Here is a 127,854-nt window from a genome sequence, read left to right on the forward strand (position 1 = left end):
ATTGTATGCAGCGGTACGACTTGAAAACGTAACAATCGTTTGCCCGGGAAGAGCCTTTCTAAAAATGTTCAGAAATGAGCTTTTCTATCTCTTTATGAAAAGATGTTTGTCGCATCAGTGATGCTCGGGGTGCCACCGTTGCACGACGCGTGGGTCGTTCCGCTGGGTTCCCGGAAGGATCTCATCCTGGGCGGCAGCAGGCTGTCCGGCAAGTAACCAGTCCGGCAGGGCTAGCGGGGCTTCGAGAAATAATCCTGCCTGCACACCTCCCGAGAAGGTACTTGTCGGGAGGAGGAGTTCCCAGGCACAGGTTTTCGCCGTGAGGACGGGCCGAGCGAACAGAGCAGCGGCGCCACGTGGGCGCGCGGCAGGCGTCCAATGTGCAGTTTCGCCAAGACAAAGAGTGAATCGCACGGCGCATTTAATGAGCCAACAGGAGGGACGTTATCCATCTAATCAGACGAACAGTGGCTGTTTAGGCCTATTTTTTAGGCCTTAGACCCCTAGCCGCGGGGTTGGCGATCGTGCATTCATGCCAGCGCACCGAGGAGGAGCTGCCCAAGCCTCTTACTCGCCACTTGTAAACCGTGCACCGTGGCACCTGTGGTATCCCCTTGGCTATAAAAGGAGGATCCCCGCCAACGGTCAAAGGGTTCGGTCCTGGTTCGTTTCTTTCCCGGTTGGTTCGTAAGTTCGCGCATTCAACCAACAAGCAGTTCACCACTAGTAGTGGCTCAAAGTAGCAAGGAGCACTTAACCAAAAACAGAGCACCCGGGCACCCTTCCCCGACAACTTGTAAACACTCGATCTTACAATAATACAAGCTCAGTCAAACATGACGTAGGGTTTTACACCTCCGGGTGGCCCGAACCTGGGTAAAAAGGGTGTGCACGCGTTCTTAGTGTCTTCACAGGCTTCGCATTGGCCCAGCCGGCGACTGCTGGAACGATTCCCGTAGCCCACTGCCAAACCTAAAAGGGGGTGCCCGTGCATCCCCGGTGTCGGAGCCCCGCGCGACGACATCTGGCGCGCCAGGTAGGGGGCGCGTGAGGAGAGCTCGCCGATAACCGCCGGCGGCGACGTCTAACCCAACATCGGTCTCGTCTTTTCTCGACGACGGAGCCAGCCGCCATGCCCCCCAAGCGGGCTGGTGACTCGAGGATCGACCCGCGTGCGGCCCCAGCGGCGCACCTGCGGTCGCACGACGTGCCACGCGCGTCGCAGGAACAGGGTGATCCTGAGCCTGCCCGAGCGTAGCCATCACAGCTACCACCGCCGCCTCCTCGCCCGTCGGCCGATAACCGGTCAAGGGTGCCGGCGGCTCCCAGTGCCGGAGCCAGCCGCGCGAGAGCCTACAACGCTGCCCGCGCCATGCAGCGGGGTGACCCGTGGGCTGACGAACCGCACCAGCGGCAGCAGCCGCGCGAGGAGCACGGAGCGTCGCAGGCGACGCCGAGCGGCTCGCGTCCGGCTCCACTTAGGGCATCCGGGGATAGAGCGGAGGGCAGCCGCTCGGGAAACCGGCAGCCACCCGCGCAAACCCCTGTGGAGGCCATCATTGCCGCGCGAGTCATGGTGCACTACGAGCCGCCCCAGGGCACGCCGGCGCACGAGGCATAGAGCGCTGAGTTGGACGCGCTCGCCGCCCAACAGCCACAGGGCGAATGCGGCCCGGCAGGCTCTGGCCGCGGGCGGAACCCGGAGCGAGGAGACGCGCCCCGTGCCCCCCGCCTCGCGACAAGGGGAAAACCCTCCCCCGTGGGGAGACCCCAGAGGCGGGGACCCGGAGGGGTCCTCCGACTCGTCACCCACCATCACTCGAGGTGACGCGCGCGGCATCTTGAGTGCCCGCCAGCAGGAGGATCTGCGCCAGAGCCTGGTGCGCCGACGCCGGCGCGAGGTAGACCGCCCACGCCCACAGGAGCAGGAGGATGCTCCTATGGGCCCCGAGGACGGCTGCACAGCGTTTACACGCGACTTGCGGTGGTAACATGGCCCCGCAAGTTCTGAGTGCCTATGCTCGGTACGTACGATGGGACCGTGAATCCCAAGGATTTCCTCCTGACCTACACGTTGAGGATGCATGCCATCGGCGCCGACGACAAGGTCATAGCCAACTGGTTCCCGATGGTTCTGAAAGGATCAGTGGGAACCTGGCTGCTCAACCTGCCTGCTGGGTCCATCGCCACATGGGCGGACCTACGCGAGCAGTTATTGAGCCCGTTCAGGGCAGCTACAAGCGCCCGGGAACCATGGCGGAGCTGCACACCGTGGTGCAGAAGCTGGGAGAAACTCCGCGGAGCTTCGTCAACCGCTTCTCCAGTCTCTCGTACTCCATCCCGAAGGCGGAGGCCGCCGCCATCGTCAACACCTTCGCCATCAACGTCCGTGGTCCCAAGATGCGCGAGAAGCTGAGTACGCATCGGATCCGGACAACGCAGGATCTGTACGCCCTGGCGCACAAGTGTGCCATGGCCGAGGAAGGGCGCCTAGCGCCGGAACTTGCAGCTAAGGCTGCCACGAGCCCGGGAGAGGGGTCGGAGAAGAAGTGTTCCTGCAAGCGCAGCGGAAAGCAGGTCCTCGCCGCGGAGTCGGGGGTTGCTATGAGGCCTACAAAGAAGGCCTCGCCCGATGGCAGATCTGGCGGCAAGCAGGGCGACGCGTCCCGCTGCCCCATCCACGCCAACTCTACCCACGACGTGCAAGACTGCCGCATCCTACAGGGTATCAAGCAGCAGCGCGAGCAGCGCCCCGAGGAGCGCCGAGCAGCTGGCGCCTGCTTCAACTGCGGCGACATCGGGCATCTCTCCCGAGATTGCCCGAACAACCCCAGAACGGGGCCAAAGCCTGTCGGCGGCAACGCCGACAGGGAGGAAGCTCAGGGGGGACGCGGCCAGGCCCATGCCAGCAGGGAGCACCCTCCCCGTGGACAAGACAGGGCTCGCGCGGAGGAGCAGCGCGATTCCGACTGCACCGGGGGCGCCGAGCCGGGCTTCCAAGACCCTCGCGGCGTCGCCTGCATCCATGGGGGAGCTTATGCTCTCTCATCCCACGCTGCAGTGAAGCACCTCACTCGGGAGGTGTGCGCGTTGTTGCCGGACGCGGAGCCGCAGCAACCGCTGAGGTGGTCGCACGTGACGATCACCTTCAGCGCCGACGATCACCCAACGCGGCAGCTGGGTTCAGGGGTCATACCCTTCGTGGTCTCACCGATCATCAGCAACATGACAGTGACCAAGGTGCTGGTGGACAACGGAGCGGGGCTGAACCTCCTGTCCCCCAGGTTGGTGGAGAAACTCCAGTTGCCGGTGGAGCACCTGAAGCCAACTGACCCGTTCCGGCGAGTGAACCCCGGCAGTATCGGCACCGCGTAGGCGGCTCGTGCAGCATCCAGTGTACTTCATTAGCACGGTGCTGCGCGACGGCCGTACGAGGTACCCACAGGTGCAGAAGCTCCTCTTGGGGATTCTGCTCGCGTCCCGCAAGTTGCGCCACTACTTTCAGGTGCACCGCGTCACGGTGGTGTCGGGGTTTTGCCTCGAGCGAGCCCTCACAAATCATGAAGCCACCGGGAGGGTGGCCGAATGGAGGATGGAGATGGAGCTGTCGAAGTTCGATTTGCACTTCACCAACTCCAAGAGCATCAAGAGTGCGGCCCTAGCGGACTTCGTCGCGGAGTGGACGTCGACGTGTGTAGAACAGGAGGAGCTAGAGACCAGCCTGCCAGGCAGGCTGGACGAAGGCCACTGGACCCTGTACTTCGACGGTGCATTCAGCCTCCATGGAGCTGGCGCTGGGGTCGTCATCGAGTCACCGACAGGGGATCAGTTGAGGTTTGTTGTCCAACTTGATTTCTCGAACTCCACTAACAACACGGCAGAGTACGAGGGTCTGCTCGCCGGGTTGCGGGCAGCAATCTCCTTGGATATCAGGCGCCTGGTCGTTCGCGGGGACTCCTAGCTCGTGATCAACCAGGTTAACGAGGACTACGACTGCCCGCAGATGGCGTCGTACGTAGAGGAAGTCCGCTAGCGAGAACGCAAGTTCAAGGGTTTGCGATTTGAGCACGTCAAGCGGAAGGACAACTTCGCGGCTAACGAGCTGTCCAAGATGGCAGCAGAACGCCGGAAGCCTTCGGCAGGGGTGTTCAGGCACAGGCAAGCTACGCCCTCAGTCGCCCCCCAGCCGGTTGCCGGGGAAACCCCACCGGCAACCGAAGGAAACCCCGAAACGGCAGGGGTCCATGCCGCTGATGTGGCGGCATGCATTAGCAGGGAGACCCCTCCCTGGGTGGTAGAAATGGCCCGTTACCTGAAGGGGGAGGCTCTCCCGGAAGACGACGTCGCCGCAGAGCGAGTGGCTTGGCAAGCCAAGATGTACACCGTGGTGGACGGGAACCTCTACCGTAGGCGTGCAAATGGAGTCAAGCTCCTCTGCGGGCCCCAAGATGAAGGGCGTGCACTGTTGGAGGACATACATTGAGGCACATGATCCCACCATGTGGCCTCCCGGGCGCTGCCGGCAAGGCATTTCGGCACGGTTTTTAATGGTCCACGGCTTTGGCCGACGCGGAACAGCTGGTGAAGACGTGTGAGGCGTGCCAGTTCCGCGCGAAGAAGAGCAACCAGCCGGCGCACGCCCTGTAGGACATCCCGTCCTCGTGGCGATTCGCGGTCCGGGGGCTGGACATCGTCGGCAAGCTGCCGAGAGCGGTTGGCGGCTACGAGTACTTGCTCGTGGCCATCGACCAATTCTCCAAGTGGGTGGAAGTGGAACCAGTGCAGAAGGTGACTGACCAGGCGGCCATCAAGTTCTTCAGGAGCATTGCGTGCCGGTTTAGTGTGCCTAACGGCATCATCACCGACAACGGCATGCAATTCAGGAGCGCGGTGTTCTAGGCCTACTACGAGGGCATGGGTACCAAGATACACTTCGCGTCCGTTGCTCGCCCAAGGAGTAATGGGCAGGCGGAGCGAGCCAACGCGGAAGTGCTGCGGAGGCTCAAGACGAGAACCTTTGAAAAGCTCAAAGGCCACGGGAAACACTGGGTTGAAGAACTCAAGCCCGTGCTGTGGTTAATCAGGACCACACCTAGTCGGGCAACGGGCGAAACTCCTTTCACCCTTGTCTACGGGAAAGAAGTGGTGCTGCCCCTCGAGCTCAAGCACAGATCTCCCTGAGTACGTGCGTAACGGCAACACCAGCCAACACAAGCAAAGGGTTGACGATCTGAACTTCATCAAAGAGCTTCGATGCCGGGCTGCTGCGCGAGCCGCACGCTACCAGCAGGGACTCCGTCGTTATCACGACAGGCAAGTCCGTCCCCGGGGCTTGAGAACGGAGACCTTGTCCTGCGCCAGATACAAGGAACGAAGGCCGGGAACAAGTTGACTCTGAAATGGGAGGGCCCCTTCCCGGTAGTGCAGGTGACCAGGCCGGGGGCTGTCCGGCTGGAAACCGAAGAAGGCTTGCCGGTACAAAATAGCTGGAATATTGAGCACGTGCACAAGTTCTGCCCGTGAAGCGGCGGAGCTCGACCCTCGGGTGATGCCGCCGATGCATACCTCTCGAACTAGTGTAGCTGGGCAACCCCCGTGTGCAAACCACTAGTTACTGTGAATAAAGATAAGTGTTGTTTCCTGAATTTTTAGTTGCCTCATTTATTTGCATATTCCTTTCACTTCTGTCTCCTGCTCTGGGTGCACAGAAGCCTCTTTCCATACTTGGTTGTGAGCAGGGGGCAGTCGGAGCCTCGAGAATGTAAACCCATTGCCGCCAGATCACTCCGGCACGGGGCATGCAGCTGCCTTGCTTCCCGCAACGTGCATCGCGGCATGCAGTTGCCGGGCTTCCCGGAACGTGCATGACGCAGTCACTGCGTCTGGGAAAAAAAAGAGCTCACATCCATGTTTGGCATCGACCCTTCTGTGCCCGGGGGGCTGGGAGGCAGGAGAGTTATCCGTACTGCTCTATGTTTTTCATGAATTTCAAAAATAAGAATCTAATGTGCAGGGTAAAGGTGGAATCTTGCGCACTGTAATGCTCGTGAACCGCCCACGGGTAGCAGCGTGTAGCGACGCCTTGTGGTGCGAAGCGACCGCACCACGAGGGACTCGCTGCACTTCGAGGCCCCTGATTCAGGAGGAAGCCACCACGTGTGCCACAACAACTTGGCATGCGGAGTGGCGAAGGCTGTACCGCACTCCAAGGGGCGGGGCGCCACGTATGCTACATTGACCCGGCACTCATGGTGGCAAACCCCTCCTCCGCGCCTATAAAAGGAGCGCCCTGGCTATGGAACAGCTCAGAGCACAGCCAAGAGGTTGCGAAGGCGGGCGGTGCCGCAGAGGCGTGATGGTGGTGCATGCCATCAGTGCCCAGCGTTGATGGGTGCACTGCCGTCGCACCCTTACCGCATCCCTCCACCGAGCCTGCTCCGAGGGGTGCCACAGAGACACGGTGGTGGTGCATCCCACCAGCACTCGGCGTCGGCGGGTGCACTACCGCCGTGTCCTTGCCACACCCCCTCTAGCGAGCGGCTCCGGGGCGAGGGTTGCCGCGGAGACATTGTGCTGGTGCATTCCATCAGCGGCCAGCGCTGACGGGTGCACTACTGCAGTGCCCCTGCCGCATCCCTCCAAAGGGTATCTCCGCAAGGAGCGAGGGTTGTCGCGGAGACACTATGGTAGTGCACGCCATCCGCGCTCAGCGCCGACGGGTGCACTGTCGTAGTGTCCCTGCCGCACCCCTTCAGAGGGCGCCTCCAGAGGCGAGGGTCGTCGCGAGGACGTTGTGATGGTGCCGGTGTTGGCGTTCGCCATTCGCTCCGACCCACCACACCGTCCCTGCTACGTCCCTCAGGTGCACTTTCCCCAAGCAGCGAGGGCTGCTGCAGGGACGCCGTGATGTCTTCGCCACCCGCGTCTGCCGATGGTGGCGAGGATGTCACGGCGTCCCTACTGCACCCCTCGGAACGGGATCCTCTAAAAGTAAGGGCTCTTCCAAAGGCGAGGGTTGTTGCAGAAACGCGGCGGTAGCATCGTCGTCGGCGCTTGTCGCCGGCGGCGATTCTGCCGGGGCATTCCTGCCGCATCCCTCAAGCAGGCTCTCTCAAGGGCGACGTATTAGGCTCGCCGCTGGCACCGCGGGTCCGTCCCGGGTCCCTGGTCTAGTCAAGAGTGAGGCGCACGAGTCCCCGATAACACAAAGCACAACACACAAGGGCGAAGGGATCCACCCCGCGAGGTAGCCTCGGGAACAAGGAACAAGGATTAAGCAGAACTAAAAAGCTGGATTAACAAAGTAGCCAACAATTACATGAACTAATAAAACTATAATTGTTCAAACAGTGCCAAGCGCCATGCTTGCAGGAACGAAAACAAAACAAGGAAACAACAAGGAAACAGCAAGGAAACGGCAGGAGGCTGCGGCAACTAGTTGCCGGCGTCTTCCGCGGGGGCTCTGGGGATGGCTCGGGGTCCGGCTTCCGCTGCATCCGCTCGACCACCTCGTCGACAAACCCACTCACCGCCTGAGTGTGGGTGGGTTCGTCCTCGCTGTCCAACCAGGCGTCCAGCAGCGTCTCGAAGGGAAACTCCGGGTCCCGGAGGTGTACCCTCGGAAGGATCGTCCCGGCATCCTCCCTGTCACAGTTGGCAACCTCGTTGGCGCCAAACTTGGCGATCCAGACTTCGAGCGCCCCGAACTTCCTCACCAAGTCGGATAAGAACGGGATCAGCAGGGAGACGTCCGTGCGGTCCACTTCCGCGGCCTGCAGCTCGAACCGAGGCAGCAGGTCGCGCAGCTCTTTGCTAACCACACCGAATCTCGAGGACGAGATTCATCTTAAGGGGGTTAGGTCTGTAACATCCCAAAATTTCAAACTTTTACATGTGCATTGCATCCATGAGCATCATGCCACAATTGCATATTTGAATTCAAATTTTGAATCTCAAAAGGGCTCTAAAAGACTTTGTTTACACCCATTTAAGCCTTGGATTTTCAAACCAATAGGGTTTATGTATAAAAGGGGTTTAATGCATATATAAGCTCTCCCATAATTTCTGGTTAATTATTTGGAGTTGAAAAGTATTTTATTCAAATAGATATATAGCCCTAAAGGCATTTATAGGGCAAATTTATTTTTATATATTTTATTTTGAGGGAAACTACTCCCAAAAGTTGTATCTTGGTAGAACATGATTTTACAAATTTGCTGGGATTTATTTGGACCAATTTGGAGTTCAAACTCAAAAGATATCAAAGAAATGAGAAAAATAGAAAAAGAAAAGGCAAAAAAGAAAAAAAAGGGGGTAAACCGGACCGGCCCGGCCACTTTGGGCCGAACCGGCCCAGTCCGACCGCGCCCGACCGCGACGTGCGCCGGCCCAGCCAGCCCGGCAGCCCCGCGCGCGCGCCCCGCACCTGCTGACAGGTGGGGCCCACCTGTCAAGGGCTTCTTCCCCGTTTGGAAGGCGCCCGCGACGCGCGCCGCCTTCCTTCTTTGCCGCCGCGCGCCGTCATCGCCGTGATCTCCGCATCCCGTGCCTCCCGCGCCTCCGTGCCCGCGTCCCTATAAAACCAGCGCGCCCCTCTCTCTCTTCCCCCTCTTTCACCTCTCTATTGCGCCCCCAGGCTCGAGAAATTTCTCGCCGGAGCTTTGCCCGCGCCGCCGGCGTTCTCCTCCGTCTCCGGTGAACCCTAAGGGTAAGCGCCGCCATCTTCTTTTCCCTCTTCCTCTACTCCTCTGTGCGCTTCGGTTGACGCGCTCCGTCTTCGCCCCCGTGCACTGCAACGTCCGGACGCCGCCCGCTCATCCTCGCCGGAGTCCGGTGACCGTGCCGCCGTCTTCGCGTGTCCTAGGCGAGCCCTCCGCCCTCCCGAAGTCGGAGAGCGAACCTTGCGATTGTGACGAGTGTTTGAACCCCAACTATTATCAAGGCAAGTTCACTTTGACCATCATCCCATTATTTTATTATGCACTAGTTTTTATTAGTTGCATTGTTAGGATTATTATTGTATCTACGCTATTCTATGATTCTCCTAGTAGTATAGGATACCTTTGCCATGTCCTTACCACCAATTGCCATCGTGCTAGTAAAATGCTATGCTATGATAATATACGAGGGTGGTATTATTACAATGTGATACTATTGAATTACAATATGATTTTCCTAGTGTATGGCAAAACAAGTAATTCAATGAACCGTCCTGGGTGGGCTGCTTTGAGTATTCGGATGTCGTGACGTTAGGTCCATCTCTATGGGTCCCTCTGAGTCGAGTTCCTGTGGATTCAGGAATGGATCGTCCATGGACGTCTCTTCTGTGGATTCGGAGAGCGCCTTCGTCACAATGCGGGATGCCACCCGGGATAACCAGAGACTGGACTAGTTTCCTGTTTAGTAGCTTTCAGTACAACCACATGGTAATATGGGCTCTGCCTGGAGGGAGTAAGAAATGTTTACGCAGATCCGAGGGATTGTACTGAGGTAGTTGTGTAGGTGGGAGCGCGGGTCCCTCAGGTGGTTTGGGTGAACATGTTCTCAAATTCTTGAAGTCGACGCCGTTGCTACTCCCCCGGGAGGACAGCAAGGGATTAACACGTCGAATTCTTGTGGGGAATTTGTACAACCTCTCGAGAGTGTCAAACTAAGTACTTAGCCGTGTCCTCGGTTACGGACAATTATGAGCAACTAGATATTGGAGCTGTAAGGAAAGTCTCACTCATTCCAATTTCCTAATAAAACGAATGGATTGAACTGGGTAGGAGCATTGATGTTTCTACTCAATGTGCCTAGGTTAATAGGAGCATGGGTGTTTCTACCCCGTGTCCAATAGAATTCAAAACTATTTGTCTAAAAATGATAGGATTTGAATAATGATGCTTTTATGCAAAATAGCCAAACCCCACTTAGCCAAACTATGCATGTACTTTGGTAGGTCCTTTATAACTTTAGTGAGCTTGCCAATACATTCAAATGTATTGACCACGTAGTGGCTGCAATTAATAATGCAGGTGAAACTGACGAAGAGTGAGGTTCGTCGACATTTCTTTGGGTCATGTGCTTACATTCCAACATGCTCTCTCCTCTGGGAGTAGATGAGGCCCTTTTACTCTACCTTTCCGCTGCAGCTTCATGATACATTGTTATCATGGTTTTGAACATTATTTGTTTATGCTGGCCTAGGAGGTCATGCAAGTTTGTAAGTACAATTTAAGTTCTGGATGATACGATGTAATAAAATACTTTTGACCTTTGTATCTTGGTATTACATCTTGAACTGTGTGTGCTAGTGAGTCGATCCAGGGACTAGCACAAGTAAGCACAGAGACCGAACCCTGGTAAGGGGGAGGATCGTTTCAGCTGGTGAGGTTGCCGCGCCCCCTGCTGGGCGGCAGAAGAATCCGCGTCGGCGGCGTCGGCGGCCGCTGATGCGTCGCCGGACGCCGTCCCAGGGGCGGGGGTGGTCGCCGCTGCCGCTGCGGCCTGCACAGCAGGGCTTGACGTGGGGGCTGCCTCCGGCCCCTCCGCCGTTCCTGTAACCTCGACGTCGGAGTCGAGGTCAACCACCGTAGCACCCGCTTCTGGTGCGGGCGTGCTCGGGCCTGCAACAGCGAGGAGTGGGAAGCTAAACGAATTGCCTAGAGGCAGACGCGGGGGCTCAGGATGGTTACCTTGCAGGTCCGTTGGGCTTGCGGGGGGAGTTCCCCCCTCGTCCCCCGTCCCGGCAGGAGCATCCGGGAGGTTGGCTGCGGGCGGAGCGTCACGTGCGGAAAGAGAAGGTATAGTTGCAGGATCTACCGCAAGTGGGAGTGTAGATGAGGAAGCAGGAAGGAGCTATACTTGTTGCCGGCGCCACCTCCGTTGGAGCGGGGTCGCCGGCAGGTGCGGCGGCGACGCCGCTGGCCCCTGTGCCGACCGGGCCGGCGACGCGGCCGGCGTTTGCGCGCGCCTTCTTGCTCGGCGCGGCAGGCGGGAAATCGTCCCTCCCCCTCTTGCCGGCGCTTGCCGACGAATCAACCTACGGGGGGTTGCGCCGGAGCGCAAAGCCCCTGAAGACCCCCCGAGCGGGCGGAGCCGTGGGTGCCCGTGGGGGTGCCACGGCCCGGGGCACCGCGGGAACCGTTGAAGGGGCCGCCGCGGTGTCGGGGGCCATCGCTGGTGTCGGGGGGTCGCAGCCAGGGTGGTCACCGCCGTGGCTCCGGCAACCGCCGTGGGGGAGGTTGCCGCTGAGGTGCCGGCGGACACCCCCAAGGCGGCCGCCGTCGCGGAGCTGGTACCCGCCGCAGCGGCGGATGCCGCCACAGCCCCCGTGGAGGTAGCCGCGGCTGCTGCGTGCACCCTTGATCTTCGCACGATCAGGGGCGCGTCGTCGCTGTCCTCCTCATCGTCGTCCATGGGGACGACTACCTGGGACGCGGCAGGCTAGCCCGCCTCGTCGTTTTAGGACCGAAGGGAGGGCCAGCTAACTGTCGACTCGCCCCTGCTCTCCTCAAGCACCTGCTTCCCGCGAGGTGCTGGCGGAGGAGCACGTGGGGTCCGATTGGGGGAGTCGTCCATCAGCCCCCACTCGTTGCAGGCGGGAAGGAGGCGACGATGTCGTTCAGTCCTGGAAAGCCGGCGTCGAGGGAGGTAACCCCCGGCGGGAACCCCGTGGCGGGGACGTCCTCGCTGGAGATCCCCTTCACCCACACCTGGAGGGATTCCCGGTCCACGCCCTCGCGGTGGAGGCGTGTCTTGTCTCCGGACCATGTGTACATCCACGCGGGGCGGGAACGCAATTGGAGCGGCGCGACTCGCCGGCTGATGAAGGTTCGCGCCACATCGACGTCGGTGAGTCCCGCTAGCCGCAAGGCCTTGATTTTCTCCACGATGGGGAGGAGGTTGGCGTCGCGGTCGTATCGGTCCCGCCAGCCGCTGTTGGGTTGCGGCAGCTCGGTGGGCGAGAGGATGAACTCCTCGGGGTCTTCTACCCGAACCCAGCACCAGTCGCCCCGCCATTCCTTCTCGATCTTCTTCTCCGACCAGACGATGAACTCGGACTTCATCCGGTCACGGGCGCGGAACACCACCCCCGATGACATCGCGTTCGCGTTATCGATCCGGGGGTAGAAGTAATGCCCGAACAGTGCCACCGACGGCATTACCCCGATGAATGCTTCGCAGAGGAACTGGAAGGTGGCGAGGAAATAGAGAGACATGGGGTGGAGCTGCGCCACCCGCAGCTGGTACGACTCCATGAGCGCGTGGTGGAACAGCGAGAACGGCGGCACCAGTGCTGTAAGGATGAAACGCCCGAACACCCGGAAATCGTTTTCCTGGTGGTCGGCGCCCGCGGGGAAGATCAGGGTCTCCCCGTGCTCATTGAACCCGGAGGCAACGGCATGCCGGATCTTTGCCAGCGCCTCGCCGTTGTACACGGAACGGTAGAAGGCGAGCGTGGCCCTCATCGCCCGCTTCTTCTGATCTTTGTCGGCGGCGGCCTTGGCGACCGCCTCGCTCTTGCTGGCCGCTGCTTTCTTTAGGGCCTTCCCTTCCTTTCCTTTCCTGGTGGTGGGCGGCGCCATGGGGAGCAAGGGCGGAGTCTAGCAAGGTTCTTGGTCGCAAGATGCGAAAGGTAGGAGGAAGAAGGCTGGGGGGCTAAGTGATTCCCCCGCAACGCAGCAGTAAAAGCTTTATAGCACTTCGCCGTTTGGTAACGGCTGGTTCCGCACCCTACGGGCGAGCTGGGATAATTGCTAATCGAAAGGATAATGCGAAGAGTAGCCTTAACTTTGCGGAAATCTCGCACCAACTACTCCGTCCGTAACAGCGGGGTACGTGGGGCGGCAAAGAGACACGGGCCCAAGACGAGTCGGGACCCATGCGTCGGTTGGGGCGTAGCCCGGCAACCGACCAGGGGAGGTTCACTCGGGAACAGGTGTTGCCGGCCCACGCCCGGGGGCTACTGTCGCACCAGTGGCATCCAGGGTGCCACCGCTGCACGACACAGGGGTCGCTCCGCTGGTTCCCGGAAGGATCTCACCCTGGGCGGCAGCCCGCAGGCTACCCGGCAAGCTACCAGCCCGGCAGGGCTAGCAGGGCTTCGGGGAATAATCCTGCCTGGGCACCTCCCGAGAAGGTACTTGCCGGGAGGAGGCGTTCCCGGGCACAGGTTTCCGCCGTGAGGACGGGGCCGAGCGAACAAAGCAGCGGTGCCGCGGGGGCGCGCGGCAGGCGCCCAGTGTGCAGTTTCGCCAGGACAAGGAGTGAAGCGCACGGCGCATTTAATGAGCCGACGGGAGGGACGATATCCGTCTAGTCAGGCAAACAGTGGCTATCCAGGCCTATTTGTAGGCCTTAGACCCATAGCCGCGGGGTTGGCGCTCGTGCATGCATGCCATCTCACCGAGGAGGAGCTGCCCAAGCCACTTGCTCGCCACTTGTAAACCATGACCGTGGCACATGTGGTATCCCCTTGGCTATAAAAGGAGGACCCCCGCCAACGGTCAAAGGGTTCGATCCTGGTTCGTTCCTTTACCGGTTGGTTTTCCAGTTGGTTCGTAGGTTCGCTCATTCAACCAACAAGCAGTTCACCACTAGTACTGGCTCAAAGTAGCAAGGAGCACTTAGCCAAAAACAGAGCACCCGGAGACCCTTTCCCGACAACTTGTAAACACTCGATCTTACAATAATACAAACTCAGTTAAGCAGGACGTAGGGTTTTACAACTCCGGGTGGCCCGAACCTGGGTAAAAAGGGTGTGCACGCGTTCTTAGTGCCTTCACAGGCTTCGCATTGGCCCAGCCGGCGACCGCCGGAGCGATCCCCGTAGCCCACTGTCGAACCTAAAAGGGGGTGCCCGCGCACCCCGGTGTCGGAGCCCCGCACGACGACAATGTCCAAAGTCGAGATTGAAAGAGAGAGTTTTCTGCTCCATTTGTCACAAGTTACCGGTAAAAACAAGTAAGATTTACTCATTTCATTTTCAGTGTGACCATATAATCTTCTCAAAAGTACTGCTCCTAAATTGCATACCTGCATATATGCACAGCTGTACTGCAAGTACTAAAACTTCCACAGTTACATCATAATGTACTTGTCCTGTCACCAATCCTACAGTTGTACAACTTCCATTCCTTGATTGACTATCGGAGTCCTTGATGACATCCTTCCGGTAAGACAATTGGCCAGGTCATGGGACTAAATTATATACGTGCACATGCTCCGTTTGGCGTCAAGACTTGAGATGGCTATACCAGAGCAGGTGAGCACGCATGGTACGTACGGCAGGGGTACGCAGCTTGGTGCTACTGGCTATTGCAATACGCGTTAAAACTGAGGCCACGGACCTTAGTACGCCAGTTAAGGTGCGATCGATCGAGTAGCTGTTCTAAAACTGAGGTCAGGGACCTTTGCACGCTGTGCCCCGTATATATTGGACAAAAATGCTTCCTCAAAATTTTGAAAAACGGCCAAAAGAGTACTCCCGCCGCACTGTTCCTTAAAAAAGTCTTGAGACACTGCACCGCGCGTCACTGTCAATCACTTGACTGCCTTCGCCCCTATCGTGGATTTCGACAAAACAGAGCTTTCTTCGGATCTATTTCACCTGATGAACTCTGTCCGAATCTATTTCACCGGGATAACCCTTTCTCTTAGCGCCCAACAGGGAGGCATTAATGTACCTGCCTTAGCGCTGAAGGTTGGGGCGCTACGTTCCTGCCACCGTGGCAAGTGCGAGCCACCGTGGACTTGCCGGCCCCACAAGGATGGGTATGTAGCGCCTAAACATAGGGCGCTCGATAATAACATGTAGCGCCATGACATAAGGCGCTACATAATAACCGAAGCTTATATCCTTACCCCACCCCGAACCCTAACTCCATTCCATTCTTCCCCACGGACGCGCACGAACAGAGCTTATGATATTTCTCACCCTCCTGGAGAGCCCACCTATAGAGATCTTTGAGTCCCGCGGGTGGGTCGATTTCGCCCCCCCCCCCCCCCCCGCCCCAGCGAGCAAAGTGCAGCAAGATACCTCCCCTTTCTTAACCTAGATTTGTGTTGGATTTTTGGGTGGCCAAGTCTAGGGTTGTGAAATCGTAGGTGATGTGTAACATTGGCAAGTGTTTTAGATAAAACATTGATGTGGATACTTTGGATAATATGGATATTTATGTGATGACATGTATCTTGTTTTTACTTAGTGCTTTCCTAGTGGTGTGCTGATCCATTAGTTTCTTATGTGAAAACTTGGCGTGAGTTGTGTGAAACTTACCCTGAGTCAAGTCGTGGACTTGTGCTCGTACTGGTTATTTGTGTGTTCGCTTTCAGGTGTTGCCGGAGCTAGAGGAACGTGGTCGATGACGGGATCGAGGGACGAAACTTGGGAGAAGATGAGGTTGAGGATCAAGGTCATGCGGGACGTTCGTGCGAAGGAACAATGTAAGTGAAGGTTATGATGATCCGGGAGGGCACCGGTTTGTCGTACGTTGTTTATACCAGATATGTACGGTATTGGAGATATTCGATACGTGATGGTCAAGTTTTGAAGACATCACAAGAAGAGTTGATGGCATGGAGTGGCATCGACACGAAGATATGTAGGTTCAGCCGTGGCTGGATGAGAGCTGTTTAAAGATTAAACAGTAGCGTCCTGAAAATGGCATCCGATGGAAAAATGGTCCACATGAAAGTTGTGCGAGTCGTCGAGACGAACAACTTTTATTTTGGAGTCATCTCAATCCCAGGTTGTATGCGGGCCCTACAGGCAAAATACCGACCTGGACAGAGGAGTTCGTGTTGGATTCGGACTTGATTTAGGGTCGCGAATTTTCCCTTATAAATAGACGGCGTCCTAGCTAGGGTTTTAGCAAGGACGTGAGGGAACTCAAAGCTTTGGATCTAGATCAATTCTTGGAGAGTTTTGGATGCATGGTTGCATCTTTTGTAATCGATCGACATCGTTGCAATAAAGAGATTCGTTGGCGGTGTCATCTCTGTTCTTCTCGGATCTTCGTGGATTCTTCGTGCTAGATCTTTCTAACACTTTGCTGCAGGTTTATCACGAGTTCATAATAATTTTCTGCAGGTTTACCACGAGATCAAGGAAGATCGTGATTACTTCATCTTTCTTGTTATTCCTCGAAATCGATTATAGATTAATTCTCATAACTTTCTGTCAGCTGTTACTGATTTGATCATATATTTTGATTGGTAAGTCCAATTGAGCTGATTCTTGTTGCGTTGGTTAGAAAATTTCACTACCTTTCTTTTGCACACTCATACGTATTTTTTGGTTTATCCAATCAAAAGTTACAGCTGTTTTACTATCACGGACAAAAAGGTGATTTAGGGTTTGAACTTTCGGAAAAAGTTTTAATTTGCTTCCGCGCAATCATTCACCCCCCCCCCCCCCTCTGATTGCCTATCTCGATCTCACAAGGGTTAATGTTGCTTTCCCCCAACTATGTTCAAATATATTGGAGGAGGATTGTAGTTGGTTTATTGAGACGTTATGGTGGCGGAATTTAGGGTTGAGATTGGTAGGGTTGAGATTGGTAGGGTTGAGATTGGTTTTTGTTTAGATGTTGGATGAATTAATGTGTTTGATGAATTGATTTGTTGTTCACAAATTATGAGTGCATAAATGTGTTGACATCTTATGGCAGCAGATAGGAAGTTAGATAAATTTAGTTTCTTGTATTTCGAAAGTCAAGATTTGAGGGTCACTCTTAATTTAGGTAAAGGTTGTAGGTGATTAGCTAGCGTTGTACTTGTTTGGAACCATTAAGATGATAGTTTGTAGTCTTAATGGCGTTGATGATAGTTACCCGTTATAATGTTTTTATAGATGTCAAGAATAGTTCATGTTCATTACGTGGACAAAGAGGCTTTTTTGGGAGACAATGAAAAGTCGGATGTGGAGGAGAGAGACTTGGTTTTCGATTTAAGTTCAACCTATGCAGAGCTATTGGAAGCAGTGCGGGTTGAGTTGGAATGGATGGACCAAAATGTTGTGGTGGAGTTGGAGGGAAGACTCAATGTTGGGTTCGGGAGTCACCTCCATTGGAAGACAATGCGCATATCCTCCGAGCAACGATGGGCCGCATACAAAGAGACGGTGGCGGCATCACAAGACAAGGCTCTTGAGTTATTCGCTACAAGGAAGGATGACGGAAGATTGGACATGTCAAATCCAGTTGGAAGGCAGGCTCAATATCCAACAAGTAATCCGGCAGACATGAACCAAGTGCAGGGTAGCACGCATTTTGAGTTATTAGCTAGAAGGAAGGTTGATGGCAGTTTGCAGAATCTTAGTCCTGTTCGAATGGAATCTCATGTTGTAACAACTAGTCCTCCTCACATGAACCAAGTTGACGACAGTGGGCCTCCGATGCGTCAACCAGCTAGCCAGATTACATCATCAAAAGAGAATGATGAGAACATGGGCGATGGTAGGGATGATGATTTGCATGACAACAATGTTGGTGATTTGGAGGCATACTGTTTGCAGGAGGACATGGATCCGGACATACCTTTTGGTCGTTCTTATGTTGCGGATTCGGATGACGATGGTCCTGAGGAAGAAGTAGATGAGGATGGGTTCATAGCAAAAGAAGCCAAAATTCATGAGAAGGTGTTAGGCCGTGATCATCGGATATCATTGTTCCGTGATGTTAGCTTCGCGGATGAAGCCATTGTAGACGGTGACGAGGGTAATGCGCTTGGACCAAGGCCCATTTCGTACCGGGATATGAATGAGGATGAGTATGTCATTCAGTTGGGTATGAGGTTTCGAACTTTGTTGAAATACAAGGTATGGATAAAGGAGTACTCTGTTACGTATCATCATCCGTACAAGGTGATTCATGCGGACACCAAGCTTCGGTACACGGTTAAATGTGTGGAGGAAGGGTGTCCATGGATTGTGCGTGCAAGACCACTGAAAGGAGGGCCCGAATGGCACATATCTAGTTGTTGTGCAACTCACCTTTGTACAGGAAAAAATAGAGATGACAAGGATGTGAAAATAGATCACCGCCAACTCACCTCTGAATTCATCGGCTACAAGCTTTCCAATTCCATCAAGTCACTACATACAATGTCGATCAAGGAAGTCATCGAACTTGTGGATGCTCTTTTCCATTACAAAGTGAAGTACGGGAAGGCATGGAAGGCAAAGCAAGCTGCATTCAAGATGTTGTATGGCGATTGGGAGGAAGCTTACAACCGGCTCCCCAGGTTGTTGGGAGCGATGGCGCATACCAACCCAGAGATGGTTCATGTGGTCGAGCCTTTTGGGCAAAGAACTAGAATTTACAACGGTGCAAATGTCCGAGTCTTTGGCCGTGCATTCTGGGCTTTCGAGCAATGCATAAGGGGTTTTCAGCACTGCAGGCCGGTCATCTCCGTGGATGGCACTTTCCTGACCGAACAATTCAAGAGCAATCATTTGGTTGCAATAGCTAATGATGCCAACAGCCGGCTGTTTCCATTGGCTTTTGCTTTGGTTTCTGCAGAGAACAACAATAATTGGGAACGAAGGTTATACCTCCACAAAAGGAAGTTTGTGTCATCTCAGATCGCCACCAAGGCATTCTGAATGCAATGGAGGTTAACTTGCCTGGATTTGCTCCATTGCATCATTGATGGTTCATCAGGCATTTTGTTGCCAACTTTTACGGGGCTTGTAGGAACTAGGAGTTGTCGGATTATCTGAAGCATTGTTGTCAGGCCTATTCGGAGCGTCGTTTCTCAAATTTGATCACTGCATTGCTGACTTCGAGAGACCTTTCTCCGGGGGGTTTGGAATTTTTGAATAGGCACTTGGCCTCAAGGTCAAAATGGGCACGAGCATTTGACGAAGGGGGCCGCAGGTACGGTCAAATGACAAGTAACATGGCAGAATGTTTCAATATGGTCCTCCGAGGGGTTCGTGCATTGCCCGTCACGTCTATTGTTCAATACACATTTGACAAGAGGAACGAGTATTTTCTCAAATATTTTGAGGAATCAGATAGGCAGATTGCAGGGAAGAACAGGGCAAAGAAGAAGTGTACCCACCGAAGGTGGATGCATGGATTACATTTCAGACCCGAAAAGCGGACTCCCAAACCGCTGTATGTTTTGATAACGATGAATGGATTTACCAAGTGAATGAGCTCGGAGGGACCACAAGTGATGGTGTACAGCATGGCGGCAGGGCTTTCGAGGTCTCGCTAAGAACATGCGAGTGCTCTTGCAAGAGGCCCTCGTTGATTCATCTCGCCTGCTCGCACTTACGCACGGCAGCGCGCTTAAGACATGTGCATTATAACCATCCGCTCACCGTGAGGGAGTCAGAGGTGACTATTGAGAAGGTTAAGCTGACATGGGAGGGCAGATTTCACCCATATCTTGACCAATCACGGTGGCCCAAGTATCACGAACTTCAACTTTGGCAGGATCTAGAGCTTAAAGTTGTTTCACGTGGAAGACGCAAGACAAAGCGTTTTAGGGGTGACATGGATGGTTGGTCTTCTGGAGGTCAGCGAGAATGGGGCAACGATATTTTCCATGAGCCTAGTATTTCAGCCCGTTGTGGAAATTGCAACGGCGTGGGACACAATACTAGAGGTTGTAGTACGCAACGAGGTAGAAAAAGATCGAAAGGAAACACGGCAAGCACAAGCCAAGAAGTATCTATCCATGGATGTGGTGGCCAACAAGGTCATGTCCATGGATGTGGTGGGCAACAAGCTCCTAGCCAGGGAAGTGGTAGCCAACAAGGTCCTAGCCAAGTAGGTGGTAGCCAACAAGGCAGTGCAGTACACGTTGGTAGCCAACACGTTCCTAGCCCCCAAGGTGCTCCCCGACAAGCTCCTCGTAGGCAACAAAGGGTGACCGTAGGAAGAGGAAACCAACGTGGGAGCTGAGGGAGAGGGAGCCGACGTGGAGGTGGCTTCCATGCTCCAAGGCAACAAAGAACTGGTGGAATGTTTTCTTACCTAGCTGGCCCTTTTCTGAATGTATAAAAGTTCCATATGTTTTCTTGTTTTACTTCTCCAATTAATTATCATCCCAAATAACCGAGATGTTTTGCAGGTATAGCGGCATCTCAACCTCCGAAGGCAACAGCCAAGTGGGACGAGGAGGAGGAGGGGGACAAGGGTGAGAGGTCGTTATGGTGGTTGAGGGCTGCGCAGGCTGTGAAAGAGAGGGAGGCAAGGGAAGCAAAGGAGAAGAAAGGCAGGAGGACATGGAAAGAATAAGGAAGATTACTAAGAAGTATGAAGCTTGGGAAAGAAATTTAGGTGATGAAGAGACCATGAGAAAGAAATCTGCTGAAAGTTACCGGGAGCATTTGCTTTACGAGGGGCTCAAGGAGTCTCACGAGCGAAGGATCCGTCACGCACAATTTGTTAAGGCAAGTGAAGCCGCAGAAAAATTGTTGCCCAACAAGAAGAAGGAATTCAACGAAAAGGTGCTTCGCGAGGTTCGTCGTCAAATGGACGAGCAAGAAGAGGAGGATGAGAAGAAGCGGAAGGGCAAGGGTCCTTGTCCAACTCAATAGCCATTGAAATCAATTTCTATTATGTGCTCAGTTCAGGCCACAAACTATGTCTGTCATGTTTAAGTATGTTCTATGTTGAACTATGTTGCATGTGGTTCTGGATGAATTAGTGGCCAGGACTTCTAATTTGTATGGTGTGATGACAAATCTCGAGCTATGTGCACCTTCGAACTTTAGTTTCATTCCAGTTTGTGTCGTTCACTTTGTTTTTGTAACTTGATTATGTATGTCTGAACTGATTTTGTATGTGTGACTTGTACCGTGGTCTGCAAATTACCTATTGGCGCCTGCAAGCTGGGTGTTAAGCCTCATATTATACGTCTTAGCGAAGTAACGCCGGCAAAGACAGCGCCGCATGAGAAGGCATAACGCAATGGGTTAAGGTGTTAAAATCTGTAACTACCAGTCCAATACCCTTCTGGACTCGCACCATGTTTGTTAACAAGTACTCTAGCGCCTACAAGGTAGGCGCGAAGCATACGTGGACAGCGTTTCACATCTGGGCGTTACATCAGTTTTCATTCTTTGCTGCCAAGTTCCAGTACCGATTTCGGCTGCCGATGTATGTATAACGCCTAAGGGGAAGGCGCTAGGTCGGGAAAGATAGCGCGATGCATGTGGGCGTTAAGGTACTGATATATTCGTCGCATCATGTCCAGTACCCTTCTGGAATCGTCGGATGTTTGAAATAAATACTATAGCGCCTGAACGTAAGGCGCGAATATGAGGTGCACAATGTTTGACAGTTCGGCGTAAACCTTTTTCATAGTCAATGCTGGCAAGGTCCAGTACCGAATTCTACTGCGGAAGGAGGTTTAACGCCTGATATTAAGGCGCTAGTAGCGTGTGTATAGTGCGTTGTCGGTCAGCGTTAAGGTGCAGTGGCACTAGCACGGCTATATTCTATGGACAAAGGCTTGTTCTCCCGGCGGTCAATGCTGGTCAGTCCCCATACCGATTTCATTTAATGCGAAAAGTGTGTAACGCCGCACGGTTAGGCGCTAGACTCAAACGTATAGCGCTTTGTCGGTCGGCGCTAAGGTATAGTTGTACTCGTACGGCTACCCTCCAAACCCTAAAATAACCCGTTTATAAGCAACTGCTTGGTCCCCAACTCCCCACTTGTCTCACTTGTGTCCCCACGAGCCGCCACTCCACGCACTGCCCCCTCCAGGCACCACATTGCCGCTTGTCTCCCAGGTGCCAGCGAGCTAGTAGTCCACCGCATGGACTACACGGGTGAACCGGCATCGGGCGCGCCTGCACCGCCTGTGGAGGTCGCTGTTGTGGTGAACCCGGATTCACCGCCTCAACTCGCCCTCGTCAACCCACATGCGCCGATGGAGAACGGCGTGCCGGTGGTGCAGGCAATGCCCTTCCTCGCTCCGGCCATGCCTGCGGCTCATCACAGGCCGCTCCCTATGCCGGATGAGGACACCCTGTACGTGATACTCAACATCAACGGCATGCCCTTGCAGTTCAACGCCTCCGTTGGTCGCCCCACTGTGGTATCCCTTGCTACGATGGCTGCTTCCGCGGGCCTCAACTACAGCGAAGTGGTAAGGGCTTACAATGCTCGTACTGGTCCCCGCTTCCGTTTTGGTTCACGTGTTGCCATCGGCGGCTCGAACCAAGTGTTGCAGGATGGGAACGAGGCCTCTAGGGCCGTCGTTATGCAGGAGGATGAGCGTGTTGTCGTCCTCGGCAACCACAATGGGAACGTCGTCCGTGTTGCTCTCTTTGGTGGGCCTATCGATCCTGTCAGTGACACTCTTCATGCCGTGCACGATCTCTCCAATGGTAGCGTCGTCATCTTACTGCTTGGAGTTGCCGCTTTCATTATGTACCGCCGTGCATAAGCTTATCATTTGGATGCTATGTACTAGTAATGTTAACCTCCATATGTATTTGCCTACTGGCACCACCTAACAATTTAGATGCAATGTTTTAGGCAACGTATTGCGTATTGTATGTGAACCATTGTTGTTGGATTAATGTATTAGGTATTGTATGTGGACCTAACCGCTATGTATGATGCAACCTATTATGCTTTATATCGATGGATTGGATGGCGCTGGTTGTATTTGGTATTGTATGTCGACTTTGTTTTTTTGTTTGCTATTGGAACTAGAACAAGCGTCTAACCAGCAAATAGTCTAATTTGATTGTACACAAATAGGGCTTAACGCCAACCACTCAGGCGTTAAGCCTCACGGGATAGATAACGCCGTAGGTTTGGGCGCTGAAGTGGCACATACACAGCAAAAAAAATAGCACAGAGAGCTCAGGCGCTTTGTATATCTCGGTTTAGCGCCCTAGCTATATGCGCGATGGTTAATTCGTTTGCAAATTGTAACACCATTAGGCCTTAATGCCTATCACCCAGGCGTTAAGCCTGCGTTAAGCCTCACGGGATAGATAGCGCCCTAGGTTTGGCATACAAGCTGCATTCTTATTAACCATACAGAAGTTACATTGTTAAACTACAAGATTCATACATTGTTAATTAAGCATACAGAAGGTACATTGTTTTCATCATTACCATAATTCAAACAACACATGCATATAAGTACGTAGCATACATGATACATGAAAACAAACTACGACCTTTTCGCACAAAGAGAGAATAGAACAGCAGCCAACGTCAGTGCCACGCTGCAAGAAACCATTGCGAAATCTCTAACTTCGACATACTTCTTACTCCTTTCGTGCAGTTCCTTTTTCAGCTCTTCCATGTGCATCTTACCATTACCAACCTGTGCTTCCAGAGCTTCCCTCATCCTAGTCATGTCTTGTACTAATTGTTGGTTCTTCCGTTTCTGGTCATGCAATTGTGCTTCCATAACTGCCATAAGCTTCTTAACGACAACACCCCCACAACGAAGTCCACTAGCAACTACATTTGCATCATCTACCACATGCTCGAACAATGCATCTCGGTCCCGGATACCCAGGTTGAACTACAGGAGAAGATGTAACCGACAAAAGTGAGTATTCCCGGATGAACAAACAGATAGCCGAATCCAATTATTTACCTCATTTACGGAGTTGCTCCTGCCATCAACCGAATCTCTAAGCCAGTGCATCATTGATGGTGCCCCTTCCTCTGAGAAGTCAGTGCGTTGCATCTTGTGTGGCGGCGGCGGCGAGAGGAGAGATGGGCGTCGCCAAGAGGAGAGATGGGTGGCGGCGGCGAGAGAAGAGATGGGTGGTGGTGGCGGCGAGCGGTATTATGTCAAAGTAGGTCACGGGGGGGGAACGATTAAACCGTTTGAGCTTTATGTGAAAGTAGGTCAGGGTATAGCGCGTTGTCAGTCGGCTCTAAACCCCAAGGTGTAGCGCCCTGTCGGTGGGCACTAGACCCCAACACGTAGCGCACCGTCGATCGGCGCTAAACTAAGCAATACATAAATCTGAGCCAGAAATGATACCCGTAACATAGTCTCCTCACTTCGCCTTGCTGCACACACAAAGCCGAGAGAAACAGACATCCGTCCGGTTGAATGGCGTGGCCGCAAGAAGTGATGCACCGGGGGGAGCCCGAGCTGCGGCCCGAGGAGGCACGCATCATTGTCTCTAGGACTCCAGAAATGGAAGAAATGGAGAAGATGCTCGTCGATCGCACGCTTCTTGTCACTATCCTTCCAGGAGTTGAGAACCCGCCTCGTAGGGTCACGATCCGCAATGTCATTGACGCAATCATGTCGAAGTGTGGAATCGAGGATGGAATGAGCTGCAAAGTAAGTAGCCCCCCGGCTCACTATCTGTTTCGATTCAATCGTGCTGAAGATTGCACTGCTACATTGAATCATTCTATGCAAATGGAGGTTAATGGGTGCACTATTAAGTTCGCTCGCTGGAAACATTCTTACCGCGGCGAAGAGGCGTTGCTCCCATTCAGCACTGTCTTGTCCCTTGATGGGCTTCCTGAAGATGGGTACGAGATAGGATTTGTCCAGAAGATTGTTAACGAGCTCGGCGGCGAGTTCATCGAGTACCAAACCCCTGGGGACCTTCGTTGCGTCAAGCTGAAAGCATGGATTCGTGATCCTTGGAAGCTTCCTAAGAAGCTAAGACTCGAGGTGCCAGAACCATTTCGGTACACAATTCCCGGTGATGATGAAGAGCAGGCCCATCGACCAGTTCTTCGAAGTTCCTGCAACTCCACTGTCAAGGCGTACTGTAATTTACAGGTTGCTGGGTGAGTTCCCGGTCTCTCTCTCCCTCTGGCTAGATGCTCCTTATTATCCTCTGCTAATGCTAGAGGCTAACTGTGGGCTGATCGAACCGAACCCTACTATCTACTGGAGCCAACTGAGAGTCCAACTGAACCGAACGAACCAAAACCGAACCCACTGAACCAACCAAAACCCAACCCTTTGACCGCTGGCGAGGGTTCTCCTTTTATACTCAAGGGGATGCCACAGGTGTCACGGTGCATGAGCTACAAGTGTCGAGCGGGGAGGCATACAACTCCCCCCGGTGAGCTGGTGGCGCGCATGGATGCCACCTCCGCCGCTAGGGGTCTAAAACCCTAGAGTAGGATTGGACAGCCACCGTTCCGTTGATCGGACGGATAACACCCCGTCGGTCGGCTCATTTAATGAGCCGTGCGCCTTACTCCTTGCCCTGGTGGGGCCGCGCATCCCACGCCCGCCACGCGCCCACGTGGCACTGTTGATCTGGCTACTGGGCCCCACGCTTGAGGCGGGGGCATGTGCCCGGGAACCCCCTGTCTCGGCAAGTCGATCCCCGGGAAGCGCCCGGACCCAATGCACGCAAGAATCTCCCCCGGGAAGCAGCTTCCCGGGAGGTGCCCAGGCGGAAATATTCCCCGAAGCCCCGCTAGCCCCTTCCGGGCCGGTAGCTTGCCGGGCTGCTCATAGACGCTGCCCAGGATGAAACCTTCCCGGGAACTCGGGAACGGGGCCCACGCGTCGCGCAGCGGTGGTACCCCGGGTGCCACTGGTGCAACAGTAGCCCCCGGGCGTGGGCCGGCATCACCTGTTCCCGGAAGAGTCTTCCCCCTGGTCGGTTGCTGGGCTACGCCCTTAACCGACGTGTGGGCCCCGATCTGCCGCGGGCCCGCGTCCCTTCGCTGCCTCGTGTACGGCGACGTTACAAATGGAGTAGTGGGCGCGTGATTTCCGCCCTAACTCCCCTCCTAAATAGGGAACTTAAGGCCACTCCGCGCATTACTCCTAATGATTAGGAGTTATCCCCGCGCACCCATAGGGTACGGAACCGGCCGTTACCAAACGGCCGGGCGTTATAAAGCTATCACTATTGCCAAAAGGGGAACAACACTCTGCCCCCACAGCCTTCGTCTCCATCTGCTTCCGCATCTCGCATCCCTGCGCTCCTGCTAGCTTTCGCCCTCGCTCTCCATGGCGCCCCCCATCACCAGAAAGGGGAAGGAGGTCCAGGTCTCGAAGAAGGCTGCGACAAGCAAGAGCGAGGCGGCAACCAAGGCGGCCGCCGCCAAGGACCAGAAGAGGCAGGAGATGCGGGCCACAGTCGCCTTCTTCCGCCCCGGCTATAACAGCGAGGCGTTGGGGAAGCTCCGGCACGCCGTCGCCTCTAACTTCAACGAGCATGGGGAGACGCGGATCTTCCCGGCGGGCATCGAGCACCAGGACAACGACTTCCGGGTGTTCGCGCGCTTCCTCTTCTGCGGCCTGGTGCCGCCTTTCTCCCTATTCCTCCACGCACTGATGGAGTCCTACCAGTTGCGGGTGGCGCAGCTCCACCCCACGTCGCTATTCCTACTCGCCACCTTCCAGTTCCTCTGCGAGGCATTCGTGGGGTGATGCCGTCGGTGGGGCTCTTCCGCCACTACTTCTACCCCTGCATTGACAACACGAAGGCGATGTCATCGGGGGTGGTATTCCGCGCCCACGACCAGATGAAGTCCAAGTTCATCGTCCGGTCGGGGAAGAAGATCGAAAAGGAGTGGCGGAGCAATTGGTGCTGGGTCCGAGTGGAGGACCCCCAAGAGTTCATCCAGTCGCTGACGGAGCTGCCGCAACTCCAGAACGGCTGGCAGGATAGGTACCACCGCGACGCCGACCTCCTCCCCATCGTGGAGAAGATCAAGGCGCTGCGGCTAGCAGGGCTCACCAACGTGGACGTGTTACGCACCTTCGTCCATTAGCGCATAGCCCCGCTACAGCTACGCTCCCGGCCCGCGTGGATGTACATGGGTCCCAGGGACAGGACACGCCTCCAGCAGGACGGCGTGGACTTGGAGACCCTCAGGACATGGGTGAGGGGGATCTCCGGCGAGATCTTCCAATCAACGGAGTTCCCGTCGGGGGTTTCCTCTCTTCACGCCGGCGTCAAGGTGCTCAGTGACATTGTCGGCGCCTTCCCGCCCTGCAACGTGTGGGGGTTGATGGACGACACCCCCACCCGGGTCCCGCACGCTCCCCCGCAAGCACCCCGCGAGAAGCAGGTGCTCGAGGACAACGGGGGGCGGATCCGAGCCCAGCTGGCCCTCCCTCTCATCACTAGACAACGAGGCGGGCCAGGCGGCTGCGTCCCCGGAGGTCGTCGCCGTGGACGACGACGACGAAAGCAGCGACAGCGCGCCCCTGATCGTGAGGAGATCGAGGGCGTTTGCAGCAGCCGCAGCCCTCTCCTCGACGGCACCGTCCGCCCCGGCAGCGACCCCCAACCTTGTGGCGGCCGCCGCTTCAGGGGCGCCTGTCGGCACCTCGACGGCATCCGCGGAAACAGGGGCCGCGGGTGTCTCGGCGGCGTCCTCCGCCTCAGTGGCAGCCGCCAGCACCGTGGCGGCAGCCGGTCCCGGGGCGCCCGCCGGTACTCTGGCAACGCCTGCGCCTGCAGGGGTCGCCGGAGCCCCGGCAACGACCTTCGCCCCGGTAGCGGGGGCCTCCGCAAGTTCGGCTCCCGGCACCGCGGCGGCATCATCGTCGACACCCGGGGCTCTCCGGGTTACGAAGACCTTCGCGGGCGCCTACGGCGCCACCTGCTCGGGGGGTCTTCCGGGGCTTCGCGCTCCGGCGTAACCCCCTGAAGTCCAACTCGCCGGCGGGTGCCAGCAAGAGGGCGAGGAGCGATTCCCCGCCCGGCACGCCAAGAAGGAGGGCGCGCGCCGATGCCAGCGGCGCCGCCAACCCCACCGCCGTAGGGGTCGGCAACGACGCGGTCGCGCCCCCCGATGACCCAGCCCCCACGGAGGCAGGGCCGGCAGCCGGTACGTCTTCGTTCTTCTTTGCAACTGCAATTTTTGTTCGCCAAACTCATGAACGTACCTCTTTTCGCAGTGAGCGGCAGCTCGCCCGCGGCAAGCCTCTTGGATGCTCCCGCCGACGCAGGCGAGGCAGGGGAGGCTCCTCCCGCAAGCCCGACAGCCGCGCAAGGTAACCATCCTCCTCACCCTTGTCCGTTTTTGCTAGGCCTATCACTCGCTGATCCTCATGCTTCTCATTGTTGCAGGCACAAGTGCGCCCACACCGGGAACGGGCGCGACCGTGGTCGATCTTGACCCGGTCGTCGAGGTCGTGGGGGCGGAGGTGGAGCCGGAACCGGCTCTCATGTCTAGCCTCGCTGCGGCGGAGACAGTGGCAGCGGTGGACACCGCCGCCGCCGTGACAGCGCCCGGCGACGCGCCCGCAGGTGTGGACGCGACTGGCACGGGCTCATCTGCTGCCCCGCAGGGGGCAGCCCCCGCCGGGAGCAGGGAAGCTTCTCCAGCTCTGGGGTCCCTGGGCGCAAGCGCAGGGGAAGTTGCCAGGGAAGGACAGCAAGACCCCCGGGAGCAAGCTGGCGACCCCGCGCACAGCCCCACATCGGCAGCAGGCGCTTCATCTCCTCGGCGGCTCTCCCCGGTACCGACCTCGGCACCCTCGCCGGGGTCGCTTGGAACCTTCTCACCTGGGATCCGAGCATCTTTGAGCGGGGGCACCGGTTCCTGGACGTCGTTAGGGACCAGCAACAGGCCTTCGTCACCTCCTTCAACGAGGTGAGGGAGCACCACACCGCCGCCAAGAATCACCTTGGTGAGGTGCGAGAGGCCGTGGAGAGAGAGCGGAGAGAACTGTCCCGGCTGCGCGACGAGACGCGCCTCGCCGAAGAGGAGGCACGGCTGGCCCAGCAAGCCCTGGAGGACGCCCGGGAGCCGGTGGTCCCGGAGGCAGAGCTCCACTGGCAATTGGAGGCCCAGCGCATGGAGCTTCAAGGGAAGCTCGACTCGATGGTGGCCACCCTTGAGGCGACCAGGAAGGAACATGCCGAGGTGATCGCGGCGGCCCAGGCCTGGCTGGACGAGAAAAGCGTCCTGATCGCCAACTACCGAGGCGAAATCCAAGACCTTCGCGTCATGCTGGAGGTGCAAGTCAAGGCCACCGAAGATGCGGTGGGAGCGGCGGCCCGGCACGAGACCGAGCTCGGCTCCGCCAAGGACAGAGCGGCCAGGCTTGAGACCGAGCTGGCCGCCGTCCGGGAGGAGCTTGCCAAGGCCGGCAACGAGATCGTGGCGAAGACCGCGGAGCTCGCGGCGATGGAAGGCAACGTCGGCAAGGCTAAAAAGGCCGCGCATGACGCTTGACTCCATCACGATACACTGATCGGGCAGCGGCAGATCGAGATGGAGAAGCTGCTGAAGATCGCCCAGTCGTTGCGCGACCTGCTGCCCAAGTTTGAGCTGCAGGCGGCGGAAGTGGACGGGACAGATGTCACGACGCTGATCCCCTTCTTCTCCGATTTGGTGGGAAAGCTTTGGGCGCTCGACGTCTGGATCGCCCGGTACGGCGCCAACGAAGTCGCCAACTGCGCCCGGAAGGTTGCCGGGACAATCCTTCCCGCGGATTCATCTCCGGGACCCGGAGTTTCCCTTCGAGTCCCTGGTGGACGCTTGGTCCGACAGCGAGGACGAGCCCATGCACACCCAAGCAATGCGCGAGTTCGTCGACGAGGTCGTCGAGCGGATGCAGATGAAGCCGGAGCCCGATCTCCCCGCCGACCCCCCGGCCGAAGACGGCGGTAACTAGTTGCCGCAGCCCCCAGCCATGCTTGTTGCTCCCCAATGTATCTTCTTTTGTTTGCTTTCCCTGCAAGTATGAAGCTTAGTGCCGTTTGAACAATCATATTTCAGATTAGCCCATGTAATCGTTTGACTCTTAGTCAATTAAGTTTTTTGACATGTTCATTGTTCCCGGTGCTGTCTAGCAGAGTGGCCCTTTTATTCCTTGCGTGTTTTGCCTTGTGTTGCGGGGGACTCACGCGCCTCACCCTTGACCAGACCAGGGACTCGGGACGGACCTGCGGTGCCGACCTGGGGCCAAGCGGTAGCAGGGAGCCACTCCACTTGTGGGGTCACTACTCCAAGCCGTCCCCTTCCGGGACGGACCCGCGAAGCCACACGGGAGCAAAACTACTCGAGGGCCGTGGCAGGGACGCGGTGATGGGCCGGAACGGGCGGCGGGCGCCGACACCGGCGCCATCACAGCGTTCTCGCAATGACCCGCGCCCGAAAAAGGGCTCTCTCAAGGGGAATGCGGCCGGGTTTCTATGATAGTGCACCCGTCGGCACAAGGCACAGATGGCATGCACTACCATAGAGTCTCCGCGGCTGCCCCTGCTCCTTGCGGAGGTGTCTTATGGAGGGGCGCGGCAAGGGCACTGCGGCAATGCACCCCGTCAGCGCCGGACGCTGATGGGATGCACCACCATAGTGCCTCCGCGGTGACCCTCGCCCAGGAGCCCCACGCTTGAGCAGGCGCAGCAGGAGCACAGCGGCAGTGCACCCGTCGGCGCAGAACGCTGACGGCATGCATTACCACCGTACCACTGCGACGCCCCTCGGGGCAGGCTCAATGGGGTGATACGGCAGGGGCGCGATGGCAGCGCACCCGTCTTCGCTCTGAGCCGTTCTGTGGCTGGAGCGTGCCTTTTATAGGTGCGGGAGGGGGGTTTGCCACCGCGCGCGACGGACCCGCACAGCACCCGTGGCACCCCTCCCTCGAAACGCGATACAGTCTCCGCCATCATGCATACCAGGCAGCTGTGGTACACGTGGTGGCGCCCTCCCGAGTCAGAAGCCTCAGAGTGCGGTGAGCCTCTTGTGTTGCGGTCATCCCGCACCACAAGGCACCAGTGCATGGTGCGACCCGTGGGCAGCCCACGGGCATCACAGTGCACAAGATTCCACCCTTTCCTGCAGGTTAGATTCTTACTAGGCCCGAGGTGCTGCAAAAAAATTTCGAAATTCACGAAAATACACAAAGCAACACAGACAAACTCGTCCTGCCTCCCAGCCCCCGGGCACAAAGGGGTCGATGCCAAACTTGGATGTGAGCATTTTATTTCCCAGGCGCAGCGACTGCGCGGTGCACATTGCGGGGAGCCCCACAACTGCACGTCCAGTGATGCGTGTTGCGGGGAGCCTGGCAACCGTATGTCCAGTGATGCACATTGCGGGAGGCCCGGCAACTGCATGCCCCGTGCCGGAACGATCCTCTGCTCACAACCAAGTATGGAAAGACACCTTTGTGCACTTAAAGCAGGAGATAGAAGAGGGAGGAACATGCGAATAAACAAGGCAAATTCAAAGCTCAGGGGCGAAACACTTATCTTTATTCACAATAACTAGTGGTTTACACACGGGGGCTGCCCGGCTACACTAGTTCGAGAGGTATGCATCGGCGGCATCACCTGAGGGTCGGGCTCCGTCGCTTCACGGGTAGAACTTGCGCAAGTGCTCAATATTTCAACTATTGGGCACTGGCAAGCCGTCTTCGGTTTCCGGCCGGACAGCCCCCGGCCTGGTCACCTGCACTACCCGGAAGTGGCCCTTCCATTTCGGAGTCAACTTGTTCCCGGCCTTCGTTCCTTGTATCCGGCGAAGGACAAGGTCTCCATTCTCGAGCCCCTGGGGACGGACTCACCTGTCGTGATAACGACGGACTCCCTGCTGGTAGCGCGCGGCTCGCACAGCAGCCTGGCATCGAAGCTCTTCGATGAAGTTTAGATCGTCGACCCTTCGCTCGCGTTGGCTGGTGTCGCCGTACGCGCGTACCCGGGGAGATCCGTGCTTGAGCTCGAGGGGCAGCACCGCTTCTGCCCCGTAGACAAGGGCGAAAGCAGTTTCGCCCGTTGCCCGACTAGGTGTGGTCCGGATGGACCACAGCACGGGTTGGAGTTCTTCGACCCAGTGTTTCTCGTGGCCTTTGAGCTTGTCAAAGGTTCTCGTCTTGAGCCCCCGCAGCACCTCTGCGTTGGCTCGCTCCACCTGTCCGTTACTACTCAGGTGAGCAACGGACGCGAACTGCAGCTTAGTGCCCATGTCTTCGCAATAAGCTTGAAACGCCGCGCTCGTGAACTGCGTGCCGTTGTCGGTGATGATGCTGTTAGGCACACCAAACCGGCACACAATGCCTCTGAAGAACTTGATGGCCGCCTGGGGAGTCACCTTCTGCACTGGTTCCACCTCCACCCACTTGGAGAACTAGTCGATGGCCACGAACAAATATTCGTAACCGCCAACCGCCCTCGATAGCTTGCCGACGATGTCGAGCCCCCAGACCGCGAACGGCCATGTGGACGGGATGACATGTAGGGCTTGCGCCGGCTGGTTGCTCTTTTTCGAATGGAACTGGCATGCTTCGCACGTCCTCACCAGCCGCTCTGCGTCAGCCAGGGCCGTGGGCCAGTAGAAGCCATGCCGAAATGCCTTGCCGGCTAAAGCTCGGGTGGCCACATGGTGTGAACATGTGCCTCGGTGTATGTCCTCCAACAGTGCGCGCCCTTCATCCTGCGGCACGCAGATAAGCTTGACACCATTCGCACGCCTGCGGTAGAGGTTCCCATCCACCACAGTGTACATCTTGGCTTGCTACGCTACTCGCTCCGCGGCGACGTCATCTTCCGGGGCGAAGCCGGGTTTGGGGCCGTTAAGGCGGGTGGTGCCACGGAGGCGCGGAGGTGGTGCTTCCCGCCAGCGCCTAACGCTGGCGGGTGCGCTGCCATCGCGCCCCTGCTACATCACCCCATCGAGCCCGCCTCGAGGGACGCCACAGAGGCACGATGGTAGTGCATGCCATCGGCGTCCTGTGCCGATGGGTGCACTGCCGTTGTGCCCCTGCCGCGCTTCCTCAAGGGGGCGGCTCCTGGGCGAGGGTCGCCGCAGAGGCACTGTGGTGGTGCATCCCATCAGTGTCCGGCGTTGACGGGGTGCATTGCCACAGTGCCCTTGTCACCCCCCTCCATAGGACACCTCCGCAAGGAGCAGGGGCTGCCGCGGAGACTCTATGGTGGTGCATGCCCTCCGTGCCTTGTGCTGACGGGTGCACTATCATAGAGACCCGGCCGCATTCCCTTTGAGAGAGCCTTTTTCGGGCGCAGGTCGTTGCGAGGACGCTGTGATGACGCCGGTGGCGGCACTCGTCACCCATTCTGGGCCCTCACCGCTTCCCTGCCGTGGCCCTCGAGCAGTTTTGCCCCCGGGCAACAAGGGCTGTCACATCCCTTGGGACGAGTTCCCCAGAAAAAACCAAGTCTCCCCAGTTGCGGGGGCTATCACCGGGAGGCTATAACTTCCTTGCCACCCGTGCCCGCAGTTCTGGGTGGGGCGCAGCTGGCGGCGAGGACGTTATAGCCGTCTTGCGGCTGCTCCTGGACGGAGTCCTCCTAAGCCAGGGTCCGTCCCTGAAGGCGAGGGTTGCCGGGTGAGCGTGGTGGTAGCATCGGCGGCGGCGGTTGCCGCTGGCGGCGATCCTGCCCCCGCGCTCCTGCCGCATCCCTCAGAGATCGTTTCCCTTGAACAGGTACCCAAGGTGGTTTCCTACCAAGGCAGTGCCCTGTCCGCACTCTACCGCCGAGCGTCACGAAGCATTGAGCCGAACGAAAAGCTAAGTGTCTGAACATGAACACTGAACTCGCTAAGAGCAGAACGAAACTAAGCACTGTCTCGCTGGGTGCGGCCCCAGATCCCGCGCGTAGCCGGAGTGTTAAAAGGGACGCTTGTGGGGGGGTGCGCTCCCCGTGTGGCTTCGCAAGCTTGATTGACTAAGTGCCGAATGATTACATCGACTAATCAAAAGATGATTATTCAAACGGTGCTAAATGCCATACTTGCAGGGAAAGCAAACAGAAGAAGGTACAGTGGAAGCAACGAGCACGGCTGGGGGCTGCGGCAACTAATTGACGCCGTCTTCGGCCGGGGGGTCGGCAGGGAAATCAGGCTCCAGCTTCATCTGCATCCGCTCGATGACCTCGTCAACGAACTCGCGCACTGCTTGGGTGTGCGTGGGCTCGTCCTCGCTGTCAGACCAAGCGTCCAGCAGGGACTCGAATGGGAATTCCGAGTCCCGGAGATGAATCCACAGGAGGATTGTCCCGGCAACCTCTCGAGCGCAGTTGGCGACTTCGTTGGCGCCATACTTGGCGATCCAGACATCGAGCGCCCCGAGCTTCCCCACCAAGTCGGAGAAGAAGGGGATCAGCGTCGTGACGTCCGTGCCGTCCACCTCCGCCACCTGCAGCTCTAACTTGGGCAACAGGTCGCGCAGCGACTGAGCGATCTTCGTCAGCTTCTCCGTCTCGAGCTGCCGCTGCCCGATCAACACGCCGTGATGGAGTCGGGCATCTTGCGCAGCCTTCTGGGCCTTGCTGACGCGGCCCTCCAGCCTCGCAAGCTCTGCGGCCTTGTTCGCGTTGTCCTCGCCGGCCTTGGCGAGCTCTTCCCGGACGGCGGCCAACTCGTCCTCAAGCCTGGCCGCTCTCTCTTTGGCGGAGTTGAGCTCGGCCTCGTGCCGAGCCGTCGCTCTCGCCGCATCCTCGGCAGCCTTGACCTGCACCTCCAGCAGGACGCAGAGGCCTTGGATTTCGCCACGGTAATTGGCGACCAGCTCGCTCTTCTCGTCCAGCTGCGTCTGGGCCGTCGCGAGCACCTCAACATGCTCCTTCCGGGCCGTTCCGAGAGTTGCCGCCATCGTGTCGAGCCTTCCTTGGAACTCCACGCACTGGACCTCCAGTTGCCGACGGAGCTCGGTCTCCGGGACTACCGGCTCCCGAGCGGCCTCCAGGGCTTGCCGGGCCAGCCGCGCCTCCTCTTTGGCAAGGCACGCCTCCTCGCGCAGCCGGGAGAGTTCGCGCCGCTCTCTCTCCACGGCCTCCCGCACCTCGCCGAGTTGATTCTTGGCGGCGGTGTGGCGCTCCCTCACCTCGTTGTAGGAGGTGACGAAGGCAAATTGCTGGTCTCGGACGGTGTCCAGGAACCGGTTCCCCCGCTCAAAGACGCTCGGATCCCAGGTAAGGGGGTTCCAAGCGACCCCGGCGAGGGTGCCGAGGTCGGTGCCGGGGAGAGCCCCCGAGGATGATGAAGCCCCTGCTGCCGAAGTGGGGCTAGGCGCGGGGTCGCCAACTTGCTCCCGGGGTCTTGCCGTCCTTCCCCGGCAACTTCCCCCGCGCCTGCGCTCAGGGACCCCGGGGTTGTAGAAGGCTCCCTGCCTCCGACGGGGGTTGCCCCCTATTGGACGACAGGTGAGCCCGTGCCGGCCACGTCCGTGGCTTCGGGCGCGTCGCCAGGTGCCGCCACGGCGGTGGCGGTGTCCTCTGCTGCCGCTGTGTCCGTCGCAGCGGGGCCGGACGTGAGAGCCGTTTCCGACTCCACCTCCGCCCCTGCAGCCTCGACGACCGAGTCAGGGTCGACCACGGGTGCGCCCGTTCCTGGCAGGGGCGCACCTGTGCCTGCAGCAGTGAGAAGCATGAGGATCGGCAATGGTTGGAGCTATCGAAGGCGAACAAGGGCGACAGGGGCTGTTACCTTGTGCGACCGTCGAGCTTGTCGGGGCAGCCTCCCCTACCTCGCCTGCGCCTGCAGGGGGTTGCGTCGGAGCGGAAGCCCCGGAAGACCCTCCGAGCGGGCGGCGCCGTGGGCGCCCGCGGTGTCATCGTGACCCGGAGAGCTCCAGGTGTCGACGGCAATGCCGCCGCGGCGCCGGAAGCCAAGCTCGCGGAGGCCCCCGCTACCGGGGCGAAGGCCGTCGCCGGGGCGCCGGTGACCCCCGCAGGAGCTGGCGCCGCCGGGGTACCGACGGGCACCCTGGGACCGGTTCCCGCCGCGGTACTGGCGGCCGCCGCCAAGGCAGGGGCCGCTGCCGAGGCACCCGCGGCCCCTGTTGCCGTGGGTGCCGTCGAGGTACCGATGGGCGCCCCGGAAGCTGCCGCCACCGCCAGGTTGGTGGCTGCTGCCGGGGCAGACGTCTCCGTTGAGGAGATGGCTGCGGCCGTTGCGAACGCCCTCGATCTTCTCACGATCAAGGGCGCGTTGTCGCTGCTTTCCTTGTCGACGTCCACCACGGCGACGACTTCTGGGGACGCGGCTACCTGGCCCGCCTCGTCGTCCAGCGACCGGAGGGAGGGCCAGCTGGGCTCGGACCTGCCCTCGCTCTCCTCGAGCACCTGCTTCCCGCGGGATGCTTGCGGGGGAGCGTGCGGGACCCGGGTGGGGGTGTCGTCCATCAGCCCCCACTCGTTGCAGGGCGGGAAGGCGCCGACGATGTCTCTGAGCGCCTTGACGCCAGCGTGGACAGCGGAGACTCCCGGCGGGAACTCCGTTGATTGGAAGATCTCGCCGGAGATCCCCCTCACCCATGTCCTGAGGGACTCCAAATCCATGCCGTCTGCCTGGAGGCGTGTCCTGTCCCCGGAACCTGTGTACATCCACGCGGGCCGGGAGCGTAGCTGCAGCGGGGCTATGCGCCGATGGATGAAGGTGCGCGCCACGTCGACATCGATGAGCCCTGCTAGCCGCAGCGCCTTGATCTTCTCCACGATGGGGAGGAGGTCGGCGTCACGGTGGTACCTGTCTTGCCAGCCGTTCTGGACCAGCAAGTCCGTCGGTGGCTGGATGAACTCCTGGGGGTTCTCCACCCGGACCCAGCACCAGTCACCCCGCCACTCTTTTTCGATCTTCTTCCCCGACCGCACGATGAACTCGGACTTCATCTGGTCGCGGGCGCGGAAGACCACCCCTGATGACATCGCCTTCGCGTTGTCGATGCGCGGGTAGAAGTAGTGGCGGAAGAGCCCCACCGACGGCATCACCCCCACGAACGCCCCAGACGCCCCTACCGAACCTAAAAGGGGGACGTGGCCGCACGCCCCCAGTGTCAGAGCACCGAGCGACGACACTCCACGTCAGGCGACCCACTTATATGGCATCTATTTAAGGTACTGACATCTGAATGAGTTTGCCTCTTCGTTGAATGTTTATATGAACGTGGTTTAGTATTCGTTGAATGTTTGTATATATGACTGTGGTTTCGTATAATTTGCAGTTAATTGTTTTGTCCCGTTCAATTTTTGTGGCAACGTTTAGCGCCTGAATCTAGGGCGTGAGAATAACGCCTCCCCGTCAGGTGCCACAAATATATAACATCTATTTAAGGTACTGAAATCTGAATGTGTTTGCCTCTTCGTTGAATGTTTTATATGAACGTGGTTTAGTATTCGTTGAATGTTTATATATATGACTGTGGTTTCGTATACTTTGCAGTTAATTGTTTTGTCCCGTTCAGTTTTCATTGCAACGTTTAGTGCCTGAATCTAGGGCGTGAGAATATAACGCCTCCCCGTCAGGCGCCACAAATATATAACATCTATTTAAGGTACTGAAATCTGAATGTTTTTGCCTCTTCATTGAATGTTTATATGAACGTCGTTTAGTATTCGTTGAATGTTTATATATATGACGGTGGTTTCGTATAATTTGCAGTTAATTGTTTTATACCATTCAATTTTCATGGCAACGTATAGCGCCTGAATCTAGGGCCTGAGAATATAACGCCTCCCTGTCAGGCGCCACAAATATATAACATCTATTTAAGGTACTGAAGTCTGAATGTGTTTGCCTCTTCGTTGAATGTTTATATGAACGTGGTTTAGTATTCGTTGAATGTTCAAATATATGGCTGTGGTTTCGTATAGTTTGCAGTTAATTGTTTTGTCCCGTTTAATTTTCGTGGCAGTAAAGGTCCCTTAGGTCTAGAGCCAGCAGCTAGGGCGTGATGTAATTAAAGGATGGTTGTGGTGTAATTAAAGGGTGGTTGTGGTCAGCAATTAAATACGTCACTTGCCATCTATTGTTTATTAGTTTACCGTCATCCGTGTTTTGCTATTAGTCCTCTTAATTGTCTCTCTTCTCCTTCTCTTTGGATTGGAGCTTTCTTGCCTTTACATAAAGCATCTTCCCCAGGTTCAAATTCATCATTTGCTTTCTTCTCTAGAATCCGAACTAAAATCACAAGCAACTTTCGATTTCTGAACATTATCATCATCGGTTTTTATGCTCATCATTAATGTACGACAAGTTGCCAATCTTAATTTTGTGATAGGTTGAACCAGGTGGTTTTGCTGTGGGATATACATATGGTGGAAATAAGGGCAGAAGGAAATGGAAGCAAAAAAACAGGAAGGCAACTTGTGCTTGAAGGAGCAACATAAATTGTTGTGGGCCGGCTGTAGGTACAAGGCCTTTTGGCTGGCAAAAATAGTCAGATTAGGGAAGCAAAAAACAAGGGTTTAAACTGCTGATAGTATTCAACCATGTGGTCTGTACTGCTTATTATGGAATGCAACATTGTGCCTGGTTTTCTCAGCAAACTACTACCTAACTCATCCAAGCTATGTATATGCATGTGTCAAACTGCTTGCAGATGGAGCAGAGGAGCCATCATTCACAGCCATTCACAAGGCTTTTACTCCTCCTCTTTTGACAGCTGACATGAACGCTAACCAACTCTGTGCAATTGCATGCGCCATAAATTAGTACGGTGCCCATAGCCACTAGAGCAAGCAGAGAGGAGTCTGTGCGAGGCAATGCTTTTGTCTATTAGCTTTCTGCTAGCGTAAAATTGCAATGTGAGAGTATAACGCCTCAGGTTCAGGCGCCGCAACATGGTATCCAGACGTTTGTAGCGCCGACAGTGAGGGCGTTACAAGCAATTTAGGCGCAGGGGTGAGGGAACCACGAGAGGTATCCCTAATATTTGTGGATTGGAAAGATGTATATTGGGAAGCGTAAATCCACTTAAAGTTCATCACAAATAAATTCATCAAACACATTAATTCATCCAACATCAAAACGAAAACCAATCTCAACCCCAGCTTAGTGCCGCCGTGTAAGGCGTTAGCTAATAATGCCTCAGCTTAAGGCGCCATACGTCCCAAGCACACATTTTCTCACATTGCATCCTCTCTACGAAATGGAATTCCTACTGCATTACATTTCCATTAACAAGCACACATTTCCATTAAGGAGCATTACATTTCCATTAAGAAGGAATTCATAAGACATTACATGTACATTAAGAAGCAGAAATGCATTACAATCCAATACACATTACACATCCCTTAAGGAGCACACATGCAATACCTAATATATTACACATTGCACACAATTAGTCATCACCTTTATTCCTAGCATCACAACTGGAACTAGTTGCGTCGGTGAAGCCAGAAGCAGGCCGCAGCTCCAAGGAGGAATAGCATGGCCCCTCCATAACGTGAAGACGCGACTCCGTTGACGCCATTGGGGGGACTCCTCGACAGCATGGATGGGGTCGGCGAGGATGGCCAGGCAGAAGATGTTTCCCTCGTGGTTTCCGATGAAGACAACACGCTCGTCAGGGGCCATCACCCCAAGCCGCGCAGCGTCTTGCCCGACCCTTAAACGGACGCCATGGAGTGTAGGAATGACCCCCGCAGCGGCGATCTGGGTGGGCCGTCCACAAGCACTAGGTCAGGAAGAGTGGCTGGCTCCATATCTCGCAATGGCGGCGTTGGGGGAACAGGGGTGGGGAATGGGGAACAACAAGAGGTCGCGGTCCTTATAAATAGTGTTTTCTAGGGTTTTACCTTTAGCGCCGACCGACAAGGCGTTAGAATCAATTTTGATCCGGTACCGGGTTCACGCATGCCCTGTAGGCGTTAAGCGTATCGCGCCTAACTCGCCGGCGTTAAATCCCCATATGCAAATCTTTTAAGGTCAAAACATCTTTGAGGATGAACCATTTGACTACATGTCATAATTCATGCATACATCGTTGAAATAAGGTAAGGTTAGAACTAAAGGATGCATCATTCATTTGTACATGATTCAAACACACGACATTACTTAGCATACACCAGCATCACAAAACAATACATACCCCCTCTTTAAGTGTCGCACCAGTGGCACCCGGGTACCACCGCTGCGCGACGCGTGGGCCCCTTCCCGAGTTCCCGGGAAGGTTTCATCCCAGGCAGCGTCTATGAGCAGCCCGGCAAGCTACTAGCCCGGAAGGGGCTAGCGGGGCTTCGGGGAATATTCCCACCTGGGCACCTCCCGAGAAGCTGCTTTCCGAGGGAGATTCCCGGGTGCGTTGGGTCTAGGCGCTTCCCGGGAATCGACTTGCCGGGACAGGGGGTTCCCGGGTGCATGCCCCCGCCTCAAGCGTGGGGCCCAGTAGCCAGATCAACAGCGCCACACGGGCGCGTGGCGGGCGTGGGATGCGCGGCCCCACCGGGGCAAGGAGTAAGGCGCACGGCTCATTAAATGAGCCGACCGACGGGGCGTTACCCGTCCGATCAAGGGAACGGTGGCTGTCCAATCCTACTCTAGGGTTTTAGACCCCTAGCGGCGGAGGTGGCATCCATGCGCGACACCAGCTCACCGGGGGGAGTTGTATGCCTCCCCGCTCGACACTTGTAGCTCATGCACCGTGGCACCTGTGGCATCCCCTTGAGTATAAAAGGAGAACCCTCGCCAGCGGTCAAAGGGTTGGGTTTTGGTTGGTTCAGTGGGTTCGGTTTTGGTTCGTTCGGTTCAGTTGGACTCTCAGTTGGCTCCAGTAGACAGTAGGGTTCGGTTCGATCAGCCCACAGTTAGCCTCTAGCATTAGCAGAGGATAATAAGGAGCATCTAGCCAGAGGGAGAGAGAGACCGGGAACTCACCCGGCAACCTGTAAACGCTTGATTTTAATCCAATACCAGTTCAGACAAGCAGGACAGGGTTTTACACCTCCGGGTGGCCTGAACCTGGGTAAAACGTGCGTGTATCTGTTCTTTGATTAGCGCGCACTTTCAGTACTTCATTTCGCCGGCCCCGCAGGGCCTCATCAGCCGTGCCGGCGATCGCCGGGGCGAACCCTGACGCCCCTACCAAACCTAAAAGGGGGCCGTGACCGCACGCCCCCGGTGTCGGAGCACCGTGCGATGACATCTGGCGCGCCAGGTAGGGGGCGCGGGAGAAGAGCCTGCCAGTGGTCGCCGACAGCATCGTTCGCATCGACGTCGGCCTCGCTTTCTTCGCCGACGGGACTAGTCGCCATGCCCCCCAAGCGGGCTGGTGATCCTCGTATAGACCCGCGTGAAGCCCCAGCTGGCGCTCCACCTCGCGCCTGCGCCAGCGCTCCAAGCGCTGGCGCAGATCCTCCTGCTGGCGGGCATTCAAGATGCCACGCGCATCGCCCCCGGAACGGTGGGCGATGAGTTCGAGGACCCCTCCAAGCCCCCGTCTCCTTGGCCTCGCTAAGGAGGGGGAGGGTTCTCCCCCTGTCGTGAGGCGGGTGGCACGTCTCCGCGCTCCGGGTTCCGCCCGTGGCGGGAGCCTACCGGGGCGCCCTCGCCTTGCGGCTGCTGGGCGGCCAGGGCGAGGAGCGCTTCCAACTCCTCGCCCCATGTCTCGTGTGCCGACGTGCCCTGCTGCGGCTCGTACCGCACCATGACGCACGCGGCGACGATGGCTTCAGCCGGGGTTCGCATGGGGGGCAGTCGGTTTCCTGAACGGCTGCTTCCCGCCCTGGCCCCGGACGCCTCCGGGTGTGCAGGGTGCGAACCCCCAAGGGTTGCCTGTGACGCGGCGTGCTCCTGGTGCCGCTGCCGCGGGGCTTCCTCGGGCTGCGACTCAACCCGTTGGCTGGCCCGGGCGACGCCGTGCGTGCTCGCCCGACTGCCCCCGGCATTGGGGGCAGCCGGTCCCCTTAGCCAATTGTCGGTCGACGGTCGAGGAGGCGGTGGAGGCAGCTGCGTTTGCTGCACCCTCGAGGGCTCGGGGTTCTCTTGAGCCCCCGACTCGGGCCGCACGTCGTGCGACCGCCTGTGCGCCGCTGGGGCCTCACGCGGGTCTATGCGTGAGTCACCAGCCCGCTTGGGGGGCATGGTGACTAGGCTCGTCGGCGAAGAAGAGCGAAGCCGACGCCGATGGAAACTTCTGCTGCCGGCGATCTCCGGCGTTGTCCACTCCCGCGCCCCCTACCTGGCGTGCCAGATGTCGTCGCTCGGTGCTCCGACAACGGGGGCGTGCGGCCACATCCCCCTTTTAGGTTCGGTAGGGGCGTCTGGGGCGGAGACTCGGTGATCACCGGCACAGCCGATGAGGCCCTACGGGGCCGGTGAGACGAAGTGCTAAGGGTACGCGCTAGTCTAAGAACAGACGCACGCACGTTTTTTTACCCAGATTCGGGCCACCCGGAGGTGTAAAACCCTACGTCCTTCCTGTCTGAGCTGATATTGATTACGGATCAAATGTTTACAGGTTGCCGGGCAAGCTTCCGAGCTTCCTCTCAGTGTCTAAGTACTCCTTACTGCTCTCTGATGGCTGTCTACTGGAACCAACTGATCCTCGATCTAACGGGCCAGCGAAGGGAACTTGCTGAACTGAACAACTGTCCAGCTGACTAACTGACCAACTGGCTAAAAAAAACCCCTTGACTGTTGGCATGGGTCCTCCTTTTACACACAAGGGGATGCCACGGTGCATGAGCTACAAGTGTCCAACGGGGAGGCATGCAACTCCCCCCAGTGAGCTGGTGGCGTGCATGGGTGCCACCTCCGCTGTTAGGAGCCTAAGACCCTAGGGTAGGATTAGACAACCACTGTTCCTTGGATCGGACGGGTAACTACCCGTTGGTCGGCTCGTTTACTGAGCCGTGCGCCTTACTCCTTGCCTTGGTGGGACCACGCGTCCCACACCCGCGTGGCGCTGCCCACTGGGCCCCATGCCCGAGGCGGGGGCACGCGCCCGGGAACCCGCAGTCCCCGCAAGTCGACCCCGGGAAGCACCCGGGCCCAACGCACCCAGGAACCCCCTCCCGGGAAGCCGCTTCTCGGGAGGTGCCCAGGCGGAAATATTCCGCGAAGCCCCGCTAGCCCCTTTCGGGCTGGTAGCTTGCCGGGGAGCTCATGGACGCTCCCCGGGATGAGACCTTCCCGGGAACCCGGGAAAAGGGCCCGCGCGTCGCGCAGCGGTGGTACCCCGGGTGCCACTGGTGCGACATGGAGGCGTTATGATCTCACGCCCTAGATTCAGGCGCTAAACATTGCAATGAAAATTGAACGGGACAAAACCATTAACTGCTAATTATACGAAACCACAGTCATATATATAAACATTCAACGAAACCACATTCATATAAACACATTCAATGAACAGGAAACCTTTCTCGTTTCAGTAGAGTAAATAGATGCCATAAATTGTGCCATAACTGAATTGCATATGATGCTTAGTTACAGAGTCCAGTAGCCTAAATAGAACACCTCCATAATTTCTTCATATGGGTAGGAACGACATAACAACAACTCCAGAACGGTAATCTACTTCTTCGCCCTAGTCTTTGTTGCCCCTCTGGCCCTCTTTGCAACAGCCTTCCGCCTTGACGGCTGTGCTACCTCAACGTCATCTTCCTCTTGTGTGTCATCTTGGTCATCGGCGGTCGAATCCGATATAGCCTTCCTCCTCTTCTCATAATCGGAAGGGGTGTAACGCCCGAAGGACCTCCTAGGCTTCAGTTTAATCGCCGACCGTTGCCATTCCCCTAAGAAAAGCAAATATGAATTAACTGTACTAATTTTTAAGAACCTGAACGTACACAAGGTGTCATACCTCCATCGACAGGTCATCTTGTAGCGCACGAGTCGACAATTCTGTGTGTTGGCTATCATCATTGGGAGAACCTGACCTTGACGGTGAGGCAAATTCTGGGTCATGACAGCCCATAAGGTTGGCTAACCGCCGTAGCCGTTGCCCTTGTCGCTGTACATCATATCAATTTCTCAATTCAAAGGACAGTACCTTTACTTGTATGTAAAGTGCAAGTATTGGACTATTGTGTAATTACCTTCACAAACTCCCTCAGTGTAGTATTCTCGCCCTCCTGTCCTTTAGTTGTGCCTTCTAAAATGGACTCACAGTCATCTGCTTCCTTCTTGACCTTGTCACGCTGTCAACGGTACAAGGAGAGAAAAGTACAAGTGGCAGCAAAGATAATAGGAACATACAAGCTTAGAAAATTACCACAAAGTTGAGAACTGGAGCAAAATCTGTTTGCCTCCCCTGCCTCAAAAGCCTTGTGTATTCAAGGTTCGCAACCTCATCGAATACCAACGGCTGATCCAATATATCTCGGCTGTAAGCTGCCGGTGTGATGGCCGCACGAGTGTTTTCCAGAAACCACTTGAGATAATTGCTAAATGCTAGTGGGCAATGCAACATTACTTGCGAGCCTTGAGCTGTCTTAGCCTTCTCAACGCAGCGGTGAAACTTATCTACGTGCTCTTTATGTGTCACATCCCACTTCTGGTCCCTCTTAACCTTCTTCCTGTCAAGCCTAAACAAATATATGGAGCAAAGTTATGAATTATGTTAGGCAGCTATGAACATTCATGGTACAAGTGAGTTTCTTACTCGTGTAGCGTGTAGCCCGTGTGCTTCCACTTGGGCGGGTGGGTCTGAAACAATCCAATGTTGCATGCAACGATGTGGCAAATGAAATTCAACGGCCCACAAACAAATTAAAGGGCACCGCATGGTCCACAGATGGTCTTCTTCCAAGCACTTTGGATTAAGCTCGAAATCGAAATTCTCTGCAAAATTGTCACGAGAACCGTATGGTTCCCATGAAACCTTCACAACAAACGAAAACCACTTCAATGTAGATTGTCATAATGGGAATCATGAAAATCTGAGGGAGTACAAACCTAATTACCTGCTCGAGGGTGAGGGCATCGAACTCGTTAGTTTATTACTTGTACAGTATTGTAGTGTCGCTACTGCTCTCCGAAACCACATCCCATTTGTATGCCCAGGTAGGTCAGCGCAGGGGGTCATCATTATCATCCCATAGATTATAATTCACCGACTTGGGTCGGCCAACTGGGAACCACTCCCAGCTCCACACGGAGAGAAGTAGCAAAGGACCGCCGATGCCGTTGTCACGACCAGTCCTGCGGCATGCATCGTCCAACTGCAAATAAATACATAAGGTTCAGTAATTCATTCAATCGAGCGTTAAAATATATGGTCTTCGCACACAAAAATTACCTGTCGGTACAGGTACGCAAGCGCCACAGTACCCCAACTCCAATTCGTGTCCCAAACGGTCAATGCCTTCAGCCACATCCATTGGGCTGTCCTGCCTCCGCCGTCCACAAAAAGGGTCCTAGTGATCACATACCACACATAGACTCGGGCGTACTGCTCAACCACTTCATCTACAGCATCAGGGGGGCACTGCGAGAAGTTCTCATGGATCCAAGTATAAGTAGCGCCGGCCGGGACTCTATCATTAATTGGGTCCTCAGACACCAGAGCCCTCCCAATAAGAGCCGCCATCTGCTCGCGCCAGTTTGATGAATCCGTGTTCATGCACACCGGAATCCCCTCGATGGGTAGTGCACAGATCATTGAAACATCCTGCAGCGTCACGGTCATCTCACCGGTCCGAAGGTGGAAGGGGTGCGTCGCCGGCCTCCACCGGGTCCACAAGCGCTGTGATTGCAGCAGCGTTCATACTAGGCGTCGATCGGGTCACAAGATTGATGAAGGGAAGGAGCCCCGTCCTCTGGATGTAAGCAGTGTACCTCTCATCATAACGGATGACGTTCCTTGACATTTTGTGGCACCTAAGTTTGAGGTGTCTTAAATCCTACAACAAATAACAAGCATGTTACTAAACTTTCAAATAAAAAATCTATGACAGCGAGTAGCATGTGGAAACTAATCTCACCTCTCTTTGCTCTCGTATGACACGAGCACGGTGATGCTGATCATAATGCTCATCTATAAGCTCCATCGCATCTACACATTGTGAAAAGACAATTTAGAAGATAAAGCAGTACTTGCTCATGGGCCTTTCTTCACTGATAATATATTTGAATACATGTCATTAAGCTTTGCAGTGCGAAATAATATAAGTTTAAATTAATCATATTTGCTTCATGAACTAACTCACAAGTCAATTCTGTGTAATAATGTTACTTTCTTTTATTAAGTCAGTCCATAGTAATTTCTGTCTAATCATGTTTGTTTCGTTAACTAAGTTCTGAACAATTCATTAACATTACTAGCTAAGTGCACGTGCGTTGCAACGTAGACAAATTGGGAGGTATTGGAATAAACTCTTCAATAATATAAGCTTAGTTAAACCTACAGATCAGGAGAGTATATAAATATTTTCACAAATAAATTTAGGCAATTGCAATGGAGTACAAAATACGACTCTCAAATTATATAGATATGTAGGATGACAAAGGAGACACCAAATGTTATAAATCAGGTCATTTGTCTGGACAATTCTGTTATCGCCAATGTACAAACAATGTTTTTCCTTTTCTTTAAACAACTAATTTTTGCAAATACCATAACAAATTTCCTGTAAGAACAAGCATCAATAATGAATTCACCGGTTCCAATAGCACCAAAACAGTCACAAAACTTGCCAGGAATTTTATTCGGCCTGCCAATCAACAACAAGATATTGGTTCAAAGAAATTCTTGGGAGCCATTTACTGAATGTTCTTCAATCACACGTCTGCTAGCAAGGGGATGACGGTGTTTATTCTCACCCTGTATTTACAGGGCAGGAATCTAGATGTGCTAGGACACCTCACAAAAACATGATTAAAACGGTACCATAATCTCCATATGCCCACAAATGAAGTTACCCCATCTCCAAATGCAAACATAATCTCTTAAATCAAGCATTCTCTCAATCGTACACAATGTTTTCTATCAATCCTACGGTTACAGAACAGCAAAATCCATGCCTACTTATGGGTAATCGAATGGTTCTTCCAATCAAATTCAATACCGCTCTATAACAGCTAAGTGATTTGACTTGGCATTAACACTATATATGGTCCACTTTTGAGATGCCTAATTGGGGCTGTATGAACAATCGTACTTCCTAAAACAACGGCACGACGAACTACAAACCATATAGGATTCCCAAATTGGATCCGGCAGCCCCAGCGCCAGATCCGGCCGCCGTCCCCCCCAACCCTCTGCAGGTAAGCCCAATCCTCTCCCTTCCTCTGCTGCCGGTAACTCCCTTCATTTCTTTCCATCTCTCCTTCTCTCTCTCTCACCGTCTCTCTCTCTCTCTCTCTCTCTCTCTCTCTCTCTCTCGCAGAGCACAACCGTCGGAGCAGATGCGGCTGGAGTAATGTTTTAGGTTCATTTTTCAATTGTCTGGATCTGTGCTTTTAGTGTATTAGCTTGTGCGAATGCTTTGGATGTGCAATGCTTTTGTGGTTCATTTTGCAATCTTTGGATCTGCAATGTTTTGTGAAGGAGAATCGATTCTCGTCAGTGCGCGAACGTGTGGGGTGCCTGCCAATGTGTGGGCAATTTTTTTTTGTTTCCTCTAAAACTTATCACCGTCGGTCGTGACCTGTGCCCGCCACTGGTAGTATAGACATCAATAGTGATGTCCTATACATCACTAGCATGAAGTGAGCCACGGACAAGCCGACCGTCACTGATAGCAAAAAAACACCCGTTAGTGAGGTAGCTTTCTGCAGTAGTGTTTTGTCTTGCTCATTAATGAAGATTTGCACTAAAAACAAAGGAATTAAATCCAACGATCTGGTTTTCTAACTTCGCCACTGGTTTGGGGATACATGAACAAGAGGTGTAATGCATACACTCGAAATTTTTAGAAGTATTCCGTATAAACTAAGAAAAGGTGAAACACGTGCGTGACACATGATGTACAGTAGACGCGCAAACACGAGGCCAATATATACACGGCGTGCGTAATGGGCTCGGACAGGCTTCCGGACTACGTTTCAGTCAGTAGCAGTACTCCCTGGCTAGCAGAAGGTTCTTGGACCCTCTTGTTCGATTCCAAGTTCCAAATGATTGAAGAATTGGAGATCCACGTCAGGTAGCGTTTGCTAATTCAGTTCGTTCTCGCAACCATTCAGTGCATCTCCAGCGGAAAAAAAAACCATTCAGTGCATCTAGCTCGATACTCGGATCACTCATAGAGTCATAGGCTACTTTCTACTGGAAGTCTAGCTAACAGCTGCATCTTAATTTTATGGCTTCTCCGTCCTATACGTAGTAGTGTTAACTACTCCAATTAATTAGTTCTTCCGTAGACCAAATTAAAGCACTGACACAACTCCAATGATCGATCTATCGGATATGACTCGGTCGGGTCCTCACAAGAACTACCTAGAAGGAAGCAAAGCGAATTTTTGCGCACTTGGGCCAAAAAAAAGTCTACGGAAAGAGCGAGAGTCACCGGGGCAGGTTAACTAATTAAGGTCTGGTCACTGGGTTAATTAGGGACATGTTAAGTCTCCCTTAGAAAGGAGATGCCACAGCGGTGGTTTACGTAATCGTCAGCTGGTCTCCAGTTGGAAAGGAGGCCAAGCTAGGTCGATGGATGCGCACGCGCGCGTGGGTCGGAAACTTTTCTTCTTCTTTCGTTTTGGAATGGTCCGTGGGTTGGAAAATTAACTGGAAGTTGAAGTTGAAATGGATTGACCTTGGAACGGGCTAGACGAGGGGACGAGCTACAGACAAGCTTGTAGAATCGCACATGCAGAAGACTAGAGCAGGTCATCAATTAGCAGCTGCGTTCTGCGTATGCATATGCATGGTCTTTTTTGGGACACGACTAGTACTGGTGTGACTTTGTATTCCTGGACTCGTGCAGTCCGTACGAGGTTGTTCGACCAAGCTGGTTTCCTGTGAATCCTACTCCCTTCAATTCATAAAAAAATATCACTTACTTAGTAAAAAAATTGTACTAACTTAGTGTACAAATGAGCAATATTTTTTATGAATCGGAGGGAGTAGTTTCAAAATATCAGTATATTTGGGTTTATTTAAGTCAAAACCTATCAACTTTGATTAAATTTGTACGAAAAACAAAATTATGTACAAGGCAAACTAGTGGTGTTAGGACTAAATATATTTCCATAATTTGTTTGTTTGGTGTTGCATATGTTGGTTTTTTTTTCTACAAACTTAGTCAAACTTAAGAAAATTTGACTTAATTGGAACAACCCAAAATGAATAAATATGAAGAAACATATGAGACTTAGGTTTTGGACGAAAATGGGGAACAATCTTCCAGGCTCCGCGTCCAAGAAGATATCCGAGTATACTTTTTTTTCTCTTCACTTTAACAGAGCGAGCGAGAGAACGTCCTCTGTTTTTTATAACATGTCTGTATATTTATTGTTGTCCTAAATCAAGCTTTATCAATTTTGATTGAGTTTGTAAAAAAAACATCCATCTTATGAACAAATGCAATATGAAAATCTATTGAGTTTGACTTATCTACAACATCTTATTAAAAAGATCATATACAATAACTTGTAGGATTCTCCCGAGTTGTGGCGCATTTTCTCTCCAAAAAGGTTCTTACTACTATTTATTAGAGTAAGTTTCAGATAACCACAGTTTTTGGGCAGTTGTATCGCGGAACCACACGTATTGCAAAATCGACCGCAAAACCACACATTTTGAGGCAATTTGTCTAAAGTAGTCCAAAACCAGGTTGTTTGGCAGTTTCATGCGATTCCTTATAGGTGGGGCCCACCTGCCAGATGCCACATAATTCCTTGCAAGTGGGGGAAAACTGCGACTGCGGGAAGGAAAAGGGGGCCGGGGGGTTAACCGCGGGTTAACGGGTCCAATTCGGTCAGATCGATGCCGACCATGCATCTGACATGTGGGGCCCGCCTGTAAGGAAACACTTGGAACTCCAAAACCACCCAGTTTCGGGCTATTTGAGACGAACTGCCTGAAAATGTGTGATTCTGCGGATGGATTTGCGATAAGTGTGGTTCGGTGATAAGACTGCCCAAAAAACCGTGGTTCTCTTAAATTCACTCTAATAAATAAGAACCTTTTCGGAAAAAAATGCTCCACAATTTATTAAGTAGAGCTTATGTAAGTAAAACCAGGATATACTCACTTCATTCCATAAAAACAGATAAATTTACACTGCGATACTATTTAAAAACTTGAAACACAAATATGTGTGGAAGCATATGGAATTGAAGAGTATGAGAGAATGAGTTAGTCGTTGCACGTTCGCTAATCTCCACTCTAGCCAAGATTAAACAAGTGCATAGGTCTAGCTGTCGAAATAAATTCAGTCACAATGCCGGTAGACCTTTAGAGAGACCCAAATGGGTAAAATTTGTTGGCAAGATCAAGTACTCCATTCTTTAACAAGTACTAGCTGAAATGCCCGTGCGTTGCAACGGAACAACAAAATAAAATGATACATTCAAAAACATGCATCAAAACATCTCTTTGCTCTTCTTTAACGATTACCAAATATCCATTTAATTTATTTTTCTTCCGAAGACTGTGTCTCTCAAAATAGAACAATACACTTTCTTCTGAAAATTATATAACATCACCCGGTCAAAGAAGTTTTGAGACGGAATCACTTAATTGTTTTAGTTCTCTCCACTATATCACTTCACCCATTAAAACAAAGAGTTAGAAGAGGCAACAAATTTATGTTTTGCCAGTTGGATGTTCTCTCTACTATGTTCTAGGCGTCGCCACCATTCTCTCTCGCAGTCTGTCTCATTAGCTTCTTCTAACAATTCGCCATATCCTCGTGTAATTTAACCATAGGAGGAGGTGGCCGTGGCTGGGAAACGAAAGAGGGGACCAGCCGTGGCCGCGCCTGGGAGACAGAGGGGACGGTCGTGGCTTCAGTTCCTTGCCCGATGGGTGCCCGATCGGGTCTCGTCTTCCGGCTCCCGTAGTGTTTCATTGGAGCGGTCTTTTTCTCGTTAGATTCGGAGTTGTTGTCCGACTCTCGTAACGATCCCGCTGGCGATGGATTTCCTCGTGGAGGTCCAGTCGAATTCGGTGCAGGTAACGGGTTAGCCAGCTTAGTAGTTCCAGTCCAATTTGGTGCAGGTAACGGGCCAGCCGGCTTAGTAGGCCTAATATCGGAGGTCCAGTCCAATTCGGTGCAGGTAACGGGCTAGCCGGCTTAGTAATTCCAATCCAATTTGGTACAGATAACGGGCCAGCCGGTTTAATAGGCCTAATATACATGTAATCTTGGGGGCTCACAAATTTTTGAAAAGTTTGACAGACGACGGTGAAGCGAACGGTCCGTATTTTTTAGATAGGTATAGATAGATATAACGCCTTGGACATCGTTAATATCTCACGTATAAATTTAACCGTTTCTTTTCTTGGCAAGGATGGCACCATTTTTTCTTCGAAGTAAATTAAAGTAATGCTTTTACATACGACTAGTCGAGGTCAGAAAATTTTGATTGCACATAGAAGGCGTCATCTGCTTCTGAATAGAGATACTACAGTTACGAACTTATGGATCTGTATTTCTGTTCGTGGCAAAATCTCCTGTCTCTGTTTTTGTTTTCTTTTTCCTCCGTGAGACGCTTCTCTCAGCCGATATAAGACTCTGCATCCCTCCCCATGTGACCCCACCCTCCATCCATGCTCCACCATTGTTGCAGAGTTGCCGTCCTGCAGGGACAGCGAGAGCCAGCTGATGTACGTTGATTGGCGGAACGTACGGAAGCGACCCCGGAAAGGTCCCACGCGTCAGCTGTGGCCGATCGGTACACGGTTTTGAAGACCCTGCTCTCTCCCACGCGCGGCCCCTGTGCCACGACTCTGACTTCCGGCGACCCGACGAGTGCTTTGCCGGTGGGAATTAAAGTGAGGAGCTGGCCGGAGCGCGCGCGCAGGTCAACACGGTCGGTGGCTGCTGCTAGGCAGAAGAGAGTCAAGAGACCGATGTCAAGCCGGCTAGGACGCTAGCCGTGCAACCGTGCAAGGTTTCTTCACGGTCATGTAGAAAGGCGGTGAGCTTGTTTACGAGGCTTTTGCGCGTACCGCCGCCGGCGCATCGAACCGATCCAGCCGCGTACGTCCATCAGACCGGCCTCCGTCGGTCGTTTGACGTTGCCTCATGCAATGGACGTCGCGGCGCGCCGAAGTTTACGCCCCGAGACGCAACGACGCTAGCTGTCCGTCCGTCTCCACTACTCGCCCTCCATCGGTCTACAGATCGACGCAATCATTGCAGAGATCGATACGGAACCGTACGTCTCTCCATGACGCAGAGATACGTAGCCTAGCTATCGCCCGCATAAACACACACGCGTCGCGCCGTGCCGTGCCGTGCCGCACGCATTGGTTGGTCTAGCAAAAAAGTGGTTGCTGATTCAGCGTATGTGTACCGGCCGGCCTGCCTTTCTTTCTTATCTTTCTCTTCTTCTTTCGTTTTGGCCAAGACTTTCCAGCGTGCCAACCAAGAATTTGCGTATCTGGGGGCTTGCCAATCAGACGGTACAAGCTTCGTGTCAACTTTCCGGTCGGCGGTGGACGAGACGTCGCAGGTGGCCATGCGTGCGCCGTAGATACTAATTGCGCATTTTGCTTGGACGGGATATATATCCACTTATCATGATAATGCAAACCGATTAATTGTCGCAGGAGTGCTGGTTTAACCAAAGGCTGCCGCTCTTGTCTATCACTAATTTCACGCGCCGAAGTAGTTTCTTGGCCCGTAAAAGCACGCATCTCATATATTTGTACTCCCTTCATATCTTGTACCCCCTCCGGTTCAATCTAAATATAAAAATATCACCTGTGTACTAAGTCAAACTTCTTCAAATTTAACCGAGTTTATAAAAAATCACTATATAATGTCTATAATATCAAAAAATGAGTATAGTATGAATGACAACTTTAATTAATGAAACTAATATGAAGTTCCTAATGTTGGTAGATTTTTTAATAAACTTGGTCAAACATGATAAAGTTTGGGACAAAGTTACGACTTCTTATATTTAAGAACAGAGCGAGTTCTTTATCAAATAAATTAAACAAAAGATAATACAAGCAATGGATAGCAAGCGCAAAACAACCAATAAAAATCACAATACATAGAAAATCGTAATTGTTGTCTTCTTCCTTCGCTTGCTCTTCGTCATCTAGAGATTGAAAAATGCATTGAACAGACTGTAAGGGATAGCGACACCTGCAAATGCCTAGCCATAGAGCGCTTTGAAGACCACAATAACCACTTACCACAAACAAGGAGATCTAGTAGTCGTCCAATGAATTAACATCAGTTGGGGCATCACTCCACGCAACACAGGCGTCTACTCCATCACCACCTATCCAGTGGGTACAAGAAACCAGATCTTGTCGTACAACACGATGAAAGAAGAGGTCGAAGTTGCCACTCCAAAAATCATCCAATTATTTTCCTTGATAGACACACCAACTTCCAAGATCCGAAGAGAACCAACCGATCGGCGACACTAACCCTCACATGTCGTTCGTTGACGCCGAGATATCCGCCCTCGGGGAAGGGAGAGGCCGTAGAGACCTTATTCCAACGTGCGATCGTCAATGCCTCTAGGAAGACCAAAACCAAAGGAAGACAAGACCTACAAAAAAGAAAACAAAAAAGAGGAGGTGCCCCTTCTCCTCTGGCTGCTTTAAGGAAGGGAGAGGAGTGGGACCGGAGTGGCTGCATGCTTGTTGAGCCCTCGGTGGCGGCTAGGGTTGGGAGATGCAATCTAGCAGAGTTGGATATTTGTCATTGTATAATAGTCTTCACTCCACCGTTCAACAACGCTTCCAATGACATCCTCCTTTCGACCTCCACTTGTTGCCCCATGGTTGTAGACCCTAGACTGGATTGTCAAATTGGAGACTAGACTGTCATCTAATTTTATCTCAGTAATCAATATAGAGTTATACATACTGGAAAGGAAGTGACTTGTACTACCCTTCATCTGCTTGCTCTTTTTTACAATTGATAGAGCCTCAATGCAAATGGCCACGGGTATGCAACTAGGGTAGCTAGCTGCAATGGTTTTGATGATTTTGAGGGGCCTTTTGGCTCTATGCCATTTCTGTATGACCTTCTCCCTCCAACTCCTTTCTATCTGTTTTGTTTTTTGAAATACCAAATTAAATATTACCATCTTAAGTTAGCTTGCCAGATCAGACTTCTTTCTCAAGGGAAGTTCTTGTTCATTATGGATGGAAGCTACTGATCTATGATCCTATTCGGGGAGGAAGGAAGTTGTGTTAAGTTATAGCATGCACCGCATGCTTGAATTTTCCACATAAGTAATACTCTCTCCGATTCATAATGTGCCGCTGATTTAACTAAATCAGGAAGGGAGTACATTTTATGCCCTGGGCTCTTGGATGTGTGCAGCAGTCCAGCAGATGTGATCTCGCGGAAACGAACAAAGGAAACTACCTTCTAATTGCAGCATAACTTCTCAGCTTATAGCTTATAATATATAACACCGAGAACTACCGAAAAATCACAAGTACCATATACACATGTAAACATTTTGTACTAAAAAAACCCAGTTAGATGCATTTGTGAAAAGAGTAAAAACAGTTTAAGTGCTTATAAAGTTTGCCTTTTTGTCCATGGCCCAAAAATGTTCTGATCTTGCACAATGTGAAGTGTGTTGTACTTCTAGTCATAGGCGGAGAGTAGGACAAAAAAACTCAAATAAAAGTATCCTAAATCTCCTAGGAGAATGTACATATTGGTATTGGGTACTTATCAACAGGCTAACTGAAGGATTAAGGCTATTGAGGAGTTATTGTCGGCAGCATGTAATTCTTGACAAATCACACAACAGGTGCAAAAACCATTCTATGGCTTCGTTTTGAGGTGTTTCGTAGAACTCAGCATGTTGTACAAACTACAAAGAACAGGAACTAGACCTGAGTGAGTATAGATCGAGGTATGGTTTTCACAGTACAAAATGAAGATAGTACTGGACAAATTCCATTGAGTATACTCAATTCCATTCTCGCATGAGCACACGGCGGTACTTTCGTCTCCCACCCGTAATTGGGAGGTAGGCCCACGGGTCTAACCACCCAACGACCCCGCGCGGCTCCAATGCGTCCCCTGGTTTTTATTGAGTTGTACCGGGGGCATTGCTGTCCGGATCATCGGCCACACACAATCACTCACCTGCGTCGAAGCCTCGGCCCCGCAGCGCGCAAAGCACTCGCTCCTCCGCTACCCCCCTCGCCCTTTTCTATTCGCGTAGGATGTATGGAACACGTGTGGCCGGCGCGGGGATTCCACATCGCGCTCGTTGTTCCCTCCCTCCCTCCCTCGCCTGACCGCGCGCTCCAGGCCTGAGCCTGACTGCTTGAACAGAGCAGCTAACCTTCACTCCGGACTACCGCGCGCGCGCGCCTATATATATCGTGCTCGCCCACTACGACAAAGGTAGCTAGCAGGGAAGAAACAGAGACCGGTGAACCGGTCCAAGATCCACAGTGAAAAAAATAAAATCCCGGTCCCGTCCCCGTTCCCGGCCGCGAGCGCCAGCTGCTTTGACCGATTTTGTTTTGAGGGAGCAGTATTCATGGCGTCGATGGAGCTGTTGGGAAGGTCCTTCTTGAAGGGCTCCGCCGGCCCCGCCACCGCCGCGGCGCCCCGCGGCGGGCTCTGTTTCGCGAGCGTGGGGGGAAGAAGGCAGGGGAGGTCGACGAGGAAGACGCTGAGGTCGAAGCCGCCCGTGGGAGCGCTGGCGGAGCGGGTCGTCCTGACGCCGGCGCCGACGGAGAGAGTCGGGCGGCCGGAGGCGCACTCGCAGAGCGTGGCGGCGAGGGCCGTGGTCACCGTGCGGCGGAAGCGGAAGGAGGACGTCAAGGAGCGGGTCGCGGAGCAGATGGACGCCTACGCCGACAGGGTCGGCCGGAGCGTCCTGCTGGAGCTCGTCAGCACGGAGACCGACCCAAGTAAGCTCCGTCGATCGATTTCCATCTCCGCGAAGCTTCGTGGCGCATCCCCGCGGACCCCTGTCTCGCTTTGAATTCCGGGGGCTGAATCTTTGAATTGAATTGTACTCGCGCAATTTGCTTCAACTGTCTTTCCTTTTTTTTCTATTTTCCCTCCTTTTCGCTTTCCGTTCGATGCTTCACCTTCATGGAAGCTGGAACGAGAATATTCCAGCTGGTGCCGCTTGACCTGGGCGTTTGTCTTTGAGTCTGTCCACATGGAAGTGGAGGTCATGGTGGGGGGGGCAGCACACCAACTCTGTTTCTTGATTTGATTTCTTTTTCTCCCCCTCTCACACGTGATGCGCATGGTGATGTGTGAAGCATCAATAATCAAAACAAAACGAAGCATATGCATTGAGCCGAGTCGTGAATCTTTGCTTTGTTGTTGGCTGCCAGGGAAGGGAGGGCCCAAGAAGAGCAAGAAGTCGAGGCTGGTGGGGTGGTTCGAGAAGAGGGACGTGAAGGCGGAGCTGGTGGTGTACACGGCGGAGTTCACCGTGGACGCGGCCTTCGGCGAGCCGGGCGCCGTCACGGTGCTCAACCGGCACCAGCGCGAGTTCTTCATCGAGAGCATCGTGGTGGAGGGCTTCCCGTCCGGCCCGGCCCACTTCACCTGCAACTCCTGGGTCCAGCCCACCCGCGTCAGCGGCGGCGTCACCCCTCGCGTCTTCTTCACCAACAAGCCGTACCTGCCGTCCAAGACGCCCGCGGGGCTGAGGGAGCTCCGGCGCCGGGAGCTCAAGGAGCTGCGCGGCAGCGGCACCGGCGAGCGGAGGATCACCGACCGAGCCTACGACTACGACGTGTACAACGACCTCGGCAACCCGGACAAGGGCGCCGGCTTCGAGCGCCCCGTCCTGGGCGGCGAGGCCATGCCGTACCCGCGCCGGATGCGGACAGCCCGGCCCAGCACTATCACAGGCAAGTCGCTCTTATTTTTACCACCATCGGAGTCGGAGGCGTGCGTCGATGGATGGATCTATGCAATAAATTCTCCGATAGCAACAGTGTCCGCCCCGACATGGCGATGGCGGGAGAGGAACAGCCGTGGGCTGGAGGACGCGTTGCTTTCATATCCGAACCACCCGATCGTCACTGACGCTGACCCCCCCTCACGCGGCACGAACGGCCGTTGCGTTTAAACTGTGCAGACGAGGGCGCGGAGAGCAGGGTGGAGTACCCGGAGCCCATCTACGTGTCGCGGGACGAGGAGTTCGAGGAAGGCAAGAACGAGATGCTGTCCGAGGGCGCCATCAAGGCGCTGCTCCACAACTTCATGCCGCTGCTGGTGAGCTCCGTGTCCCCCGGCAGCCGCGACTTCGCGGGCTTCCACGACGTCGACAACCTCTTCAAGGAAGGACTGCGCCTCAAGCAGGCACTGCACGACCAGCTCTTCCAGAAGATCCCCTTTGTCCGCAAGATCCAGGAGAACAGCGAGGGCCTCCTCCGCTACGACACCCCCGACATCATCAAGAGTAAGCCCAGCCGCCCCTTTCTTTCATGCATCCAACGATCGGAGATACGATGAGATACCGATGTGCTGACCGTTTCGGTTTGTTTTCCATTTGTGTGGCAGAGGACAAGTTCGCGTGGCTGCGCGATGACGAGTTTGCCAGGCAGGCGCTGGCAGGCATCAACCCTGTCAACATCGAGCGTCTTCAGGTAAACAAGCCGCCGTCCCTCTCGCGCCAAACACCTAAACTGTGCAGCTGCCTTTCCAAAACAGAGCCCTTAGCTGTTGCTGTACAGTATATGCTTATACTGTACATTGGAGCTGAAAGATCGCCACGTACTGCTTGTGTGTTTCCAGGAGTTCCCACCGGTCAGCAAGCTCGACCCGGCCGTGTACGGCCCGCCGGAGTCGGCGATCACGGAGGAGCACATCATCGGGAACCTGGACGGAATGACAGTGCAGCAGGCGCTGGAAGAGAACAAGCTGTACATGTTGGACTACCACGATATCTTCATGCCTTTCCTGGACCGGATCAATTCGCTGGACGGCCGGAAGGCGTACGGGACGCGCACGCTCTTCTTCCTCACGGCCGGGGGCACGCTGAAGCCGATCGCCATCGAGCTGTGCCTGCCGCCGATGAAAGAAGACTGCAAGCGCGCGAAGCGGGTGTTCACGCCCCCTGCCGACGCCACCAGCATCTGGCTGTGGCAGCTCGCCAAGGCGCATGTCTGCTCCAACGACGCCGGTGTCCACCAGCTCATCAACCACTGGTACGAACGCCTCTTGACCACTCGACATTCCTCCCAATTTGGGCTGAGTGATGCAAGCAACTGAGCGTGATTGATACAGGCTGAGGACGCACGCGTGCATGGAGCCGTTCATCATCTCGGCGCACCGGCAGATGAGCGCGATGCACCCCGTGTTCAAGCTGCTCAAGCCGCACATGCGGTACACGCTCAAGATCAACGCGCTGGCGCGGCAGATCCTCATCAACGGCGACGGCGTCATCGAGTCCGGCTTCACTCCCGGCCGCTACTGCATGGAGATGAGCTCCTTCGCCTACGACAACCTCTGGCGGCTCGACCAGGAAGGCCTCCCCGCCGACCTCATCAGAAGGTACGTACAATGCCCAGATGTCTCTGCTGATCTCACTCGTTTGCAGACTTCATCAGCAACGCCTAACCTGTTTGGTGTTTGATTTGTGGCAGAGGTATGGCCGTGGAGGACGCGAGCCAACCGCACGGGCTCCGGCTGCTCATCGAGGACTACCCGTACGCCACGGACGGGCTGCTCCTCTGGTCGGCCATCTCGCGGTGGTGCGAGGCCTACGTGGCGGCGTACTACGCGTCCGACGAGGCCGTGCAGTCCGACTACGAGCTCCAATCCTGGTACGCGGAGGCCGTCCGGTCGGGCCACCCGGACAAGCGCGACGCGCCGTGGTGGCCGCGCCTCTCGACCCCGGGCGACCTCGCTTCCTTGCTCACGACGCTGGTGTGGCTCTGCTCGGCGCAGCACGCGGCGCTCAACTTCGGCCAGTACCCGCTCGGCGGCTACATCCCGAACCGGCCCCCTTTGATGCGCCGCCTGGTGCCCGCCGAGGGCGACCCGGAGCACGCCCACCTGGTCGCCGACCCGCACCGCTTCTACCTGTCGGCGCTGCCCAGCCTCACGCAGACCACCACGTTCATGACCGTCATCGACACGCTCTCCACGCACTCCGCCGACGAGCAGTACCTCGGGGAGCGGCCCGACGAGGACGACTGGACGGCGGACCCCGCGGCGCTGGCCGCCGCGCGCGAGTTCGCGGCCGAGGTCCGCCGCGCCGAGGAGGAGATCGAGCGGCGCAACGCCGACCCCGCCCGGCGCAACCGCTGCGGCGCCGGCGTGCTGCCGTACGAGCTCATGGCGCCGTCGTCCGGCCCGGGCATCACCTGCCGAGGCGTCCCCAACAGCGTCACCATCTAGCCCCCATCCCCAGACAGTAAATTCATCGATCTGTGCGGATTTTTTTGAGGCTGATTTGCAAGGAATTTTCAGCTTCAGTAAGTACTTTGGGCAGGGGAATGTCTCAGGAAAAAAGGTAGATAAAATTTGCTGTGACTTCCACCCCCATATAGGCCGAATCGCCATTGATTTGGGCCCAAATAGGAGAAGATTCTATTTTGTAACTCCGTAGTAGTATAGTACAGTGTGTAAATAACTCTGTATGCTTTATAGGCAAGGGATTCCAATAAGATCAAACGATGGAAATGTGGGATCTTCAGAATACTACCTATGCTTGCAAACTTGGGGTGCGAAATTTGTTTTGGTGTTATTACTTAAGCGACATACGGGAAAGAACATCCAAATGAAACATAAATTCAAGAACGTCGTCCAGTGCAAATTTGCCAACCAAATTTTGCACTGGATCCAAATGAAAGTGCATAATGTCCATCACCGTCAGCCGAATTAGGGCCACCACTCCCTTGCATTCTTCGTTCCATGATCTCTTCAGTCTCCTCTTGACAACAGGTCCATTGTGATCGGATCCACCATCATCACCTTGTTCTCCCCAGCCTGCATCTCCGCCATCAATGTTCACCACATTGTCGAACAACGAATCGGACCAAATGCAAATCCAAACTTCACGATTGAAAAACCAAACAACTGTTAGCGAATTCATCCTATTCGGATCACATTCAGGAATGGGGTGGCGTTTCTTGAACACATCGGTGGCAGCGGTGGCGTGGTTGTTGCTCACGTTGTGCTCTCTGGCGGGCGGAGGTGATGAAGGAAGTGCTTGTCCTCGAGAAGCCCCTTCTTCCGCTTTGAGCCATTGCTCGCCGACTTTGGCCGTCCCCAACTCGGCACCGACACGACAACAACGGACCCTGGCACTTACGCAGCAGGACGGAATTCAAAGGAAGTGACGCCGGTCTGAACGGCTACCCAAATGAGGTGTTTCCCTTGCCGCTTGCATTTGGGCAACGCACCCGGCCGGATTGAGGCCACGACCTGACACGCCAGCCGCACGAGGGCCGGCAGGGACGTGCGGTTGTGGTTGGGGACGCACGACACGAGATTCTAAGATTGAGATCTCAAGGAACACCATGGCAGTGTGAGATTCCAAGATTGAGATCTCAAGGAACTCCATGGCAGTGTTTGAGCAGCACGGCGAGGCTGGATGCTGCGGTGATGAGGCGAGGAGATTTTCCAAAAAATTAATGGGCCACGATATTTCGGTTAAGTTTTCCACCATTAAACATCAATTGTTTTAAGGACCATGCATTTTTGCGGGATCTGCTGCGGATGCTATTAGTCTCAAGAATCTTGCCGAGTGCCGCCGAGGTATTTGACAAGCGAGCTCGAAGTTTATTCGAGAGTTTTCAGATTTACTTATATCTAACACCATATCTGCAGTTGTCCCGAATTCAGGCAAGTAACATTTTTGTCACACAGAAGAAAACCCTATCTTGCCCAGTTCGGTTACTCGATTGGGAGGTACGGAGTATAAGATTTCAGTTCACATTCCCCCCGATCCTCTACAATCCGGGATTTCTCTAACCGAGGCCTCAATGGATTCTGTCTATAGGTCATGAGAACAACAAATTGAGGTGCCTCCATTTTCTTCTCGTGCAACCGTTTTCGCAAGTCAATTGGCTTGCCAAAACACCATGCAGATGGGAATACAGGTGACTATTTGAAAGACTCCGTCATTATCTGTTTATATTAGGGCAAGCCGCCGCGAAGGCTAACACAGGTGGCAGCGATGGTTATAAAATTATTTTCCATGCCAGAATTGCTGTTCATTAGTTAATAGAACAATTAAAATATTACCGATGATTTTAGGACGTATTAATTAGATTCGCATATGCACTTATTTTGAAGAATCGATTACAGATCTGCCATGTTAAGGTTATCAGACTGCAGAAAACGCAAAAAAAAATCTTAACAAAATAAGATGAAGATTAAAGATCTGTATGGACAAGTTGAATGCACAAGCCGTATCAAAGAATGGCTGGTGCCAGAATCTTAGCCCACGATTCCTCTCGGCAACGTACAGCGCTGAATTACGCTATATAGAAGCGCACCAGAGACTCTAATTTATTGCCTTCTGAAATTCCAAATCAATAAAAGATAAAGAAGCAGAAAAAAATGAGTAGAAAGAAGATGGCATTAGACTCACGAAAACTTTGTGCAATCGACACGGAGTATGATTGATTCAGAGTTTGATGGTAAGTTTAAAAGATCATCATCGTCTAATGCAGGATCTGAACATCACAAACTTCCGAAGGACGATAAAAATCAACCAATCAACCAAGAAGCTAAAAACACAGGAACACGGAGAAACTAGGATGAGAAACGGAGAGAACGCAATCGGCGGCGGCGGAGTGACACGGCGAAAGAGGATTCAACGGGTCGACTTTATATAGGGGGACGATGGCGAGGGCTGAAAACCCTAGTTAGTGTAAATTGACAAGGTTGCCCCTGTGGTTTGCTCTCCGGGGAACCGGATTCGCGCGGCCTTTCAGCGTCTGGGTCAGGCCCAGGTTGTGAACTTGATCCATCGCTAATTTGCCCGGGCCCATGAATCCACGGTGCACCGTACGTGGTCAAGCCCAGACCAGCCCATGAATCCCCGTACGCGGTCCTCTTTTTAGACGAAACGGCGCGGTCCTGATGTCATCTAAACGGAAGAACATTACTTGCACCAGAGCGGTTCAAAATTGAAACAAACTGCGAAGCTTGAACCAGCGTACCGTGCATTCGAATCTACTGACCGTCCAACCAGAACAATAGGTACACCCTACACAAAATTTCCCTGTGTGTTCCGGTTTTTTTTTTAAAGGTATGTGTTCCGTTTTGAACAGGCACAAAATTAAGCTAGCAGCAAAACGAATCTCAAAATGAAAGGAAAAAAGAGAAGAAGAAGAAGAAGAAGAAGAAGAAGAAACGAACAAGCTGACGCCGAAGAAAGATCTCGGTAGGGCCAAGAATTATTATTCCTGCGCGCACGTACGCTCCAGCTAGCGCCCTCGCACCGCTATATCAGCAAACAAGGCTGCTCTTCTTCCTGTCGACAAGCCTCCGCCAGTATGTGGCCACCTCCTTCTCGATCTCGTGCACCGTCTTCTTGGCCACCGGCGGCTCGGCGGCGACGTGCTTCTTTGCGTGGGTGTCCATCTCCCCCATCACCTTGTTGAGATCGGTGATGAGCCGCTCGGCGAGGCCGCGGCTGAAGTCCTCGCGGATCACCACGCGCATCACGGCGATATGCTCGGCGTCGGCGGGCATGGTGTAGGCCGGGACGATCCAGCCGAAGCGGCGCAGGCTCTCGACCACCTCGAACACGGTGTACCGGGACGAGTCCTTGAGGGAGAAGGCCACCAGCGGCACGCCCGAGTCCTTGGACGCTATGTCGAAGTAGCCCATCTTGTCGATGCCCTCCCGGAGCACCGTCGCGTTGTCACGGCAGTTCTGCATGATGTCCTTGTAACCCTGCATTTGCATATGCCAAATTGCAGATTTTCTCAGTAATTTATTTTGTAACAGTAGTGCAACACCCGGGACGACATATACAAACCCAACAAAAATGGTAAGATTAGGATCAGCATCAGACATTTACACTTGTACCTCGAATCCGAGACGGATGAGCTGATAATACTGCGCAATGATCTGGCTCGAACCTGCCCAACAGAGCAGACGGATGAAAAGTTAGTGTTACAAAAGTGACCAATTGGATCAATAACAAGCATCCCCCTTAGCACGTACTCCCTCCGTTCCTAAATACTTGTCGCTGTTTTAGTGCTAAAAAAAAATTTTAGCACTAAAACAGCGACAAGTATTTAGGAACGGAGAGAGTATATAATACCATCGGCGTGTACCTTTGGAGAAGTTGAGCGTGAAGGTTGGTTGGTCTGCACCGAGGTAGTTGATGTGAAAGATGAGCTCGTCAGGCAGATCGTCCTTGGTTCTCCAGACCACCCAGCCGACGCCGGCGTAGACGAGGCCGTACTTGTGCCCGCTGACGTTGATGCTCTTCACCAGCGGCAGCCGGAAGTCCCACTCCAGCTCCGGGTAGATGAACGGCGCGATAAATCCGCCGCTCGCCGCATCCACGTGGATCGGCGTGTCCCACCTGATTGATCCACGAAACCAACGAAATGTCAAGCAAATGTGCACGTGCCGATTCGATCAATTGGACAGAGTTGGTGTGGCGTACCCTGTCTCGGCGTTCTTGGCGACGAGCAGATCGTTGAGCATCTTGACGTCCTCGAACTCGCCGTTGAGGGTGGAGCCGAGGATGGCGGCGACGCAGATGGTGTTCTCGTCGACCAGCTCCACGGCCTTCTCGGGGTCCATGACGTAGTACCCTTCCCTGAGCTTCACCTCCTTGAGCTCCACCTCGAAGTACCGTGCGAACTTCTCCCAACAAACCTACGCAAGACATCGATCAGGTTGGCCGTGGCCTCGTCGTGATTGGAAGATTCGCGCGGCGATCTTGTCTCAGTACTGCAAATGTACCTGGACGTTTGCGCCGGTGACGATGTTGGGCTTGTCGAAGGGCTTGCCCGCGGCCTTCATCTTGTTCTGCCACTTCCTCTTGAAAGCCAGCCCGGCCAGCATGATGGCCTCCGAGGAGCCCACGGTGCCCACCCCGACCGCCGTCTCGTCGTCGCCGATGGGCGCGTTGAAGAGATGCGCGATCATGTTCACGCACCGGTTCTGTTGGAAATCAATGCAGCCAGGCAGTGAGATCCAAAGGACGTCGAGATCGATCCGTTGATCCGGCCAGCCGCTGCATGGCGTACCTGGAGCTCGGTGGTGACGGGGTACTCGTCCATGTCGACGTAGTTCTTGTTGATGGAGTTCTGGATGAGCTTGTCGCACTCGGGCTCCATCCACGTGGTGACGAAGGAGGCCAGGTTCAGGCGCGGGTTCCCGTCCAGCATCAGCTCGTCGTTGATGATCTGGTACGCCGCCTCCTTGGGGATGGACTGCTCCGGGATCTTGAACCTCGGCAGCGCCGCGCGCACGTACCGCGACGCGAAGGTGGACGAGATGAGGGACTCGCCGTGGTTCGTCTGCGCCCTCGACAAGGCCATTTTTGACGAATAACCGACCACTGGGCTAAGCTCGATCGATCGTTTCGCCCTGCTTGGATATATAGTTCGGGTCGGAGCAAGCAAGCGCTGGGTTTTCTTCACAGGGGGTCTCCGGGCAGCGGAGCAGAGGTGGCGTGCTCTTGTTTTAGAAGAGGAAGGGGGCGCATGGGCGCGACGTGGTGGGGGCGCCACGGTTTTGGGGGACACAGGAGGAACGAAGGATCCACGGCATCCGCTCGTAGGTCTCGCCTGGCGCACGGCTTTCGGCGCGGGACTCGCGCGGGTACTACTCGCCCGATCTGTTCCTGGTCGTGTGCACCTTTGCCTAACACAAGTTGTGTTTGCCGATCTGAGAGTTTGTGCTGCTTCCATGATCATCGGTCCCACTGTAGCCAATTTTTGGGTCTTATTTCACGTCAAACCTTCCTACAGAGATTACTACTTGCCTATTTCTTGAGATGCAAGAAAGGAAAGAATATATCTTCTCCACCTGCCTTGCCGCCGGCCTCCTCCCCTGTATAAGGAGGGAAGGGCTGACCCTGGCCGCTGGCCGCATCTTGCTCCTCTTTGCACCTCTTCTTCTCACGTGCACGGTGAACCCCTGTCCGTGGATAGCTCCACCATAGTCTATATCACGTCGTCGTGCTGCCGGAATTTCGTCAACCTCCTTCCTCGTCTTGCTAGATTTAGAAGGATAAAACGACATCAAACCGTACGTGTAGGATACAGAGGACGTGTCGTCTGTTCGGCACGAGATTGATCTATACAAAAGTTCAACTACAACAACCATGATCTTGAGTTTATAATCCTCTTGTTACTAGCATCCAGTAGATTTGATCTTGGGTTTCTACGAGAAGTGCGGAAAAAAATCCAAGATCAAATCTACTGGATGCTAGTAACGATCAGATTATGAACTTCATACCTTTGACGATCTCAAGATCGTGGTTGGTGTAGGCGTACTTTCGTTCAGATCAATCTCTGTGCCGAACGGATCGCATCTCGTCGGTATCCACACATATGACTTGATGTCATCTCCTCCTTGATCCAGCAAAACGTACAAAAATAAGAGGTTGACGGGATCCCGACAACACGACGGTGGGCAGGGCTTCATCGTACGCGCAAGAAGAGGAGGCGGGGAAAGGAGCAGGGTGGGGGCAGCCCCTGGTTCTCATGCCATCCTATCCTCCACTGGCGGGACGCCTCCACTGCGGGCCTGACCGTAGGGTAAGGCAGAAGGGCCATCAATTTACCCGTCTCCGGTTCTTGTACGCGTCTCAACTTAGTTGAATGCTCGAATCATTTGATAACAGAAGGTTTGGAACAATTTTTACCGAGCTGAGAATATGAGATGGCATGACAAAAGAGAGATGAAACCTGATGTATTTTTTGCAGCCTGGACAATACAAGATCTTTTTTTTGGAGGGACAGGACATACGGTTGAAAAGCGAGAAGACTAATATTACAACAGAACTTATTCGCATTTGTCTCTTGATCATGAAATTTTGAATATAACTTACCACGTTTAGCAAGCAAAGTAATATGTTTTGTAACTTATTTTCCACGCAACTTAAAGAAAGCAAAACAGGGTAGCAAACGCAAATTGCAAACCCGCAATGTAGACTCTTGCGGGGAACCTCGTTGGTTTCCTATGTTTATTAGATGCAACAAACACTCAATGGTACGATCCATACTGACGGGTGCTGACCCAATTGATACTAATCTTTCATAGAGGTTCACCCGAAATCCATCTTGCGAACATGGCGAGGCAGTCCTTGGACTTGTACTCTGGAGCAGTATGCCCAGCGCCCTACATGGTTGTCCAAAGATATAAGCACACATGATTAGACTAAGACTATGGTATGATACACCCCACTAACTAGGACAGTAGAGTTTATCCTGGTTTAGTTGTGTTGCGGAAAAAGAAATAAATAATATGTGTCTGAAGCACATGCCTTCACAGTTGCGTATGTTAGGTTACTCGAGAAACTTCTTGTGAATCTGGAAAAAAAAATATTGAAGCAATGTTCACCAGTTGAAGAAGTGAATTAGACAACAATTAGTACATAATTCAACTGAAAGTTGACTCAAGCTTATAGATATCTGCTCCAAAATCTTGCTGTAACACTTCGATTTTTTTTCAAGGATATCCTTATTTTCGTATGTCTGAGAAAATATATTAGAGCAATGAAGAGGATTGGACCCAAAAGAAAGGATGTTCAGCAAGCCTATAACAACTCAGTAACTTACCCTGCAACTTGGCCATCGACATACCACGGTCTCCAGTCATCTGTGATAGACAGGTTAAAAGATCTTATCCATGCTTGTGTGCCAACAAAGGAAAACTTGCTATCATGGTCGCCGCTGCAAACATCAATTGCACCATGTTATTAGAATTTCAGATTAGATTGTAATATGGATTCAGCGTAATAGCTCAGATCAGTTTTAGATTAATTTGTTTCCATGGACTAGTTACCTGTATATCAGCGCTGGGTATCCTTCTTTACGTAGGCTCAAATGATGCTCCACTGTACTTGTGATATCTTTAGTGTATGGTATGTCAAAGTCACATCTTTTCCATTCCCCCTTTGTTTCCTGTAGTGTGACAATGTTCAATTGTCCATGCACAACAACCTCAAAATAATTCAGTACAGTAGTGTGGTAGAGCTAGTACCTTGCGAACGGCAAGACTCTCCCTGACTGCCTCATCATTTGCCCATATGTAAGATAGCTGGTGGCTATCGCTCTGCAACCAAATTAACCAACATTATTAGTTCTGTGAACAAGAGTCGCTACAGAGGAAAGTTGAGGGATATAAAATGAATGCATGTGAATTGGATGCATCCATTTTTATTTTATTTTTTGCACTCAACTCTACACTTGAAGAGAAACTGGATATCATCACCAGAAGAATCATCCGCCGTGAGCAGACTCGCTCCATCTCTTGCTGCCGCTTGCTGAATCCTCGGGCTCCATATCGTCTCGCATGAGGGCGCCAGGATGTGGGACAAGTTGATGTCCTTTGTCAACTGTTGTCCATTGTCAGTAGAAAATAGTAAACCAAAAGTTCTGATGTTCCAAACATGGTAGCCTTAACAAAATTATACATAGCGCATGTGCAAAATAAACTCAATTCAATTTAAGATGATTTCTTGGTTCCCTGAGCTTCAACCATGGATCCATACGCTTGAGAAGTGTGCAATTCCTAGTTTGAGTGGTCGTATTAGAAACCTTTTTCTGTAACACGCGTCAAAATTGCATGTTATTTTTGTATTCGAGGGAGCAGGTCGAATAATATGAAATAACAGAAAATCTAAAACCAAAAGAAAACAACTGCAAAGCGAAACAAAGAAGTAAGAACCAAAGCTATCTAACTACCAAAAACTGTGTTAGCTATTTCATGGACACTAGCTAGGGGGAACTTACAATGTCTATAGCTTGCATGGACTCTGCACATGAAGCACTGGGTGGATCGCTGTAATTTCCTCTGCAGTTCTCCTTGGCAATCTGTGGGTAAAATTTCTTCGCATTTTCAGTATGTGATGCAACTCTTCAAGATTTCAACTGACATTACATGCAGTCCTCTGCTTTAGTACTGCCACCACTATTACACTACTACTATTAGTACTTTGCAAGATATGGATTACCTCGTAAAGTTCGTTTGGTATAACTCCCATTCCATGAAAAAATTGGATTTTACCGGCGGTGTCAAACCTGTCATCTGTCATTGGATTGCCGGCAAAGTACCCCTGCAGCATTCTTGTTAAGTGATGGAAAGAAAAATATAAAGAATACTAGACCTAGGCATTTTTTTTTTCGGTTTGAGGAGGCTAAGCAGGTTGTGTGATAGGCTGGATTCAGGCAAGGATAATATTGAGCCCAGTTGCATTTGAACTGAACAGGGTAGGTGTGTTGATCAGTTCAGCCAAGATTCGAGGTACCATGCAGAAAGCTGGAGTTAGTATTGACTCTCTACTTCATCCGAAGTTGACGATAAAATAACTCATACAATGGGTTGTCTTAAGCTGACTCTACATGATTAGAAAACAATCTCTAAAGAAACAAAAGTCGATGGTGTACAAAGGTAAGGAGTGTTGACTTATAATTGACTTGTCAATTTTCTTCCCTTTACGCCATGCCAATAAATTTTCAGTGTCAGTTAAGAGTCAAACTTTCTAGATGCTCTAAAGCCATCTTTTGTAGCCTTTAGCTCATCTTAGTTGGTTGTCAGGTATGATTTTACAACCAAGCCCAGACCTTTGTTACAGAAAGTACAAAATATTTCTCTCTAAAAGACAATACATATTTTATCGTCGGAATCAAAAGTTACGGTCCATAGTGAGCTTATAATGCAAGAAATAGCGAACGAGGCCTTGGCGTAATGGTTAAGGAACAACTCTAGTAGCAGTTCTCAGGTCCTGAGTTCGACTCCCCGTGGGAGCGAATTTCAGGCTGGGGTTAAAAAATCCTCTCGTCTACCCCACGCCTTAAGCACAGACCTAAGGCCCGCCCGCTCTCACACGGGCTGGTTTCTCGAAATGCATGAGAATGTCTTCTTCTTAATGCAAATGACTGGGGGTGGCTTACCCCTTTGCAGGTCGAAACCAAAGGATTAGATTAAAAAGGTTTCCCGTTAAATAAAATAGTACTAATTACATGATACATGTAGATAGCAACTACTCCCTCCGTCCAACTATAGTGGGCATATTAGTTTTCGGTTGACCAATGCTTTGACCAAAAATTACTTCATTTATATGCGACTATTGTGATATAAATCATATCCATTAGCAAGTACTTTTGAATACGAATACAATGGTATCAATTTTATGTCATATAATTATATATTTCTGGAGCAATTATTAGCCAAAGCGTTGGTCAAAGATTAAAAAGGTTTCCCGTTAAATAAAATAGTACTAATTACATGACACATGTAGATAGCAACTACTCCCTCCGTCTAACTATAGTGGGCATATTAGTTTTCGGTTGACCAATGCTTTGACCAAAAATTACTTCATTTATATGCGATTATTGTGATATAAATCATATCCATTAGCAAGTACTTTTGAATACGAATACAATGGTATCAATTTTATGTCATATAATTATATATTTCTGGAGCAATTATTAGCCAAAGCGTTGGTCAAAGAAAAGTTGCACTGAGGTATACGAAATAGAGATTTGTCACAATTTTTTTAAAATAAAACCAAAAATCCCAAGAAAAGGAAAAACAAAAGCTACAAAAAATATATAGTACTATACCTATATTAAATATTTTCAGAGGAGAAGTCCTACAACATAAGGTAAGCAGATGCATGCACACAGAACTAGAGTTAGATAGCAGCAAGGCATTGCAGTCCAGTTCGGTCTTCTATGTCAGTGTCTGGCAGTAGAAGCCTGGCAGGTTTGGTTAGCCAATGCAAACAGGGTATTCCTCAAAAAACAAAAACATAAATGAAAGACCAAACACAAAGAATATATATGCATGATTCTGGACTGATGAGGGGAAATGAGTTCTTCTGAAAACCAATGACTGAATGACATACTGATGTATATACTGAAAATAAAAAAAGGAGTAAATACAAAATCATAGTGATGAATGGGCTAGTGCATGGTATTAATCACACTGAACAGCAAGCTCATATGTTTAAAGTAATACAAATGGACTTCACCAAACCTTGAGATTAAGAAGCGGTTCTTCGCCAGATTCTTTGTCTGAAAATGATAAACATATATATACATATATTACTGTAACAGTGGCACACGTGTACTGAAGTAATCATCATTACATTTACCGTCAACAGGTAAATTAAATCACCCATGAGTTGCCCAAATTATTCAAGTGGCATCCAGATTGAGATGCTACAGAAGATATTTCAGTATAAATTTCTGATTTCTGAATGGGATAACTATGCCATTGGTAGATATACTTTTTGTCTAGTCCAACTTGTATGTATCATGGTCTCATGGAAGTAAATGGTGGGCGAAACTGTATGTACAGCACATAAACATACAAATATGTCCCATAATCACTTCTAATTTAAAATATACTAACCTGAAGATAGAGGAAAATAATGAAGTGTATTATATATGGAAAAATCCTGTTTTTGTACAATTTGTGTCCAGCAAAAGACTTGAAACTCACAAGAAGAAGTAAAACCTGAAATTTTTAACAGTGTTGTGGTGTCGTCTGGCTACAAATGTCTTTATACTGTGCAGCTCCCTTCTTTAAAGTATAGGCGTTTATGAAGCTGCTCGTTTCAATTCACTGGATAGTATAAAGCGAACAAAGCATTGAACTAAAACGAAAAAAAAACGCTCATGCATGACTAGATTTTTTTGCTCCATAATATTATAGGTGTAGCTTTACATTTTGTCCATTTACTTCTTAAGATTGAAATGGCAAATGTGATCCGTGGTAGTTGCCCATAATCTAAAGAACAAGATAAAAAAGTCTTACTTGATATGTCGATTTCTAGGGCAAGAGTGGGTATGGTCATGCCGGCCGCAATATGATTCACCACCAACATAAAGGGGATTTGAGAGGAACTGAGGGTGTTCATGTAACCACTGCGTATAAAAAATAATTATAATATATATGAAAGCAGATGTTCATTTACATAGATTAAATCTTGATCTATGTTTCTCATAGCACAAGACTAAAATTCCACTTTAATCGGTTCTGGTTAGAACATGGGGTCAAAAGAAAAATCAACCCTGCAAGACAATTAATTACAAACTCGTTTGAAATTCAGAAGTTTCACAGTAATTTAGCAGAAATTCCACAGGAGCAGCTCAGTTCCCAAACAAAGCATAAAGGTAAACAGGGACGAAGCCAGAAAAACAAGGCTATAGGTATAGTGTCACCTCTCTTGTAATGGATTCATCTTCTATAAATGAGCATGTGTTAGTGTTGATTTAATGAAGGTTTGCAAAATTTCACTGGTGTCAGCTGACACCGGAGCCTATAAGGCAGCTCCGTCCCTGAAGGTAAACTTTGTAATTAGGAAGAATATCTACAGGAGGGAGGAGAAATAAGAAGCCCAATGAATTTGTCTGGCTCTAAGCAATGGCTACACATTTACAGATCTCCTATGTTTAAGATCCTGACCCTCTATTGATGGTTGATGTTAACTCATTTTTATCCATGAAAGTACCAGATACAGAAGTAGTTCCTCAGCACAATAAATGGCTCATTGATTTATTATTTGGGACCAAAACTGTTCAAAGTATCCAACAATTAAACTTAAGCACAGTTTGGACATGTTGGTGAATATGTTTCCAGTTGAAATTTACGACATCCAAATGGAAGTCGGGAGTTACAACTGTAGTTTGGTATAATATCTAATAAAATCATTCCAAGTATAGATCCATTTATTCCTCTCCTGTAGTGGAAAGGGCCTAATGAGTGTGTGTTTTGTGGAGCGGATGAAACTATAGATCATTTATTCCTCTCCTGTCCAGTTTCTAGATTCATTTGGAGGGTGGTTGGGTGTACTTTTGGTTTTGGTTCCTTTCCTGCAACTATGAGAGATATTCATACCTGGTTTGAATCTTTTCCCCGCAAGTATAGGCAAATAATAATAATTGGTTCTGCTGCTTTATGTTGGTCTATTTGGAAGAGTAGAAATGCTATTTGTTTTCAAAATAAGTACCCTGGTGACCCCACTAATATAGTGTTCTCACTATGCTACTGGATTGATGCTTGGTACATTTTACGGAAGTCTGATACAAAGGTGCAGCTGTTGAGAGCTTCGGACATTCTGAAGAAGGTGGTGGTAGAGATTCTGAACTAGTCATATGGGTGGAGTTCCTGGAGACGTTTAGAAGCTGGTTGATTGGTTTTAATTCTGCAGTTGGTTGGTTGCTTTGCGGCTGTAATAGGATTTAGAGGATGGTGCTTTGTCACCGGTCAAGTTTTGGTCGTCCAGTAGTAACTGGCGACTATCTCTTTTTATGTCTGAACCTTGTGTGGACCTGAACTGAACGTTTGATTTCATCAATGAAATCGGGAGCTCGCTCCTTGTTCTAAAAAAAAACCATTCCAAGTATTATTTCTACAAATCATTGGTAACGTGTGAAACAGCAAGGTCCTAACCTTTTTTAGGAAGATGACTAGCTTTTTTACTGCCATGGAATCACTAGATTTGAGGCCTTCCTTCGAAGTGGCATATGAGAACCCAGACCCGATAGGAGTATCAATAAAGATTATATTGCTCACCTAAAAAATAAGTAATCCAACAATGGAAAGCTGAACTTTTCAGTGAGACCGATCTTTTGGCATATTTCTTGAAATGTTATGTTTATAAAGAGAAAGGTTGGTACGAGACCTTGGTCCATGTCTCGGGTCGGTAGAGCAAAGTGGGGAATCCACCTCTGTACCCTTGGACGTCGAACTGGAAGGGCCCTGTATGCGTGTACACACATTTAATACATTGTGAATGAATTTTCTTGCACACTTTAAAATCTCATCACTCACAGGAGGGGCTGTGGCACATATCACTTCAAAAATACTATGGCACATTCATATCAGCATATTTTCGCACTTTTTTAGAAAATTAGGCATATATTAATATTCGGGTTCACTGAAATACAACGCAGTTTCCCTATTTACTCAAAGGGCATGGTAGAACGTGCCGACCTGGCGAAGGATTACAGAGGAAGGCCTCGGCGCCTCACCGAACTGCAGGAGTAGTGTCAGAATCAGAGCCTGCTCCGGCATTCTTCAGCGTTTGCGCGCACGCGGGCAAGATTCGACGGAGGCATTGCTGAAGGAGCTTTTTCTCTCGGCCCGGCAAATGGCCGCAGGCCGCAGTGTCCATGAGCCTTGCTCTTCCCGAGCATCCACTGCGTCCACGACTTCGGCCGCCAGCCAGCCTCCTGCAACTGCTTCCGTCGTGGCACTGTGCGCGGGCGCCGCCAGGCATGTCCAACATGGCAGCGAGCCAGCGACGGCGCTAGGTCTGGTCGTCTGGATGAGCAGGAACGTACGAAGGGGATTTTTTTTTGTTTTGAGAGTATGAAGGGGCATTGGGAAGGACTGAAGGGGACAAAGGGTCTGGTTTGGTTGTCGTGGACGCCCTCTCAGCAGGTCACCAGCTAGTGCCGTCTATGAAGAATGTTTTGGCTTGCTTGACGACCTGATGCAGTTCAATATTGCCCATTGCTCTAGAGAGACGAATAAAGTAGCGCATGAGCTTGCCCGTGTAGCCAAGTTCCAACAGACCAATTCCTGGTTTGATTTCCCTCCCCTGTGCATTGTACCTCTACTCGTGAGGATGTAACCCTTGTTTCTAAATAATAAATAGTTATGTTGCTGTAAAAAACAGGGTCTGGTTTAGACCTCGGGCCGGGCTTTACAAAGCCCAAAGGGAAAATCTCAAGCCTGGGCCCGGCCCAAAACCCGTAAAAGTAAAATAATTGTTTTGAGGGTTAAAAATGATTTTATACCTTTTTTTAGAGAAAAAAATGTGTTCGTTTCGGGTTTCTTTCGGGCCGGGCTTCGGGCGGAAAACAAGGCCCGAGATGTCGGGCTTTGGGCTGGCCATTTGGGCCTAGCCACCCATACCTAGGTCCAGTACGTTTCAACATTGGAAGAAAAGAAAATATGCTTTAAAGTTCGGGAATTATAGTGAGCTGAAGTTCGCGTGTTAGTCCGGCCGCAAGACGTTCCGTCGAGAAATATTTGCTTGGGCATGCACGCGGAACAAATTTTTTTAGTATATTACACTAGTTCATTTTGGTGGTTCAAATTTTTTTGAAGCTCAAACCGTTGTCCAATTCATCATCCGTTTTCACCGTTGGCTTCGTATCGACGATAACTTCAAATCTAGGTCTCACTTGGATATGTTCCGGCAAAAAGAAAAAAAATCATACCAAACGATAACGCATGAGTAACCATCCTACTTTTAAATAAGTTACCATGTGGTACTTAGTACTAACATGGAAATTTTATATATTATTAGATGATAACTTAATATGTATGTGATGGAAACTTCAATGCATAACCATTACTATCTCCGTTTCATAATTCTTATCGAAATATTACGTGTATCTATACGTTTTTTAGAAATAGATATATCCATTTTTGGACAAATTTGAGACAACAATTATGAAACAGATGGAGTATCTTATTTATTTTATGAAGTTGCCACGTGTTTTTTGTTGCTAACTGTGGTGGTAGTATTGGATGGTAACTTTTTATATCATGAGATGGTAACTTCATATATTATTTCTCAGTCGACTGATTTTAAAGAAAAATGTATTAAATCTATGTCGACACATTAGAACCGTTAGATTAAGATCTGAATGTCATCCCCATTTTCTCACCTACCACACACTGTCGTTGGACTAAGATCTAACAGTCAACATGTCCACTGATCTCTCACTAAAAATTAGTTGACTTCTCTGTAGCAAAACCTTAAAAAAAAAATTACCCATCTCAAAGAGAAGGTCGGACAGCCCGGAGCAACCGGGTCCGCCCTGCATCCAGAGCACCAGCGGGTCTCTCACAGGGTCCTTCTCCGACTGAACGAAGTAGTAGAAGAGGTGCACGCCGTTAGCCTCGTTCACCTCCACGTACCTGGACGCGCACCGTCGATTGATTAGATTAGATGAGCATCAATTCACTAGCTTGTTCTACCAACTGAAACTAATATTTCGCCCGGTGACACTAGCTGTGGAGTAGTAGTAGTGTGACACGGTCGAGAAATCAAGTGGTGTGTGCGTGAGGGGCATATATGTACGCGTGGATCGGTGGGCTCTTCGCCCGGTGTTGTTCCGCCGTGCGCCGCGAGCGACTCGTGCCGGAGTGGCAAATACGATCCATCCGGTCGGAGAAAGGGAAATCAATTAGATGCAATGTTGCCGCCGGATCCTCGCGCCGTACGATTTGTTGGTTGGCGCGTTTCAGTCACGAATCATGCGCCCCTTCAAATGTGTTGCTGTATCTCCGGTGCGTAGCAGAGCAACTCTCGCACTTACCGACCCCGGCCGATCCGAATTGATCAAATTCGGTTCAGTTGAATGCCAGTTTTCAGTTTGGGAGAAGCGATGCATAGAAAAGAACCTGATTTCAAAACCGAACTTTAAAAAAAACACATTCGCGTGTGAATAGAGAAACAAACATACATGCGCAAATCAACTGAGTAGTTCATCAATGGTGCATACAGTCGAACATTTAAAAACAAACATACATAGATTAATAATATACTACGCCGCCGGCGCCGTCTAGCCGCCGGTGCGGGAACTACTGGTCGAGTTCGAAGCACCGGATTGCCTCAGCCTCCCTCCTAGCAGCCTCCTCCTCCGCCGACCGCTCGGAGTCTACCCTCACCGCCTCGTACGCATCCACCTCGTCGGGAGTCTGCTCCGGGACGACGGCCGGGATGCGGTGGCTCTCCGCCTCCGCCTTCAGGATGCGGCAGCGAGAAGCGGAGGCCGAGCTCTCCGCCTCCTCCTCCCGGGCGCGCCGGCCACGTGGGCCGGCCCAAGTGCCCGCCGCTAGGGCGGCCTCATCCGCAAGATACTGCTGGTACTTGCGCTCCGATTCTGCCCTGATGTGCCGGTGCAGCAGGTACTTGCGCGCGTTGCGCCGCCAGGCCCCGATTCTTCGTCCCCGCCTCCACCTCCGCTGCTAGGGTTTGCTCGGCCCCGCGGGGAAGTGGCACGGCGACCGGACAGCACCATCTCGGCGGTGGAAGGGGCGGCGGCGGGTGGGTTGCAGCGGCGGGTGGATTGCGGCGGCGGAAGGGGCGGCAGCGAGTTCGGAATTGGATCCGAACTTGCCCTTTGGAGCGGTACGTATAGGGGTAGATTTTGGGCCAATTCGGGAAACCAAATTAGGTTTTCGGTTCTTAGATCGTTTTCGGTTTCTGGTCTGGCCCAATTTTCAGGCCAACACCAAAAAACAAGTTCGGATTGGTAGTTTTCGGTTATTACTAGAGTTGCTCTAAGGACGAATGATCATCTGGGTTCCCAAAGAATCATTCCGACGTGCACTTATTTTTAATTTTACTGCTCCCTCCGATTTATATTAATTGTCTCAAATTTGCTCAAATATAGATGTATTTATGTGTAAAAAACGTATAGATACATGTAATATTTCGACAATTAATATGGATCAGAGAGAATATTTCTTAACGAGAGTGCGTGACGTGATGATATTTTTCATGGTACCTTGCTCTTCTCGTTGCAAATTCAGACGTTGAGTTGGGGCCAACCAACATTTGCTGGACGGTCCTAACCATCCAGGTGTTTGGCTGTCTGTGTGGGGCGAACTTGGGTTCGTGTTGATTTGTCTAAGTTCGACTGAGCGATTCGAACCACGAAATGTTTGGTTGATTGAGTGAATTGTTGGATTGGTCACTCCACGTGTAGGTAGTGAGTTGGCAGCCCAATAAAATTCAAAAGTCCAGCTCACATGAACCGTTGATCTCAGCCTCATCCAATAGCTGAGATGTCTTATTGAAAGAGGAGACGAAGAAAAACCCTTGACCCTTACCCTCTCAATTATGAGTTCCATTGCTGAGTGGTGAGACCATGAGAGTAACGTAGCAAGGAAGAGAACAGCACACGCTCACAGCTAAAGAGAGAATCGAAGAGAGAAAAAAAAACTTTGCCCATCGTCGGCAGCTAGTTTAGCGTTGTTGAAAAAACGTAACATCTTCAGTGAAAAATCAACAGAAAATTGCTGACCTCGGCGTCCAACATCGCTAAAAAAAAGTAACTGCAAGATGTACTAGGCAACTGTAGCGTCTTGTTGGCTCGCTTCGTGTAAAATGGTCATTTTGGCTATTTTTCGACCCTGCAGCTGCGTACAAATTATACACGACGTGTGTCCCTCGTAATATTCCTGCCCAGATTCCATGGGCTGCGATTCAACTCACGTGGTTGGCCTTTTCCCGTTCCAAATAAAAAAGTCGAGTGTCCAGAAGATTCCAAATTAATTCCTGGGATTCAAAAGTCTCGTCCCAATCCGAAGTAGAGTCATGACTCTCATGCCCCCTGCCCACACATAAGCTGCGGAATCACTGGTAGTGGTAGGGGCCATGTCGTCGCCGAGGGGCAGCGGCCGTCCATCCCAAATCCCGGAGTTCCCGGCGGGTTCCGCCGGCCGGTCGTTGCCGGCGGTGGGCTTCGGCACGGCGCGGTTCCCGTTCGTGGCGGAGGACGTCAAGAACGCCGTGTTCGCCGCGCTGGAGCTCGGCTACCGCCACCTGGACACCGCGTCACTCTACCGCTCCGAGCAGCTCGTCGGCGAGGCCGTGGCTGAGGCGGCGCAGCGCGGGATCATAGCGTCCCGCGGGGAGGTGTTCGTGACGACCAAGCTGTGGTGCACGCAGTGCCACCGGGATCTGGTGCTCCCGTCCCTCAAGGAAAGCTTGCAGTTACGGTTCTTGGGCTCACTCCTTGAACTTTATTCAATTATTCTCTTGTTTGTTTGGTCACATTTTATAATTTAGTGGTACTCCGTACTTTATTTGCACTGTTAATCTAGTAAGTATTTTGGGGTGAAATATTTGTTTATCTGACCCCTTTGCAACTTTGGTCAAATATACTATGAACTTACAAACACAATGTTTGCCAAATATTTATCAGGCAGATTCTAAGTCAAACCAACGTTAAATTTGAAATAAAAATAGCTCACAATTTAAAGTTGGCGTAATGATATCAACTATGAATAAGAGTACTCATGAAGTAAAGTAGAATCAAGTGCGGAGTTAGTTCCTTTTGTAATTATTTGAAAGGCCCTATTTGAAATGTCAAATGAATTAATCTTTACAATCATACAATTCTTCATAATTATATTGTAGTCGTAATATTTTAAACTAGATTTGTAAGTATCTTTTTCGCTCAAAAACAACCAGTACCAAGTTCTGTAGTAGGAATCTGTGCAGAAACACAACTGAAAAAAGGTTATCAAAACATATTTAATCAGGATCTTGTTGCGAAGATCTCATTGAATCGAACACGACAATGAAAATAGCTTTTGATTCAGGTGTTCCATTTGAGAGCCGTGGCCTCTTAAAGTTTCTAAATCAGCTTTAGAAAGGTTGGCGTCATCTATTGGCTCTTTAGGAGAAGAAAATATCAAAAGTAGTAGGTGAAATACTTCGACATAACAACTAACAGATTTAGAAAGTGTTTACCCATGTGGTTTTGTGTAAACGTTTCTCCTTTGCCATTTGCCATTCTCAAAGTCTAAATTAATATATTTGAAACGAGTGTAAATAACTAGGGTTAAGTAGAAATTCGAAACGAGTGAGCTACTAGACTCGTTTTGAATTCTTTTCCTTAATGAGTCGAGCCGGGCAATATGTTTTTGCTTGTCAAGATAACGAGCCTAACTAGCATTCGAGAGGCTCATGAAACTCGTATTTATCCGCACATGTACCTGTTAAATACTTAAGTTGCATCGATTTGATAATACATATGTTACATGATAAGCTGGTACAAACCTTCTCATGTTGCTCACAGTATATGATTAACCTTTTCCTTCTTTTGTTAACTTTTTAACTCAACGCTTCTCCAAAATGCATTGAAAAAACGAAGTTCATCTCGCTCGCATCATACATTGTGTGGAACATTTGGAAACAGAGAAATAGAAGAGTTTTTTTACCAGAAAAGCTTAACTGCACAAGGAGTTACTGCGCTAATCAGAGATGAGATTAGCCTCCTAGGGAGGCTTCAGCAACTTAATTCCTCCTTTTTGTACAGCCAAACTGCAGGGCAGTGTCGGATCTTTTCGTTGTTCAAGTTTCCTTTCTGTTCTTTTACTGCTTTGTTCAGTCTGTAACTTTGTTCATTTTCTCCTTCTTAATACAATAGCAGAGCACCTGCTAATTTCCCTAAAAAAATACATTAATGAGCCAAACGAGTCAAACTCTAGCTTACCCCACCCGACCTGAACCTTTTGCTTGTTAATGTTAATGAGCTTGGCAACTTCGAGTTTAGCGAGTTCGGAGTTCGAGCTTACCAAGTTCAAGCCAAACTAGTTCGGGCTAGCTCGTTATCCAACCTTATAAATAACCTCATATGAAAGAGAGTACTACATCGTCTCATTTTCTTCTTACAATGTGGTGTCAATCCAGTTTACAAATGCACCTAGAAAATGGGTACTAATAAAAATAGAAAACTGAATTCTACATAGAAAAATACACTCACACCACAGGGATTCTAGAAATATTTAATCCTGAAATGCTTATACATTAGCATCAAAGCTTCTTTTGCCCCTACTTGATGCATTCCTAAAATATTTACAGCAAGTGCACACTCAACCGTAGTATTGTAGATTCCTTCACATATCTATTTCTAATATTGCAAAAACAATTTGAAATCATGAATTAAGTACTTTCATTAGGAACCAACTTTGTCAATCTGGAATACTGGACAAAAGCTTGTTACCAACATTCGGTTCGTTTTAACATTTGTTTCAAGCATCTAACATTAGTACTTTTTTGCGAAGATCTAACGTTAGTACTGCTGTCGAAGTTGAGGAAAATCATGTACAGCAGAACTGGGATGCATTCACTGGGAGTGTTGGGTTGGGAAATCTCGAACTTTGATCTTTTGTGGTGGCTCTCCGTGCCGTCTGTAAAGCTTAAACTTACTTCCGCTCGCTTTCTCTTTTAGACTACTAAGACTCCTACTTTTAGGCTTTGGGTGCGTTCTTGTCTGCTTTGGGCAAAAAGTGTGTGAACTTTGGTGTTTTGTTCCGTTATCTTTTTGATAGTGAACCTGATCGTATGGCATGGTTTTATTTATTATTAGTAGTACTACTGTTGTGGTACCTACTATAGAAGCTTGTTTTCTTAAAACCGAATTTGGTGACTTTTGCACTAAGACTTATCTTGTTATGTATGTCTAGAAACCTCAAAATGGAATATGTTGATTTGTACCTGGTTCACTTTCCTATAAGTGTAAGACCCAGCGAGCCTCACTTCCCAATGAAAAGGGAGGACGTCGTCCCGATAGACTTGAGAGGCGTTTGGCAGGCAATGGAGGAATGTCACCGGTTAGGCCTTGCTAAAATGATTGGTGTTAGCAATTTCACTACAAAGAAATTGCAGGAGCTGCTTTCAATCGCAAAAATCCCCCCAGCAGTGAATCAGGTTTGTGATGATCAACCATACAAGCAACAGTGGTGACAACCTTTCTCTTGTCTATTCTACGATTTCAGTAACCAAACAAGAACTAGAAGCTGATTTAGGGAAAACCCCTTTAAATTGTGCACCCAGTCTACCCTGAATTGCTCCATCGCATCTGAAATGCCCTACAATAGTGTCTGATGTATGAGAAAACTTTTCAGGTTGAGTTGAATCCAAGTTGGCAGCAGAACAGATTGATTGAATTCTGCAAAGAGAAGGGAATTCATTTGACTGCTTATTCTCCCCTGGGAGGCCAAAGCAGGACATCCAATACCAATGCAGTACTGCACTCTGAAATTCTGAAAGAGATTGCTGAGGCTAGAGGAAAGTCAGTAGCTCAGGTATTTGCTGTATTATCTCAGTTCACCTTAGGATTGCTCGGTTTGTACCAAAATCTGCCTTGCCATTATTCATGCATAATTTTTATCACCATCCAGGATTAGCATGACATTTGGTAAGAAAGTGAATTCAGTACAAAATGTGAACAAATCTTGTCAGTAATCTAAAAATGAATTCAATATCTAGCCAATTGCACCTCAACGTTAGCTGTGCATTTCACTCCTGTTTCCGTCCAGATCTCATTGAGGTGGATCTACGAGCAAGGCGTGAGCATGGTGCCCATGAGTATGAAAAAGGACAGGCTGAAAGAGAACATTGAAATCTTTGACTGGGAATTGACCGACAATGACCGGCTCAAGATTAGTCAGATACCCCAGCACAAGAAGGTCACAGTGCTGTCGATCCTCTACCCTGAAGGCGTCTCCAGCGTCGATCTTGCAGAGATCGATGTGGTCGAAATGTAGCTGTCAGGTTCATGGTTTCGTCCGGTGGAGATCGAGTCTGTGACTTACAAATCGGTACAGTTGAGGCTCTTCTATGAGGCTTTGCTAAATGCAGTGTCAGTCAAATAATGTAGATACAAAACTCCAAATACAATCCTCTCCTTATTTAGTTTTTCTGTTTCCAAAGACGTGAGATTCTGAACAATTTCTCACAGTGCTGGTGTCACACATGCATGGTGCCAAGTCCTCTTTGGTTGTCTGATAAATAGCCTTTCTTGTTTCGAGCAGCTTCAGGAAGAAAGAAAGACCAGCATTACTTAAAACTAACAATCAACGAAAATTCGTCAAGCCCGTAGTGCGTAACGAGTGACGTTCACTAGGGTGGGTGGATACGAGAAGGCTCTTGTTTGTTCGACAGGCAGGCCAAAGTTTCCGTGGCGGCCGGCGAGCGAGACAACACAAGCTACAACAAAGGCGGACCTTGCCAGCTAGGTTAAGTGTATGACATACATGTGAGCCTTAGAGTCAAGGTAGAGAACCGAACGAACGTATGGTACCAGAAATTTCCTCGCTCCAGTTTCTTCCTCAACGTGTGACAACGAAACAAGCATGACCTATGTTGGCGAGTGCTAGACAACTCTCTCCACAGAAGGGTTTTTCGCTCCAGAACACAAGGAATACTGGAATAGCTATTTCGCTTGGCTAGTATAAAGCCGGTTGTCACGCGCATTTTGTGCACCGCGACCACAAGACGAGTATACCACAAAAAACTGCATGGCTTCGGTGCCGGAGGTGACCCTGCGGTCCGGCAACGCGAGGCCCATGCCGGCGATCGGCATGGGCACGGCCAAGTTCCCGGTCGTGCCGGAGACCACCAGGGACGCCGTGCTGGCGGCCGTGGAGCTCGGCTTCCGCCACTTCGACACGGCCTCCATGTACTCGACGGAGAAGCCGCTCGGCGAGGCCATCGCGGAGGCGGTGCGGCGCGGGCTCGTGGCGTCCCGGGGGGAGGTGTTCGTCACGTCCAAGCTGTGGTGCACGCAGTGCCACCCGCACCTCGTGCTCCCCTCCCTCCGGGAAAGCCTCCAGTAAGTTCTCCAGTGAGACTCTCGGAAAGACCCCGATCAAGCATCACAGGAAGTTGCACTGCACCTACTTGATGTTGATCGTGTCAACGTTTCAGGAACCTCCAAATGGAGTACGTGGACCTGTACCTAATCCACTGGCCGATCAGCCTGAAGCCGGCGCCACCGGTGTTCCCGGCCAAGCCGGAGGACGCCGTCCCGTTCGACTTCGAAGGCGTGTGGCGGGCGATGGAGGAGTGCCAGCGCCTCGGGCTCGCCAAGGCCATCGGCGTCAGCAACTTCACCACCAAACACCTCGACAAGCTCCTGGCCACTGCCACCGTGCCCCCCGCGGTGAACCAGGTCGCCAAATCGAACAGCTCCTACCAAGATTACCTAAATATTGCAGCAAGCCGATCGTCTCTGCAGTTAACTCTCCATGACTCCATGCATGTACGATCTGCAGGTAGAGATGAACCCGGCCTGGCAGCAGCGGACGCTGAGGAAGTACTGTGCGGAGAAGGGCATCCACGTCGCGGCGTACTCGCCGTTGGGAGGGCAGAACTGGACCGGGGAAGGCAACGCCGTGATGGATTCCGAGGTGCTCGCGGAGATTGCCCAAGCTAGAGGAAAGAGCGTCGCGCAGGTACGTACACCGATGGTTACATAAGCTCGATAGGTTGCGCAAGGTCACGCCAAATTCACTTTGTTTTTCTCCAAAAACATGCTATCAGTATGACACTAGCTAACGGCCGGATTCCATCTTTCCGTTTCCTTTCAGGTAGCACTGAGGTGGATCTACGAGCAAGGAGTGACCCCAATCGTGAAGAGCTTCAGCAAGGAGAGGCTCAAGGAAAACCTTGAGATCTTCGACTGGGCGCTGACGGACGACGACCTGCTCAAGATCAGCCAGAACCCACAGAAGAAGGTTGTCAAAGCTATAGGCATACTGTTCCCGACAGAGGGCGAGTTCACGTCAGTTGACCCTTCAGACATCGATATCGTCGAGGAATAGGCGCTGTGGCTCGCCCTGAGACCGCTTTCTTCACCGTTTGATGTAAACTACACAGATCTTAGAAACTTGGAATAAATAAAGCTCGTTCAGCCAGCGTTATGCTGTTTTTAAATTTCTCCCGAGTCATCGCTGTCAGGCTGCCAGCACGGAAGTTTTTTTTTTTTTTTAACCGAGCACGGAAGTATGGTGCACTGGAATCGGGATGGAATGGTACTAATTCCGTAGAGCACGCTTAGTTCTTTTTTTCTGACGGGGATTTTTTTCCAAGTTTTTGGTATCTCGAATTTTCGATGCCTGTCGGATTCAGGTCAAGCAACGGTTCAGAAAGATTCACATACTTGTTTAGGCCAATCTTTAGGGGAAGGCCCAGACAGCCCAAGTAAAGTAGTATGGGCTCGTAAGCTGATTCCCCAGGCCTGACCCGAACATTGTTCTGAACTTCTGATCGTGCAGAAGCGACAGACCACTGGAACATCGAACAAATAGCAGTCCATATATTCTCGGTCATCTTTAATAATCGAATAGCGGCAAAACGTGCTCTGCAGGAGTAACAATCGAACAGTTTAGCAGCATTAGGAAGCCCAGTGAGATACTATAAAATAAACCTGAAGCCAAGTAAGGCAGCAGCATTGCAGCAACAGGCAAGCAAGGATTCAACTTTGAAGCCAAGCAGAGTCGCCGGGGACCAAAAAACATCTGACAAGCAAAGCACAAGTCACACCCTCCCGTAACCTTGTATAAATGCGTCTGCGAGCGCATCGTTATGGTTCGGACTTAGAAGGAAATAAACATCAGTTAACTTCAATTAACTTGGAAGGCAGCGGCAGCGGGACGAAGCTGACACGGATCGGAGGCAATGGTTCTGGCGCATGTTCAGAGTGACGAGGCGGCCGCGTCGGCCGCCGTGTTCGCGTCGAGGTACGTGCAGGAGCCGATCCCGAGCTTCGAGCTCGGGGAGAAGTCCATCTCCAAAGACGCGGCGTACCAGATCATCCACGACGAGCTGCTGCTGGACGGCAGCCCGCGGCTGAACCTGGCGTCGTTCGTGACGACGTGGATGGAGCCCGAGTGCGACCGGCTCATCATCGAGGGCATGAACAAGAACTACGCCGACATGGACGAGTACCCCGTCACCACCGAGCTCCAGGTAAGCTAGCACGTATATGCATTATTCTTCGATTTTCCCCCCAGCAGAGTACATACTACATACATGTACGTGCAGAACCGGTGCGTGAACATCATAGCGCGGCTGTTCAACGCGCCGCTGGGCGCCGCCGAGACGGCCGTCGGGGTCGGCACGGTCGGGTCCTCGGAGGCAATAATGCTCGCCGGGCTGGCGTTCAAGCGGCGGTGGCACAACCGGCGGAAGGCGGCGGGGAAACCCCACGACAAGCCCAACATCGTCACCGGAGCCAACGTTCAGGTTAAAAAACTCATCACGACGGATAACGGTCACACATTCCGTGTTAATTGATCACACAAGATGTCAAGATCGCTCACAAGGAAAAATATATACTCTGTTGTGCTCCGCGATGGATGCAGGTGTGTTGGGAGAAGTTCGCGCGGTACTTCGAGGTGGAGCTGAAGGAAGTGAAGCTGAGCGAAGGGTGCTACGTGATGGATCCCGACAAGGCGGTGGAGATGGTCGACGAGAACACCATCTGCGTCGCCGCCATCCTCGGCTCCACCCTCACCGGCGAGTTCGAGGACGTCAAGCGCCTCAACGGCCTCCTCGCCGCCAAGAACAAACGAACAGGGTAGGTGCAATAATCCTCTGGCCTTGCCATGGAAAAAAGAGTGCACTTGCATGACGTGGCTGGCCGTCTCGCTGACAGGTGGGACACTCCGATCCACGTGGACGCGGCCAGCGGCGGGTTCATCGCGCCGTTCCTGTACCCGGAGCTGGAATGGGACTTCCGGCTGCCGCTGGTGAAGAGCATCAACGTCAGTGGGCACAAGTACGGCCTCGTCTACCCCGGCGTTGGCTGGGTGGTCTGGCGCAACAAGGAGGACCTCCCCGAGGAGCTCATCTTCCACATCAACTACCTCGGCGCCGATCAGCCCACATTCACGCTCAACTTCTCCAAAGGCACGGCCGGTTTTCTCCTCAGAATCAACCGATTTTCCCATGTTTCCATTGATTGCTTCACATGTTTGATCTTGTGCAGGGTCTAGCCAAATCATCGCCCAATATTACCAATTCCTTCGACTCGGTTTCGAGGTAGTACCCAATTCAAGAATAATCCAATCAGTTTAACTGATTCCCCAAACCTTAGTGGCGCTAATTAATTTTGTGGCATCTCTTGCAGGGCTACAAGAATGTGATGGAGAACTGCATGGAGAGCGCAAAGACGCTCCGGGAGGGGCTCCTGCGCACGGGGCGTTTCGACGTCATCTCCAAGGAGGACGGCGTGCCGCTGGTGGCCTTCGTCTTCAGGGGCGCCAGCGCCAGGGACGGGTCGCTGGCGTTCAAGCTGTCGGCGAGCCTGCGCCAGTTCGGGTGGATCGTGCCGGCGTACACGATGCCGGCGGACCTGGAGCACATGACGGTGCTCCGCGTGGTCGTCCGGGAGGACTTCGGCCGGCCGCTCGCGGAGAGGTTCCTGTCCAACGTGCGCATGGCGCTCAACGAGCTGGACCTGGCGGACAAGGGCCCCGTGACGAAGATGAGGCTCACCATCGAGCTGGGACCGGCCAGGGGCGCCGACGAGGAGGCGTCCGTCAGGGTTGTGGAGAGGGAGGCGGTGTCGGCGCACGGGAGCGTGTCGCTTGTTACCGGCAAGACGAAGGGTGTCTGCTAGTTAATTTGCCGTCAGATAACTATACGCCCCTGCGCGTTTCGATCACTCGATTGTGTTGCAAAATAAATTGCAGGGAAGGAAATAAGTGCGAACAAGCATGAAACATGTCACTTCGGTTTATTAAAAATCAGCCAACTGAAACTTACGAGAGAACCAACAGATCGGACGAAACGAAACTTTGCCCAATGTTAGCAAATCCGGCCAGATTTTAAAAGAGAGGAGACAAATTACTGTACGAAAACAGCAAAGCAGCGGTACAGTACTGTTCTGCCGTGGTAAATTTGCGCTGGCGAAAAAAAAAATCGAGCGCATGAATTCCAAAATTATCACACTGCTGAACTCAGCGGCGGCATAGCATGCAGCAATGAGCGTTTAATTACTGTTTGAAGGCCACAATTTAATTAGATAAACTTCACGAGGCCGACATCTTTAGGCACGCAGCAAGGGGAACTACCGGTACAAAAGCAAAGAATAAAGCATGTCGTGTCCTCATGATAAAGTTTTTTGGTAGTCATGCTCCATATCTTTTGAAATTCCTCTCTTTCCCCAATCAAAATGTGCGCCCTAATCACGAATATATCATGGAAGTGATACGTGGCAAACTCTTCCCAGCTCTTTTCTTGTTTAATGATTACGAACATAATTGTTTATTGCCTCGATTTGGATTACTCTTTTCTTGTTTCAGTCTGCTTCACTACCATACATCTTTTCCTTCATTCCTACATGTTTTTTTCCTTTAGATATTGTCGATGGGGAAGAAAACAATAACAATTTATTGCAAGATGTGATTATATCTCAGTTGGCTGATTTTTAATAAAAAAGCTTAAATCTCAATTGAGGCCATCACAACCGTTGTATTAAGATCTGAGCGTCATTTCTGTTCATTCCTCTTGCACGTTTTACCATTGGATTAAGATCCAACGGCCAAACACGTCGACTTATAAATAGCAAACCTGTTATTGTAATTCCCACTCTTTTGGGTAAAACAATACTTTTTTTAACCGTAGATTTTATGTTTTCTATATTAGTGATCCCCTTTTTATTGGAAATTTAATTAGTGGCCCTGCTCCATTGATTTTGAGGAGAAGGGTTGGCCTAGCTTTCCGGCGGCATAAACAAATATTCCCTCGATCCTAATTTTTTGTCGTGATTTTAGTTCAAATTTGAACTAGATTTCTTATGTCTTGTTAGAAAACAAGCCAACCGATTATATCAGATTAACTTATTGAGAAAAAAAAGTTGCTTGTGCACAGATAAAAAATACAAAATAGAACCGCCTGTCGGCGGATATGAGTCCAGACGTGCTGAGGATGGACATAGGCAAAGTGACCCGTGACCGAACTAGATGATGAACAATGTTTAGCTCCAAAAATCTCAACCCCCGAAATGAGAGGAGTGGCTCTCGTATTTATAGGCTTGGGATGGCCTTGGTATGAAGTTACAACTCTGTCCCTAGGCAATTTACGGTTTTGCCACCGGGTGTCACAGGTGGCCCCGTGGTAAATTCGCCATTTCACACTAAGTCTACTCGCCTCCTCATGTGGAAATTGGGTCGTACGGCTCTCCACCGGCGTCAATGATGGAGAACTTGCGTCGTAGCGTGCCGCGCCATGCCATGCCGGGCCTAGTCTCCCAGGTCGGTCGGGCAGGCCGGGGTGACCCAGGGGAGCCGCGGTGACTCGGGTAGGCTGGGTTGACCCGGGTTGGCGTGACGCGCCATCGTGCTTCTTCGGCGCCACACTTCTCCTCGTCGTTCCTTATCCCTTGTAAGGAGTCTCGGGTAGGGAGGAAATCCCCTTCATACCACACCACCTATTTCTCAATCGACTTAGAAATAGTTTTCTCATTCGAAGTCCAAGTTGTTGATGAATATCATTTTATCACGTTTATTTGCACGGATCTCTGTAATCAGATTGGATGGTACAAGTTTACACACCCTGTCGCACTCTAAATTCAACAAGAAAACATTCATTTGTGGCATCGCACTTATTATGGATCCTACATGTTTGAACTCATAGAATGTTCAAATCAACAGAATAACAAAACATATATACAAGATGAAAACTGCCCAAGACAGGCACGCTATATATGCTTGAGCACATTATTGCAACAGTGTTCAACCACACAGTAGAAAAGATTAGCTTATCACGCTAATAGAATCACACCTCCGTTGGATAGTGAGAGCCTGACAGGACGGCAGATGCACGCATGAGCGCACATACATCAATTACCTTTGCAAGAGAAGAGGCCGGAGCAAACCTCGTGGAAGGCCTCGAGGATGGCGGCACGGTGCTCGCGCGCGTTCACGGACACGTAGCAGTTGAGCAATGCCCGCAGCTCCGCCGGCTCGGCCATCCGCTTCGCCGCGATCACCTCCGCGATGGACCGCCGGAACTCCTCCCGGGGTGCGTAGGTCCTCTTGTCCACGGCCACCAGCACGACGCACGGCGGCTTCCTCTCGCTGGCCGGCTTGGGCTTGGGCTTGGGCTTGGGCGCGCTGCTCTTCTTCTTCTCGTAGTAGCTGCTGCCGCCGCCGCCGCCGCTTGCGCACGAGCAGCTGCACGGCGGCCAGCGGCGGCGCTCGGCCGGCTCCGTCGTCGTCGTCCCGCGGCGAGCCGACGACCGGCTGTCGTTGTCGTTGGCCGCGTCGATCATTAACTGCAGCCTCGCCTGGACCATTCCGTGGGCGAGGCTGGACAGGTGGCCCCGCGTCGTCAGCTGATCTGGCGCGTCCAAGGACAATGACGAGCACGACGCCGACGACGACACGCTGAGCCGGGTCGACGCGCCGCAGCACAGCGCGCGGCACCTGCTGCCGCCGTCCCTGTGCTTTGCATTTGCCGTGGATGTCGCGGACTGGCTCTTGCCGCTGCCGCCATTCTTCTTGCTCCGGCCTGAGAAAAGCTGCATCGCTGCTCTCCTTCCTCCCTGCGTCTTCTTGGCTGGTGTCTCTCGTCGTGCAAGTGCAGTAGTAGCTAGTGAGATACTCTGGCTCTGCGATGGTCAGAACTTAGCAGGTCGATCACTAGAAGAGGACGGGACATTGCACGGAGGTGTAAAGCGATCAAAGGCGCCGCCTTTTGGTTCCGTGATTGGGGAATTTTTAAGGCTTGGAAGTTGGAAAAGAGGGAGTAAGTAGCTGAGCTAGCTTAACTTTAGGATGTAGCAGGATCATGCTGTCCCCTAACCAGCAGCAACTTGGCATCTCAACTATGCAGGCTTTTCTCTTTAGCTGCGGGATTTTAAATACGGATCAGCTATCTTGTCAAATTGAAAACGTGCATGCATGGCCATCGATCGCAGGCGTCAATGATCGTACCTAGTAGCCGCCATTACGTGAAACCAACTACAGTACTTTACTTGTACTCCGTATCATAATTACAGCAGCACACGCTGTCTGCTTCAATCGTATGAAAATTCAGAAACTTTAGATTGATGGTGGATCGTAGTAGCATCTAGACACTGATCACTTTCCTTGGATACATTCTTGATTAACACAGGATTAATTACTCGAGGAGGCAGAAGGATTAAGAGAACCTAGACAACCAAAGCTAGAATAGGCCTCCCAGCTGGTGTAGTGGCCGTCATGTGGCCACTGTGCCAATCATGCAATCAGGCAGGCAGGGGTCAACAGCTTTAGCAACTTATCCCCTCTGCTTTTCCATCAGTTTCTTTCCGTTCTTTTTCCTAGTTTCCTTTTTCGGCAAGCTGGTAGGCTGTGTCTCTCCTCGCCAACCAGGGCAACCACCGATGGATTAGTTAATAGAGATTTCATGGTCACCGGCTCGTATTTGTTATACTACCAAGCAAGTAGCAGAGTATCTCACTGTCACTCCTTCAATCACATAACTGATTTCTACTTTCATCTTGTCCGGTAGTAACACGCTACCAAAGTACTATTCCCATCCTGCGTGATGTTTACTCGTTGGTAAAGCCGTGATCCTTGTACATTCGCACTGGGAGGAGCCGTTGCAGAACAGAATGGTCCACGGCTGCGGAGCTATTTGCGCATGGCTCGGCGCTGCCGCCCGGTGTGCCTCATCGCCGTGATGCCTAATGCAGCGTGATTCGAAAGGAAGCCTAGAATCACCCCTTTGCGTCGCGATGGCCGATGGGACTGGCCGTCAGCCCGTGAGGCCGTGATCCATTATGCCGCCCTAGCATAATTCAAAAAGGAAAGCCTATATTTACCTGGACTTTGGTCTCAGACCAAGCCACCGAGGTTGGCCCTGGGCGTCACGAGATTGGACTAATCGTGCGTCGACATCGACCCAGTTCGGCACCGGAGATTGCCTATGGCCCAACCAGGCAAGTACTGTTCGGCCACGTCCAGAAAGGGAAATCAGGCCTCACCGTGTCCACGGGCCTGAAGGCCTGAACCAACAACATATGAGTGTACATACTGATCCAGTTGTGCTGTCAAGATCTCGCGCTGCAGGAGCAACAGAAAAAAAAAACTAAACTTTTCCTTTTTTGCTTTCCACACCGTCGCGAGCATCTCTGTTGGCTGTTGCTATGAATCTGTGATACCGTTCGCTGTCCATCTCCAAGCAAAAGTGCCAGCCTCTAGCACGAGACACATTGCTTTCCGTATCAGACATTACCGTCACATGATGATAATCTCATGAGTATGTGCTGGAAGTTAAAAAGAAAGATGAGACGGACGGAAGAGGCGTGATCACTCATAATGACAGATCCGAAGCCACAAGCATTTCCAAATCCGAGGTACTTTGCGTTTTCCATCTCTCAATGTGATCCTACCCTTTCTCTCCCCGTTAGTTCGCATTTCCATCTCTCTATAACCGCGTTAGAGGGAAGTCTCATTACAGCATTGGCATCCCTAAACACCAGGGCGACCAGTAAAAACACAGACAGGAACAAAGAATCAAAGTGAAGGAGGGTCCGAGAACGAGGCCGCGAAACCCGCAGCTAGTAGTATCGCGATGGCCGCCGGGGACGCGCCGACGGGCGCGGGCACGGCGGATCCCGCGACGTCGACGCCGCTGCTGCAGCTGCGGCGGCGGGGCTCGTACACGCGGTCCATGTCGCACGCGCGCGACGAGCTCCGCAGCTTCCGCTCCTGCCTCCGCCTGATGTGCGTGGACCACTCGGACGGCGCCAGCGCGGCCGCGTCCTGGCTCGTCTTCGCCGCGCTCGCCGTCGCCGTCCCCGTCTCCGCCCGCGTGGCGCTGCCGCGGCGCGCCTACGACACCCAGGTGCAGGCCTCGCTCACACTCTCCGCGGCGCTCGCGTACGTCACGCTCACCTCACTCATCCGGCGCCGGGGACTCCGCCGGCTGCTCTACCTGGACCGGCTCCGGCACGACTCCCAGGACGTGCGCGCGGGCTACACCGTGCAGCTGGCCGGGTCATTCCGCCTCCTGGCATGCTTCGTGCTCCCGTGCTTCCTCGCCGACGCGGCGTACAAGGTGTTTTGGTACTGCGCGAACCGGCCTTTTGCCGTCCCGTGGTGGTGGTCGGCCGCGGCGTGCGCGCTGGAGATGGCGTCGTGGATGTACCGCACGGCCATGTTCTTCATGGCGTGCGTGCTGTTCCGGATCATATGCTACCTGCAGATCCTCCGCATGACGGGCTTCGCCAGGGATTTCGGGCAGTGCGCCGACGTCGCCGCCGTGCTCAGGCAGCACCGCCGCATCCGCGACCAGCTCCGGCGGATCAGCCACCGGTACCGGAGGTTCATACTCTACTGCCTCCTCCTCGTCACCGCCAGCCAGTTCTCCGCGCTCCTCGGCATCACCAGGCCCCACGCCAAGGTCAACATCGCCACCGCCGGCGAGCTCGCGGTGAGTAGAGTAGACGAGCCTTCTGTTGTACTACTCGACGTCATAATTAACCGCTTAGTAACTTGTGCATGCATAAATAAATACATTTTCTGCAGCTGTGCTCCCTGAGCCTCGTGACAGGGCTGCTCATCTGCCTGCACAGCGCCGCCAAGATAACCCACAAGACCCAGGCGATCACCAGCATCGCGGCGGCATGGCACGCCGACGCCACCATCAACAGCGCGGATCGTGACCAGGAGAACCCCAGGACACCCAGCAAGGCGAACCTCCTGCAGGTGCAGCAGCAGCAGCAGGGGCCCGCCGCCAGCAATTCCTCCGGCGACGAGTCCGACGACGACGACGAGATGTCCCCGAGCGAGGACAGCCTCGACACCTCTAGGTTCACGTCTCTCCACGTCACCCACATCTCCTACCAGAAGAGGCAGGCGCTAGGTAAGCACGCACCGCACATGCACCGCCCTCTGATTTTGCCGGACAAGTACTTAGCACTGTAGCTGGTCATGGCGTTTTCAGTGACCTACCTAGAGAACAACCGCGCGGGCATCACGGTGTTCGGCTTCGTCGTCGACAGGACGTGGCTCCACGCGCTCTTCATGATCGAGTTCTCGCTAGTCATGTGGCTGCTCGGGAAGACCATTGGTATATCTTAAAGGCTGTACGTCCGGCTCTTTGCCTTGTATATGTACTACCGAGTATCACCTAGATCGCCACCTCTGAAGGGTGTAAATTGAACGCAGATAGATAAGTAAAGTTTACGCGAAATGTTAGCGGGTAAATGTTTACCTAGAAAAATTTGGATAAACATTTATCTATGACACTTTCTGTTTATAGCAAATCTATAATACTTTCTGTTTATAGCAACTTTTTTTCTCACACAATCCATGCTACGGAGTAGTACTACTTTTGGCTTTTTGTGTGTAAAATTTATATCTTTGTCGGAAATAGCTACCTTCGAAAATAGATGACACCATCATTTTCTACACTAGTTTCTAGTACTCCTCCCGACGCATATTACTTGTCTCAAATTTGCCAAATATGGATGTATTTATGTTTAAAAAGCGTCTATATACATGTAATATTTCGAAAATTAATTACGGCCGGAGGGAGTACTACACTTTTGCACTGAAACTCCGATCCATAAAAGTGTGCCCCACTTTGTACAAAATTTGCAGGGAAATGCATTTTTGAATGTACGTTCCTGGCATGTACATTCCTAGACGTCCGACCTGCGCGCGATTCGCACTGGATCGACTAGGGGTTCATCGCTACATGCCTAGCGAGGGAGCAGGCGCTGAGACCGATGGATAGCCTCACGTTCACACGGCCACATCCTGCCCCGTTTTACAGGTTCCAGCTTGTCAGAGCCCCTGTCCAGTCCCATCCGCACCCTCCAAGACAGAACAGGCTCGCCTCCCTTGTCGCCTCGCCACGCCCAGAACAGGCTCCATGGCCGGGCTCCGATGGCGGCGCTCCGGTCGGTCGACCTCAGCGCCACTCGGACTCGCCCCTGCCCGACCTCCTCAGAGCATCTTCAACAAAAGGTACTGTTGTTCTTGACAACAATTAGAGTAAGAGGTGCCAATGCTCGATGGTACAAGCACGGGAATAAAGGTAGGGCGTGTATGCTGGTCTTATAGCGAAGGTCGTTCTACATTTGGACAAGTTGACACGTCGAGGTTCGGTCGACCCTGCGGGTGCGACTTAATCCTATGTTAGGAAAGGCTTCCAGGGGGTTGTTAGCTTAGGGCTTGGGCCGAGCGGATCTTCCCAAGACACCTTTCGGCGAGAGATTCGTCGGGACCATCTCGTATTTGGACCGAACGCGTCTTTCCAAGCATCGAGTTTAAACTACCCTCGGAATTCTAACCCAACCCCTTCTCCTTCGAGCCCGAGCCAACCAAGGCTAGCTCGGAGCCTCGAAACTAGAGTCCCCTAGAAGGCTTCCTCGAGGCCGATCGACTTCGAGTCGAGAGCGGCGCGTAAGAGCGAACCTTAAAGGGAGCACTCTAGCCCTCTCTCCTTGAGTTTATTCAAGTGAGCGTGAGCGATACATGCCCCCATAGGGGGTATTTATAACTTAGGGTCCATGACAAAAGATCATGGTTACCCTTGAGAGAGAGAGAAAAATGAGGGCAAAATGATAAAAGTAGCTCATTTGGTCCATAACTTTTGTGTGCATCATGGGAAAAAGAGGAGCTTGGTCCATGGTGCCACCTCCTCGCACCTTTCTTGCCTCCTATTCTAGTTTATTTGACCCTTTGACCATGGCATGAGAGGGTTTGACTTGTTGATTTGTCTTCCCTCACGTAGGATTGACCGCGTCATGTGGGCGTCTTGACTTATGCTTGGAAATATTGACTTGGTCATCGCCACGTAGGATTTACGGCCCGACCCATTTAAGGATTTTATTTTATTACAACAGGTACTACACGGGTACCAAAAAACTAATGGCCAATGTGAAGGAGAGATGAATACCCCATCTAAGTAGTGGTTATTTAAAGAATTAACAGGTATTACACGAATATCAAGACAGAAAAGAAGATGACACGTGGACCATCAAAAAAAAAAAAAAAAAGAAAAGAAAACATATTGAAAAATGAAGAGAAGAATTTTAACATCAGCCACCATTGGAGATGCTCTCATGCCGTGTACATGGACAGCAGCACAAAAGAGAGAGAGAGAGCGCTGTTGGCCTGCTGCTGCTACTCCATGCCATCTCCTCCTCCGCGCTGCATAATCGGAAAAACGGGATTGAAGTTGGCCTTGTTGCAGCTTCCCCGTCATGTCCAAGGAGGAGCACGGCGAGGGCCTCGAAGATGGCGCCCTCGACCTCACTGCCGTCCTCACCATGGCGGCGGAGAACGGCGCACGCCTCGCGACCACCTCCTCCTTCCCCGTCATGTCCGAGGAGGAGCTCCACGACGCCCTGCTCGCGCACGTGCGACAGCTCCCCGCGGGCTCAACAGCCTTCTCCCGCCAGAGTAGCGGTCCGGACGCCACCGGCGAGCCCCTGCAGGTTGGCGCCAGCGGCGGGAGACCGTGACCGTCCCACCGGCCCTGGATCCGGCCACCGGCCTGCCCCAGCCCGGTGGCAGCATGGAGCAGGCCCGCGCCTGCCTCGACCGCACCCGCCGCCGATGTCAGCATGGGCCAGAACAAGGCGGCCCAGCTGTCCGACGTCCAAGAGCAGAGGTTCGGCGCATGTTCAATTCGTCGTGCTGGACCGACGCGACAGGTTCATCGCACGACAGAGTGTTGTCGCTGGAAGGCATCTCCTCCTCCGGTGGTGATCCTCCCCGCTGCCGCATGATGTGAGAGACCATGGCCTGGCGTCCAGTTCATCTCTGCGGTTTCCGCTGCCATCGAGGCCGGCGAGTGCCGCAGATCATTTCTGCTCTGCCATGGACGTGCCCGGCTCGTCCCCGACCTCCAAACACAGTTGCTAGAAGCAAGATGGATTGCTTCCGAGCAGTTCAGCCCCATGGAGTTCCAAGGGGAGGAGGAATCTCCGCGCTCGGCCGCATCGATCTGTGGAATTTTGTTGTTGCTATGTTCTTAGGATCTTAGCTCTCGTTCTCTGTGAGAGGCACGGTTGGATTAATTCAATTGATTTGATTTTTGTTTGGACTTCTCTACACTACGACGGTCTCTCTCTCGCGCGCGTTGTGATTTGTTCATTTTTGCTCCTCTTTCGTTGTGATTTGTACCGGAAAAACCTTGTGTCGTCGAGCGGTAGGCCAATCGAGCCAGCGGCCATGAGACGAGGACGCAACGAGCGACGCGAGCTCAGACTTGTTCGACCTGGAGTCCTGGAGAGCTCGGACCTGTTCGTACCGGAGGACAGCGACCTGCCGTGCGCTTCACGCCGGAGATGAACAGTGTGCTCAGCGCCTCAGCCCCTAAGTTCGGTCGCTTTTGATGTACCAGAGCACCAGGCTCGTCGCAACTCGCTAACATGTGTCAGACAGTCAGAGAGAGAGAGAAACGATGGGGAAGGAAGGAGAGAGGAGAAGAAAGTCATGGAGGTCGACTCATCGGCGTCCGCCCTCGCGTTTCCATGTCGACCGCTTCGGCCGGCGGACGCTGCTCATCGCCCGTGGCGTCCAGATCTTCGCCTTTGAGGTGGTCATCGAGGGCGTCATGGCGGCCAAGCTCGAGGGTGCTTAGCAGGACATACGAGCTGGTCCTGATCGCCTACTCCTTGCTGGAGACGAAGGGGATACTGATCGAACACATTGGTAAGGAAGAACAGAGTGAGATCTGGGAAGAACAGAGTGTTGTCCATTAAACTTTTTTCCTTTAAAATCCAACATCTGGAACAAATCGTCGGAGAAGAAAGAGAGGAGAGCTTGCGAGATGTACTACGTGGTGAAGAAGACCGGGACGAAGAAACAAGAAGATTGACAGAGGAGAGAAAGCATGCTGACACCGATAGCCCCACAACAGGCTAGTGTACTGTTGAGCGGGTGAGAAAAGATTGATGCGCATGTGCTGTGTGACATGTACTCAGTAGGAACAAGAGGCCTCCCCCAAAGACCGAAATCCCGGGGATAGGATGGGTGCAGGGCTGTGCAACTGCGACCTACGCACGATCCTGACGCTGCACCCCGGAACAAACGCGTCCAAATCTTGATGCAGCAACTAGCGGTGGGATAGTCCATTCCAGTGAACGTACATGTATAAAATCCGCTCTCAAAATTTGCACTAATTTAGTACAAAATAAACGACATTTTTATGGTTCGGAGGGAATATTACACATTTGAATTCGTTCTGAATGCAATTTCTACTGTTTTTTACCGCGCTTTTCCAACTGCAATTTTCTACTGCAGCACTATATATGAAGTTTACACTTCTCCAAATGAAGAAAAAATGAAATTACAGTAGAAACTCTTCAACCATTAAAATATGAAGTAACCAAGCAGCACAACAACATGGTGGTTTCTTTTTTTTAAACGATCATATGATCGTATTCCACTATCGACAGATAACAGAACAACATTGTTCACCCCACACATAGTTTTCAGATACTTGCCGCCCGAAAGCTAACAAGAACACACATCAACAGGACCGTAATCGGTTCCTGGAGTAAAAAACAGCAAGTTTAAACCATACATAGTTTTAGATAAAAGACTGGCACACAGGGCCAGGATCCTGCCCAAAAGATCTTGCATCACCTTTTGCCGTCGCACCACAATCTTCATGATCTGAACATCAGACTGCCTCGTTATCCATCTTCTGCTTCTTGTCTCCCCCAGCACTATCAACATGTTCCTTCAACTTCCTCTTGTCCACTCGAGCTTGGCCTTCGTGATGCCTCAGCGCCTCCGCCTGTAATGCACCTGTACCTGCTAACAGGTTATGACGTTTAGACTCATTTTGTAACCCAGCCCAGTATCGGAGGAAAGCACAAGCATAACAAACAATCTCAGCAGGAGATCGAATGAGTTTCTTTTCAAAGCAAGTTTTACTGCGAATCTTCCATATGGCCCAACAGATAGCCGCCACCCCAATGATCTGTAGATTTCTCGAGACAGGTAAGTATTTAGACACCCACCAGAAGTATTGGGAAAACATCCCAGGCCTTGTATCAGCCCCTATTGTTAAACTAACCCCCCCCCCCCCCGCCCCAGACATACTTAGCAGCAGCACAACCAAAAAACAAGTGATGAATGGTCTCAAGCTCATCACAAAACCTACATTTACTGTCCCCTATCCAGTTCCTGCGAAGCATGTTGTCTTTAGTGGCAATGGCATTATGCCAGATGAGCCACATCCAGATTTTAAGTTTTAAGGGAATTTTGGCTTTCCAGAGATGACGAAACGAAAGGTCTCTTCCCCTACCAGAAAGATGCTCATACATAGATTTCATAGTGAAAGTTCCAGATTTGGTCCATTTCCATTTAGGTCTATCCCTTTCTTCATTCAAAGCTATACCTGCAAGGATATCTCTCAAACCTCTCATTTCTTCTTGCAAAATAGGGTCTAACCAACGTCTAAAGGTCAACTTCCAGCTAGTATCATGTAATGTCCTAACAGAACAACCTATATTATTGGATAGCAAACAAACCAGGGAATAATTGGCAAAGTGGTGTGTGCCCACACCAAGCATCACCCCAGAAATCAGTAGTTCTCCCATCACCAATGATAATGCAACGTCCTTGTAAATAAATGTCTTTTAAGTGCAGTAAGTCAGACCAGCAAGCACAAGCACCTGGCCTTCTGCTTGCCTGAAACACCCCACCCCCTCTCAAATATTTCTAGTGAATTAGATCCTACCAAAGTCCTTTCTCACTTTCTAATTTCCACCACCACTTCCCCATGACAGCAAGATTAAAATGAAGTAAGTTCTTCACACCCAGACCCCCTTTAGATTTGGGAGTGCACACAAGTTTCCACTGAACTAAGTGATATTTTCTTTTCACAGGTCCTCCCTGCCACAAAAACCTCCTTCTAATCTTATCAAGCTTGCCAAGTACAGTTTTAGGAAGCACATGCATAGACATGTGATATGTAGAACTACTTGTCAAACATGCATTAAGTAAAGTGACCCTACCCCCAATAGACATCACACCCCCCTTCCAACCATCAAGTCTTTTTTGCATTTTATCACCCAGAATATTCCAATCCTTGACAGTAATTCTATCAGGACCCACAGGCATTCCTAAGTACTTCATTGGCCAGTACCCAATCTGACAATTAAATAGGTCAGCATATAAATGGGCCTTAGAGTCATCATCCAGGATCATAGTAATCTCACTCTTCAGAAAGTTGATTTTGAGACCAGACATAAGTTCAAAGAGATACAAAATCAATTTAAGGTTTCTAGCCATTTCCATATTATCATTCAACAGAAGAATAGTGTCATCAGCATACTGCATAATTGCAACCCCATTAGGTACTAAGTGAGGCACCAAACCAATGGCAGAACCATTGTGCTGAGCAGCATGAACCATTTTAGCTAAACATTCAGCAGCTAGGTTAAACAGGAAAGGAGACAAAGGATCCCCCTGTCTAACCCCTTTAAACCTTCCAAAATTCTTCCCCATTGAATCATTGAGTTTAACACATAAAGTACCACCCTCAATAACAAACCTGAACCAATTTTTCCACAAATGACTAAAATTTTTCATTTGAATACAGTGCATCAAGAATTGCCAGTTCACCTTGTCATAGGCCTTTTCAAAATCAATTTTCAAAACCACACCTTGAGTTTTTGTGAATTTGGCTTCTCTCAGGATTTCTTGTAAAGATAGTGCACCATCCATGATATTTCTGCCTTTAATGAAAGCATTTTGGCAAGGAGTTACCAATTTAGGCATCAAAGGGCCTAACCTGGTAACCATCCCCTCGGTAAAGATCTTAAAAAGCACCCTAAGCAAGCAAATAGGTCTATATTTTTTGATACAATCAAAATCTTTTCCTTTAGCGAGCAAGGTAATTATACCAAAATTAACTCTACTGAGAGCCACCCCCCCTTATGAAAATCAACAAAAGCAGACATGACATCATATTTAATAATATCCCAACAAGATTGAAGAATTCAATAGAAAACCCATCAACCCCAGCAGCTTTATTCTGTTTCATATTATCAATAATGGATTTAACTTCTTCTTCAGAAAAAGGTTGGTCAAGTGCAGCATTTTCTAGATCAACGAGTTTTTCATCCTCTGACCACATGTGGTCATTAAGTCTACACCCAAACCCCTCAGCAGGCCCAAACAGATCCTTATAGTAATTAGTAGCATGCTCTAGTAGTTTCTGATCACCTTCAATAATACCATCAATAGAAGTGAGAGAATAAATCAGACTTTTCCAAAGTCTCCCATTAGCTATTCTATGAAAATAAGCAGTATTATTATCCCCTTTTAAAAGCCAATTTTCACTCCCCCTCTGATGCCAGTAGGTTTCCTCCCCTGCATATAATTCCATAAGCTCACATTGAATGTGTCCCCTCCTGGCCAGCTATTCAGAGGGCAGTGGCTGGAGTTCTTCTAATAGTTCCAGTGTTTGAAGTTCCTCAGAGAGATCTTTTTTGAGACGAATATTGTTCCCCCTTATATTAATTCCCCATCCCTTCAAAGATTTAGCAACTTTCTTCAGTTTTTCCTGCACAACTCCTAATCCTTCTTTGGCCACTACAGGAACTTGCCAGATAGATCTGACCCTATCATGAAAACCCTTAGTTTTACTCCAGCTAGCATCATATCTAAACTCTTTAATCTTTTTTTCTCTCTTTTCACCAGTGTCCCAAAGCAAAGGATTATGATCATATGCTTTTCTAACTAGTTTCCTGACAGAAGTAAGTGGAAAAATAGACTCCCAGTCCTGACTCATCAGAATTCTATCAAGTTTTTCCAGAGTAGGATTGTCCTGCCCATTGGACCAGGTGAAACATCCCCTAGTGAGAGTTACATCCCTCATTCCATGAGTAGCAATCACTGACTTAAACAAATCCACCCATTTAGATTTCCTCAGGTTCTTGTTTTTGTCAGATGCAAATCTCAAAATATTAAAGTCACCACCAATAAGCATAGGAAGAGAATGATCACAACACAAACCAGCTAATTCCTGTAAAAAACATTCTTTACCCTCCTCCTGAGCAGGACCATACACACAAATAATAAAAAAAGTCTAACATACTTTTCTTATCTTTCACCTTGAGCTTTATGGAAAAATCACCTTGAAACCACCGAAGGATCTCAATTATGTCAGTTCTAACACCACCAAGAATTCCCCCATATCTCCCTTTAGAAGGTAACCAGTTCCACAAGAATTGATTCCAAGGATCAGTTCCCCTAAAGAAAGCATCGGAAAACGAACTCTTCATAGTTTCTTGAATACCAATAAAAGTCAAGGTCATGCTCCATAAGAAGCTCTCTGAGGTAAGCACTTAAACCCTTTTTCCCCACACCCCTACAATTCCAAAAAAGATCTATCATTGATATTTGTGTGGTAGTATGCGGGTTTGAAGTCAAATTTGACATGACAGACAATTATTCCATATCAAATTTTTGAAATTCATATTATAAGGCCTCTGGCTCTCTCCTATGTTTCTTTCTTAACTGCATGCATTAATTGTTTTGACTTCTCCTTCAAAATTAATTTCCTAATGCATCAAGCCGTTTTTGCCTTCGTACCAATTGCATTGATATCAACATTTCATCTTGGCATCTGTGTTTTAACATTAAATTGACATTTATTCTCTTTTTTTTTCATTATACCTTGGTAATACCACTTTTCAAGAGCGCCTTGTATATTTGAACGAAGGAAGTACCGAAGTAGTAGGTAATTGGTTCAAGTTCACTTTTAGAGCATTATGGCTTACTCTGGCGAGTTGAGCCTCCTATCGAGGCGCTGAACGGAACCTCCCCTATTAGGAGGCCTAGTTTATGATCTCTAGCATCCATGGCGTTTGCAGAAGAAGCTACAGGCGACCGCTACTCGAATGTCATTATACACGTATGAGGATACTCTTGTTCCTTCACCTCTGTCGCGGGGTCAACACCAATGCCTTGTCAGTTTCTTTTGGCGCACACGATTATTCGAAATCCATGGCATCAAAATACTCTTTTTTTTTGCGAGAAATCAGAATACTCTTGTTCCTCCACCTCTGTCGCAGGCATTCACGAATGCATCTAGGCTAGCAGGACAAAGTTTATGTTCATCTCTACTACTCCCTCTATCCCAAAATAAGTGATGTGAATTTGTATAAAAATATATACAGTTCCACATCACTTATTTTGGAACGGAGAGTACTATAATTCAGGAGTTGTGGTGATGGATCGGAAAAATCCTGGTCATCCAATTGGCCAAGTCTAACGTGCCACGTCACTTCAATGATGTACATCATGTTTGAATTACCTACAAGCACACCTAGCCGCCCTGATCACATCAATTATGGAAGGACTGGACTATTTGGCAAACGTTATGCAGCTAATTAAGTACCAAACGATCCGGTCCAGTAGGAATTGCGTGGACGAACGCGAGCGCAGCGGACCAAACGCCCCTAGCCATGGCGGGGTGCATGCATTCTTTCACGTGAGGGCTTGCTGCCTACTTTTTTTTTCCGTCTCATTTTCTTCACCGAGAGTGTATGTACATGCATGCGATGCCAAAAGAGCTGATGTCAGCAAGATTCATTCACATTTCAAAAGTTCCAAATGCTTTACCTCTCAAACGACATATCTGATCTACAATCTGTTTTCATCATTGCGCTCACTGCGACGAGAGCTTCAAAACTAGATCCCACTTAAGTATGTTTCGATGACTTTATTTGTGGGCACAAAGTTACCAGCCGGTAATAGCTAAGTTACCTGACTATTCACAAAGAGTTATCAGCTTTAAAATTAGACTTTACTTAGGGATGTGCTGATGGCTTTTTTGATCTCAAAAGTTATCAACCGTTAGTTCAGGTGAGACTGAAAACACATTCCACTCCGTCCTTACCAACACACAATGCAAGGGAAATCCTACACGTTGCAAAAGTTACCAACATACAAAGCATGAACTTACCAACAAAATAATGCAGTAGTGCAAATAGCTACCAAGAAATTAAAATAAAGAAATTAAAATAAAGTAACCAACCCATGACACGTAAAGCTACCATCCCCACATGATACAAATCTACATGGCATAAACTACCAACATTCGATGCATGAACCTAGCAAGACATAATGCATATAGTTACCAACGATCAATGAATAAAGTTACCAGCCCTCAATGCATGAAGTTATCAACCCCACAAAGTGCAGAAAAGTTGCAATTAATTCAATGAGAAGTGGAAAGATTACCATAGGATACAAACCCACATGATAGAAAAGCTACCAACATGTAATGCATGAACTTATCAGCACACGATGCATAAGGTTATCAACCCTCACTGTGCACAAAAGTTTGCATTCAATGGGAGGGTACATAATTACCACCCCACAGGGTACAAACCTATGTGGTACAATATCTACCAACATCAAATGCACGGACTTACCAACACACAATGCACATAGTTACCAACCAGCAATGCATAAAGTTATCAACCCCGAAGGCACGAAGTTACCAAGCACCACGCGCATAGTGCACAAGGTTGCATTCAAACGGGAGGGGACAAAGTTACCACCCCCACAGGGGTACAAAACTACATGGATAACTACATCAGTATCGGGGTGATAATTACGGCCTGAATTGTTGGATAACTATATCGATGCCAGGTTGGTAACTATAACCTGAACAGTTGGATATATAAATTGTTGCCAGGGTGATAAGTATAGTCTCGACAGCTGGGTAACTACATCTATTGTAGGTTGATAATTATTGCCTGAACAGTCACATAACTACATCGGTGTCGAGGTGATAAGTATACCCTCAACAGTTGGGTAACTACATCAGTATTGGGTTGATAACTATAACCTAAAATGGTCAATAACTATAATCTATAAAATAAGAAGCATGTAACTGGCAATAGCAATGCTAAAAATTGGCATAAGGTTTATAATTGTTCTATAATACACAAACGATTCACATGTCAGTACTATAGTATCAAGCATAACATCGATTGAATACAAACAGGTCATGGTCCTGTGTTAAAGAAGCATGTAACTGGCAATAGCAATGCTAAAAGAATAATCCAAAACATGTCAGCATGTCTCAATGGTAGCATGTATGCACAATACCTATGGATCTAGCAAAATAATTAGCATGTCTCTGGGGTAGCATGACTATGAACAACACCTGGTTCTAGCAAAACAATTTGCATAAATCCATGGTAGCATCAATATGAACAGCCGAATATGATAAAGTCTTAATTGATAACATGTGTGCATCCTGTGTGCATCAAAGTTGAGAGCTCACCAAGCACCAAACCACCTGCCCAAGATGGTGAACAGCAGAGAGTCGGAGCCTCATCAGCAGTGAAGATGCTGGCATGGTGTTTGATACAGGAGGTGATGTCCTTTCTCAAGAGGGGAGGAATTGAAGGCAGCAATGAACATCGTAGAGGCGCGGAACTTTCGGGCAGAGCTTGTTGCCGGTGTTAACACGCTCAACCGCGAAGCCTGTCCTTGTGATTCCATCGATGTTTGCCTCCTCTGTGCCCCTTGAAGACAATGAGAAGAAGATCTTGCTCTGCCATCGTGGCATCCGTCCTGGCACCGCGAGCCGCGCTGCATCCTCCATCTGTGACCGCGGCCTCCTCCCTTGATCTCCCCATGTGGACAGCATCCGCCCTCGTGCCGGCGAGATGTTGCTGCAGGCGGATGTCTTGGCATTGCCAAGCCACGCTGCATCCTCCGCCTCCAGCAGCGACCTCTGACCTCAATCCCCACGCTGCATCCTTCGCCTCCAGCAGTGACCTCCTCCCTCAATCCATCCTGGCGTCGGCGAGCCGCACTACATCCACCCCCTGCAGATGCAACCTCCGCCCTCGATCTCTGCACGCGTGACCACAGATTAGAAGGCTCTGCCGGGCCTAGTGCCGAATCAAGGGCCTGGAATCTACGAAGTGGAAAAATCCGAGAGGGTGGCTGAGGGAGGAGGCCCTTCTTCAGTCCGACGGGAGATGAGAGAGCAAGATGGAGACACAGCTCGGTGTGGGAGGGAGGTGGAAGAGAAGAGGGGCAAGTGGTCCGGTGCGTGGATCGGGAAATTGTATAGAGACAGCGACAGGCAAGAGGCGTTCGGCGTTAAGCCAAGTACGGAACGTTCTCCCGATAGATTAATTGTTCTTAAAAAGCGTCTAGATACATGTACATGCCAATCAATTAGCTTCATATCATGAATAATGTAGACGCGTTGCAGAGCTCTTGGGTGTTCATGTACTACTGTATTATCTTTATCCCAACCTTTGGTGGATTTTTTGTAAGCTTCAAAGTCTCATAAACCAGGGTTTTAGTTTTCCAAAATAATATGATTTGTTTGTGTTTTTATACTCGGTGTGCACATTTCATATTTTACTTTGACTCTCAATTATACCAATATGGATTATGCTACAGACCAGGTAGCACTCCTCGCGTCACGCTGAGGATCGGACCAGGAAGAATCGCAAGATCTGAGAATTTGGGGATCAGAGAGCAGAGGAAAGTAGATAGGAGTCACGCCGTTTAGCGTTTGCACATTCATCGATAATCCTCACGCACGCACGCGCCGGCGATATGCGCCCAGCAGGTCGCACACACACGTCAACTTGGGCTCACAACACACTCGGCCCACTAGCGAAAGGCCCGACACTTAATTAGTCAGGATACTCCACCGTGCTGCTGCATGTAGATCGTTGCAGTACCCCCTCCTTGAGAGCTAGCATGCCCCCATGCTGGTGAGTTCCTGAACTTGTGATGCAGCGTATGAGCGTCCTCCCAGGAAGCAAGCTCCACAGGTAGTCCAGTCCAAGCAATCTTCAACTGTTGGGTTGCAGCATTGCCACGCTTGACAAGGCGAGAGTCCAGCACTCGGAAAGGTGTGACATGAACACACGCATCAGTCATCAAATACAGAGGTAAATCAGGTGTGCTAGTCTGACCTGGAGGAAGGGCCGGCTTCAGCATAGAGACGTGTATCACAGGATGTATTTGGCTCCCTTCAGGCAGTTCCAGTCGATATGCCACTTCTCCAATGCGTTCCAGAATTTGGTATGGACCAAAATACTTGAAAGATAGTTTGTGATTTGCACGACGCCCCAAAGAAAGCTGGACATATGGTTGCATTTTAAGATACACCCAGTCGCTTACCTTGAAACTTCTTTCAGAGCGATTTTTATCTTCCTGATGCTTTTTCATACGTTGCTGAGCACGTAATAGATGGTGCTTAATTAGCACATTGGCCGCAGCTCGTTCTTGCATCCAGCCAGCCAAATCAGAATTATGAGCATGTGTCAAAGAATCAACTCCTAGGTGTTTCGGATGATAGCCATATAGAGCAAAGAAAGGAGTTGTATTAATAGCAGAGTGATGAGAAGTATTATACCAATACTCAGCGATTGGTAGCCAATCTGACCATTTCTTGGGACAAGAATGCACCATACATCTTAAGAATGTTTCCATGGACTGATTAAGCTTCTCACTTTGGCCGTCAGTTTGTGGATGTCTCGCGGAACTCATATTCATTTTTGTGTCAGACAAACGCCACAACTCTTGCCACATGTTGCTGGTGAAAACAGGATCACGATCGGAAACAATGATTTCAGGTAAACCATGGAGACGATTTACATGTTGGACATATGCCTGAGCCACACTCAGAGCAGTGTAAGGATGGTTTAGAGGGATGAAATGTCCATATTTGGTGTACTTGTCAATGACAACTAGTATTGCACTGTATGTCTTGCTTTTGGGGAGGCCATCCACAAAGTCCATGCTGATTGTATGCCATGCTTGAGGTGGGATTGGAATAGGGCTAAGTAGACCTGGATTTTTCACATGCTCACTTTTTGCCTGCTGACAGATGGTGCACTGCTTAACATAATGACGAATGTGCTCTTTCATATGCGGCCAAGAGAATAAAGATTTGATGCGCTGATAAGTCGCATAGAAGCCAGAGTGCCCACCCCACTAGCATGAAGCGACAACAAAATTGCTTGATGGGCATCACGATTATTACCCAGCCAAACTCTTCCTTTATGACGAATGATGCCAGCATGAAGAGAATACCCATTTTTGTTACTACCTGACAGACTTAACTCAGTGAGTAATTCTTGAGCTCGATTGTCCTTGAGATATCCTTCCTGGATGACTTCTAGCCACTTAGGTGTAGAGATGGAGATGGCGTGTAATTCTTCTTGGAAGGGTAAGCGAGACAAAGCATCTGCCGCATTATTTTCTTTGCCTTTTTTGTAAACCAGCCTGTACTGTAACCCAAGCAACTTGACAAATGCCTTGTGCTGAATATCAGTAGTGAGTTTATGATCATTAAGATGCACCAAGCTACGATGATCTATGGCAATAATGAACTCTGCATGATGTAAATAAGAATGCCATTTGTCAACTGCGTGAAGGATAGCCAAGCATTCCTTTTCATATGTACATAACCCCTGCGCCCTGGGTCCCAAAGCTTTGCTTAAGTAAGCAACTGGATGTCCTTTCTGCATAAGTACCGCCCCAATCCCAGTTTTACTTGCATCGGTTTCAATAGTGAAAGTTTCTTTGAAATTAGGAAGTGCCAAAATTGGTGCATGCACCATTGCATGTTTCAGCGCCTGAAAGGCCTCCTCCTCGGTACAAGTCCATGCCCAAACTCTATCCTTCTTAAGCAAATCTGACAAAGCTCGACTGATAATACCATAGTTTTTTATGAATTTGCGGTAGTAACCCGTGAGACCCAAAAAATCCTCGGACTTGTTTCACATTGCAGGGGGTTGGCCACTCTTTGACAGCCTGAATCTTTGTCGGGTCCGTGCTAACTCCATGGGCACTGATTATGTGGCCCAAGTACTCGAGTTGCGCTTGAGCGAAAGAACACTTGCTCATTTTGAGGAAGAGGTTGTGCTTCTGAAGTAATTCAAAAACACCTTCAGATGTTGGACATGGTCTTCCAATGTGGTACTGTAGATGAGAATATCATCAATAAATACCAGAACATATTTGCGAATTTGATCAAAAACAATTTCATTCATCGCAGATTGAAATGTTCCAGGTGCATTTGTGAGTCCGAACGGCATAACTCGGAACTCATACAATCCCTTGTGAGCACGGAAAGCGGTCTTGTGTTCTTCTCCTTCGACCATTCGTATTTGATGGTACCCCGATCGTAAATCAAGCTTAGTGAAAAAGGCATCGGGTACTTGTTTTTCACTGTACTTGCATTTAGGTGTCTATAGTCAACACAGAAACGCCAAGTTCCATCTTTTTTCTTGACAAATAGTACTGGACTAGCAAAAGAACTAACACTGGGTTGAATTAGACCTTTTTGCAACATCTCATTGATTTGTTTCTCAATCTCTGATTTCTGCATTGGGTTGTACTGGTACGGTTTAATGTTCACCGGCTTGGAGCCGGGCAACAGAGAGATACGATGATCAAACTCCCGATGAGATGGTATTTGGGTAGGTTCATTGAACACTGCACTATGTGTCGCAATCAGGTGTTGGACAGTTGGTGGGATTGGTGTTGAAACGGGAACAGTGGACTCGATATCCTCCATTTGATTCAACTCAATGATATGGGACACACCTCCAGTTTTCAGCAACCCCTTTAGATGTTTCCCAGAGATAGGAGAACATGTAGTGACAGTGTTACTAAGACCACGTACCGTAATCCGCTTGCCCTTGTGGTGGAACCTCATTGTCTTCTTCTTCCAATTCACCCACATATCACCCAAAGTTTCCAACCAGTCCATGCCAAGAATAAGATCATAAGATTTCAGTGCTAGCACCTTCACATCAGCCACAAATGTTTCCCTCTGCATCCACCACTGAAAATCTGGAATCATCTTATCACACACCAAGGTGCCGCCGCCGGCAACAGTTACTTGTGCTGTAGCTAATTTTTGAGTGGGTAGTTTGAGTTCCGTGACAAGATCCTCGTTGATAAAACAACTGTTGCTACCCGAGTCCACTAAGATTAGAATCTCAGTCTTACCAACCATGCCAGTGATGCGAAAACTCTTCTTGCTAGTTGTGCCAGAAGCAGCTTGGAGAGAAATCTTCATGACAGTGTTATCAATTTCTGCTGCTGGTGTGGGTTCACTCTCAGATTCAGTGTCACTATCAGATTGTTGCACACCATCAGCCCAGTAATCATCGAGTTGTAATGCCTCAACTAGCTCCTCCAAAACATGAATATGAATCTGCTTGGGGCACTTATGGCCCGGTCCAAACTTCTCCCCGCACTTGAAACACTCCCCCCTGGCTTTGCGTTGTGCTTTCAAGTTATCAAATCGGTCAGAGAACTTGCCCGCGGCTTCAGTTTTCTTTCCATCAGTGAAGTCACCCAAAGATACCCTGATGTTGGTAAGGCTTGGTGTATTTTCCTTGAAAACCACTACGAGCTTCCACCTTCTTGATGATAGGAGTAGGATCCTCCACCAACAGAGCCTCCTGTGTTTGAGCCAAAGAGAAAGCCAGATCAACAGTTCCAGGGTGTTGTAATTTAATAGCTTTGCGGATTTTAGGCTTTAGCCCCTCTAGGAACCGAATAACAAAGAAGGTTTCATCATATGAATGATTGTACAGTAGGACCTTGTGCATGAGTTCCTCAAATCTATATGCATAGTCATCAACCGAGGTTACTTGTCTACATGCAAAGAAAGTCTCCATTGTCTTGGTGTACTTGTTGCGGTTGAATTTAGCAAACACAGCAACACATAATGCAGCCCATGAATCTATTGTATGCATAGATCGAAAGGTTTGCAGCCATAAAGAAGCATTGCCCCTAAAATGCATAGTTGAAAAATCTACCCAGAGATGATCTTGAACTTGATACAATCGAAAGTATTTTTCACACTGTTCTTTCCACCATTTAGGATTATCACCATTAAAAGTTGGAAAATCAGATTTAGGCAGCCTAGCTCCATGATGTTGTCCAGCAGAACGGTTAGCATAATTATCATGTTCATCATCATGGGGAAATAAGTCATTGGTTCCAGATTGCTCACCCCCAACCAGGGTGTGCCTAGGGGTTCGATGCTCCCCAGTAACACCACACTGGTGACGCAGTGGAGAACGGTGCCCATTGGGCCGTGAGTTATCCAGTCGCTGGTGTTGCTGAGTCGGGTTCGATGAAGGTGACTGCGTCGTCTCCGAGGTGGTGACGCGCTTAGCGAGCCCCTCGACGGCGGATCCCATATCTGACACCTTTTTGTTGGTGTCAGTCGTGGACTGGATGATGCGCTCTAAGGTAGCATCGGTACGCTTGGCATGCTCCTGGAGATCCGGGGTGTTGGTGGTGAGCGTCGACAGGTTGGTGGTGACCTCGGCCTAACGTGTGGCCGTGTCCTTCAAAATGTCCTTGATGCTGGTGAGGTCTGCCTCCGCCATCACCATTCTCTCCGTCAGAGTAGGTTTGTTGGATCGCCCCGTTGCTCCCTCCCCGAATCCACTCCCACTTAGCTAGGGTACACGCGAGCGTGTTTTGCGCAGAATCACCGAAGCAATTCCACACCCGTTGCCAAAGTTTGACGCTGTGAATCAAGAGAATTGTGGAGACAAACGAAGAACAACCGAACAAATTTTTGGGGATTTTGAGAAATTGGGATCGAAACGAAGCTTTGATACCAGATGCTACAGACCAGGTAGCACTCCTCGCGTCACGCTGAGGATCGGACCAAGAAGAATCGCAAGATCTGAGAATTTGGGGATCAAAGAGCAGAGGAAAATAGATAGGAGTCATGCCGTTTAGCGTTTGTACATTCATCGATAATCCTCACGCACGCACGGGCCGGCGATATGCACCCAGCAGGTCGCACACACACGTCAATTTGGGCTCACAACACACTCGGCCCACTAGCAAAAGGCCCAACATTTAATTAGTCAGGATACTCCATCATGCTGCTGCCTGTGTAGATCGTTGCAGATTACATGGCATAAAAAATAATTTTTGGGTCTCGGATACGAATCCAATGATATAATTTTTTATGGTATACAGACCATATATTATTCATCTAGTAGTTAATTGTCAAAACTGAATTTCAAGATGCATGGGCCCCCACACCGTAAGAGGACGGAGGGACTAGGGTGTAGCAGACAATAATTACACCCAACGGCTAAACCAGCTTTTGCCTATCATATACCCTGTTTGATAAAGAAAAGTCATTCGCAGATCCAGCGGTGCATTCACCGGAGAAAGTAAAATTGCCCAACACAGCAAAAGAGAAAAGAAATCCTTTAAATCTCATCCTATATGGCCGGAGCAGAAAACAAACTAACTAAAGCCACTTCATGAGTATGCCACCAGGCACCAGCTCTCAGAATACTGCTGCTGCTCTCTGCTTCCTGGTATATTGATTGCGTGCTTAAGCACAAAATGCTTCCACTTCTTAGCTGTCATTTGTGGATCTTGCTGACGGAGCAGAATCAACCCGTTGCCTTCTACCTCCGGTGGAACCACTACGCCTTCCTCTGGTTCTAGTTAACCCACAACCCCTTCCACTGCTTCTAGAGATGGTTAGACCACTACGCCTTGCATTGCTTCTAGAGATGGCTAGACCACTACGCCGAATGCCAGAATTACCAAGTGCTCTATTTGGAACATTTAGCCTTGGTCTTTCCCCATTTATCCTATGAGCTCTACGAACTACTCTTCGTAGAGATTCAATATCACCATAAGAATCAGAGCTATCACTCCAATCAGAAGTATCCATAGAGTAGTCGCTGCTGCCACTGTTGGGGTCAACAAAATAGTCCCCAACAATTATAGATCCTGGATTCAAGCCTGTGACTATGCTGATCGCATCTTGCCTATCTTTTTCACTTTCAAGCTCCTTCCACTCAGCTAAACGGACAGGATCAACTTCACGAGGTTTTGATGAAGGATGATTGGCCTTCACATGCTTGCAGAGTTTCTTATAAGATCCAATGAATGAGCAATCCTCATGCATGCAAGTTCTCCTCTTGCGATTGAGGAATTGCCGGGCTGGTTCAACAACTGTCCACCCTTTCACTTCCGCACGGCAGATAGGGCAAGCAAGTTCCATATCCTTTGGCTTCTTGATAGCTGCTGCTGCTGCGGTGGCGACTTCATGTGCTGGTTTCTCCTTCAAATAAGCATTTTTAAACTGTTCAAGACAATTAGACTGATGATAGTTGGTGCCACACATGTATGGTCGGCAACCTTTGGTGTGTGAAGAACACAGGAGGAGGACAGCATCATGTGGACGCTCCAAGCATATTGGGCAAGTGGCATGTTTCCAATCCTTTTTCTCTGAGGTTAACTGCAAATCATTTTGCTTAGCTGATGTTTTTGCTTTCTGGTAGCCCGAAGGTACAGCAGAAGGAGATGACCTAGGATGCCGGCTTGATAGGTTGCGATCTCTCGGAGTTCTTGCCATTTCTTCAGAAAACTGGGATAAGGGATCTACAATATTGGCACAAAAATACAAATATATTCAGTTAGATGATGATAACAAGGACATCATATTTTCAATTTTAGTCAATGCCAACACTCAATACTGATCGGTACTACTTTGCTATTAAAATCGCGACAACAAATGAAGTTGCAGTAAAAAAATCCATGAGCTTTAGTACCTGTATACAATAACGGAATCGAATGAACTGCTTTACAATCTTCTGGGTTTTACTATATACTCCCTCCATCCAAAAATACAAGGAAAAATTTGAGGATTGAGGGAACAAGGAAAACTTCTCCCGAGAAGGACGCTGAAGTCTATGAGTTTTACTCCCAAGTAAATTTCCCACTAGGCCAACTGCAGTGCAATATTGACTAGAGGAGCAATTAAGAATCAATTTGGCAACGAGGAAATAGGGATGTGTGATGAGTGCTCAAGGATCAACTTGTCAATTTATTCTTGGATTTCTCAAATTTGGATTTGCTGTTGTACTTTTGGATGGAGGGAGTATCTTTTTGCTTATAACATTGCACATGTATGATACACCTCAGCACATTTCAAGAACAAGCTAATTTCACATATACTATCCATAGCATGGCAAAAGTAAAAGGTAAATTTCAACTGATTTAAGCTTTTAGGTCATGGATGTTTTGTGTACTTTAATTTAGCAGGGAAGCAGGGAAGCAATATGAGTGTTGCGTAATTCGAATAAAAGTCACCAAATTGAGAATGCATGCAATATCAATAGTTATTTTATCACATCAGTCTCAGACTCCAAGTAGAAGATAGATGAGTAATAATAAAGCAGCAAAAGCATGTTATGGACAATAATCACATATGAACAAAGAGTCTAGTTTCTCAGTAAAACAAGAATAGTCAGTGCCAGCTGTTAGCATCTAACTGTGGATAAATTTTGCAATAGATATTAGCCTGATTTCTACAAATGCATGGAACCTAGAGTGAGCAAAGATGAACACGTCTAATTTTTCAGTTAAGCATAGCAAACAATGTCACACAGACAGGACAAGCTAGATATGATCTAGTAAAACTTTGCAAGAATAACTAGTGCCAGCTATTACCAAACACATACATTTTGCCTTATATACTGGCCTGGTTCTCCAATTGGATGGAACACAACAACTAAAGTGCCTGATGTATCAAACAACTCAGAGCCGATTACCCAAAATCAATATTGCTAATCGTTCAAGAAACTCATCAATTTATGTACAGAGATGGCAGGAGAGAGTTTTTGCAAAGAAATAGCACTGCAGCCGGTTGTAAAATACAACTTTAAACCAAGAATACTGTTTGACCACTATGTAGCGAATACTGTTAAGCATGGAGGCAAATTTCAGTGTTATTCTGCATTAGCAGTCGAACACATTTTAATGGCTAAACATTGCATGAATGGATCTCGTAATGCATCTAACCACAAGTGCCCTTGGCAGATCAATAAAAGACATGAAGATGAAATATTTATGTGCCAATGATGGTAAAATGTCCTTATCTCACCATCTGTTTCCACGGAGTTGTATACATACTTCTAATAAACAAGTATTGCGTACCGGATTTTGACTGAGTTGTGGTTCTTTGGCTCGTTCAATATTTGGAATGTACGGAGTATAAGGTAGTAACTCCCAGTAACCAGGAGAATGCAATTCGTTCAATGTACATAGAACTGTACACGTTTGATAATTTAAATAGCAAGCTAGCAGTAGTAACTAAAGTAGCTATGAAGAACGAGGTTTGTTCCTTAATTGCAGTGACAGACCCAGGTTTTGAATGTTGGGTGGGGCAAATACTAGGCTTTAATATCAGGTGGAGGTATAGGTGGTGCAAATACAGTTCTGTTTTATTTTTCCTTAATTTTTTTGATAATTTCTATTCATAAAAATGGATTCCAAAAATTATTGGGTGGGGCGTGCCCCACACGAACACCCGACTGGGTCCCCCGCTGCTTAATTGGATAGGCTTGGGCGCTTGGCTGCCTTTAGACCACAAGTTTGCATTCTCCCATCTTAAGAGAAGCTCTTATTGAGGGATACTATACTATACAAAACAAACCATAAGTTTAGAGAGAATGCTCCTATTTCTAGTGTCAGATCGGCAGTGCCTTGCACAAACATGAAACATGGGGCATGTATATATGCTATTTGGATATGGCAATACAGAGTTGGTGCAAAGCAAGCATGCTAATACGATACTCTACCAGAAATACTGACATCACGATATGCTTCATATGCAACCGACAAACAATAACTAAAAGCTTGTACTCCCTCCGTCTCATATTAAGTGACTCAAATTTGTCCAAATATGAATGTATCTATGCCTAAAAAGCGTCTAGATACATGTAATAGAAAGTCACTTAATATGGGACGGAGGGAGTATCTGGTATATTCTTAATACTAGGTCATAACAGTATGTCCTTGTGCTTATTGTCGGACAATGTATACAAACTGAGAAACAGAGAATATCAGTTAATATCTAAGATACAGTGGAGTCATTCAAACAAGGGTGGACGTAATGGGTTGTGAGATATCAGTTGAACCCCAAATTTTTTTGGGGTAGACAAACCTATTAGTAGTTTAGTACTAAACGTCGCAGCAAACTAGAGGATTGTAGTACCCAATATCCATCTCGGAAGGGGAAATTTAGATTAGATTGATCACTGCAAAGCAAGAGAACGAAACAAAACTTGCAGAACAATTCAAGTGAGTTAGGCAGGGGCTACAGCGGTGCAAGGGTGTACATCACGGGCGGAGGACCCGGTAGGGCAAGGTAGGGCGGCCGCCCTACCTTGATTTTTGCCTCAGTTACGAATTGGGGAAGATTATGACGGGGAGCTAAAGGGTTCGTGGCCTCGTGGGGTGATGGGAGGTCGGGAGCGAGAGAATCGAAGGGGAGATAGATACCTACGGTGGAGGAAGACGAGGCAGGGGTCTGCGGCGCCCGGCAGCGGGAATGCGGGATGGGGAGGGAAGGGTGGCGGCGCTCGGTCGAGGAGGAAGATGACCGACGGAGCGAGGGGGGCTGGGGCGCTCGGTACCGGGATGGGCCAAAGTATAGGTGGCCAACGGGCCCAGCAAGGCTTGTAGAAAAAAATAAAAAATATTAGATTTGGGCTAGAATTGTGAAGGTTAATGGGCCAGCTTGGATGCCTGCACTGCATTTTTTTTAAATCGAATGCCTGCGCTGCAGTGCACGTCCGCACCCGCGTTTGGCGAATGTTTGGTTGCCAGAAAATTATGTGCCTGACACTAGCAGGAGAATTTTGTGATTTTGGTCAAGTTTAGAAGTTTGTTGTTTGGTTGGTGTCCTGTGCCTGAGAAACTTAAATATGCTTACACAGCTAACACTAACCGGAGAATTTTGTGATTTTAGCCTAACCAGGCAAGTTTAGAAGTTTGTTGTTTGGTTGGTGCCCTGTGCCTGAGAAACTTAAATATGTTTACACAGCTTAATTTATCCTAACTCTTCTTCTTCCTCCGCTCCTCGCTGTCCTTTAATTCCTCTAACATTCTGCGCCCTCTAATTCCTAAAACTTAAATATGCTTACACAAGCTCCAGAGGATGGATCCCTCTAATTCCAGACAACAGGAAAAAGAAAAGAGTGAAAAGCAAACCAGATCTATGCATGAGAAAATATCAAATTGATCCAATATTCACGCAACCGAAAAAATAAAAGGAAATCAATCAGCATACACCATGAACATAAGATCCTGCTCAAGCTGTATGGAACCATCAGAGCTCATCGGAGTTCACAAACTGCTTCTCTCATCCTTGCGAACAACCTTAATGGAGCCCAGAGCTGACCAGCTGACTTTATGCGGAATTCGTGGAACTCACTGGAGGTTGCAGCCTGACGAGCTTCTCACGGACAGACCTCGACGGAGCTTCATAGCTTCGACGGTGGGCAGAGCAGCCGTGGCCAGACAAGGTCGAAAGGTAGCAGAGCAGATACACAGCGCAACTAGGAAAATGATTAGTCATGCATGCCTGAGTCAGGCGACCAAAATCGCTCGCTTCGTCCCGGCTAATTACTCAGGCATGCTGTCAGGCCAGGCAAGGGGATACGAACCTCAGGGTGGCAACCAAACAACGTCTAGGCTAGTCCCAGGATCGTGTCCGGTCAGGCATATTTCTCTCAGGGTGGCAACCAAACAGCCCCTTGGTTTCCTGGGCATGCGCCCGAGCCTGCAACCCCATCTGCAAAAACCGACCGCCCCTTTTTTTGCTGCAGCACGCGGTTCCTCTCTCTTCGTCAACCTCCTCCCTCTCACTCAATCGCTACACGGGCTTTGCTCGCGATCTGCATACTGCAGATGTTTTGTTATCCTAAAAAAAACTGCAGACAATCAAATTTGTTGGATATTTGGCTGGCTGGTAATTTTATTATCCTTAGATGGATTGATATTTTTTGCTAAGCATCCGCATCCGTTTTTTAATACGTGATATAGATGTGGATGCAGATATTGATTAATTAGATACCTGAGGATATGATATTGCTAATATCTGACAGATGTAGATTATATGGTACTTTTTTTGGGTTATTCTACGTCTTCAATTAGGATTATTTGATAATATTATCCCAACCCAAATGCCCAAATAGTCCATTGGTCTAAGATTCAGGCTGCTCTGCTATTTTCATTTCATATAAATATAACCCTCTTTGCATTTGCACGGTTGCATCGCACGATCACGACACCAGCACAAGCAAAAGCCATCATGGATACGTATCTTGTTGCATTGCCGATTTCATCGATGCAGGTGAAAAATTAATCCATTCGACCACCGAAGTTGAGTAGTTTGTGTTAACTCTACCTGTTCCATTACTTCACATATAGAAAGTGTATCGCTTTAAGTTTAGATCATCGAAGGTGCTACTTGCAGTTATCCCCGCTTCTTCTTCTTTTTGATTTTGTAAATCAATTGACGCTATTTCCATTTGTTTCTCCTGGGATGTATACATGTAACACACACACCTGCCAAGCTCTTGTATGGTAAATTAATTCATTAAATACGGGTAGGTCGTACTCATAGTTATGCACTTAGATTATTTTTTTGTATATATTGTTTACATGGTGGAAATAAAACTACCTTCTTCTGAATATGTCCGATATTTTTTTTCCGCTACCGATCCAAGCCTGCTCCATTTTCGATTTGAATATGTATTCGATATAATCTACACCGGATCATTATCCGCTGCCTTCAAAACCAGTAAAAAATTATGGTATATGATAAGGAAAGTGTATCATCCGTTTCAATCCGTTTACATCTCTACTTTTATCAGTCTGCCCATAGGGTTGGCTGCCTTTAGCTACTAGACCATAAGTTTGCATATATTACATAGATTAGTGCTAAGTTCGTTGAATAAGTAAAGCCATATAGTTGTTTTTAGGAGACAAGGGGTACGGTAAAGGAGCAAGGGCTCCCGTGGTGATTTTCAGAGAACAAAAGAGGAAATGGCGAATGGGCTGATAATTTAGCACTAAATCGGACCTCCGATTTTAACACTAACTTTGATGATGTTAGTGTTTTTTCATGTTTGGCGCTATAACGACGCAAGCCCGCTAATTAAAACTTTGAGGTCATCCCTATTTATCCTTTTGCAATTATTTCAGTTTGGAAATTTTGGTGTAATTTTTTTCGAACCGGAAATTTTGGTGTAATTGTGAACAATAGGGTTGCGATCTAGCTTCGACACGGAGTGATAGACTGTTGTAAATCGAAGTCGACGCATCGATGTAAACCACTTTACATTTAAATAGAGAAAATACACTCACATCAAAAGCGCCTCAAGACAACCTGCGGGGAGAAAAAAAAAATCGAGATCGAGGAATGCCGAAGGGAGAAGTCAAGCAGCATAGGGTTTTTGTCCCTCCGCTAAGACAAGCAAGTAGTACTGGCAGATCAGACTGACGCTCCCACGCAATTTCGGCAAACCCACGGGAGGCACAAAAATTCTCGAAATACATACAAAATCCAATCCAGAAAATTACTTGAGAAGAAGAAAATATCCGTTTTCCCATGGCTTCGTTTACTCTTCCTCCTGAATCATAACCTACCAACGCGGCTCTGAATCTCCCCCCACAGTCTACCACCGTGCCCTACAGCTTCCGCCGTGCCGTACCTTCGCGTCACCGCCGACGTCAGGATCCCGCGCCAGCGCGCCGCCCCGCGGCTCCCCTCCACACCCCGGCTCCCCGCCCCAGCGACTCAGCAAACATCCTCGCATCTCACGCGCGCCGCCGCCATCGCCGTTCTCGTTCCAACTGACCTTCACAATTTCTGGGGGTGCCGGTGCGCACCCGGCACACCATCCAGATCCGCCCCTGGCTGCTGCAGTTGCCCCCACGGGCTGCTCTGCAGGCGGGTAGATGGTGAGGGGCGCCACCTGGCATGGACCAAGGTGAACCCTCGTTGAAGCCAGAGTGGCTGTTGCGGGTGCCTGGGACAGTGGCCGCCACGAACCTCCGGCCTGCAACTTCACCCCGTGTTGGTGAGCTTACTTTCTTTGCCAAACTTTCTGCACACTGACATCTAACAGCTAGAGCTATTGATAAACCAGTTGTCTGATGTGTGCTTTAATTAATACTTGGCATGGAACTTAGAGAATTTGCAGTATGTTGAATTGCAATTTAGTGAAATTGTGATAACCGCCAAGGAGTTCGGATAGGGAGGGGTTGCTTTAGGTATCAGCCTTGCATTGGTGCTTGTTCAACCTATGTTTCTTAGTCTGTGTAATAGTGCAATTACAGTAATTGTTAGGAGGTTAGAGACTTCTATATGGAAATGATTTCTTGGAATTATTGTGCTCTTGTGCTGAAACTGGTTCAGAGTATGATTTTTTTGGAGGAGACCACTATTTCTTCTTGTCAGTTAGCCCTGTTGTTGTACTTCTTTGGCATTCCATCTAGCAACAATTGCTAAAATGTACCTGCAAGTACACCCGGTTTGAAGGAATCCCCAAGTGAAACCTCTCTGTAGAGGCATGATGCATAGCTCATATCATGAAACTAGTTCGATTAGTTAACTACAACTATGGTTCTGCAACAATGAAAAACGTTTTCAAGAATGTTAAGACTTATCAAGTTGTCATGCATTTTCTTATTGTCTGAATCCTAACAGGTTTGCAATGCTCATGAAATTAGAAATTTTTGACAAATATATCAAAGATAAGTGGATAACTCAACATTTTCCTGATCAGAGTAGTATGTAATGGGGTAATGCTCTTTTCTATTTATTCATATAAACACTTAAGTGACACCTGTAGTTAAAAGGGTATAGGCAAAACATATTTGGCAATAGATATTACTTTCTTTGACACAAAGGTGCATGCCCACTGAGCTTGCTCTGTTTCTTTGGACATGGTATTTGTTCATACATTGGTGAGGTAGAGCTGTAGAAGGCTTGAAACAGGAGTATGTGGGGTAGAAGCAAAGACAACCTTGCTTGCTAACTGTAGTCCCAACTTTTAACTTCTGGACCAACACATTTAAGCACGTTCTCTTAAAAAAAGAACATATATAAATTAAGTGAATTGTGAGCAAATGAAAATGATTAAACATCAACGCATAAGGGCATTCTTAAAGGTTAGAGTCAACCACTGACTCTTGTATCCATCCATGTCATCTAGAATCACTGAATCAACCACCTACACTTGTACTCCTCCATGTCATTTAGAGTCAACATTGAAATAACCTTTGTTCTCTCTTCAAAAAATCAGCAATGTGGCAGGACGATTAATTAGCTTATGCGACCAGCGGCCCCTCTGTACATTCCTGAAGTAACTAAAATTATCCATCGCGAATAGCTTGCCGGAGACGGCATTTCTTCCTATATCTCCTTTTACTATTGATGTATTTGTGTTCAGTAATATCATTTCATTGCCTGTTACGACTTGGCCGTTAGTGTGCGCACATTAGATGTCCAAGATACCATATACTCCCTCCGTCCCAAATTAACTGACGTGGATTTGTCTAGATTCTTCAAATCCACGTCAGTTAATTCGGGACGGAGGGAGTATTATTTTTGCACATTATTAGTTGCTGCTGATTTAGTGCTTATGAAAACTGTTATTCTTGCAGTCGGGCATTATATTATGTGTCCTCCAGATGTTCCATCATTTTCTTACCAAAAATTGTCAATGTGATGCCCATTTGATGGGCTTGGCATAATTCTTGCATCATTTAGCTCACCATTCATATACATATGCTTTAACAGACAGTTAGCTACTTTTCTTCCTTGATAGCAAACAAAGTACTGCGCACTAAGAACCTATTGTTTCAATGCTTTAGATGATCAAGGCAGCATAGCTTCATCAAGAAACCGATCATCAGGCCGCGACCGTGAACAGAGTTCACAACAATCCTCGTCACGTAGGAATTCAGGCTCAAATGGGTCCAAACGGCATGATGGAGATGGTGCAGCGAAATCAAGAGGCTATGCAAGTTTTGGAAGGACTAACTCAGACAGAAGTCGAGAAAAGGTCTCTGATCTCCGTGATAGGGAGGCTAAGTTGGATCCACCAGATGATCCCTTGCGCGATGGCTTTAGTTCATTTAGCTCATGCAGGCCTGAAAGAGATAGGCTTAATCGAACTCGTTCAAAACTGGACACGTTGAGTCGGGCCGCAGGAGTAAGCTTAGGCAATGATAATGTATCGAGAATGGATGCCGAGTTTGAGCGAAAATTCCCACAGCTTGGTTATGATGACAAGAATGTAAAGCAAGATATCAGCAGAGTTCCATCTCCTGGAATTGGCACTCCCATGCAGAGCATACCATTGGTTTGTCCGCCTGATGGCTGGAATTCAGTGCTAGCAGAGGCTCCTATACTTAGTGAACCAAGCAATAACCCTGTTTCCTCCACTTTGTCATGTGGTGGTTCTTGTGGGACCACATTAAGCATGGCTGAAACAGTGCTACAAGCGCCATTGAAAATTTCAACTGCACCCCAGGTACTGTAATAAACATTGTATGTTTTATCTTTGACTTAATCACAGTCTTAATTCCTTCCACTTTTTTGATCTAATTAGTGTTCTGTGTACCCCTTTATTTCTTACCCAGTTATCAGTTGATGCTCAGAAGATCGAAGAACGGTCTATGAAGCAGTGTATTCTAAGACCTTTGACACCTTCATCGAATAAAAATTCTGTAAGTATTTTTGTATCACCTTTGTGCCATAGACTTGCTTTTCTTGTTTGTGTGAATACAATGGATATATGTAGAAGTTCTCGTCCATCTTTTTTTCTGGCAACTTTTTTGGCCCTTCTGAAACTGCAGAACTATTAGAAGTGTTATTTGTTCAGGTTCTGAATCCATGTAGTGCTCATGCTTTTGGTTTGGCGAGCCGTGGCGGCCAACCCCCTTCGTAACATATAATGCTTGTGGTCTGTGGCGAGATGACTTCATAGACACATACTAACTTAGTATGGCCTGCAAATTTATATCACAACACCAACACACGCTCACTACCAAATTAAGTCACAACACACAACTTAGCCTAGTATAATCCTGTGCAAATACATGGAAAACAGCCCCAGAAAGTCTCAGCATCCCACAAAATGGGAAAAAGAAAAGAAAGAAAGAGGATGATGCAAAGCACGGCCCGTGAACTCTTCCTCACTGTAATAGTCTCATCATGTGCCTTCCCACATGCGCCGCATCTCTTTCTTTCTTCTCCACCAGCTCTTCCCTTCCCTTCTCTGCCTGCACGCTGCATCCACTGAGCAGGGAGAGAATACAGAACAGAGCAGCTCAGGGGGTTGCGAAAAGAGAACAGAGAGAAGAGAAGCTCGAGGAGAGGGAGAGGAGAAGCTGGCGGGGAGGTGGAAGAGGAATATCTGCTGCTGGGGGGTGGGGGTGGGGGCAGCGTCTCTGTGCTCGTGCAGATCTGGATGCATGCCTCTATCACATGGATGAGATAGCGAAACCACAGGCTATAGCAGATGCCAGACGCCACAGACCAGTTTCTGTCGCGAGCATGGTTTTCAAAGCGTCGCCTAGGCGTCGAAGCGCCCGGCGACATCAAGGCGTCGTTCTCGCCTTAGATTTCTGACTAAGGCGTCCTGAGGCGTCGCGTAGGCGTCCTGGGTCGTCGCCTAGGTGCTGAAATCGCCGCTTCGATCGATTCTGGACGCTCTCGAGCGGGAAACAGAGATCGGCTGGGAGAAACCAAAATTGGCGGGCATAGGCGGGAGAGGAAGTGAAATTGGAGGGAAATTGGAGTAGGGAGAGAGCGGGGAACACCAGTGGTATAACAGAGGAGCTCCCGCCCATCGACCTCCGCCGCCAGGAAGCTGCCCGCAGCCCGCCAGATCCCGCTCCCGCCCATCCACCTCTGCCGCCAGGAAGCTGCCCGCAGCCCGCCAGATCCCCCGCCAGCCTCTCCCTCTCCACCCATCCTCCCCTGCCGGCCAGGAAATTCAAGGTATGAATCAGGTTTTCTGTCTACTCATGTCTGCCATATTAGTTCCCCTAGCGCTTTGCAAAAATTGACTAAGGCGTCGCCTCGCTTCGCGCTTTGAGTGCCTAGGCGTTGAGGCGCCCCCCCAACGCCTTAAAGCGCCTGGACGCTTTGTAAACCATGGTCGCGAGGCCCGACACCATATCTTACATAAATTTCTCTACACTTGCAGCCCATAGTGGCCAAGCATGGGCCTCCCCTGCCTAGCAGTATGCCTCTTCTCCCCTCTTACTCAGCCTAGCCCATCAGCGAATAGAGATGATGTCAGTATCACAGCCCAATAGCAGTCAGCCGGCTGGTACAGCAAACTGATGAAACGAACAGAGGTGGAGCAAACACTATATGCTCGATGCACTCTAGCGTAGCAAAGCACCTGCTTGCCCCTCAATCCATAGTGCCAACTTCAGCTCCACTGAGGGGTCAGCAGAGCGCAGACATCAGCATTTGCTCCCTCCAGCTTGGCAGCTCCACGTGCCGGAGGCTGCTGCCTCTGCGCCAACCTCAAGTTGCTGGTGCTGATAACTTGCGCTGCTATACTGCACCCCTGTCATTGGGACTTCATTGATATGGATATTAGTATAAGTACAAGATGAAGAGGATCAACAAGCTTGCATCATATTTTCCATCAGAGTCCAGTTGGTGAGGATTTAATTGATTTGAATCAGTATGGTGTCGATAAAAGTAAGATGAACGGTGAATAGATGAATGCTAGAATGGTATGATATAATGAGCAGGATGTATTTGCAAGCATCGTTATGAAATGGAGTTCAACTATTATTCTTATTGTGAATTTGTGTGGCACTTTTGCCATGCATTGGTTTGCATAGTATTTGTTGCTTAATTTTAGGCGTAAGCTCTGGGAAATACTGCCTCCGCCACTGGCTCGTTTAATCAAATATTACTGTTAAATACATACCCTTTTATCCTTGAACATGACCACGTCATTTATCATGCTTGTACAGAAGTAGTATCTGTTTCTATAACCAACCTTTATCTGATCCTATTTTGTGTTTTATGATAATAATGTTCATATCCATATTAGTAAAATTTGGCCACACGTTGGTTCAATTGCCTGTTGTTTTATGCAAACAGGAACTATTCCTGAACCATATATTATCAAACTAGTGGAGCATTCTTATCAGTTCATGCTGGTGCTAATTGTGTTGCGAACATGTATTTTTGTAGCATTAGGTTATCAAGTTGTCTCGATCGTACTTTAAAATTTTGACTGTGGTAAATTAAAAGAGCACGAGGCCATCTTGGTATCAACTTCTTGTCTGTAGTATTTTAGATGGAACCATTCAGTGAACATTTGAAAAACAAATTAGAACAGTATTAGTGTTGTAGACTGAACCAATCAGTGAAATTTTGAGCACAAGATAGGTGTTGGTGAATTCCTTGGGTCTAGTTGCATGGCAACAAAATACAAAGAAACACAGCCAGTAAAGCTGTCTTCTGGCACCACCACCACCATATATTATGATTTAATTTTTTTGCCAGTGTAACCTTACAAAGGAAACAAGTTAACATAGTTGTTGGGAACATCACAGCAGACTGGCCTTCTATACATACTTGATCATCATTGGATTATCAGACATGCAATCCATAAAATATCCATAAAATATGCTCCCTCTCTTCACCCAGATGCAGATCCTTTTGAACTTTATATGAATGTGCTTCTTTTGGTTTTGGCTGTATTCTTGTTTGCGTTATTGATCAAGTCTTCTGCTGAATTTCGTGACATTTTGGTTTGGACTAATGCATTCAGAAAACTGTATAGGTACTAAGTTCTTCGGATAAACTAAAAGCCAAAGGTGCAAGAGTCGGAGATTCTAATGGTCTGATCAAGGGTGCACCACAACTGTCAATACAGTCTTCTAGCAGCTCTGTTCGTACTCCAGTCAAAACTGAGCTGATGAAGCCATCTCAATCCGGGAGCTTTCAAATTCTGACCCGCGAGCAGAATGGTGCTGCAAACACCACCAAAGACTGCACAACCAACCCTGTGAGCCCTGTTGTAGGTCGATGTTCTTCTGTGGAACCACCGAAAAAGTCTATTGTGAACCAAAAGCTTAAGGGTGTGAGTAATGGTCTCCCTTTGCATAGTCTACAAGGTCCATTTGGTGAGAGAAAAACAATTACAAAAGATAGGAATAAATTCTTTGAGTTGCTGCGGAGCAAGTCTCTAAATGGTTCAGGCACTGCTATCGAGTCTACATCTACCTTGATTGATGAACAACAAAACAATTGTGTTACTTTGTCCTTGTTCAGTTCTGGGATGAAGTGTACCAAAAATGGCAATAGTTTCTGTGAGAAAACACATTCTTCTGGTGGATCTCAGCGAGATCACTCCGATGATGAGGAAGCCATGCGACCTTCGGAACATCATGATGTTTCTGCAGTTTCTGAAGGCGGTTCACACGAACAGGGTATTCTTGCTGTCAACAGGGATGCCAACTCTTCATCAGAGCATCCTGACACAGAAGTTGTAGCACCTATGCCCCAGACAGACAACACTGAAGCCACTGTATCTATCATACCCACAGTTATAAATGCTGATTCCCCAAGATCAAACTCTGACTACGATGATGCCCGTTTGTTGCTTGAGCCTAGTAGAGCAGGTGAAGCAGAGTCTTGTCCTGCTGAAGACAAACCTAGTCCAGAAGAAATGGCTTTCCTGCTGTCTCTTGGTTGGAATGAGCATGAGGTTGTTCCACCTCTGCAACAGGAAGAGATTGCTGATTGTGTAAGTTTCTTCTGCCATATTTGTTATTCTAGTCATTTTTTATTTGCTTTTCTTGTACATGTTTAGGGATCAAATACTTTTAACACATTTTACTATTATCCCTGTCATTGCTAATAACTTCAATTAGTCACAATTCCCATCCTTTCAGTTTCGTCGAATAGGTTCCAAAGCTTCAATTTGTTTTCTTCCATGCCAATTTAATGACGTGGCTAGCCATTTCAGCAAAGTCCGTCATCACTGTTGTACTGATGATGCATATTAGCTACCAAATGCATTATCGTATTTAACAAAAAGAATCCAATTGAAGCTTCAATGGAAAACTGGATCTCTTACAAACTGTAAGAATAGGGAATTACATAGGAGTTTCAGGCCCTGTGTGGTATGGTATTGCACATCATTCTACTGTTCTGGCAATCTGCTTGAAGAATGCACCCGGTAAATTTTTTCAATGTCTGTGAACCATTTTGTTGTGACATAAAGTCCCATTCTTTTGCAGTTAAGGCGCAACGAGAGGCTGCAGCAGAAGTTTCAGGAATGTAGGGGCTAATCATCCAATTAACGGAGCAACATTAATCGCATCGTCACCAGGTAGAGATGTGGATGAAGCTGTGTCATGAATCATTACGGGCTATGTTTACTACAGGTGTCAGGGATGCTTGTCTAGCTTACAGGCCGAGAGTTCTTTTTTTTTTCTCCCGTTAATGCTTCAGCATTATGGGGAAAGTTTCATGAGTATAACTGACATTCCTCCCTGCTGAAGAGGAGTTTTAGGGTTTTCTTCCTCATTTTGGCAAAAGGAATCTCAAACAAAAGTCTGCCTGCTGCAGGAGGCACATAGGTGTGCTTGCTCTGAAAGAATAGGACCTCTTTCTTTTTTTCTTCTACTTCTCATGGCTTGTCCTTGTTCCAGAAAGCAAAAGAAAAGAAAAGAGAAAATGCATAGATCTTGATCTCAAATTTTGCCCTATATCCTTTTACTTATATTACTGTGACCGGAGCAAGCACATCTTGTCGATCTTAGAACATGTACAATGCAAGATAGCTAGGTGGGTGCTTAGAAAAATTAACCGGTTTTTGTTAAGCACTAATGCTTATTTAGACTAAGCAGATGCCTAACTTGGAACCTCCTCTACAAATAAACACTCGTGCTTAAAAAAATGTTTGGTTTATTTTCGCAAGCACCTGTCTTAGCACCTTGCATTGCATTGTACATGTTCACATCATCTCTAGCAGTAACCAACACAGCCGGCCTGAACTTCCTGTATTCGGTTGAATTCAGAATTACTTTGCGCGGAACAGATACCGAACCGAACTCAGATCTGAACATTATAAAAAAAATGCTTCGCGCTCTAGAGTTAAACATTTTCTACCAGCTAGTTCTTCACATCATCGTCATCAAGAACCACATCTAGAATTAAACTACACAAAATACTACTCTTTTCGTCCCATATCAAATGACTCAAATTTGCTAAATATGAATGTATGTATACCAAAAAGCATTTAGATATATGTAATATTTCGTCTTAATATTATTGGACGACTTAATATTGGACGGAGTACCAATCAAGGTACGATCAAATTCACCAAAAACAAAATCTGCTCCTCCTCCTCCTCCGGCGGCTCCTTCCCTCGCCGCCGCCTACGTCAGATGATGAGCTCCGGCTCCACCGGCACCTTCCCCTTCGCCGTCTCCTTCGATTCAGCGATGGCCGGAGGTAGGCGGGGTCGCGGTCGTCCTCCTCCCGGCTGCAGCAGTCCTCCTCTTCCGCTGTGACGGCTGACGCCGCCAACACCGAGCAGTAGGCGGGGTCCTCGTCCTCGCCGCCAACGCCTGAGACCGCCGCCGGCGAACTAGGGTTTCAGATGATAGGCTTGAGTCGGCGGCGGGCACAGCGAGGGCCAAGCTCCCCGACGCCGCAGACGCCACCCTCTCTGCCTCCTATCGAAGGAATGCCTCCCATCGGTGGGCCGCGTTCGGGATGACGTGGCGCGCGTAATACCACCGCAACGCTTCCCCGCTGGCGAGCGCCGCCGCCACTCCCAGTCCCCCACCATGGCGAGGAGATAGGGTTTCCCTGCCCGTGCGGGGAAGGGGTCCGAGCTCCGTCGCGAGCGGAGGAGGCCGAGCAGTTCACGGGCCACATTGGCCGTCGGAGGTGGAGGAGAGGGCGGCCGAGGGAGGATTTTCGGTGGCGGCGCGGTGGATTTGGGTGGCGGAGGGCTTGGGATTTGGAAATAAGTGCTACGAAGTGGCTTTTCGCCCGGACTAATTTATATGGGCCGGGCCCGTTTTCGGTATCTGCTTGGGCCATTTTTTGGTTCCAAAGCGGAGAACGGAGTTCGGGCCGTCCCTTTTGCGGTTACTGCTAGAGATGTTCTTACTCTTCGGCCTGAAGATCTAAGCCCAGGCAGTTAGTTGTCAGTACTTGTTATCTTGGGCTAAATAATTGAGTATGTAAGCATGTTGGATCATTGTTGAATAAGGTTAGTACATGATATCTTAGGCGGAAAAAACGAGAGAGTCTTAGATTATAATTTAGACCGCACGAGCAAGCCGTATGAGGCTTGTGTTGTAGGAGGATCCGAAGTAAATACCAATCACGATTTGATACCTTGGAGTTGCATTGCATATAACTCAACCTGCAACAAAGTGGTGGGAAGCTTCCAAAATGTCGCTATATGTGGATCCGTCATCTTTACGGTTATGATGTTCATACCAAAGGGTGCTCTTCGAGTTCATAGCAATTGCGGCGTATGGCGACCGCGGCAACAAGAAACCCGCCAACGACGATCGCCACGGTTGCTCCTGCGACATTTTGGTCGCCCTGCGGAACTCCTTCGTATCGTCTTGGATCCCCCAGTAGCGTCCATGGGCGAAACGCC

The 127,854-nt window shown here is 50.0% G+C and overlaps 8 protein-coding genes, 1 long non-coding RNA gene and 1 pseudogene across 12 annotated transcripts; 6 read left to right on the plus strand and 4 right to left on the minus strand.

The window, feature by feature from the left end:
• Positions 1–54,986: 54,986 nt before the first annotated feature.
• Positions 54,987–59,386, plus strand: LOC100831197 (putative lipoxygenase 5). The gene is made up of 7 exons (XM_010241660.3): positions 54,987–55,590; positions 56,029–56,553; positions 56,784–57,107; positions 57,209–57,294; positions 57,443–57,855; positions 57,935–58,201; positions 58,294–59,386. Exons 1-7 carry the CDS (start codon positions 55,215–55,217, stop codon positions 59,048–59,050), a joined length of 2,748 nt encoding a protein of 915 aa, XP_010239962.1. The 5' UTR covers positions 54,987–55,214; the 3' UTR covers positions 59,051–59,386.
• Positions 59,387–61,869: 2,483 nt separating this feature from the next.
• LOC100831497 (glutamate decarboxylase) lies at positions 61,870–64,291 on the minus strand. Its single transcript, XM_003579801.4, has 6 exons — positions 63,877–64,291; positions 63,590–63,790; positions 63,288–63,502; positions 62,950–63,203; positions 62,699–62,751; positions 61,870–62,563 (listed from the first exon to the last, which is right to left on the minus strand). The coding sequence occupies exons 1-6, from the start codon at positions 64,168–64,170 to the stop codon at positions 62,114–62,116; spliced, it is 1,467 nt and encodes a 488-aa protein (XP_003579849.1). The 5' UTR covers positions 64,171–64,291; the 3' UTR covers positions 61,870–62,113.
• A 418-nt stretch (positions 64,292–64,709) lies between these two features.
• LOC112269301 lies at positions 64,710–65,896 on the plus strand. Its single transcript, XR_002960968.1, has 2 exons — positions 64,710–65,483; positions 65,563–65,896. It is a non-coding gene; the product is annotated as an uncharacterized LOC112269301 (long non-coding RNA).
• On the minus strand, positions 65,763–73,261 carry LOC100835499 (annotated as a pseudogene).
• A 3,786-nt stretch (positions 73,262–77,047) lies between these two features.
• LOC100831797 (probable NAD(P)H-dependent oxidoreductase 1) lies at positions 77,048–83,285 on the plus strand. Its single transcript, XM_024455783.1, is given in 10 exon segments — positions 77,048–77,551; positions 80,033–80,276; positions 80,474–80,653; positions 80,888–81,103; positions 81,146–81,154; positions 81,998–82,182; positions 82,278–82,521; positions 82,625–82,804; positions 82,940–83,105; positions 83,108–83,285. Coding segments are annotated over 10 exon segments (1,797 nt in total). The 5' UTR covers positions 77,048–77,213; the 3' UTR covers positions 83,143–83,285.
• A 647-nt stretch (positions 83,286–83,932) lies between these two features.
• Positions 83,933–86,101, plus strand: LOC100832399 (glutamate decarboxylase 2). Its single transcript, XM_003579804.4, has 6 exons — positions 83,933–84,320; positions 84,396–84,596; positions 84,716–84,930; positions 85,009–85,262; positions 85,342–85,394; positions 85,483–86,101. The coding sequence occupies exons 1-6, from the start codon at positions 84,030–84,032 to the stop codon at positions 85,972–85,974; spliced, it is 1,506 nt and encodes a 501-aa protein (XP_003579852.1). The 5' UTR covers positions 83,933–84,029; the 3' UTR covers positions 85,975–86,101.
• A 1,735-nt stretch (positions 86,102–87,836) lies between these two features.
• Positions 87,837–89,202, minus strand: LOC100835807 (probable transcription repressor OFP9). Its single transcript, XM_003581237.4, has one exon. It carries the CDS (start codon positions 88,882–88,884, stop codon positions 88,198–88,200), a length of 687 nt encoding a protein of 228 aa, XP_003581285.1. The 5' UTR covers positions 88,885–89,202; the 3' UTR covers positions 87,837–88,197.
• A 1,392-nt stretch (positions 89,203–90,594) lies between these two features.
• On the plus strand, positions 90,595–92,760 carry LOC100836114. Of its 2 annotated transcripts, XM_024456120.1 has the most exons (4): positions 90,595–90,699; positions 90,826–91,778; positions 91,874–92,210; positions 92,292–92,760. In XM_024456120.1, exons 2-4 carry the CDS (start codon positions 90,918–90,920, stop codon positions 92,426–92,428), a joined length of 1,335 nt encoding a protein of 444 aa, XP_024311888.1. In that variant the 5' UTR covers positions 90,595–90,699; positions 90,826–90,917; the 3' UTR covers positions 92,429–92,760. The 2 variants fall into 2 exon arrangements, with proteins under 2 accessions (XP_024311888.1, XP_003581286.1); XM_003581238.4 differs by having other exon boundaries at positions 90,670–91,778.
• Positions 92,761–110,313: 17,553 nt separating this feature from the next.
• LOC100832716 lies at positions 110,314–114,809 on the minus strand. Of its 3 annotated transcripts, none has more exons than XM_010241662.3 (2): positions 114,675–114,809; positions 110,314–111,766 (listed from the first exon to the last, which is right to left on the minus strand). In XM_010241662.3, the coding sequence occupies exon 2, from the start codon at positions 111,738–111,740 to the stop codon at positions 110,730–110,732; it is 1,011 nt and encodes a 336-aa protein (XP_010239964.1). In that variant the 5' UTR covers positions 111,741–111,766; positions 114,675–114,809; the 3' UTR covers positions 110,314–110,729. The 3 variants fall into 3 exon arrangements, with proteins under 3 accessions (XP_010239964.1, XP_003579853.1, XP_024312124.1); XM_003579805.4 differs by having other exon boundaries at positions 114,671–114,809; XM_024456356.1 differs by lacking the exon at positions 114,675–114,809 and adding an exon at positions 111,937–114,630.
• A 2,862-nt stretch (positions 114,810–117,671) lies between these two features.
• Positions 117,672–125,938, plus strand: LOC100833022. The gene is made up of 5 exons (XM_003579806.4): positions 117,672–118,257; positions 120,056–120,717; positions 120,827–120,913; positions 124,006–124,971; positions 125,468–125,938. Exons 1-5 carry the CDS (start codon positions 118,158–118,160, stop codon positions 125,516–125,518), a joined length of 1,866 nt encoding a protein of 621 aa, XP_003579854.1. The 5' UTR covers positions 117,672–118,157; the 3' UTR covers positions 125,519–125,938.
• The last annotated feature ends 1,916 nt before the right edge of the window (positions 125,939–127,854 follow it).

The sequence above is a fragment of the Brachypodium distachyon genome, chromosome 5 (genome assembly GCF_000005505.3).
Source record: "Brachypodium distachyon strain Bd21 chromosome 5, Brachypodium_distachyon_v3.0, whole genome shotgun sequence".
In the NCBI taxonomy this organism is placed as follows: Eukaryota; Viridiplantae; Streptophyta; class Magnoliopsida; order Poales; family Poaceae; genus Brachypodium; species Brachypodium distachyon.

What these genes read in the sequence shown, in the direction of transcription:
- LOC100835807 (XM_003581237.4), bottom strand. Translation starts at nt 88,884, where the DNA reads ATGCAGCTTTTCTCAGGCCGGAGCAAGAAGAATGGCGGCAGCGGCAAG.
- LOC100831197 (XM_010241660.3), top strand. Translation starts at nt 55,215, where the DNA reads ATGGCGTCGATGGAGCTGTTGGGAAGGTCCTTCTTGAAGGGCTCCGCC. An exon ending in CCGGCCCAGCACTATCACAG is followed by an intron (nt 56,554 to 56,783) that starts GCAAGTCGCTCT and finishes TAAACTGTGCAG; the next exon opens with ACGAGGGCGCGGAGAGCAGG. An exon ending in CACCAGCTCATCAACCACTG is followed by an intron (nt 57,856 to 57,934) that starts GTACGAACGCCT and finishes TGATTGATACAG; the next exon opens with GCTGAGGACGCACGCGTGCA.
- LOC100832399 (XM_003579804.4), top strand. Translation starts at nt 84,030, where the DNA reads ATGGTTCTGGCGCATGTTCAGAGTGACGAGGCGGCCGCGTCGGCCGCC. An exon ending in CCGTCACCACCGAGCTCCAG is followed by an intron (nt 84,321 to 84,395) that starts GTAAGCTAGCAC and finishes ATGTACGTGCAG; the next exon opens with AACCGGTGCGTGAACATCAT. An exon ending in TCCTTCGACTCGGTTTCGAG is followed by an intron (nt 85,395 to 85,482) that starts GTAGTACCCAAT and finishes CATCTCTTGCAG; the next exon opens with GGCTACAAGAATGTGATGGA.
- LOC100833022 (XM_003579806.4), top strand. Translation starts at nt 118,158, where the DNA reads ATGGACCAAGGTGAACCCTCGTTGAAGCCAGAGTGGCTGTTGCGGGTG. An exon ending in TGCAACTTCACCCCGTGTTG is followed by an intron (nt 118,258 to 120,055) that starts GTGAGCTTACTT and finishes TCAATGCTTTAG; the next exon opens with ATGATCAAGGCAGCATAGCT. An exon ending in CTTCATCGAATAAAAATTCT is followed by an intron (nt 120,914 to 124,005) that starts GTAAGTATTTTT and finishes AAAACTGTATAG; the next exon opens with GTACTAAGTTCTTCGGATAA.
- LOC100836114 (XM_024456120.1), top strand. Translation starts at nt 90,918, where the DNA reads ATGGCCGCCGGGGACGCGCCGACGGGCGCGGGCACGGCGGATCCCGCG. An exon ending in CCACCGCCGGCGAGCTCGCG is followed by an intron (nt 91,779 to 91,873) that starts GTGAGTAGAGTA and finishes CATTTTCTGCAG; the next exon opens with CTGTGCTCCCTGAGCCTCGT. An exon ending in CCAGAAGAGGCAGGCGCTAG is followed by an intron (nt 92,211 to 92,291) that starts GTAAGCACGCAC and finishes TGGCGTTTTCAG; the next exon opens with TGACCTACCTAGAGAACAAC.
- LOC100832716 (XM_010241662.3), bottom strand. Translation starts at nt 111,740, where the DNA reads ATGGCAAGAACTCCGAGAGATCGCAACCTATCAAGCCGGCATCCTAGG.
- LOC100831497 (XM_003579801.4), bottom strand. Translation starts at nt 64,170, where the DNA reads ATGGCCTTGTCGAGGGCGCAGACGAACCACGGCGAGTCCCTCATCTCG. An exon ending in CCGTCACCACCGAGCTCCAG is followed by an intron (nt 63,791 to 63,876) that starts GTACGCCATGCA and finishes GATTTCCAACAG; the next exon opens with AACCGGTGCGTGAACATGAT. An exon ending in TCATCCGTCTCGGATTCGAG is followed by an intron (nt 62,564 to 62,698) that starts GTACAAGTGTAA and finishes ATGCAAATGCAG; the next exon opens with GGTTACAAGGACATCATGCA.